The sequence below is a fragment of the Castor canadensis genome, chromosome 9 (genome assembly GCF_047511655.1).
Source record: "Castor canadensis chromosome 9, mCasCan1.hap1v2, whole genome shotgun sequence".
Lineage (NCBI taxonomy): Eukaryota > Metazoa > Chordata > Mammalia > Rodentia > Castoridae > Castor > Castor canadensis.
The window spans coordinates 22,843,322-22,987,500 of NC_133394.1; the positions used below are offsets into that span (position 1 = coordinate 22,843,322).

The following is a 144,179-nucleotide window of genomic DNA, read 5'->3' on the forward strand; positions in this document are numbered from 1 at the left end:
GACTATTTGAGGCTGGGATGACAAATGACACCAGGCTTGAGTGATTTGAGTTTTGGTGCTACCACTAACTCCCCATTGCACTTAAATTCTGTGCATTTTGTCTCCATCTGTAAAATGAGGATAATGATAATGATAATGCTTACCTCATTGTGAAAAGCAGTAAGATAATGTGCATGAGAAACTTGAAATAATGCCTAGTATATAGAAGGCACTCAATTTACCTCAGTCATCAGTAACTTAATAGCCTGGAAAAAATACCAAAGTGTAATCATTTATATATAAATTTGTGAGCAATGGACAAATGATATGAATTGTCCCATCTTGTGAAGGAGGACTATAAAGCATATAATTTCATGAACTGTCTACACCTTGTGACATCTTATGGCAATTTGGTACCTATTTCACACCAATATTCATCTAATTTATTGAAAATGAATTTGTTGTATAATAAGGAAAGTCATGTGAGCTGCATTGTTTACACAAAGAAATGCAAATTTTATGCAGCATTATTCCTAAGGGTAAGTGACAATAGTAGACTAACAGTATCTGAAAGAAAGGGGACATAAAAGCAAGAAACCAGTCCAAAGAGAAATGGATCTGAAATCTCATGTTTTACCATTAAAAATTTGTGAATTTGCCCTTGGATTCATGTATCAGGTTGTGTTCGCAATTTTCAATTTGGGCAATTGAGAAGAGAGTGCTATGAAGAGATTATTTATCAAAGTATATGTATATTTTAGGGTAATACCCTGGGTCTAGTGACAAGTTGGGCTCAGGCTTATTCATCATAGGCCTGGAGAGTCAAGCAGACAGAAAAGCTACCAGAACCAGGCTTAATGGAGAGGTCTGCCTGGTATAGAATTTGGCTTTGTTGAGCTTGATATGGACTATCTGAGGCACCCAGGTAGGTAGGGATCCAAAAAGCAAATGCCCCAACCTTATTATCCTCCCTGTCACCCACCTCTGGTCAGCCCCTCTGACTGTTGAAGGCAATGGGTAGCAGGATGGCAAGAGAGCCCCTTGAACCTGTCTATACAAGTCAGCCTCCAAGTTCACAGAACAGGATCAATGAAGTGAAGAGTTGGGAGAGAAAAGCAGATGAAAGGTATTCAAGTTACGAAGTATATATTTGCTTCAATATTAAAATAAGTTAGTACTTACCTATTAAAACTAACACTGAATATTTCAGTAAAGTTGATACTTCAGGATGGAAGGGTCCATGTATCCAGGTTTGGGTTAACATAAAAATAAGTAGGTCCTTAATTACAAAATTGATCTCTGGCAATTTTGAACCTCCAATTGAGTGGAATGGTACTGTGTTGGTTTTCTGTTGCCATGTAATGAATTACCACAAACTGAACAACTTAATATAACACAAGTTTCTGTGGCTTGCTTTTCTATTCAGTTTTGCCTAACTGAAATCCAAGGTGTTGGTTTAGGATGAAGGGCTCACCTGAACTTGTGGGTTCTCTTCCATGCTGACTGGTTGTTGGCAGAATTGATTTCCTTACATTGTAGGACAGGATTCCTATTTTCTCTCTAGCTATTAGATGGGAAGTGTTGTCGGCTTCTAGAGGGTTTCAGAAATTCCTGCAGATGTGGTCTTTGCAGGAAGGTCACAACATCATGATGGCGTTCTCCCAGGCCAATTAACTGGAGCATGTCTCTCTCACTTTTTCTTCTAGGACCAGTTGAAAAGAACTCTTGTGTTTTTTTTTTTTTATAAGGGCTCATATCATATAAGGGCCAATTAATCTGGGATCTGAATTACATCTAGCAACAATTGAACAACCAAGAGGTGTGCACACCAGGGACTCAGAGTCTTTGGGCCATCCTGGAACTCTATCCAGGGGTCTGAAAAATCACAGACTTTCCTTCTACAGTCTGTGGAGAGGCTACTGTTGTTGCTGACCTTTGAAACCTCTGGTAATTTGGGGGCCTTTAAGCTAACTAAGCTGTAAATGCAGATGACTTCAGGGCTAAGCAGGTCACATGGCTCACTCACAGCAAGTACACTCTTAGGGACCTCTATGTAAGGGGAACAACCACTCAATTCAGCCACTTTTCAGTAACAAGTTAAGAATAACACTCAAATACATATTTGTAGGTCATTCGATTCCAAGTTTAAACGCCCAGTCTCAAGTACTATTTGTTCAGGATTGAGGGCTCTCTCTTACTGGCTTCTGTGGTTTTAGTGTGGTTTGTGGACCCCAAGGGTCCATTGTGATTGAAAGCTTGGTGTGTAGGGTGGCAGTTTTGGGAGATGATGGAACCTTTGGGAAGTGGGCCTTAGTTGAAGGTCCTTAGTTCAATGGAGCTGTGAGGTAGCCTTCCTGTGACCTCTATAGTAGTTCTCATGTTGAGGTTGTTACAAATGGATCAGGCCTGCACCTGCCTATTCTCTCTTTCTTTCTGTTCCAAGTTCAAGATGCAATCACTTGCTGGTTCCTGCATGTGCTCCCACCATTGCTATAGACTGTGATAGGATGTAGTCAAGCACTGAGCCAATGCCAACACCATGACCTTGCACTTCCAAAAATGGGAGCTCAGTAAACCTTTTTTTCCTAAGTAGCCTGTGTTAGGCATTTCATTAGAGTAATGCAAAACTGACTAATAATAACAGCCCTATGTGGGGAAGAGGTAGTAATGTTGACTCTTTTCTCTCTCCAGTCCTAGAAGTTCTGATAAAGAATCTGGTTGAAGACCAGTCAGGGAGAGAACCAAAGGGAATTTGGAAAGTCCATACTTTTCTGAGTGTTGTACTCCTCTGGATGTGGCAGATGTTTCTATCTCACTTTCTGTCATGGGCTTTCTGTGGGGTCTTTGGAGAGCCCTCCCCCTAGCCTCTCCCCAGACTCATGCATCACTAGGGCTTTCCAATATGGAAATCTCTTAATACAGTCCTTCCACTAGGCTCACAGTTCGACCTCCATGAAGGGGGAAGGTCTTATCCAGCAGCATTAACCTGTGGGGGCTGGAGATTTGTTAGTGAACTTGAGCATACTTTCATGTTTATGACGCTTGGTCTATAGTTTGACTAATCTCCATAGATCATCTTTAAGAAGTGACTTGTAGGTATTCTTCCTATTCTCTAGGTTCTAATACTTTGTCAGATAGATGACTTGTATCCTAATTTGCATACGGAATCTTTTTTTATCTTATCTGAGCTTTAAATTTCAATGTAGTTAAATTTACCAATTTTATTTCCCCCTTTCCCTCCTTTTTGAATTGGTAATCTTTTTATTAGTATTTAACTTTATATGTTAAGAAATCATATTTGATGTGACAGTTAATCAAAATCTTTTCCTAATTCTTAAGGATCTGACAACTATAAATGCTTGAATGCATTGCCCCCATGCTTTAAACTGAAAAGGGAAATACTTTTAAAGTCAGCTTCGATGTGTTTCTCAGTCATGTTTAAAACCATTCTTAGAATTTATCTAGCTTTATAAGAAGTTTATTAGGTAGAGGAAAATGAGAAAATTCTAGGCTTTTAGCGAAGAAGAAAACAAAACTCAAGGGAGTAGGGAAGGAACTAACATTATTTTTCTATATAATTTAATTTCTATAATTTTGCAAAGTTAGGTTTGTTATGCTTAGTTTGCAGGTGAATGCTCTAAGTCTCAGCAAGATTAAATGGCAGCCAAGGAATTCAGCTTATTTGATTCAAAGCTGGGATCCAAACCCACAGTCTTTCGAGTTCAAGCCCAAGTATATCACTTTGATCATCTAATTTATGTCTCCAGGATCACCACTGGGGGAAAAGTTACTGAAAACCGGTGTGCATTTATAGGCGTTATCACCCAAGGTTGAGACATACATGTAAAGTGGCACATAGAAATTTTTTGTTTTTGTCTTTGGGCTAAACATCTAGATTTCTAGCAAATACTTTCCAGAAGTTTTATGCTACTCTTAAACCCCCATGATTTCTTTGGCAATGACATCTTGTCTAGTATTTTTTTTTAATGGTAGGCCAAGGTTGTGATAAAGTTTGATTGAGAGGTGTCAAGTAGGATTAAAAAAAGATATAAGGAAATATAATTCCTGAGATGTCACTACTCCCACCAGAAATCTGCACTTTCAGCTTCCATCCTGACATCTGAATTTCAACTACGTTAGTCCTTCATGATACATTTAGGAAAATCAGTCATGGAATATTGTTAATTTAGTTATTAGAGTGTAAACATTTAAAAACTCTATAAATTCGTTTACTGGTAGTTTAGAGTGTTGTTGAGAAAAAATTAAATAATGTTAGAATGCATGAATTTGTTAAGAATGTATGTTCTATGGTCTGAATGTTTGTATTCAGGCAAAATTCATGTTGAAATCCTTAACTCCCAGGTTAATGGTGTTAGAAGGTGGAGAATTTGGAAGGTGATTAGGTCATGGGTACAGAGTCACATAAATGAGATTAACGTCTTTATAAAGGAAGCCCAAGGAAGCTCCCTTGCCCCTCCACCATGGGAAGGCACAGCAAGGCAGCACTATCTATGAGCCAGATGGCAAGTCCCCACCACACACCAAATCTGCTTTGATGGTCTTCCCAACGTCCAGAACTGTGAGAAAAAAAATTTATGTATTTTACAAGCCATCCGGTTTATGATACTCAGCAGCTGAAATGGACTAAAACAGGGCGGTAGTCTGAAAGTGATTCTACAAGGTTTACGAAGAGCAGATCCTTCTTCACATGAAACGAGGTATTTTGATTTCACAATCTGCCCAGTGAAGACAGATCATGCTAAAAAGGCTGCTCTTCTGTGTGCTACTCAACACTGAAGATATGGATGAGTGAGAACAGTTGTTTGAAATGTCACCTGATGAGACAGACACCTGCTGGTGCACCACGAACAGTTATTGGCATTAGACAATCTACCTCTGCAGCGTGGAGGACCTTTGCCTGATTAACTTCTCTGTGAATTGCATTTCTATGTTTGGAAATGCATCCAATTTAATTTTACTGAGAACAAATGCCTACGAACATTAGAGCTAGCATCAAGGCACATTTAAGGTTGAAATAGCACGTGCTTATGGAAGTATGTTAGTTGAAGGGAGTATGGAAAGTTTACAGAAATTCATTAAATTACTGTTTGAGATTTTGGCTTCAAAAGTCTTATGTCTCTCCTTCTCTACAGTTCTGTGAAGAATTGTAGACAGATCCAAGGAGGCAAAAAATGGATCAAATTATAGTTTGTTATTAATTGTGAAACCAGAGTGGAGGACAGGGCTGGGCTTCCCAGGAATCTAGATGGCAGGCTCCTGATTTACTTACCCAAGAGTAGACAGAGGCTGAACTACACAACAAACAACTGGATGGCCCTGTGCAAAAGGCAGCTGAGATTGGACTTGGGGCACTCTAGGTGTCCTGTACCCTCAACCCACCAGAACTCCCACCAGAACTTCCACCAGTACTAAGCTTTTGTCATTCTCACCAGAGAAGAAAAAAGCACACACACACACACACACACACACACCCTGCTAAGCCAGCTTATACAGGAAAATCTTGCTTCTGATGACTTTGGAGATATCATTGATTCTATGGGAATTCTACTTTAATTAAGAGAAAAAAGCTCCTTGCTGTAAACACTTTTAGCCTCACTGCAGATTCCTAGCAGAAAGGTGACACATGGAAAAATAAACTGATTCTAAACACCCGGGGTTAAACGAACAATTTCAACAGCAAAAACAACATTGACAAAAACCAGAAAATTTTATTCTAGATTATATTTATTATGGAAAGTGAGATGCAAAAAAAAATCACATTCCAAATGTTTTGAGGGTGAAACAAAGTTGTCCATTAAATTTCAGTATTTTTAACATCCACCCAAAAATCCTAGCTGAAATGAAGATGGAGTGCATTAAATTTCAAACTCTTTTATCTATTCTTGTATAAGTCATGACATTCCATCTTTTGCAGGAAATGGAAGCTTTATTGGTCAATGTCTGGGTTAAGGGAACTTTCTTGAATAAACCATTTTATGATCTTTGTATGTAGGTGACGTGATAAGATATAACTTTAGATTCTAAACTTGATACATTCATAAACAGACTTTATTTTGAATATTACTGTTTCTTCAGTGATTTAGTTTTATACTAAACTCCTGGGTTCTTTCTCAGCTGAGTAATTATATACAAATGATTCTCATATTGACAGTTATAATTTTCTGGGTATCTTTTAAATTAATCCATACCTTTCAAAATTACATACATTTCTTTTATGCAAGAGCAAATATTGATAAACATTAACATTTCAGATATGCTCCTCTTATAAACAAGTATATTTTAGTAGTTAAAAAACATTGCCAGCTATAGTTATAAATGCAGTGTTCTTGTAGTTGGTTAAGATGTGAAGATGACACATTCATTCTCCAAAACACAAATATGTATTTAAATGTTATTCTTAACTTGTAACGGAGAAGTGGTTTTATTTGTACTTTTCCAATTGGAATTATCTCCTAAGGGATGACTTTGGTACTTCCACTCATATTATCAATCCACTAACTAGCCAAAACAACTTTTAGTGTTAAGGAATCATGGTCAAATTCTATTAGGTTTGAAGAATCAGGTCAGACTTTTTGATTCTTAATAGAGCATTTCCTTTGAGAAGAAATGAGAGAAATTTGAGCAACATCAATTCCTTCATTAGAATTGTGACAAATTGAAACTCTTGTCCAGTGTTGATACTAGTCAGCTAATGACTCTGACCTTGGTATCTAGTCCACACATAATCACCTCCTTTCAATAATAGTAATTTGGTATTTGTGTACTTCTTAAAGACCTGCCAACCGCTCATAACTATTATCATACCAACATCATCTGTAATTTCTTTTTTTCACTTTAGTCTTTGATTTCTCTTTGGTGTCGGTCAGAAACACTCGACTGATCTCAAGGGAAGAATGCCTGCAATTGCTTTTACTTGGAATGATTATAAATGCTTTTGAAATCTAGGTATACATCCCACCCTCCCAAAATGTAGGGCTTTTGTCAGCCTTTGTAAATAAACACACTGATAAATGTCCAAATGGATTCTCCAAGATGTAAATGATTTTCTCCAGTGTGGGACATTTCCAGATATAAAATTAGGTGATTAAGGAACAGCATTAATACTTTGATACTGGATATTAATATATTAATACTTAGGTATGAGCTTTAATAGGATTCTAACTAGATATTTATAAATATCTGGACTTTCAAAGCATGAAATCTGAGAGCAGGGAGTAACACTGTGTGAGGTGGGGAATATTTGGTCCATTATTAAGAGACATAAAATAGAAAAGTCATGGAAAGATGTAGCTTTCACTTAGTTGTTTTAATTTGCAATTTATTCAAATATTCCAGTATGAATAAGATGCATTTATGTGTGCATATTTATATGGATAAGCTATTTACAGTTAGGCTACATATACATTTTTATGTGTAGAACGTGAAAATACACATTGATTAGCCCCTTTGAGGCTTTTGAACCACTGTTTCCTCTTCCTGCTTTCCTGCAACTGCTTTGAGGATTTAGATAATTCATACAAGGTATGTACACAATCACACCCATAGTATGTACATCCTAGTCACACACTTAACACAGAGAGGATGTGTGAGGAACGTGAATCAACCCAGTGGTCAAAGAACTGACCTTACCTGTGACTAATGGTGTGGTTAATTAACTCTGGCATATTTAGCAAAAATGCCAATGTGCTGAATACTATACTCAGTCTTTATGATAATTATGTTATCTACTCTCATAGATGATAAAGAAACAAAACAAAAAACAGCCCTTTGTGACCTTCAAAAATGAAAGGATAAATTCCATTACTGAGTACACATGCACACTTGGGTTGGCTTTATTCACTTTCATACCTGATGATGGGAATTGGCCTTTAATGGAATACAGCATGTTATTTTTTTCTACACATAAAAATAGCAAACCAATCACTTATAGACTATACACACTTACAGAATGCACCGACATACCACAACCAGCTACAGCATTTTGCACAATACATGACTCACATGTTAGTACAGCAGAGATAAATACATTTAGATATGTAGTAATTGCTAGTATATATTTTTCTTGACTTTTTAGGCCATGTTGACCTTTCTCAACCTCAACATAAAGTATTTCTAGATGCTCTTAAAAACAAGAATTAGTCTCTCCTGTAGGAACTGAGGAGTAGGGCTATAATACTGCAATCTCCTGATGTACTTGCATCATTTAAAAACACGATAGAAAACAATTTGCTCACGTCTGTGGTCCAAAAGAAACGCTAAGGATTCTAAACTAAAATTATTAAGGATGTTGATTAATACGGGGAAGCCCCTTTTACCCATCCAGTGTAGTATGCTCTGAACACCACAACCTGTATGTGTCAGTGAAAGCAATGATAGGAATCAGAAACTCTTTAACTGCTTAAAAGTGTTTTGTAATGAAGAGACAATTTCATTTTAAAGTAACAAAAGGTACAACTAGCAGCAATGTAACAAAAAAAAAAGCAAGCTATAAGTTTCTCCCCAGGAAGAAGTTGATGACATCTCCACATTTAAGAAATCAAGAAAGAAGTTAGCATTTCTCTCCCATTTAATTCTCCCTAAACCATTGAAATCACTAGGCCATCTCATCATAATTATCACCCCACTGGTTGATCATCAGTATCTTTTCCTGAAGTGTAAAATGTGTGATTTTAATTCCTACTATTTTGCAGCCAATTAATTTCGAGCATGAACCCGGAAAGACACCTGATGAAGAATTAGTATTTAGAAATGACCATCTAGAACATCATTTTCTGTAGGGCATTTTTGAGGCCCATATTGAGACAAGTACTCATGTTTTAGTGATTCTATATTTGGGAGCCCATTTTTCATACCTAAGGCTGGCAATCCTCAGGGAAGAGTTAACTGAATTGCTTTCTGATGTGCTAGTATCCAGGCAGAGTAATTACTGTAATTTTAACCCCTTCATTTGACAAAGTTTTGGGCTGGAGCTCTCTTGAGTTTTAAGCCAGCAAGAGTTTTAGTGGCTCCTCTTCTATCTTGGCTAGCATGAAAATGGAAATGTTAACTGTATCTGTGCTCATGCTCACCAGTGATATACTTCTTTATGGAGCACTTAAATTTTCCCCCCAAGAAAGCAGAAATTATACCTCTTCTTCTTTTATCCTCTGGGATACAGTTAAGTCAGTCTTCACAGAGCAAACCATAATTATGTAATGGTGTGTCCATAGTAGGTGCACTTGCTGGTATAACTGCCTCTTTTTTTTGGCACATTTATTGCTTGGCTTTAATTTCATAGTCAACAGTCTTTATTCTCATGATTAGTATCTGAGATATCTGGGTCTTGAAAAAAAAAAAAGAACTTGTAAAGAACATCTTGTTGCACCATTCTGGCCTCTACAGTCTTTTCACAAGGTCCCATGGTTATTTGAATGTCCTTTGTAACTCTCACCTTGATTTTCCTAAATGCCAAAAGTAATGTTTCAGGATTTTTTTTGTTGTTGTTGTTTCTCTATACACACATATACAGACTTATAGGATTTACTTTAAGAGAGGTTATTTGGTTGTGGCAAGTGAGTAGTTCAGCTGGTGAGTGTTCACAGTTAAAAGTAGCTGTAATGACCTTGGCAGATAGATGTCACTGATTGCTTGTGAGACAGTATTTTTCCACTTCAATTCATCTTCATTTGTGTCCTTGGTCATTGCAAACCAAGATTATTTGATTTTTGTATCCATGGAGAATTTTGTTTTTGAGAGAAAGATAAAGTTCCTGGAGATCTGTTTCTGTATTTACAAGAGAATTTTGAAAAAGAAATGTTCAAAATCCTTTAGTCATTCCCAAGTCCATATGTCTGCACAGGTGACAGTTATCATAATCAGCCAGTTGCAGAATTTCATTAAGAAGGATATAGTTGCAAGGATGGGCAGGAGATTCAGCCTGTTATTTGCCAGGGGTAGCAGTTAACCTGCATTTGGAGAAAATCAACCAAAAAGTCCACATACTGCATCAAGGAACACGGCTAACAGGAACAAAAATCTCACATCTAATTGTGAAGCAGCAGACACTGAAATAGACGGGGATAAGACTTCTGATTCACTGTGTAGACAAAACAGGGATGGAGACAAGGTAGTCAGCTTACTTATTCAAGATACTGCTGAGTTCATTGTGTTACTACCACAGGGGGAAATTCACAGGCTTCACTTCTCAAACACCACTTAGGACAAAGCAGAGGGAAGTAAACGGCCTCATCTCCATTGCAGAACTGTAGATAATTAGTAAGTCAGGCAGGTAGAGGTGTACACAAGGCTATGGTTGTCCCATTTGCAATACAAACACATACACATATATGCAAACCTTATTCTAATGTATTGGTTTTTTTTTCATATGGATTCTGCAAAAGGGGACAAGGGATATAGTGAATTATGTAGTATTAGAAGTGGACATTTTTTTACACCTGCACAATATGTAGGAGGAAAAGAAGACAACAATTTCTCATACTTTGGCAGCAAAACAGTAACAGAGGGAATACAGCAAAGGCCAGACAATTGACATTAACAGCACACGCCTATATAATCCCTACAAACAAATTTTAAAGTCACATTGTATTCCCTTCTTGGCGTGGTTTATACAGCTACTCCCAGAATGATAGGGATCCCCCAAATGAGTGGAACAACATCAGAATAAGCTAGGGACAATAAAACCCCAATGTGCTGAGATAAAACCAAGTAACATTTTCCCCTTCTGCTTTCTGCCTTAAGACAGCAAGCTCCTATTAAGGATTTGGTTTCAAAATCCAACCTCCAGGGTATATGCATATTATATATGTCTACTCAGTTCTGATTTATTTCAGTTTTGATGTTTAACCTATAACACGGACAATACTGGTATCCAAAATAATGAGTATCAGATGATTATCAAGATAAATGGATATCAAAGATCAAATTACATTCAAGATAGCTGAACTTGTTAAGGTAGGAAAACATAGTAATATGCTTTATAAATATTTCATTTTGGTTGTGTGCACACACACGCATGAGATTTCTGGTTAACCTTGACTTAAAATGTTCCACTTACACCACTGATCTAAAACAGAAAGGTCAATCTGGATTTTACTGTATGTAAAGTAGGTGGTCTGTGCCATCAAAACCCAATAATCCAAAAAGATGTAATTCAAAAAGCACTCAAGATAAACATATGACAGCAGAAGCTAGGATGTTTCTTGTGGTCATAAAAATAGAACAATTTAAAAAAATTCTCATGTTCACTCAGTAAGTGACCAAGCATCTTCACATTTTAAATGTTGAGTGATCTCCCAAACACTGAGTTCTAACTCACTTCCTTTATTACTGACTTAAGAAATCTTTTCTATTTCTTGGTTTAATAAAGTATTTCCTATCTCTATTTCAAATCCTAACATTTATTTAAAAAGCCTAAATCCTATGTAAAAGAAATTAAGAACAAACACAAACTTTCAGCCCAGTGTATGTGATGCAGGTAAAGCAAATAATAACCCAGCAAATTCAGTCTGCTCAGAAAATACTTTTGCAACTTCCTCTACTGAATGGATACAAGGAGTCCCAAATGATGTAATAAATGTCTAAAGCTGTGTCATAAATTGATGTGGAGGAGAAACTTCAAATAAAACTTTATCAAGAGAGTAGTTTAGGGTAGGTATCATAATATAAAGACAGTGTCTTGAATAGGCTTCTATCTTATTTATATATTCGGTGATGGATTTTTGCTACTGTTTTTAAAACTGTTAGTTTTGTAAGATTCAAGAAGCAACAAAGCAAGAAAGATTTTGTACTATTTGGTGAGTTTCTAGAGTGTTGTAGAATTTAGTTCTAGCACCAAAGAAAAACAAACTTGCTGTATCAAACATTTTTTTCTTGAAGTCTTAATTTGAGAGGAGCAACTAAAATACTGGAATTGAATAGTTTTGATTTATTTAATGTGGGACTATTGCCTATAACGATCTTAGGCCTCAGCTTCATTTAACTACTTATATGTCACGTGGTTAATCTAAACTCATGAAAACAGATATAATTGCTGGATGCTGAATTCTTTCTTTTCACCTATTTTAATGCAGTAACAGGCTATTCTAGGTATTTTCCAGGAGACAATTACCTGGGCCCCACCCATCTGGAGTGGACCCTGTAGATAGCTGCTCAGGGTATACTTTGTTTATGCACAGCATGTGCGCTGATGTGTGACAGCCAGCCAGCGAGTGAGTCACAGGAGATACATCACAATCTTGGCAAAGGCATCAGAGACAACTGGGTATTTAAGACCAAAAGAGAGAGTTTTAGACTAAATCCCTAATCAATAATAGCAATTTGATGGTAATTTCTACTTTAGATAACATTCTTAATAGAGGCCAATTAGAAAGAAACCAAAAAATGTGCCTGTTAAAAATTCATTATAAATTCCAACTATAACAACTGTAATTACCATTCTCAGGCTCTGAGAAGGCTGTCTACCTTTGCAGGCTATATATATAATTAAATTGATTTGAAAGAAATTAAGGCGTTTTTACTAATTTAGGTTGTGCCCTATGGTATCAACATTTAGATATGATTTTTTTTCTTCATGTTCAGAATCTGTAAAATAGAAATAAGGAGAAAAAAACAAAATAGATACCATGAATTGACTGTAACACAGCATTTGAGTCTGAAAGAATACATGGTCATATACTGTTTTCTGGTTCACAAGGGGGGATGAGTACAGAGAAGTCAACTAACACTCCTAAATCTAACAGTCTGATTTTCTAAATGTAATGTTCTCCCTATATTGAGTCCCGAAAGGAAAGTCTCCCCAGCTTGTTCCCCCTTTCTACACTACCCCAACTATAGTGAGTTCAAGCAGGTGGCTGCGTTCTCAAGGGACATGCCTACTCAAATCTCAAGCCATGATTTCATAAAGGTTTCTTCTTTTTGCTGGGTTTAAAGCTTGAAATATGATGGTATTTTTCTTAAAGTTAAGTTTTCAGAAATTACATTTTTACTTCAGATGATAGACTTAAGCAGTCAGATGATATTAGTCTATATATAAGGACTCATGTATTCCATTTGCTGTTTACTACATTTGAACCAAATAAAAAGATTTGCATTTGTAGGAGTCTAGATTAAACATAATGTTTTTATTACTCATGAGCCCTTCCTTTTATCAACACAGGAGAAACACCAGTAATTTGCTATGTATAATTCCTTTTCAGGACCTAAGTGTTCTCATGAGAGTTTTATTTGGAGAACACATATCCAACCTATAATTTACTATCATCCCTAGTTTGATGACTCTTTTCAAGAATCCAGTCAGAATCACTCAGATGCACTTTGCCTTCAGTGCATGAAAATGTGTATATATAAATCCATGTTTGATATCAATATTAGCTGATTTTCCTAATGTAACTTTCCGGTATTTATTAACAGCTATATCAATGTTTCTAAAATGAGTTATCTGCAGATGTTTACAAATATGAATTCACATTTGGTATCTTACACATTGAAACTCTTTCATTGAATGTATTGTAGTCTAGTAATGAGTCAAATTTTTAATTTTTTGCACGATGGTTCTTATCACGTACATACATTTTTTGTGGTGACAACATTTTTTATTTCAATAGGACTAAAAATTTTAACAGTGTTTTTGCTAATAGTGTTTTTGCTATTGTTAATATAAAGCAGAGACTTTAATGGAAATCGTGGTAAACTGAGGCAGTGATACAAAATGATACATATAGAGTGGCAATATTATCTCTATAAGCAACATATTTAAAAAAAAAAACCCAGTGAATATTATTCCTGTTTAATGAAGATTACAAACCTTCTGTGAAGCTTGCTTCTCTTCTCTTGTTCTCTCTTTCAGACCAAAATGGCATTTCAAAGGACCCAACAATTTTTAACAGCAATTTCCTATAGTTAATACTTGCTTTTTCTTCCTGGTTTCCCAGAGGGAAAAAAACTAAGTGAGCATCACATAGACCAATCCGTAGGAATACCATAAATGCATACAGAGACTCCCATACACCTCCCCTTTTAATCTAACACGGAAGAAGGAGCTGGCCGGACACAGCAGTTGGGGCGTCGGAAGTTCTGTAGCACGGACTGGAAAACACTGGGCTGCCTGCCTTTGAGCTTCTTATTTGAAGAAGTGTCTGAGGAAATGGACCTTCGGGTTTTGGTTAATTTCTCATGTTCCCTAATTTGCCTTTGTAAATGGTTCTGGATGGCGATTCCCAGGGATTCTGGGTCCAAGGAAGCACCATACACTTCCCAGGTCATGCCCTGCTCATCCCATACGACATCCTTGACACGCTTGGACTGCTTCAGCTGGAGTTTGGAGTCTGCACCCAGCTGTTTCTTCTTCTCACTTGGGGTGAGCCCCACCTGAGCAGCAGCTGCTGTCACATTTAGCTCCTTGAGGAACTCGCTGACCCTGCTGGCCCGGCGTGGACTGGCTTTGACTGAACGAGAAGGGGTCCTCTTGCCAGACCCTGGGCTGGAGTCCCCCATGGCATCGGATGGGAGGCTCAGGCTTGTGGCTGTCTTGCTCTGTCGATTTTCTTCTAAGACACTCTCCTGGTTCTTCCTTACTGGGGAGGGTGTGGGACTAGCAGCTGATCCTGTGCCTCCATTTTCTTGAGATTTAGGAGTAAGCAGTAGGGGTTTGGCATCCAGGGTGTCAGTAGATTCTTGCTCTCTTCCTATCTGGGGAGATGCAGGCTTTCTTTCCTTTGCACCTCCTTTATTAGTGGAGTCCAAGTTCACAGACTGGCCATCTTTATAAGCAGAGCTATAGGTGATGGATAATTTGTCATCTGCCTCTGTTTTGTGGTCATTTGTGGTTTTTGCTCCAAAGGGCTTGGGTTCATGACTTGTTTCAGCTTGATTGCTTGCACTGATAGAAATCTGGTCAATGGGGCTAGCTTTCTGGGAGCTGGAATTAGCCCATGAAAGCTGTGTCGATGGTGGCTCTTCCCTGGCTGGAGTGACAGCTGCTGATGGTCTTGCTTCTTTACATGTATCCTGGACATGACTGGAGGCCATGTTGACTGATGAGGTTTTAAAGACTTCCTCTGGTTGGCTCTCTGGTTTACCTGCCCCTTGGAAAGCTGCAGGAACAGCCGCAGCTGTCTGGATGTGCACCTGTGGCATGATATTGGGGCACTGCCCTGACTCCTGGGGGGCTAGCGTGCTGTTAGACAACTCCAGCACGTGACTCCCACTGCCACGGCCATGGCAAATGACACGCAGCTGCTCCTGCTGTTCCAGACGCTCAGAGCCAGGGATCTCCTTTAAGAATGCAGTGAGGATGCTGGGGCTGGTGGAGACTGACCTGCTCTCCACACTGGCTACTGCCTGCACCTCGGCGTCTTGCTGAGCCCTGCTAGGGGCTTCCTTGATCTCACCTGCAGATTGGTTGGTCATAGTACTAGCTTCTTTGAACTTTGACACCTGATGCTGGACTGGCAAGGGCACCTTCTCTGGATCTGGAGGACATGTCAAACCTTCCCTAAGGAGGTGGGGCTGCTGAGGCATCTCAGATATTACACCTGAGGCAGAGGCAGAGGTCTGTTTATTCTCTGAACATTCATCTTGTCTTTCTGGAGGCTCACAGGACCTTGTTGTGGAGCTACATATCGCTTGCTGCCTTTCCTCTTCAGAGTCACCTACAGGAGACAATGAATGACCAAACACCCCAGCTGCTGTATTTGGAGTCTGTGTCATTTCCTGGACTTCTTCTTGAGAAGTAAAGTTATAGGACGTTTGATCTTTGCTGCTGCCACAGGTGCTCCCTGCAGGACCCCTTGACTTCTCTCCATATGAGTTTCTCCGTGATCTCCCCAAGGGATCTTCAGGTACTGATGAGGTGCTGTTGTTAGGCTGATCGCCTGGGATGGCCTGGGTGTACTGACCAGCTGGCATTGTAAATGGGGTGTGTGTAAGGTTCTTTCCTGCTATAGGACTTGGTGCTGCTCCTGTGGGCTCACTGCTTCCTGGTAACTGGGACTCACTGGGAGAGTTGTGTGTGAGAGATGCTTTCTCCACCTCCTTGAGCACACAGGGAGAAGACATGTCGAGCTGTGGGGTCTCATGCTCACAAGTGTGCGTCAGGGCCTTAGTTTTTGTGCTGGGGTTAAGGTTTGGTAGGTTGCCTGCAAGGCCGTTGGCATTCTTGCCCAGTTGAGTTAGTCGGTGCTGAGGGGCCTGCAGCCCTCCTCCAGCCTCTTCTTTTCCAGAAGCTGCAATTAGGGAGGTTTTAGTTGATCTCAGAGGATCAGGTACAGTCCCCATGGAGTTTCTCTCCAAGGACACACCACAGGTCTTCCTCCAGGGGTGTCCCCACTGGGCAGCAGTCTGAGCTCAGGGTGGAGACACAGTCAGGGACAAGTCCTCTGAAGAACCAGCCTGGGGATTAAGGAAACAGTACCATTAAAATGACATACCACTTAAGGGTGGAAAACTACACCGAGTTGCTCTTTTCTTCTCAAATCAGTTGACATAAAAATTGACCTTTGTATTACCCTCTCCTCTGCCAGACAGGACCTATTCACCCTCCTATTCTCTGATTTTGTAAAAGAAAAAAATTGACATTTTTGTTTGCTTAAGATAACTACACAGGGAGTTTCTTTGTGATATTTCCAAGTGTATATATATATATATTATATATATATATATTATAACCCAAATTTGTTCATCTATATCTTCTTTCTTCCTTAGTCCCCTTCTGGAGGATGATGGAGAGAGTGAAGGCAAGTATGATACATTTGATACATTGTAAGAACTTTTGTAAATGCCACAATGTACCCCCACCCAGGACAACAATAAAGAAAAATTGACCTTGGGAAGAAAGATTTTGAAAAATATATTTATTTATTATTTATTTGTTTATTTATTTTGCCAGCACTGGGTTTTAAACTCAGGGCCTCTTGCTTACTAGGCAGGCACTCTACCATTTGAGCCTTGCCTCTAGCCCCGAAGAAATATTTAAACTATATAAATATTATTTTGGTTTATTAGTTTCTGCTTGTATCCCACTGCTGTCTAGCAAATAGGTTTTTAATATAACTGGCTACATTTGCTAACAATCTCAAAATTCATTTGTGTAATCTGATTTACCACAAATCTGAAAATCCTGTAAAACTGTTGTAATTAAATCAATAAGTACTGAAATAGATCTGAACAGATGTAGAGTATCTGCAATAGATTATCAAGAAATAGATCCCAATATAAGTGGGGATTTAATATATGACAAAAGAGGCATTTCAATTTAGTGGTAAAATGATAGGTTATTTAATATAAGAGGCTGGTAAACGGCAAGAAAAGAAAACCAGATCTTTATCTTTTTCCAATTCCAAAAATAAATCCTGGATGGATTTAGATGGATCAGAGGTTAAAATGTAAAATAAACAATTTAAAATTCTGTAAGAAAATTTAGGGGCCCTGAACATAACCTAGGATTAGGGCAATCAGCTTTTGACAAGACAGAAATCATAACAGGAACACAAATGATGGCTAAGTGAAATTCAAAACTTTTGCCTAACAAAATACATAAAAATACAATTGATTTGAGGAAAAAGTTGCAAACTTGGAAGATAGGCAAAAATATCTACAATGGAGCAAGAGCTCTTAAGAATTACAAAGAAACCAAAAGATCTATGGGAAAAAATAGATAAAAGAATATGAAACACAACTTGTGAGAAAAGAAATCCAAATAATCAATGAGCCTATGAAAAGATGGTCAGATTCATTTGTGTCAAGTCAATGAAAATAAATTAACAAAGAGATTTTACTTTTTACCAATTGTGCTTGCAAACACTTTAAGAAAAATGCTTATTAATACAAATACAGCAATATTATGAAAAACAGGTCATGCTAAGGGGAGGTCACATACGAGAGTGGGAAGGTAACAGGAGGAAGTTAAGAAGGTGAATATGGTTGATGTACTTCCTATGCAAGAATGAATATAGAATTTTTAAACCAATTGAAACCACCATAAGAAGGAGATTAGGTAGAAACAAAAATAGAGGAGATTAATTCCAGTTATAATACATATATACATGGAAATTCATAAGGTAGCCTGTATGGCTACCTTAAACAAATAAAAATGTTATTTTCTTTTCTTTTATAAAATTGGAGAACAGGAGGGCATCACAGGTCCTGTCTGGGGAGGTTGGTACCAGTGGGAGAGGGAAGAGGTGGGGAATTGGGGTAGGAGAGTGAATATGGTGCAAATACTGTGTACACATAAATGGAAAAATGAGATCTGTTGAAACAGTTCCAGGAATGGGGTTGGGGGAATAAAGAAGAGTGATGGAGGGGGTGAATTCAGGCATGATATATTTGATATAAGAACTTTTATAAATGCCACAGTGTACCCCCACCCATCAGAATAAAAAAAAGAAAAAAAAAGGCTTATAACACTGTGGCCTGGGGTGATCTAGTGAAAGAAAGTATTTTATTAATTGTAGATGAAAATGTGTATTGCTACAGTCATCTTACGGAGGCAGTTTAGTTTTTAAAGCTAAAAATACATGTGTCCTTGACTCAGAAAAACAAACACTATCAATAGAAATGAAAACACTAGCTCGTATGGGTATAAGGATAAATATGTTTAGTCAAGTACTATTTGTAAAAGCAAAAACTGGAAGCAAACTGATCCCTCAGAACAGGAAAAGTAGTAGGGTGTATCACAGTGTGTCCTTTATATCATAAAGGAATGAGCACCTATTAAAATAAATCACTAATTAGGCTCTAACTTTTCACTTGGCAAGGGTTTCCCCAAGGCATGATTGAATGAGAAAAGCAAGGTACAGAAAAGAGTGAATGCATTTCCATTTTTGTAAAGCAATAATCTCAAAAACTTCATATGTATGCACAAACACACAAATGAGTGTGTATGAGTATATAAATTCCAAAAATATTTAGAATGACATATATAAAGTACTAAATGAAAGGAGAGGGATGAGTTGGAGAGAGGTGGGTGAGAGGGAGGTCACCAAAGGTGAGGGGATGCTGAATTAAAAAAAAATCTCACTAGGTACATACTTATGTAAAATATGTTCATGTCTATGTATAAACATTTTTAAGAATGGAAAACTATACATCAAGGCATATGGATAGATTGTGTGTTGATATCATCTCTCACGAATAGGCCATATAACCTCAGGCTAATCACTTGCTCTTTCTGGACCCAAATTAGCTCATTGGCAAAATGGATTACATGGTTTCTAAGGACCATTTTATCTCCAACACTCAAGAATCCTACTTCTTTGCATATGATACATAATATAACAAATAATGCAATCTTAACTCAGGCTACAAAGTGTAAAAATAAGGCAAAGTCAAATCTGGCTGGACCCAGAGACTGAAAATACATCATTTTATATTTTGGCTTGATGTTATTTGTGGATCCACTGTCATGTGAAATCTAATGATAAATCAAACTTAATTTCTCTTGAAAACCAGTTTATCCGTCTAACTTCATTATTCACATTACTGCGTGGACTAGTTCTCCATCCCCTATCTTGACTTTTTTCTGCTTATTCAAGTCACTTCTCCAAGTTTCTATTGTATTTTTCCTTACTAGAGTTTTCTGTTGCCATCACTTGCTGTGCCTCATTTGGGTTATCATATCTTTCCTCCCACTGTCTGCCCTCCTCATCCTCAAAAAGTCCACCAATCTTCAATGCCCTGCTTAAATTCTATTTCCTTTTGGAAGCCTTCAAATCATAGTGTATTTAAAAAAAAAAAACTCTCACAAGTTGGTTGCCTTAGTCTTTTGTACTGTGATTTTCACGCACTGTTTTGAACCATTGTTACTTGTATAAACGCCCTATTTCTCCACAAATACTGCCAGCCCCAGGAGAGCAGGAGGAAATTGATTGATTCTTTTCTGCTCACTCCATGAGATATAGTCAATGTTCTGGTTTTGTGCAAAAAAAGTTGTCGATCGATCCTGTTTCCTTCCAAAATGGCCATTATTAAAGCCCTCCAAACTAATAGGAAATTTCAACCCATGACATGAAATAGTACTGAGAACACAATTAAAAAGGAGCATTGTTTTGGGAAGTAACAAAATAGTGGTGCCTTATTTATTAAATTTCGTGTCTCTGTAATCTAGATTTAAGCAATTAAAACCAAGAACACTGGACACCTGTTAAGGAAAGCTGTTAGGTCTCATAAAGCCAGGAGAACAGCATGTCTCTGGGATTTTATGCCTGGAGCCAAGAAATCCGGTTTGCCAAGTAGAACTGTAAAATAAGAACAGCTCACAAAGTTCAGCAACTGAAAGTTGAAAGACTTCAACGAAGACACTTCCATCAAATTCTCAGAAGTCACTGTGTTTACTTCCATTTCGCACACACAACTGAGTGCATTATTTTCACTTGGAAAGCTTGTTTTCTTCTATTTGCTTTGCTAATAGAAGGGAAGTTATCCATCAATTCAAGAATCAAGAAGAAAACTCCAGATTGCTTGGCTAACACCTGTTAACTTGAAATCTCTTGGTTTATTAGTAGATAAGAAATCAACACTGCTCTCAAACACAGCTGCTCTAAGAATACAGGGAGACTCTCCCAAACACTGAAATGACTCCCCACTGTCTTCTGCTCTCTCCCACCAAATGGCAGACATCTATTGTCTTCAATGCGTCAGACAAATGGAACATTTTAAAAGAGCAAATCCTTGGTGGCTTAGAGTAAGAAGGACAAGTCGTTATCACCAATGAGATTCCAGTATGATACCATTTAATAACTTCCAAAAATGAGGTTGCAGACAGGTAGCCTCTAGATTGAATGAATCTCTTTGGCAGACGGTGTGCATGTATGTGTGTCTGTCTCTCCTGTGTGGTTTTTCCTTCCCTTGACCTTTCCTCCTCTCTACTTTCACCTTTCCCTTTCTCTTGTTTCTTTCTTTCTTTCTTGAATTGAATAGGTATTTCATAAAAATCCAGATCTCTCCCTTACTTCCATTTCAAAATCAGATGGTTTGAATTTCCAGACGGCAAAAACTAGATAGCATGAGAAGGAATGTCCCTCTTGATAGGCAGAATCTCATTTTCCAAGTGTCTCATGCCCCAGTGTCTCTTATGACTAGTTGACATTAGGAAAGTACTATGTGAGCTGAATTTGAGGGTCTTATACTGTTGACACAGTAGATTTCCCAGCCCAGTTTCCTGTTCCCCAAGAGCAACCTAACTTTGTATTTGAGAACTGAGACTCTCAGGCAGCCTCCCTGGATTAGAATCTCAATTCCACTTCCTAGCACTATCAGGCTGTGCTTGGGCAAATGACAATCTCTCAGATTCATCATTTAGAACAAATAACATTTTGGCACTTATTAAGTACCATGTTAAGTTTCATCAGGACTATTGTGATAAGTGTCAAGACTATCACAACAGGGGAGAGCGAGGAGACTTAAATCCAAATGCAGATGGGAATATGCAGAAATTTATAGTCAAGAAGTAGGTTGAGGGAGTCAGTAGATGGAAAGCTACTAATAGGGTAGGGTTAAATGTTATCCACCTTTGACAGGGAAGGAAACTGAGGCCCAGTTATTAAGTAACCCAGTCAATGCTGAATAATTATAATTCCTATTGAACTGATGTAATGAATACCCATGCTCGTGTCATTTCTATTAACTGTAACTCCAGAAAGAAGATGGAATGACAGAAAAAGTTAAATTTATCTACTTATCTATCATCTACTCTCTCTCTGTCTGTCTCTCTCTGTCTCTCTCTGTCTTTTTCCCCCCAGAGGAATGGATGCCTTATTTTTGCAAGTGGTTCTTAACTCATGGGCAGCCTAGACAGCAATGGCATTAACAGTGACTACAATGTCACTCATCACTGGTCACTTTCTGAAAAGCCCAGCTTGTTGAAAGCTGATACCACCAGTGTCTGAAAATTGTGGGTTCCATTGCTATCCCATGCTGCCTATTTTCATAACAGACACCCATGCTTAGTAAGACAAACAGCAGGGAAACTCAGCCCTTTGTAACTTTCTCCAAAGCTGTGCTGGAGGGAAGAGCATTAGGCAGAAAAAATGGAGGGCAGTTGGGCAGCCCCAGACCAGCAGGATGCTGATGTCCTGCAGGTCATGATGGTCACACTGTGGGCAGTGATAACCTTTGCCCACTTTGGAACTGTTGCATTGCTAGGCAGAGTTCCAGGATGGCATCATGACTCTTCGGTGATGTCAAAGCCATGTTACGGGGACCTCAGGGAGCACTCATTTCCAGCCCTCTGATAGCTGGCCTTAGCCTTCAGATGACTGAGGCCAACCCTTTAAGAGGAGTGAGGCAAGAGGTAAGAGGCTACTAGTACCAATCCTCAAGAGAAGGGTAAAGAAAGAAGTTACCGGATGCCCTGTTCTCTCCAGTGTTATTGCTGCATTTAACCAAAAGCCTTTGACTCAACCATCTGCACTTGGAGCCCAGGAGATCCTGCTAGGGCAGGACTGCAAGGAGATGTGATTCAATATTAAGAAACGCCCACAGGTGGGAAAAGCACTTCCTTCTTTCTCTCTAAAGATCACTCCCTGGGAACTAAGAGCTCTGTAAATGGAAAACGGTTTCTTTCCTTCCATCTGTGGCTAAGGCAAATCCAAGTCTGAAGAGCTGAAGAGAAAAGAGGGTGCTTTGCCTCTAACAGTGTCATGTGCACTTTCAAAATAAAATGGTTGCTTTAATAAAAGGTGCATGAGAAGTGATCTGTGTCTTTTCTTTTGATTCATTTCTTTTGTTCAACACTGTCTAGAAAAGTGAGAGCATGGCTTGATTGACATCTCTCTGAATACCAAATATAAGCAGGGTTGCACAAAAACCAGGAAGTTAAAAAGGGGGCTTTAAGGAGCATGAAGACCCCAAATATCCTCCCTCTTTTGTCAAATACAACTTGAACAGACAGATTCTAAATTTCCCAAGGGATTAGAATTACTCGGCACAGCAGGTACTTATTTGTCACTTCCTATATTCCAGACACTGTTCTCTGTGGAACTCATTGAACTCTCAGAACAACTACAGGAGCTGGTCCTACTCTGAGCTCCACTTTGCAGATCTGGGGTCTCAGATCAGACTTAAACCTAAACCCTCTGGCTCTGAAGTCTGCATCATTGTCCAGTTTTACGAAGTGGAAGGAGAGGAATTTTTGGTGAAGCCAACTCAGTAACTGGGGCAGGAAGCATGATAGGACAAGAGTGGAGATAGAGAACACTACTGAAAGTTGTGGAGAACACAGAGCCTTCAAGTGTGTCATCAGTTTGAGCTAACAGAGGTAAAGAAGACAATCCAGAAAGTTCTGTTCTTCATAATGGTTAATCCAATATGGACAGTTTGAAGGACACAGCCTCTTTTGAGAAGAAATGAAAAGTACAGCCTTTGTCTCTAGACACACACATTTGCATGCACACATATGTGGGTTGGTAGGTAATTTTAGGGGTTCACGCCAGCTATTGAAAAAGGAAAAAATCCTTTCCCACTACCTTTCTAGGTTCTCCAAATGGGGCCCTGTAAATTGGACTGATGAAGATAAATTATCAAGAGAAAAGCATACCCACTTCTCTGATACAAATTTTGTATGACACAGGAGACTTTATAAAGAAATGAAGCAGAAATGGGTAAGCCTGAGCGTTTTTATAGTAGGCTTGGTGAAAAGTGGACAGTCATGCTGGGAAAAGAACATGAGTAAGAGTGGGAAACTGAGAGAACTTGGAAAGGCTCATTCCTTAGATTCTACTTGGACCCCCTTGGTCTTGGAGAAAGGGATGCGCGTTCATCCTGGATTGGGAGCGAACCCCTCATATGAGGGTCTTAGGACCTACTTCATGAGAGAGAAGAGGAGGTCACAGAGTCCTTCCTACACTTTCCACATCTCAGATCTCTCCAGCCTAAAGCAGTCTCTGGGCCAGGGAATAATATTATGGGGTAGTGTGTTCTCATCCCTCTCACGAGAAACCTTTGCAAGACTGTACTTTTTTTCTTTCAAGCATCAGAAAAATGTCATTAAATGGAATTTAGTGCCTCAAAGAGTCGTGATAGTGCTTAAGTGACTAACAGAAGTTAAACACTTAGCGTGGCGCTTAGACTATGAGAGATAAGCAGTCATGAGTTATTGTTTAAATAATGATCATTTCGGCATGGTTTACCTATGAAGGTGGGAACTACACAATACACTTTTTTTAGTCCACCTTAAATGGTTCAACATTTAAATAAGTTTTTTATATGTTTTTTTCAACCTCCAGACTAAAGCCTCTCAGTTAAAGAAGTGACACAATAATGAGTTCTAGTCTTTTTAGATCTGGTGAGAACTGTAGACATTTGTGGCCTTTTTCAGCAAAATCAGGGGCTCTGATTTTAGTAACCTTAAGAAATTAATCTCTCAGGGGGTAGTGGAGTGGCTCAAGTGGTAAGAGCACCTGACTAGCAAGTGTGAGGCTTTGAGTTCAAGCCTCAGTGCTGCCAAAAAGGAAAAAATAACTTCTCCATATTCCTACCTGTGTAGATAATTCATGGTTAAATATTAAGTTGGTATCTATACACAATGGAACTTTATGCAGCCATGAAGAAGAACGAAATGTTATCATTCACTGGTAAATGGATGGAATTGGAGAACATCATTCTGAGTGAGGCTAGCCTGGCCCAAAAGACCAAAAATCGTATGTTCTCCCTCATATGTGGACATTAGATCAAGGGCAAACACAACAAGGGGATTGGACTTTGAGCACATGATAAAAGCCAGAGCACACAAGGGAGGGGTGAGGATAGGTAAGACACCTAAAAAACTAGCTAGCATTTGTTGCCCTCAATGCAGAGAAACTAAAGCAGGTACCTTAAAGCAACTGAGGCCAATAGGAAAAGGGGACCAGGAACTAGAGAAAAGGTTAGATCAAAAAGAATTAACCTAGAAGGTAACACACACGCACAGGAAATCAATGTGAGTCAATGCCCTGTATGGCTATCCTTATCTCAACCAGCAAAAACCCTTGGTCCTTCCTATTATTGCTTACACTCTCTCTTCAACAAAATTAGAGATAAGGGCAAAATAGTTTCTGCCAGGTATTGAGGGGATGAGGGGGTTAGGGAGGGGGTTGGGGGAGAGGGAGAGGTTGGGGGAAGAGGGAGGGGGTGGGGGCAGGGGGGAGAAATGACCCAAGCATTGTATGCATATATGAATAATAATAATAAAAAAATTAAGTTGGTTTTTCAAGAGCTGGGGTGTGATTCAAATGGTAGAATACCTGCCTAGTAAGTGCAGGCCCTGAGTTCAAATCCCTGGGCCACCCAAAAAAAAAAAAAAAAGAAAAATGAAGTTTGCTAGATGTGGTGGTGCATAGCTTTAATCCAAGAACTTGGAAGTCTGAGGCAGGAAGATTGTGAGTTCAAGGCCAACCTGGGCTACATAGCAAGATACTGTCTCAAAATTAAATAAAAATAAATAAAATAAAATCACTGCATTAAAAAAGTTATTTTTTCAAAATGCTTAGATTTATTTTTTTAAATTTCAGCTGTTTTCAGTGAGAGTTAAAATATTTAGGTTTTGTTATCTCTACCTTCTTTACTCCAGCTGACATCATTGACTTGGTTTGCCTGGCAGATACTTAAATTTCAATTTTTCTCTTCTTTTGCAACTCAGCTTTGGAGGACTTCAATTGCAAGCTTATTTTAATTGCAAAGAGCATGCAACAAGATCTCAGGGCTACCTGCTGGTTAAATACCAAGCTGATAGAAGTCAATTTAGCACTTCTGCATTTGCATTTTTTTTGCATTTGCATTTTAAACTCCAGTGTTCAATATGATCAAGGTTGCACTGCATCTCAATTTTCTGCAGGATATATTTAGCATAAGGAAAGCACCACCCAGACTTAGGAACAAGTATTCTTGTCCTAGCTTGGTCCTCCCCCAACCTTCCTGATGCTCCTGCCTTTTCCCTGGTTACCCATTCCCCTGACTGGCCCTGCCTCCACTCTGCCTGCTTTCCTTCCAAGAATCCCTGCATTTCCACCTCAGTGGGAGACCCCATGCTTCCCCACAGCAGGATGAAAGCTTATTAAATATTCCTGCTTTTAGGTCATGTCAAGTACCAGTGAAGAGACTCTCCTCTGGTTCCCACACTTGGGTCTTTAATAACATTGAATGATGGGCAAGTGTCTGTGTGTCATACCTGCAGGGTGTTGGGAATAGATGAGAGAAGAGAGACCTGAATGTGGCTCTTCTGTTCCTAGAGAACACAGAAGTCCGAGAAAAGGAAAGTTGGAAAGGCGATTCCTTCAGTCTTCCTGTCGTTGGGCTGTCCTTCTGCTGTTTGTGTCTAAGAGAATTTGGGGTGTTCTGCTTTTGAGAATGAACAGGTTTCTTTGCTGGAGTCAGGATCTTTGGGTTTGGTCTGTGAGTTGTGATTTACAGATTGAGAGAGAGAGAGAGAGAGAGAGAGAGAGAGAGATTGAATCAAAGAATCTGTCACTTTCCTGGTTTATAGTATATAAACACTAACTTAGGCATCATGAGTACGGTGAAGTTTTGTTTTTCCCCTCCAAGGAGATTTCAATCATTTGAGGAGACAAGACAAATTCAATCAAAAGCTTAAGTGAGCATGATAGTCTATAGTTAAGTGCCTCAGGGCTGTGGTGATAAACTCCACTTTACAGACATTCAAATCAGGGAGACAGCAAATACTCCTAACTCAGTTGACATCCCCTTGCAAAACTATTCTGTGGGTTAGAAAAACTGCCTGTGTGAGTATAAAGAAAAATGGACATTTAAAATTAAGAGAAAGGAGAAGCAATTAAGGGTAAAAAAGAAAGTCTTTGATTAAGCATACAATAATCCCTAAAGCCACACTGAGATAATCAGGAAGTACTGTTAACATCCATTCATTCATTTAATAAGCTGAGTGCCTTCTTTGTGTCCGAGATTCAAGATACAAATATAAATAAGACTGATATGTTCATGTTTTTGAGGGGCTCACACTTCCTACAAATCATGAAATAGAATTCAAGTGTTTTGAAAGAAAAAAAGTCAAATGAAAGCTACAGAAGAGGATTCTTCATTTAATTCAGCACATAGGTTAGAATGGAGAATCCTAAGCATTGTAAGAGATACTTAATGCAGAGGAAATAAGTGCTTATCTAGGTTAGTTTCTCCCCTTGGCACTATGGACATTTTGTGTCAGCTGCTTCTTTGTGAAAAGAGGAGGGGCTTTGTTCTATGCAAGTAGCATGCTTAGTGGCGTCCCAGCCGCTACTCACTACTGCCCTTGCCCCCTGTTGTACCAATTAAAAATGGCTGCAGACGTTGTCATGTGACTCTGGTGCTTAGGGTTGGGGTGGGGTGGCAAACTTGTCCTAGTTGGGAACTATGAATCTAATCCAGGAGGTGAAAAGAAACTTCCTTAGAATGAATACCTGTGAGTTGATGTAAGAGGACTTACTCCAGAGGAATAAGACTTAATGAATCATACAAGTGTTTGCTCTCAAGTCAAAGATGGTGCTCTGATATCCTGCTTATGACAATGCAAATTAGTACAGCCCCTGTAGGGAACAGTTTGGCAATATTTATCAAAAAATATGAGGCCACAGTCAGCTGCCAGTGGCTCACATCTGTAATCGTAGCTACTTGGGAGACTAAGATTGGGAGGATCATGGTTGGAGGCCAGCCAGGGTAAATAGTTTATGAGAACTCTCTCTAAAATAACCAGAGCAAAATGGACTAGAGGTGTGGTTCAAATGGTAGAGAGCCTGCTTTGCAAGCATGAAGCCCTAAATTCAAACTCTAATCCCACCAAAACACCCCAACAACAAAAAGAACAACCAAAAAGCAAGGCCATATACACTTTGGCTTAGCAATTCAACCCTTATGGAAAACCGCCAATGGATAGATGCACAAGGTTATTCAGTGCATCAAATAACAAAAAATTAGAAGCAACCTACATGTCCATTAATAGAAATCATCATTATTATGATTTGTGGTACTAAGTTTCAAACTGAGAGTGCTAAGCAAGCACTCTACCACTTGAGCCACTCCACCAGCCCAGTTATATAAATTATGGTACCGCCATACAATGAAATATTAAGCAGCAATATTTAATAATGAGGAATCTATAAATTGATGTGGAATGATCTCCAAAATACATATTAAAATAGCAACAAAAACAAAACAAAAAACGTAACGACAATAAAAAAGTTTTCAAGATGAAGAGAAGTATATTAAGCATGCTACCATTCACATTAAAAAGGGGAAAAGGAATAACTTTGATGATGTATACATAAAATATTCTTTGCAAGGATACATAAATTCTGATTAGAGAAGGGGAATTGGATACCTGGGGGATAGGATGGGTGAAAGATGTTCCACTCAATATTGTCTATTCAAAAATAATAAAAAATTTTCAAAGCCAGTGCTCCTCAGTGAGGCAAAATAAACTGAAATTCTTCCGTTAGCAATGGTGAGTTTGTGCTGTCCTAACCTTCAACCCTTGCCCTCTGCTCTCTCTGTGCAGAGAAGTCAGTCTGACCATGCACCTACTTAAAGGAAAAATTTTCTTATCTATCTTGGTTATTTCCAATCTTCAAGCTAGGCAATGTAAGTAGTTTTCAAAGTCAATCTTGTGTAAAGTTATTTCTATTAAGCCAGAAAACAGAGGTTTACTTAAGTTACTTTTCCCAGACTGTCTGACTCTGGTTTATCATAAGATCCTCCCCCACTTTCTATTTCTGGCAGCTCTTGTATTTGGTCTTCAAATCATATATTTCTCACACAGCAAATCCAGAGATTAACTAAAGTCAAACTCTGAAATTGGGCCAAAATTTTATTGGAAGTGATTATGAAAAAAAATCATTTATTATTTTTCTGTCTATATTTTGGAAATTGACTAAATGTTTAGATACAAAATTTGGAAAATATATTTTAATTGCCAGTTATTAAATCCACCTGACAAAGATTGATCACTAAAAAAAAAATGTTGCTATTGTATTCAGGGTGAGACAGCTGTTAAAGATGGGAAAATAATTGTAAACACTTGTCATTAAGTGTTAATTAGGATTGCTTTGTTCACTGTAACATAATTGAAGTAGAAAATTAGTGAGGGTTTACTATGAGTGTATGTAAAAAAGATGTTACAGGAAGACAGGCAGCGAGTCCATTCTCGAAGAAAACACCTGGCCCTATTTTAAAAGGTTAGTGAATAATGCAAAGTCAAAAGTTATAAGATAAAAGAAAAATATTAGGAATATATGTATCGCTTTTATAATTCCTTTTGATAAGTTATATCAGTTAAGTTGTGATGCTTTAGGCTGCAAGAAATACATATGTAACATGATATGTAGAGAATATGGAAATTATACATACTTACTAAAGATAGTAGGAGGGAATATGCTAAAATATTAATGGGTTAATATGTAGTGGGATCACAAGTGATATTTAAAATTTTACCATTTATAATTTAAAACTGAAAATAGTCATATTTCAGCTGTGTAAAGTGTAGCAAAAATGTAAGAAAAAAATGAGAATGGGGGCATAAGATTTCAACAAATAAAGCCCTATCACCCAGAACTTCTCATTTTGCAATTCATGTTCATTCTTTGAGTTTTCCCCTTGTTAATTCATGCAAACTGGAAAGGAGGTTCTTCTCTGGAGTTGTACTTGTGGATCCTGTTTTTTCTCAGTGCACTTTCTGGATTTTGTGATACTATACCAACTCTTTACTTAGCTAAATTTGCTCTGCACATGAATCCCAAGTATAAAATGAGACTCCACTAGACACCTGGGCAGAAGTCTGGGGTACAACCTGTCTATCTGAGGTGGTCTGACATGTTTCTGCTTCACAGTGTGTAACCAGTTTTAGCCAGTTTGCTGCCACCCTGACATGGAGGTATGTGGTGGGTCTGGTTCAACAGCATCAAAATGCCTTTGCTAGGAGTTGCTTATCACTGTTCTTTGCTGGCCCTTGGCATTCTTTCCTATCTGGGCCCCAGTCACTCTCAGGCTTCTAGTTCAGGTCATGTAGATGTCACAATTATTTCTTTTTTTATTTCTGATTTGGGGAAGTATTCTCTCTTCTTTCTGTTTTTTATTGTCTATAAATTCTACGTGCATTTAAGTTAGACCTTGAGTTATGGGGGAAGACCCCAATGGTACAGTGAGGTGGACTTCAAAGAAACCATCAAAGAGAGGTGCAGGTTGGGGGAAGTGGGAGATATACCGTTTATTCAGGGGAGGGTGGCTTGTCCTGAAGTTTTAAACATACTGTACTCACAGGCAAGGGTGTTATTAAAAATAATACATGCCTGAGTGCACCTGACTTTTTGATGTCAATGGTAAAATGTTCAATTTTGACGGGTATGTAGTTACACGAAAGTGGCTATTATTATTGGGATGTAAAGCCAGTGTGTTAGGCTGAGTAAGATGGAAAGCCTTCCTGGCTTTGTTCACAAACTGTTTTTTTTTGGTAGACAATAGGAAGCTACTAATGATTTTCCAACACACCAGTGAAATAATTAGGAAGCTTATGGAGAAAGCAGATTTAAAACTGACTACTACAGAGGAATCAACAGGGAAAGAGATAATTTATGAGGTTATTGCCACAATAGAGGTAAGGAGGAATCCCTTAATGGTGTTGGTAGGAAAATAAAGAGAAAAGGGGGTGTGCAAACTATTACCGTGGGGTGCCAGTGGCAATATGTCCTGACTGGTGGCACATAGGAAGCAGGGATAGGAAAAGAATCAAAGTGGGTCCCAAGATTTCAAGCAGTGTTAATTAGAAAGATTGCAAAGATGATTACATACCAGGAACAAGGACAGTCTAGAAGACATACATAAGTGGCAATGCTGAGGGTGAGTGGACAGTGTAGAAGGGGAAACTTTGGCCACTATTATCTCTGTGACCACTCCATGACTTTTAACTCACTCCAAATTAATATATATAGTCCAATAAAAATAGTGACTAGTATATTGTGTTGGCTTTCCTTCTGGCTAGGTTGGTCCCACAATTCCCTTTCATGTTGTAATTTTGGGCCTTTTGCTAAGGTCCCTAAGTGGTAGAGGCTACAACAACAGGCCTACAGACCTGAGTGTGGTGGAGCTGGCTCACAGAACTCAGGGTGTTTATCTCTTCTCAGCTCCACTGTCAGTGACATCATGAAGTTAACCTGAACTTGACCATCGTGGGAATATTTACACCATGGAAACTCACAAACTCTTTTTTTTCCCCCCATAGAACCAGTTGTTAAATATTTTTACCTTTGCTGAAGAATTGGCTATGAAAACAAGAAAAACATAGGTGTTTTATGTGAGCCCTTGAATGACTGTAAAGTTTAAGGATATCAATTGGAAGGAGAAAAAGGAGGAGCAAACAGTGTTTTGAGGTATTCTTGATGTTCGTTGCTATCCAGGTGAGTGAAAGGAAACAAGTAGTTTGCAGAAACTGGGATTTGGTGCATCCCAGCATAGACATGCATCTTAAAAGTGGCAAAGAAGGAGGAGACAAAAACATTTCAAAGGGTACCATGCTCAGGGATAGCTGGTCAGGCTGCGAAGCTGGAAGGCTCAGTAGTGTGATGGGCGCCATGTGCTGGTCTAGACAACGCTTGAGAGTGGACACCTGTCCTGCAGGCTAGCAGTGCGCACGACAGGAATCATCTCATCGGGCATGTACCAGGCTACAGAGGCTCTTACGTTTAGAGATTCTACAAGCATTGTCTTATCGAAAGCCCATAAAATCCTAGGAGGCAGTACTCATTTAACTCATATTTTATAGCTTATTGAACTGAAGCTCAGCATAGTTAATTTGCCAAAAGTCAAATAGCCAATAAACGATAGTGCTGACAACAGAGCCTTCATTCTCTATCTAAAATTATTGTATAATAATTGTACAAAGGGGTTTTATTGTGATATTTCCATACAAGCAAAAAATGTACTTTGATCAAATTCACACCTTCTACTGTTGCTTCTTTTTGCCCTTCCCACTTTCTTAACCAGTTTTAATGGGTTTCATTATTCTTTTCATACAAGCATTAAATACTCCCCCTACCCTTCTGTGTCACTGTCTCCTCTCACTCTTCGCCCTTCCACTGGCTCCCCTCTCCAAATAGTCCCTGTTTTACACTCATGCCATTCTTTTGCTTTTGGTCTGGAGTCCACAGATAAGAGAGAACATGTTGCATTTGTCTTTCTCAGTCTGAGAGCCTACTTTCCTTATCAGCTCATTGACATGCCTCCAGGATAGGAACAGCAGGTTCAAAGAGCACTTGACATGGACTGAGGGCAGTGAAGAAAGAGGTTTGGGCAAATGGTTAAAACAATGGTATGAACCAGCAGTGGAAAGAAAAAGATGTGGATGCAGTATGTCCATATTAGCCCATTTTCTGTCACTGTAACAAAATACCTGAGTATATCAACTTAAAGGAGGAAATATTTATTTTGGCTGTTTTAGAGGTTTCAGTTTATGGCCACTCGGCTCTGTTGCTTCTGGATAAATGCATGGTGAGGCAGAACATTATGGCAGAAAGCATGTGTTGAAGCAAAGTGGCTTGCCTCATAGTGGACAGGAGACAGAGAAAGAGAGGGAGATGAAGGATTCAGGGACAAGATATGCCCCTTAAAGGCCTGCCCCCAGTGACCTATCTCCTTCAAGTATGCCTCACCTCCTAATAGCTCATTTAGCTATGAACTCATCAATGGCTAACCCACTGGTGAAAAGATTAGCACTCTCATGATCAATAGTGCTACCAGCTGGGGACAAGGCCATCAGCACATGAGCCTTTTGGAGGACACTTCATATCCAAACTATAACCATCTTTTGAAGACAGAATTTGCAGGACATAGACTCTGCACTAGACTTAATATTTATGTCCCTCCAAAACTTCTATGTTGAAACCTAATTCTCAATGTGATAGTTTTTGGATGAGGGGCCTTTGGAAAGTGTTTAGATCATGAGGGCACAGCTCTTATGAATGGGATTATTGCCCTTATAAAAAAGACCCCAAGTGCTCTCAATCTCCTGCCATAAGAGGACACAGCAAGAAGACAGCCATCAATGAACCAGGAAGTGGACCCTCATCAGCCCATTCTAGTTCCTCATCAAAGTCATACTGGGCCCTTGATCTTGGCCTTCTCAGCTTCCAGAGCAGTGAGGAATAATAATTTCTGCTTTCTGTAAAGCACCAAGTCTACAGTATTCAGTTATAGCAGCCCAAATGGATTAAGAGAGAATCTAAGGGGTTAAAGAGAATATATAAAAAATAAAAATGGGAGACTGGGCCTAAACCTTGGTGGGAAGGCTGTAAAAATTAATTTTCTAATAAAACATGGCAGGAAATGTGTGCAAAGGGTATGGAGAGGGGTTACAGTACCACACCATACACATCTCTGCTGACCTCATAAAGAATTGCCTCTGTAATTGCATGGTTAATCACACCCACACTGAGATATAACAGCACTTACTAGTTTAGAATTTATAAAAAAGAATTTTTATTTTCAACTCAAACTTCCATTTCTTCTGAACTTGTCTTGTATTTTTCTGATGGCCTGCTTCTAAATGCTTTAAAATGATCGTGATTAATGGGACTTTTGACTCAATGGAATACTTCTTAGTTGGCTACATTAATGGATTTCAAACTTTTTGACCCAACTCAATGTAAAAAAATCATACAACCCAATACATACATCCAAACCCTTCCACTTACTATTTCACCAAAATCTAAACAATACTTATCTCCTAGTTTCTGCTTAATTCCATTCCATTTCAAATTGCTGCCTGACGCTCACCAAGTTGATATCCACAGCAACCTACAGTTAACTCAAAGCCCCACGTGAGCAGGTAATCCTATGTTCATCTTGGTTTCTAGTACCTAGCACAGAATCTAGCACATAGAGGTTTAAAGATACTGAAAACCAGCTAGGCACTGATGGCTCAGGCCTGTAACCCTAGCTTCTCCAGAGGCAGAAGAGTTTTTGAGACCCTATCTTGAAAATACTCAACACAAGTAAGGGCTGGGGAAGTGGCTTATGTGGTAGAGTGCCTGCCTAGCAAGCGTGAGGCTCTGAGTTCAAACTTGTGGTAGATCATGTAATTTCTTAATTTAAGAAATAGCTGATAAATTCATTGCATGACAATCTAACTCAGTTTATGCTGTATGCAAATTTAGTAAATTTGTTCCCAAGTCCAAAGTTCAAGTTAATTGATAATTGTAATCATAACATAAATCTAATCGTCACTAAAAATTGGGGTTTAAATATCCTGAAGGTCATGTTCATATCAAGTTAGAGTACTTGATCATTCAGAGAACTTTAACAAGCTGAAAGACAAGTTAATCTTTATTAAAATAGATTGATATTAACAGAGAAGTCACCACTCCCTCTGAAATTGTAGAACATGTACTAACTGAACAACTGCCCAATAATTACAGAAGCTTTTTCTCAGACACTGTTCTAGCAAACAAATCTATGTGATATTCCCTGAGATGACTTGTGTGAGCAATATCCATGACTTGATAGGTTATGGTTTGTGTCCTTAACAAATAACATTATCTTTCCCTTTGCTATATCCGATTTCAGCTTAATGTTTAACATAATTAAACAACAATAGTGTACTAAGTTCTGAAGTAAGCACTGAAGATGCAAAATGAATAAATGTGGACTCTGGTCTCAAGAAACAATTAAGTAAGAAAAATAGATGTTTAAATTAATGACAATTACAGACATGGAAAGGCAGATAATGAACTCATATCTGTGAAGGTGGAGAGGATGACCAAGACAGATAAAGACTCATCCTAATGGGTGGTGACATTCCCTGTCATCTCAAAGAATCTGAAACATGCAGGAGCATGTTTGATTGCTTTGATAGGCAATAAAAGAGAAAATAACACAAAAGTGATTTTTAACCATTTTTATGACAAAGTGAAGCATGCTGGCCTTTAACTGTGTTTGATGCAATGAAGTTTATTGATTTGTGCTATCCTTATTAAAATGTGGGTTAACAGCAAGAAAGCAGATTGTACTTTGAGTTGTCTGAGGATGGCTCCTTCTCAGAGATCCATCAGATCAGGATTTTTTTTATAATAACCCTGAGAAGTTACCTTCCATTCTCGTGCGTGCACTGATGGCATAAAAAGGTAATTTTGAAGACATAGTCATGTGTCACAAATTGACATTTTGGTCAATGATGGTGGTACCACAAGATTATGACAGAGTTAACATTCTTGTTCCATAGTGACTTTGTAGCCATCAAGATGTTGCAATGTATCAGCCATGTGTTTGTGGTGATGCTGGTAAAAACAAGCCTACTGCATTGTGGTTTGACTAGAAGTGTAGCACATACAAGAATGCACAGTACATAATACTTAATGCTAACAAGTGAGTATGTTACTGGTTTATTTACTAACTTTTAATCGTTTTTATAGCATATTCCTTCATATGGAGAAGAGTACTGTGAAGCAGTAAACCATGATACTCAGTCAGCACCTCAAACATCTTATGTTCACTGCATCTGTTGATTGTATCAAGAGACCATGATTAACCTACACTATTTAGGTTTAGGGAAGTGCACTCTGTGATGCTCATATAATGATGAAATTGTCCAATGGTGCATTTCCAGAATGTCTCCTTCATAGTTAAGCAACACATATCTGTAGTCATGTTGATTTTCAGTGTCCCTGAGGCCTCTGCCAAGAATTTGCAGGAAGGCAGCATGGCACAGCAGGAAGAATGCTGACATTTTGAAGACTTGAGATTTGATCTTTTGGAGTCTTAGTGTCTTTATCTGGGAAATGAGAGAGTTGACCTGGATAAATGGACCCTCACTTGGCTGTGCATCAGAATGAACTGATGCATTTTTATTATTAAAAATGCAGATTGGTGTGTTTTCCTCAACTCTGCAGAACAAATCTATGTGTTAATTAGGAGCAGCTTCGTAAAGAAGCCAGCCAAGATGGTGCTGGGGTTTACTTCTCAATATGGAATTTCTGTTGGTCAGGTGGGCCCTTTGCCTGGTTAGCAGGTCATTCCTCCTGCCAGATTTTGCACATGTCATAGTTTTTTTCAGAAAGTTATCCTGGTCTAGGTTATGATGCAAGACTGCAATAGTTTAATCTTGAAAAAAGGTTTAAATGAGTATAATCAAACACTCACTGTAGACACAAACTTAGTAAAACACACATCTGGTGTTTAAGTGCTGTTGCTACCTGTGAACAGTAGCAGGTAACGTGCCACACTGAGTCTCAGGACTCCCTTTGTCCCCACAGCAAGCAGAGGAAAAGAGAATGATAGGGAGTGAATAGTGCTGAAATACATTTCATCTGTGTAGGAAGATGGTGTTAACAAAACACACTGAAAGCTGCTGACTAATAAGGTGGGGAGGGAAGGGTAAGGGAGAGTAATAGAAAGTGTTAATCTGAGAAAGTACAATATATTCTTGGGTGAAATACCATGGTGAAATCCCTCTGAACAATGAATATACATTAAAAAAATACGAAGGACAGGAATGCAAAGCAGGTCCTGTTAGGGGGTGGGTATTAGTGGGAGGGTGAATTTGGAGAGGGTAAAGGAGGGTAAATATGGCCTATGTACTTTATATACTAAAATGAAAATAAATCAATGAAACCTGTTGAAATTGTTTTAAGTAGGGGGGAGGAGGATGAAGGAGAAGGATGGTGGGGTGGACCTAATCAAGGTACATTGTAAGCATATATGGAAATACAATAATGAACCTCCCCGTACAACTAATATATGCTAATAAAATGATAAAAAAGGAACTCCTTCAGTTCCCAACCACTCCAGTGAGGTCTGTTGTCTAGGTGGGAGTTGGAGAGTTTGCAGCAGGTGAGGTATCAGGGTGTAAGGTGCTCAGGTGGACAGAAGCTGGTTAGGAGCCAAAGTCAGGAACTTATGGGACCAGACAGAGATGGGGCCTCGAGGGATGATGCCATGGGGGGGAAGGTAGAAGGAAACAGTGATTGTCAGCAGTCATTTCTCTCCCAAGCCTTGTCTTTGCAGGGCTGCCTGATAAAGCTTTCACAGCTGATTAGGTCAGCATCAAGATGGATGAGTAAAGAGCAGGGGCCTGTTGCCCCACCCTGGGAATGGTCAGTTAGGATGGATGGCTGGTGTTTGTTACCAAATGTGACAGGAGCTGTTGATGTGCCAGAGGAACTTCATCCTCTTTGATAAGTACCATGACCTGGGAGCTTCCACACTTCCCAGTAAGGGACAGGCAAACTCTGTGTGTGTTTATGTGTGAGTGTGTGTGGGTGTGTATGTGTGTGAGTATGTGTGTGTTTATGTGTGTGAGTGTGTGTGTGTATGTGTGAGTGTATGTGGGTGTGAATGTGTGTGTGTGTTTATGTGTGTGAGTGTGTATGTGTGTGAGTGTGTGTGGGTGTGAATGTGGGTGTGTGTGTTTATGTGTGTGAGTGTGTGTGTGTGTGTATGTGTGTGAGTGTGTGTGGGTGTGAATGTGGGTGTGTGCATGGTTTGGACACCCACATGTGGGGCATGGGTGGTAATAGATTACCCTAAAAGTAATACATTGCCTTTGTTTTAGAAGAATGCTACCTTATAAAATAGTTTTGGCCCTGATAGTTGAATAACCAGACAAAAGCTGGACATCTAATTCTGAATTTTTACTACCAATGTCTATTTTGCTAGTCAAGATATTCTAAAAAGAGACACCTGCACACCCACAGTTATAGTAGCACTATTCACAATAGTCAAACCATAGAATCAGTCTAGGTGCCCATCAACCAATGAATGACTACAGATCTATCTATCTATCTATCTATCTATCTATCTATCTATCTATCATCTGGAGTATTATTCAGCCATTAAGAAGGATAAAATTATTTAGCTTGCAAGAAAATGGATGAAATTGGAAATCACCATATTAAGTGAAATAAGCCATGTGGGGAGTGGATTATGAGAAGCCTATGAGAAATGGACATAAGCAACGTGAGATGCAGTTCAACTGCTTTTTTTTGTTTGTTTCTTTATCTGTAGGCAGAGATTGGCACAGCCCCAGCCACAGAAGAGGAAAATGCAGAACAGCTGTTTCTCCTAAGTTGTTTATGTTCAGAGAAGCAGGAACACAGGTTTCTCTTGTTATAATGTCATGCCTCTCCCCAAGAACTGCTGTTCCACACTGTTTACCACTGGATATTAAAGACTCACTGAAGGAGGATGCAAGGCTTTTGCTTTGGGGTTTTTTGCTTTGGGCTTTCAATTGAGGCTTTTGCTTTGGGGTTTTTATTTTGAGGCTTTTTGCTATGGGCTTTTGCTTGAGGTTTTGGCTTTTGGGCTTTTGGAAGAGAAAAGATTGCTGAAGGGAAAAGAATTGCTGAAGGAGAATTGCTAAAGGGGAATTGCTAGCAAGCCTGAGGGCCAAGACTTTAAGAAAGCTACAGAGAGAACATGGGACAGTGCAAGTCTGCACCGAGAACTTTATATATAGGCTTTAGAAAAGCTAAGCTAAAGAAAAGCTGAAGAGAACATGGAACAGTGCAAGTCTGGGGGCAAAGACTTTAAGAGAGATTATGTTAAAGAACAGCTAGGAGAAAACATGGGACAGAGCAAGTCTAAGGAAAGAGGTTTTAAAGAACAGAAAAGACTTTAAAAGCAAGGTTTTAAGGAAAGACTTTAGAAGCAAGGTTTTAAAGAACTGAAAAGGAGTAAGCCCTTAAAGAATAAAGATAAAGATAAGAAGCAGAGTAAATGAAGAGAATGATAGAGAAAACAAGCAATGAGGGTTGTGTGTCTCCATCTGAGCAGGCAACACACCTGGCCCCAACTTTCTGTCTGTCTGTCTATCCTATGTCTTTTCTCCATCTCCAGTTGCCACCAGTTAGTCCCAGTTAGGTTTGGGGTGAGAAAAAGCTCGGTCCAAAGCCTAAGAAGGGGGTGAGAAAAAGCTTGCTCCAAAGCCAGACTGAAAAAGACAAATATTGACGTTTTCTCTCACATGCAGAATCTATACCTCAAACAATATTGAATGACATGAGTATGAAATGGGGACTGTTGGGAGATGGGAACCAGTGTGTGTGCGGGGGAGGGTGTGAAAGGAGAGAATGAAGGTGGGCAAATAAAACTGAAGTATTTTATATGCATGTATAAAAGTAGAATAAATATAAAAGAATTATTTTAAAAGAGGGGAAGAGGAATAAGAAAGTAATACAGGGGTGAATTTGATCAAAGTACATTATATGCATATATGGAAATATCACAATAAAATCCCTTTGTGCAATTAATTTATGCTTAAAAAAGAACCAATATTAAAATAATAGTATCCTGTCTAGAGCCAGCAGCCACTCAGGGCTAGGTGGAGTTATCACATTCTTTGACCTCGGGTTGTATGTGGGTATCTTGGAATGGATAGAAAAAAGGAATCAAAACAAACACAAAAGACAGAAGGACAGCTTTCCTCCTCCTTCTTGAGAACAATTCCCTGACAGTTGGTAGGATTTACTCTGGCAGTTCTGTGACCTGGATAACCAAATAATGATTGCATCTGACCTTGGAGGAGGCGCAGAACACAGTTCATCTTCCACAGCCCTTCTCCTACGTCTCCTACCAGCCCTGCCAGGAGCTGCAGGAAAAATGATCATGCAATCCTTTCTTTAGTTGTGATTTTTTTCCCCTTCCCTTAATGAAGCAGACCTTTGTTTGCATCCTTGCCCATGTCACCAGCAATGACAAACTGTCACATCATCACTGTAATGCAGTCTAGGATCCTGGTCAGATGGGTTAAAATCTGCCAATACATTTCATAAAGAAAAAAAGAAAACCCAAATCCCAATCTGCCTACCTGATCTTAACAGGGAGGAGGGGTCAGTTTTATGTGGATCTCTCAGCTCCATCTTGAATAATGTCTACAGTTAACCTAGGCCAGGACTTAATTTCAAGGAAAGATTCTGCAAGCATTACTGCCTCCAGAGAATCAAATTCCAGGAAATTCTTGCTTTAATTAGTAGAACAACAAGACCTTTCTCTGAGCTCAGAAATGTCTGGCCCTTCTGCCTCACAGCAAATAATATATTTGGTATATTTTGATACTATTAATAAATTTTGAATATATCAACCATTCTTTCAAAAATTATTGATTATCAGCTATAATCATGTATAATTTTATTTTATAAAATATGCACTTCTCGTTTACTTTAAAGATTGTCTATGTATTGTTCTTTAGGTCTCTTTTGGATTATTTAACAATATTATTAGAGCTTTTACTGATAATATTCTAATTCAATTTTTAAAATAATCTTTAGTTGTAGATGCCTTTTATTAATTACTAGTGCATTAGTTGCTTCTATTATTACCTAGAATGTGGATTTGCCTCTGTTTATTACTTATATTTGCAGAAAGACTAACAGCTGCTTTTGAAAAGCCTACATAGAAAAAGCACAGGTTGATCTGTCTCACATGAGGAGCATGTCTTCCCTGCCCTGATCTGAAAGTCTTGAGGGCCACAAGAGAAGCGCTATGACTTAAATGTGGTCCGCCCCCCAGGGGTTCACGTGTAGTGGCAACGTTAAGAGGTGGACCCTTGTGGGAGGTAGTTAGGTCTTTGGGTGTGCTGCCCTTAGAGGGAAGTAAGTAGTTCTCCTGGGTTCCTGGTTAGTGAGATGGGGAGGAAGGAGGAAATAAAAGGGCATCCCTGGCCCCTCCCAACTCTGACTTTTTATCTCGCTATGTCATCTCTCTCTGGCAAGCAATCCTGTCACAACCATGTGTTGAAAGGATCCCTTGCCAGAGCTTCAATCCTGTTGTTCAAACTTTCAGCCTGCAAAGTGTGAGCTAGATAGATCTCTCTTTTCTTTATAAGGGATCTACCCTTTGGTAGTTTGCTATTGCAATGGTAAAAAGGCTAATACAAGAAGGATCATAAATGTATTAAAAAATCGCTGGTCACCTCTGGCTTGTGTCTGTAATCTTAACTACTTGGGAGACTAAAATTGGAAGGATCACAGTTTGAGGCCAGCCCTGGCAAATACTTCATAAGGTCCTGTCTCAACCAATAGCTGGGTGCAGTGGTGGAAGCCTGTCATCTCAAGCCGAATGGGAGGCTGAGATTTGGAGGATTGTCCCAGGCTAGCCCAGGTTAAAAAAATAGTTTGCCAAATCCCATGTCAGTGAGCATGGTGGCACGCACCTGTCATCCCCACAATGGTAGGAAACCTAAAGTAAGAGAATTGTGGTCCAAGCTGCTTGTGCAAAAAAAAAAAAAGACCCTAACTCCAAAATAACCTGAGCAAAAAGGGCTAGACGAGTGGCTTAAGCAGTAGAGCACCTGCCTAGCAAATGTTCAAACCCCAGGACTAAAAACCAACAGAAAAATAATGGGAGTGCACTGTAAGTTGTGAAGAAATGGGTGGGATGGGGGTGAGCTTCCTTCTACTACCCCACAATGGGAATTCAAAGTTGATGGCACCATGACGCCTATTTTCTTGTTTGTGAGTGGACATGTGGTCTGGGTGGTGCCAGGCATGCTGCAGGGCATGGGTGCCTACAGTCTTCACTGGAACTCATAATTAATAACCCCATGTGCAGGGGCTATATTCTATGAAATGAAAGTTCATAAAGATATGCTGGATGGGGTAGACCTAAACAATTTTCTTTTGGAACAATTTTAATAGCCTTTTCTTTTTAACAATTCATTCTGATACATCTGATACATTCTTACCTATCTTCTTATACATTTTTTTCCTTCTATAACCATTAAAGTTGGAGGCTGTCATGGCCTCAGATATGTCCATTCTCCATTGCAGTGGCTTCTGGGGCCATGGCTAGGTTCTTGAAATGATTTAGGGATTTTAGAGTCATTCCTAAATAGTGAGCATCATGACTAGCATTACCTCTTCTGTGGGCTCAACTCATGGGAGAAGGGAATGAGTTGTTTCTAGGTGGAGGGAAGTGGAACCTAGGGAAAGGTATGAGCAGCCTGCAGAGCAGAACTTTCCTTCCCAAAGGGCATCTGCAATCCAAGACTGAGCATGGCCAAGGAGGCCCAGGAGGCCCAGGGAAAGCAAGTCTGAGTGCTTCTCTTGCTTTCACAACTTGTAGTCTATTCATTTTCTGCCATCTTTCTGTGTGTTCTATCTTAGTAGCTCCTCCTCCATAGCTCTAATGGCCAGACTTGGTCAGATTCATTCCTTGGTCTTTTCTTTAACCTCCTTTTATCCCTGGTGATCTTCCTGAATCCCATGGATTTCTACTCATTATCTTACTCTGTTTTTCATTGCTCTAACAAAATACCAGAGGTAGGGTACTTTATAAAGAAAAGATGTTTAGTTAGCTCACAGTGCTAGAAGCTGAAATTTCAAGACTGCATGGCTTCACCTGTTTGGCTCTGAAGAGGGTGTCATGGTGGATGGCATCACGGTGACAGGAGTGTGTTCAGGAGAGGTCACATGGCAAGACAGGAGCCAGAGAGATGCAAGGGCTTCGAATGCTCTTTCTCTAACAATCTCTAACAATCTGCTCTCAGGGGAACTCACCAGGTTCCAAGGGACCATCCCAATCCCTGCTGAGGGCAGTGTGTACAATGACTTATAGCTTCTACAGAGCCTCATCTCTTATAGGTTCCACTACCTCCCAACACTGTGAGGCCAGGGACCAAGTTTCCACCACATTCAAACAATATCTAAACCATAGCACCCACTCTACAAGTTAGCATTGTAACATTGCTTTGTAACAAACACCTTGAGACTCATCATCAGATACTAGTGAGCATTTTCCAAGAGAGGAAACTGAAGACCGGTGAGCAAAATGAACTTCAAATGGACACTTGTGACATGAGCCCTCAAACTGCTTCCTGGAACACTGCATTTTCCACTGCATTATAAATGTAATTAACAAGAAAAGATCTGTCATGCCTGCCTCATTTCTATCAACAGCCAACAGGGAGCTATTGCATTCTAAAATAACTTTTTAAAACCTCCCAATATTTTTGTTCTCCAAAGTTCTATACAAATATGCCATTAATGTTTCTTGTTAATCTCCTTTGTTTGATTTTTAAATGTGAGCTTTCATCTCTTTGCCACAATTGCCTATTCAAATTCTCCTTTTCTCCAAACTGTTATAAACAATCAATCTTTATGACATTATTAATTTTGTCCAGATTTTCAAGTGTAATAAAATGTGAGTAATCTGGAATAAAGGTGGAATCGATTAGGATTCTTTGGTGACTCATAGCAGCAAGGGATCCTGACTATGTTATGGAGAGGAGGAACTTATTGAAATAATGGTAACAAACACCTATAATACTCACTTTGATTAAGCACCATTCTAAGTATTGACTCTTAATTCCTATAACACTCTATGGGGACTGTTAATAGTCCCACTTCATAGATGAGAAATCAAGGCACAGAGAAGTTAAGAAACTTGCTCCAGCTCCCTCAGAATGTGGCCAAATATGAACTTGAACCCAAGCCTTCTGGCTCCAGAGTCTTTTTTTGGTGGTTCTGGGGTTTGAACTCAGGACCTCATACTTGGCTAGGCAGGCACTCTACCACTTGAGCCACTCCACCAGCCCTTTTTTGTGTTGAGTATTTTCAAGAAAGGGTCTCAGGAACTATTTGCCCTTGCTGGCTTCAAACAATGATCTCCCGATCTCTGCCTCATGAGTAGCTAAGATTACAGGCATGAGTCACTGGCACTGGACTGGCTCCAGAGTCTTAGACACAACAGCCTGTCCAAGCATCCGTGTGAGACATAGACTTGAGGGGAAACTTAAGAAAACAGGTTCATAAAAGGGTAAAAAACTAGGGCATAGTTGCAGACTGCCATTGGGATGAACTCTAACTTTATTTCCCAAATTCTAATTACCTACTCCCTAACCCCTAGTAGCAGTTAAAAGGCTTTAGGTTCAAAGTCCTTCGAGGGGAGTCCAATTAACCCTGTAATGGAGAGGGCAGAGCATCTTGACTGGCAGCTCCAGTAAGGTGTAACACAAAAGAGAAGAATGGATTCCCAAATAGGAAAAAGGAGTGCTATAAAAAGAAAAGGAATAGATTTGTGAAGGGTAGGCAGCAAAAAATGCTTGTTACATGGAACCCAAAGGAAAGACTTTTATTCCATGTTAACAGAAACTCTATAGTGGCAGGTGTGTGAGAAATTTCCTCAACTGCCTTAAAGAACATGTCACCAGCATTGGAAAGATATGTGCCAACTCCTTCCTGACCCTCTACCCTCACTACCTGCTAGGTCACTCTCTACAGCCTACATCTTCCCAGTTGGTTGGATCACAGTATGTTCAAATCTCTAACATCAGAGGAAGTCCTTCTTAATCCATGACACAATTGATTTCATGACCCCTGATAACCTCACAAGTTGAGTTCTTGAAAAGATGCCCTCCTTCCTGCACAGTTGATGTAAAATCAGTAGTTAGGGTTCTGGTGTAAGGCACTGGTACTCAGCAGTTATTTCCAGATTTCCAGATCTTTTCTCTTCCTTTGTCATTCTTCATCTTCTTAAAACTGGTCTTGCTAAAGTCACGAATGACTAGACTTTGCCAAAACAAATGAACTGTTTTCTTTCTTTATCTCTGTTGACTTCTCTGGAACATTTGGCATTTTAATCACTCTGTCCTTCTGGAAGCTCTCTTATCTGTGCTAAGCTCTTACTTGTTTTTCTTTTTCTCTATAGAAGCCTCCTTCTTAAGGCCATTATTTAATTTTTTCTTTCAGTTCATTCTTTGAATGTTGGCATTTCCCAGACCTTCTGCCCTTCTTACTTTATACATTCAATTGGGGACCCAATTACTTCTTCATAAATCTCCAATCTGCCTCCATCCAGAACTCCTATTGATCCTCAAAATAGCAAATATCCATTTAGAAGCCTTATTGATACCTTAAATTAAATATGCCCCAAATCCATCCAGTTTTGCCTCTGAACATGTTCTTCCTTCTTAATGATCTCCATGAATGACACTTCCTCACGCAAGCCAGAAACTTCAAAGTCATTCTTGCCTCTTTCCTTCTTCCTCACACCTAACTAATCACCAAGTCTTACAGATCCTTTCTTTATACTAACTGCTGTATCCATCTAACTCCTCTGAGGTCTTCCTTCACTGACGTAATACAGGCTCTTATCATTTCTTGCCAGAATTATTTCAAGGACTTCCTAAATAATCTCTCTGCTTCCAACCTTCTCTACCCTGCTGCCAGAGAGGATTTCTAATATGCAAATATGATCATGTAACTCCCAGAATTAAAATCCTTCAATGGCACCCACACATTTCATACAAAATTCAAGATTCTTGAGTTTGGCATACAAGTCTCTTTGCAATGAGACTCCCGTTACCTCTTAAGCCTCAAACCTCTTGTTAGGGATCCTTGCTTTTAGTTTAACCATTTGAGAAAGGTCTACGGTTGGTTTGCTTGAATACGGCAAGGATGCACTGCCTTCATGCTCCATCCAAGTAAGTGGAGCAAGCCCTGTTTCTCCTGTAAGAAAAGCATCAATGTTAGAAGGAGGAAGGTCAAGCGCAATGTTCCCCAGTGAGAACTGAATTAACTTTTTAAAGAAATATGGCCTACCTCTCCTTCTTTTCATGTGTGAGGAACATCAACTTTGTGCAACATCGCTCAATTCAAGTGAATGGAAAAAGCACTGTTTCTCTACTTAGAAAACCATTAATGTTAAAAGCAAGAGGGTCTAGCACCTTGTTTAGCAGTGAGAATTGAGTTAACTTTTAAAAATAGTACACCTATCTTTCAGGCTTCTAAAGTGTGAAGAACATTAACTTTGTGCAAAATAGCCATTCTGGGTTGAATATCTTTCCCTAAAACTTACGTTTTCTGAGACCTGTGACTATTGATATTATTTAAAAATAAAGTCTTTGTAGGCCTAATGAAATTAGGACAAGATCACACTGGGTTATGGTAGATCTTAAATCCAATATGACAGGTGTCCTCAAAGAAGGAAATTTGGATCTAGACACAGACACACAAAGAAGAAAATCTTGTGAAGGCTACAACAGAAATTGGAGTGATTTATTTATAAACTAAAGAATGCCAAGGGCATTGGCAAACACCAGAAAGTAGGAGAGTGTGGAACAGATTCTCCTTACAGGCGATTAGACTACCGAAGAGGGACCGAAAAATTCCCGTTGTTTTAAAACATCCAGGCTGTGGTACTTTGTTAGAACTGCTCTAAAAAATGACAATATTCTCTCACTCTTCACTTGATTGTTAACCTCAACTCAGCTCAGCATTTCCTCCCCTGAAAGCCTTTTCATCCTCAAGCCAATTCCAGCTGCTAATTGAAATGTCTTTTCTCTGTTCTCTCACTGCATCTATGCACACGCCTGTTATAATGCACAGTTGAGCTGTCATCTTTTCTTTGTCTTTCTAGTTAGAAGAGAGGTTCCAGGCAGGTAGAGAGGGTGTCTGCTTGGTAGCCCCCTATCTTGCATGGCATTGGTAAGATAAAATAGAAAGTCAGTTAACATTTGGTGAATGTCAACATGCCTCAAAAGAAGTATGATTTTATTTCCCTCAAATGGAGTATTAACAAATCATTAAGTAGAGTGGATGTAAGTTAATGGGAAAAATAAGAGCTCACATAAGGCCAAAATGTGTAATGCTTTACCACCAAAATTACTTTAATATGAAAGAAGAGCTGTTAAAATACTGATATTAATTTTATACACTAGTAATGATTAGAATTGGGCTGATCATATTTTGAGGAATGACTTCCTTTGAATTTGTTTTTCTGTTCTGAGTAGTAGTTTGAACCAAAAGTAAACACCATGCGAGTTAACAGAACTGTCTCTTGTAAAGGAGAATGTGAGTGGAAGTTAGAGACGTGTGCAATGTGTCTTGTCAGTTTGACCACTGAGGAGTTGCAATCTCTCACTTGCTTCAGTGAGAGATCCTTTATTGGAATAAGTCCTTGGGTTTATAAGAGCTCATTAAGAGAACAGAAATCCAAGGTGTATAGAACAGTAGCCTAAGAAATTGTATGTCAGAAGTACAGGCACTTTCATCTGATTCTCCACGAAGGTGCTAAAAACATACAGTGGAGAAAAGACAGCCTCTTCAACAAATGGTGCTGGGAAACTGGATATCCACATGTAGAAGGCTGAAACTAGATCCCTCATCTCCTATTCTGTACAAAAAAGCAACTTAAACACAGGGAAAACACTTCAAGACATAGGTATAAGCAATGACTTTCTGAATAGGACTCTAACAGCACAGGAAATAAGAGCAAGAATTGACAAAAGGAGTTGCAGCATATTAAAAGGCTTTGCACATCAAAGGAAGCAACTATCAGAGTAAAGAGAGTCTACAGAATGGGAGAAAATCTTTGCCAAATATTCATCTGACAGGGGATCAATATCCAGAATACATAAAGAGCTCAAAAAAGAACAAATAACCCAATTAATAAGTGAGCGAATGAATGGAACAAGTAGTTCTCAAAAGAGGTACAAATGGCCAGTAAGTACATGAATACGTGTTCAACATCGTTAGCTGTAAAGGAAGTCAAACATCATTGAGATTCAGTCTCACTCCAGTCAGAATGGCAATCATCAAGAAAAAGCGGTGTGGGGGAGGGATTAGATCCTCACATACTGACAGTGGGAAGGTAAGTTAGCGCAATCACTGTGGAAATCAGCATGGAGATTCCTCAAAACTCAGAACTAGTATATGATCCAGCTATACCACTGCTGGACGTTCCCAAAGGAATAAGTCAACAGACATTAGAGACACCTGCACACCCATGTTTACTGCAGCACTGTTCACAATAACCAAGCTATGGAATTAGCCTAGGTATCCATCAACAGATGAATGCATAAAGAAAATGTGGAATATATACAGTAAGGAGTATTATTTAGACACAAAGAAGGAAATTTTGATATTTGCAGGAAAATGGATAGAACTGGAGATCTGCATGTTAAGCTAAATAAGCCAGACTCAGAAGGACAAATGCCACAAGTTTTCTCTCATGTGTGGGATTTAGATCTAAAAAGAAATGGTGGAAAAAAAAAAAAAAAGAACAGGAACAGAAATGGGGGGGCTATGGAGGGAACTACAGGGGGAAAGAGAGGGTGGGATGAGGAAAATATGATTGAAGCACATTATATTCAAGTATAAAAACAGGTTTTAATAAATTTGCAAGAAAGTTAAAAGGGGGAGGGGTTAAGAAAGTGTAATAAAGGGGGTGCATATGATCAAAGTACATTATATGCACATATGGAAACATCACAATGAAACCCCTACTCTGTATAATTAATATATGCTAATAAAAAGAAGGAAAAAAGAAGTATAAGCTCTTTACTCACATTGCCTTTTCATTGCTTGAGTTGATCTGTCCCCACTTTGCTGTCACAGGATTTATGAATCAGTCTCAGAGTTTACATTACAGACCTCACAAATCAGTGGGCATTCTCTAAAAAAGATACGATAAGCTGGAACTGTCTATTCTTCAGAATTCATTAATTTGATTATTTGTCATACATGGTAATAGAGTACATTTAAAAAAGTGATAAGAATGCAATCCTCCTGAACTTGGGCCTAAGAAGATCACCTGTGAATAACAGAACTGGCAGGGCTTTAGTGTGATGCTTGTAAAATCGCTTGCTTAATTGAGGGCTGTGAGATGAGGAAGAGTGGGGCCTGTACCGTAATTATTTCTCTTTTTCACTCTTAGGCAGCTAAGAAAAGAGTCTAAGTACCAAACATGAAATGTACTGCTTTGGGGACTATCCCAAATTGCTTAACATACACTATATGCCCCACCTGTAAAAAGCCACAAAGACAGCTAAGACGCTGTGCCTGCCTCAGAGACTCCCATCTGCTGGAGAGAGGAGAAAGGCAATTTCAGGGCCTGAGATTTGGTAACACAGAGAAGAGAGACCCATCTTGATTTTGAGGGAGCCAGTGGGAAAGTGCTGCAAACCCTGGGGAAACAAAAACACCAGGAATGGTCTAAGTACCCAGCAGGTCACACAGTGCATACACACTGGTGGGGGGATCTACCAGGTCTCACCTTCAGGGGCTCCCAGCTGGGTGGGGGAGGCTGAAACAGAGGAAAAGTGGAGTGCAATGCCCCAGCCTTTGGCAGTTAGGCACAGGGTGCCAGCAAGTGACAGCAAAGCTGCCTTAGCAATGAGCAGGAGTTTGCCATGGGGTAGAGAGGGCAACTCAGGGGCACATGAACAACACATGAACAGATGTACAGACAGCCGGCTGGGAGGGGTGGTTGAGGGTGCGGTGGGGTGGGGCTGGAACAAAGGGTAGTTGGCTGTTGCTGGAACTCCAGCTGCAAGGTGGCCATCTGTTCAGGGAAGGGGCCATTGGGAGACACAAAGTGAGACTACAGTGGGCCCAGGTCACCAGCAGGACAGTTATCTGAGGCCTGGTGGGGAGGGAGTGTGGAGACTGGGAGGCAGAATCGCCTATCCAAAGGCAACTGCAGAAGGTACTGTGAGGCTGTTCACAGGAAGAGGAAGGAAGGAATGGATCTAGAAATACATAGGAAACAGGTCAAATCAGCTGTGCCCCAAGAATGTGAAGGAGGTGGAGTTGGAAGAATCCAAGATTACAAGAGGAGCACGAAGCTTCACCTGTGTGCTGAATGCTGTGACAGAGCACTCACAGGGTGCCCACCATAAGTCTGTGAGGTTAAGGGAGGAGGCCCACCCTGGGGAAGGCCCTGGGAAGGTGTGCTGAGAGGATTACAGCTGAGCTGAGCCCCAAAGGGTGAGGAGTTAGCCAGCTGAGGGTATGGAGGTGGGAGAAAGGAGGCCACTGAGGCAAATGCAGCAGCACAGCAGAGGCAGGAGGCTGACATGACACGTGCCTGATCCATTGAGAACTGCTAGCAGTTCAGAAGCACTGTGTTGCCCTCCAGAACCTTCTCTGTATAACAGGCCATGCTGCAGCCTCAGGCAAATTAGCTTCTTATTGTCTTGCTTCTAACACAGGGACCAAACGACTCCTCATAGGGTTGTGGAAGAGAGCTTGGTGTACACCAGTGGGAGCAGTAGAGACTGCATTAGTGATAGTGGCAATGAAATTACTTTTGCTTTCTTTCTTTCTTTTTTTTTTGAGCCATGTCCCCAGCCCTTTTTGCTTTAATTATTTTTCAATAGGATCTTGGATTTATTCCTGGGCTGGCCTGGACTGAGATCCTCCAATTTATGCTTCCTGCAGAGCTGGGATGACAGGTGCACCCACTTTTTATTGATTGAGATGGGGGTTTCAACTTTTTGCCTGGTCTGGCCTTGAACCCATGATCCAAATGATCTCCACCTCCCAAGTAGTACACAGGCTTTCTTGTTGACAGAAACTCACTGGTAGGTCAACCTTCGCACTGTACTGTCCAGTCCCCTTTCCCATCCTATCTACTCCATAATCACAGAATAGCCCAAGGATTCCAGTCTAGAACAAGGCACTTTAATTCTGAAAAAGTGTTGGAAACTTCAGGCTGCATTGCAAAAATCTTAATTCCCTGTTTCTTTATCCAAATGCCCTTCATTTTACTTCTCTCAATCGTACTATGCTGTCTCTTTTCTTCATAATTATTCCTAAAGGAAATTTCTCATTGTTCACCTAGATGCAAGCAGAAATGGGTCCTGGTGGGAAACTGACATACAGAAAATCTGTGTGTGCCAGAATTGGTGGAGGAGCCAGTGTGGGAGGGAGTTATTACGGACAAGTAGCTTGGTAGACTGTCCACTCTTGCCCAAGTCTATAACTGCACTGCTCCAACTGCTTAACGCATCCTCAAGGTTAAAAAAAGTGCTATACTAATTTCTCACTTAGAGGAATCGTTTTCTAGCTCAAGTTCATCGTCTCTTAGATTTCTGACTTTTTCCTTTTGCTGAAATTATCCTTTTCTTCAACTTTTGGACAGTTTTCCTATTTGTGGAACTCATATATACACGTGTATGTGTATGTATGGATACATGTGTACATATATTTGTACATATATGTGAATCAAGAAGCCACTTAAAGATTAAGAAAAGCAATGCTTGAGTAGTTGTTATATTCTCTGAGCAGGGAAATGAAGCAAAACCATGGTCTTTGCACAGATGATGGGATCAGATGGGTGGCATTCATCATAAGCACTGTATAATGATGGTCCCTTAAATCTTGTGCACAGGTTTTGATTCTTCCTTCTCTGCCTGGGGCCTGCTTCAGAACAGCTTTGGATTCATTTCCCTCCCAGGCAAGTTGGCCTCCCCTGGGAGCTTTTGCATCTGGTTTTATCACCACAGACATATGTTCTTTTTACCTGAGACACTTCTCTTCACACTCAAAGCTTACTTTAAAAATCCAACAGTTCTATTGTCCTTTTTTCTTCATGTTATTTAAGCTGTGACTCTAGCTTTAAAATTCCCATTCCCTATGTGTGTCTCTGCTTGCACATTAATTTCTTATTTTTCTTCTATTCCTTCTCACAAGTTCCAGAAACCTCTTGACTTTCAGAATGAATAGAAAGCAAAAATAGCAAAAATGAGTACTGACAGGGAAAATTTTTTTTTACTTAATACAATGACAATATCAAGACACTTAAAAACAACAACTGTTAATCTTATAAGGATTTAGAAGTATTACCATGAAAATACAAGGAAAATTATTTTTTTTAAGAATGGACTATTCCAGCCTCAGAATATTGAAGAATTCACTGCCGACTTCAATGAAAAATTGAGCTAAATTCAGTAAGCATATGTTAGGCATTGTGCTAAGTTCTTTGGGGAGTCTACATAGATACATAAAGATATATAAAGTCTGTTTGCTGCCTTCCAAAATTGAGCATTTTAAAGAAGCTGTCCCATAAATATATAACTCTAATTATTGGACATGTAGAGGAAAGGGCTCAGGAGCACAGGAGCTGCCATTCTAATTAACAGTAGGGTGCTCTTAATGGCTTTTTCAAGAAGGCACTCCTTAAGATTTTTAAACGTACTAATAGGGCCTGGGGATGTAGCTCAGTGATAGAGCACTGGTCTAGCATGCAGGAGGCCCTGGGTTTGATCCTCAGCACTGAAAAGAAAACACAAAAACCACCACCACCACCACCAACAAAAACCAACCAGGCTCTGGTGGCTTATGCCTGTAATCCTAGCTACTAGGAAGGATGAGATGGGGAGGATACGGTTCCAGGTCAACTTGGGAAAAAAGTCAGTGAGAATCCATCTCAGTGGAAAAAAAGTGGTCTCATATCTGTCATCCCAGCAACAGCAGGAAGCAAAAAGTAGGAGGATTATGGTACAGACTGGTCTGGGCAAAGCAGGAGCCTATCTCCAAAATAACCAGAGCAAAAAGGGCTGGCAGACTGGCTCAAGCAGTACAGCACCTCCCTAATAAACACAAAGTCCTGAGTTCAAACCTCAGGGCTACCAAGAAAAAATTAAAAATGAATTTAAAACTCTCTCTCTCTCTCTCTCTCTCTCTATATATATATATATATATATACTGATTTCTTTCTGCCATTGGAATTTTGAGGTTGTATGTTGTAGAGGTGAGCTTCCTGTGGTTGATCCATCTAAACTAAACTGAACTCTGTTATTTCCTAGCATGAGTTCAAGGTTTGAGCTGGGTTTTAAAAGCAGAGCCTTTAGGCAGAGAGACAGCCTAAGCAAAGAGTAAAGACAAAAAGGTCCCCACTTACTGTGGTGCATTGTGGTCCATCATTGCCTGTGTTGGGTCTGGATAACAAAGGCAGATGAGTAAGTAGCCCATCCCCCATGGACAGCCCCCATGAGCCCTGCACCCTGAGAGGGAGTTATAAACCTGCATTCCTCACCCTGAAGAGGAGAAACAGGGTCCCACAAATCTGCCACCGGACGGATAAACAAAATTCTCTTAATGTTCCCCCTCAATAAGGGGCAAACAGACAAGCTCATCTAAGGGGGCCCTCATGCAAATACATGCCAAATAGGAGAAACCCACCTAGCTGATATCCTAACCCAGAGTTAAAGCATCCTTAAAAAGCCCCAGCCTTTACCTAAGCAGCGAGTTACCAGTTTCCAGGTTCCACGGCACTTGTCTACCTGTAGCCTTTCCTTTCTCTCTAATAAATCCCACTTTATCACCGGCTTTGGCCCACCATTCAGCTGCCTCACGAGCCAGTTCCCCAGCCTGTGAAGGTAAGGACCCTCGACCCCGGCCTGCAACACCTCCCATGGGCAGGTAACACCTGGAACTAGTTGAGCCTGTGCAGGAAAGGAGCTGTGTGGGGTGTGGGTGGGTGAGAGTTCCGATTCTTGCAGGGAAACATGGTTTTAGGCCCAAGTTTATTATGGATAGACTTCAATGCCAGGTTAAGAACATGGATTTAATTCAGGAATTATTTCAAAGCTCTGTGCCTTGAAGTGAGTGAAAAAATGAGTGATTCCATTGAATAAAAGGTGGAATGAAAGCAAAAAGTGTGTTTAGAAGTATTTGTAACTATTAGAGCAGCCATAATAAATAAATCTTAAGATTAAGAAGACCCATAGGCTCATGCCATAATAATCTTGATTTCCATCCCTTCCTTCTGAAAATGTAAAAGAAAATTTGCTCCACTTTTAGTGTCAGGCCAACAAAAACATCAAATGTTGACAAAAGTGCTTTCACCGGTTTTCTTGGGTATGCCTATATTTTTTTTGGTTTTTGGTGGTACTGAGGTTTGAACTTGGGGCCTCACGCTTACTAGGCAAGCACTCTACCACTTGAGCCACTCTGCCAGCCCACCTTGGGTGTGCCTACAATTTTTGATGAATCACTTTACATGTAAAATAATGAAGCATCAAGAACAAATATCCCTAAAGATCACAAAACCCTGCTTTATGCATGGCATAGGTTGCCCAAGAATAACTGACAATGCCTTGAGTCTTTTCTGCTTCCTCACAGTGACTCCTTAACTACATAAGAGTTTTAAAGTGGCTGATTTGAGAGAGGTAGGGTATATGACCCTGGAAGGAGGTGTTTTATAGATTTTCTCTTTGCAAAACAAACTGGCAGAGGTGCTCAACTTAAATCAAAATTAAAGAATGATCAATATGGTGTGAAGAGATTGAATGAGTGTTCTATGCAGCCTGACGACTCATTCTTAAGAAATTGTGAAGGTGGATATAGCATCCATATTCTGTTTAATTTTTTCCTCCTTACTAATGATTTTGAATCAAAATTTATGTTTTCATAGATGCATTTTTTTTTGGCAGTGCTGGGGTTTGAACTCGGGGCCTTGAGCCTGTTAGGTAGATGCTCAACCACTTGAGCCATTCTCTGAGCCCTTTCTGCTTTAGTTATTCTTCAAATAGGGTATTGCTAACTTTGCCAGGGCTGGCCTTGAACTCATGATCTTCTTACTCCTCCCTCCCACATAACTAGAATTAGAGCCATGGCCACCATGCCCATTGTTTGTTGGGATTTCCAGATGTGGTCTTGCTCACAGTTTGCAGGGGCTGGCCTGGAATGGGGACCCTTCCAATCTCTGCCTCCTGAGTATCTGAGGTGTGAGCTACTGCACCCAACCTCATAAATGCACCTTAAAACCACCTTCAGACCTAAAACTCAGCTTTTGAAAGATGCCACTTGCTAATGAGCAGAAGGAAGCTGATGAGCAAGTTGTTTTCGTCCTGCTTACCTTGATGGGGTTCAACTTCAGCCTGGATGTGGGAAATTTGTTTTTCTGTGCAGGGAACCCTCATGAGAGCTACCACAAAACAATACGCTCTTGTCAGAACAGAGTGTACCTCTTCTAAACCAGGGAAGAAGCATTTTACCCTTTAAAGGTCAGGAGATGTGATTATGCAGTGAATTAGCCTATGATTTATTTTTTAAAAGGCAGTATCTCATATAACCCTCACTAGGTCTGGTTTGCATTTAGAAAATCCCTAACGGATGGTGCAAATGAGAATGTATGGTACCAAGAACAGTTCCTACTCTAGACCTACTGTGTGTGAGCCTTTGCACTCAGCACTGCCTCTTGCTTTCTCTCCACAGCAAGCCCATAAGCAGGTGTTGGTTTTTCAAAATTAAGATGGGGAAACAATGCTGGGTATTGGTGGCTTATGCCTGTAATTAAGAGGCAAAGATCAGGAAGGCTGCCTCTGATGAAGCCAGCCCATGCAAATAGTTCGTGAGACCCTAGCTCGAAAAATACCCAACCCAAAAAAGGGCTGATGGAGTGGCTGAAGTGGTAGAGCACCTGCCGAGCAAGTGTGAAGCCCTGAGTTCAAACCCTAGTGGAAGCCCTGAGTTCAAACCCTAGTGCTGCCAAAAAAAAAAAAAAAAGATGGGGAAACAGAGCATTGTTCCTTGTCTACATTGATCTCCTGCCATCATTTTCATCACTGGTCACCTCTCTGATATTTTCTTTTCTGGTGGAACTAGGTTTTGAACTCAGGGCCTTGAGCTTGTTAGGCAGACACTCACACTCAGCTCTTTTTGCTTTAGTCATTTTTTGAATATGGTCTCACACTTTTTGGACCAGGCTGGCTTCACACTGCATCCATGTCCTTCTGCCTCCCAAGTAGCTGGGATTGTAGATATGAACCACCACACTGGGCTTGGTGTCATTGAGATGGGGCCTCAATATCTTTTTGCATTGGCTGGACGGTGATCCTCCTGATGTTTACCTCCTAAGTAGCTGAGTTACCACACCTAGCCTTCTTCCTGATATTCCTCTTTGTCAACTTTCCTTCCTACTTTCAGTTGGCCTATTTGTGGGTTTAGCCTGAATGTCTTTCTTCTCTGGCTCCTAAATACAGGTTTTACTAAGAATTTTCTTTTTCAGAACTCCTTGCTGCTGTCCTTGTAATCTCTTTGATGATGTCTTAAAGGGCTGGGTCTTGGGTGCATTTCCTGGCCTCTCCCTCTGCTTCATGTTGACAGTCCTTCCCATTCTCTAAGTGTGGTCCACTGGCTGATCAGCATATCAGGTCAGTGTCCCAGACCCAGCTCTGATTTCATCATTATTCCACCAACGTGAACTTTCCCTCTTGACGTCTGTCTTTCTGGTAATGGCACCACCATTCTCCTGGTCAGTATTTTGGTCATTTTGACAGCTTTGGTCCTTTCCTCCCTCTCATTACACAGTCACCAATTTCTGTCAGAAATCTCTGCCAGAACTATTTGCAAATTTCTTTCCAATAGTTGAGACTCAAATAACAATACATTGATATAACTCTTGGGAATATACAATACTCCCCACAGATATTATTTCTTATGATTTCCATGTTAACCTCATAGACACCAAAAATTGGGCCTTCAGAAACTTACGTGTGCACAATTTAGAAGCAATTTAAGAGCTTAATCTCAGCTCTTCTGGTTTCTGTGCTCCCGTAACCATACTCCAACAACTGCCAACCCCAAGTGACACTTGAGGTGCTGTTGCCTCAGACACAGTCTTTCTACTTTGCCCAGTACAGCTTATATCATTGATAATAGTCACTGTCTCATAGTTACTGTGAAATGACATCATTTTAAAACACAGATCTGGACCAAATATGGCGGTACACACCTGTAATTCCAGCTAACACAAGAGCATAGGCAGGAGGATTGTGGTATGAGGTTGGCCCTGGGCAAAAATGTGAGTCTCTATCTGAAAAATAACTATAGCAAAACATGGCTGGAGGTGTGGCTCAAGTGGCAGAGTACTTGCCTAATTAAGCCCAAGGCCCTGAGTTCAAATCTTAGTACTTCAAAAAAAAAAAAAAAACCACAAACCACAGACCTGATCAATCACCAGGCTTAAAATCTTTCAGTGGCTCTTTATTCTAGAGAAGGCTCAAATTCCTGGTACTCCCCAGTTTGTCCCCAGCACAACTTTAAAATGTTACTTCCTTTAATCTCCCTATACTCCAACCAAACTGAACTACTTCCAGTTTTTCAAATGTATTCGAAGTTTGGTTTGAACACCCCCTCCCCACGCTCAGGCAAAGAACCTTGTGAGTGTGTTCTTAGCCTTTGAACAAGTTGTCTTGACTTTTCTTTAATTAATTCCAAAGTACTGGTGTCTCCATAGTATACTGGGGACTGGCTATGTGTGGAGGGAAGCAGTGTAAAAGGCAGAAAGAATCCATTTTTCAAAGAGCTTAAAATCTACTGGAATCTGGTTTCTGGACAAATGCCACACTCTCCACAAAATAAGCCTTTCCTGATATCCCTGGCAGGAAGCGATGACTTCCTCCTCTCCCTTCTTAATGCAGTGAAGAAACCTCTATTACAGGCTTTGCCACAATCTGATTGAATTACAGTTATTGAGGCAGATGTCTTACCTCTCATGCTAGGTTACAAGCCCCATTGGTTTTTGATAGGGACCCGACTAGCTCAATATTTAGCTATCACAGCATGTAACATAGTATTTCTTATATAATAACACCTAAATAAGCAATATTTGAATAAATAATTTTGTTCAGAGTCTGTGCATATAAATCTGTTGAGGAGCAGCAGTTCCCAGTCACACACAGCAGTAGAGGACACACTCCCATGCTCAATCAACTGGCTAGCATGGCACTATTTTAGGCAATGAATTGTTAGGTCCTGTGACATTTGCGTCAATCCACTTAAACAAGGATCCGATGAGAAGCTTCTTCATATGGCTTTTGGAACTAGGAGGGTGCCATACTCTGGATCATACTTCTAACATGGAATCCTTTTCAAGAATTAAAACGATTTACCTATAGTCATGTTTACTCGTGTGTGTGTGTGAAAATACAGAACACACATTGTCTTTGATTTAAAATTGCTTGACTTTGCTGCTGGTCTAGAAGCAATACACATTCAGTAGAAACTGTATTTCAAGTACTGAAGTTTAATCTTTTCCCACTTAGCCATAGCTTCTAGCCAGCTACGATCCCAAGGGTAAACAACAAGGATCACGACAATGTGCTGTACTGTGAAACTTTGGGGTGTGGGTCAGTAGGTTAGGTGTGTTAAACACATTTCAACTTAATGATCTTTTCAGGTTATAATGGGCTTCTCAGGACATAATTCCATCATAAATCCAGGTGCATCTGAAGTCCTATTACCTCCGCATCTCCACCAGCAGCATCGGAGAGTTCCTGTTGCTTCACATCCTTGTGAATACAAGTGTGGACCTGGTATTGTCAGGTTTGTTTTTCTCTTTGCTATTCTAAACGTGTAGTGTAGGATGGAATTTTAAAACTTCGTTTTTCTAGAACCATAATCTTTCTACACTCAGTACTTCCCAATCTTCTGTTCCTTGTATTATTTCTTTCATTAGACTACAGATTGTTTTGTGAGTAAGGAACAAGTCTTAGTCGTCTTCGTATAGTTGATGTTTTGCCACCTACCCCAAGTGCAGGGATTTGCAGCAATTAGGCTAATGACACATGCTACTTAAATGTCTTTATGTGATCAAATTAGACCAACACATTCGGTAACATCTAAACCCTAATCTAGTATTGCCTAATTTTACTTATTTTGGAATACCAAAGGAATTTTAATAAAACTATGCACTTCCTACCTTTTTATGGAATTTTCCATTTCCATTTGCTTTTGTGTGTATTTGGCTATACAATAGATTTTTGTTTTCTTATTTTAGCAAGGGATGAATTGGATAATTTTGTTGGGATGGTGAAATATCTGACTGATAGATTCAAGTGGTTTTTTCTTATCAGTACTTAGGTAAGAGATTATGGATTATTTACTTAATTATTTTACTAACTAGAGCTCTTGTATTTCAATGTGCTGTTTATGTAGGAGAGAAGAAGTTGGAATTACAGGGGTACTTGTCCTATAGAACATCACCCATCAAATAGTTTGTGGCAAAAAAAGAAGAGATTGAAAGCTACCCATGAAGACTCAAAGAATCTTGAAAATGCAAAGACTTCCAGAAGATACACAGGAAGGCCTTATGTTCATTGTAGGAATCCTGGCATTAGCATCTGACAGAATGAAAACCTCCATCCTTGCTAAGTTTGTCTCTTCATACAACACTAATGCATCCATACTTATAAGCAACAATCTCAAAACAAAGCAACAACAAAATAGAAGAAATGCTGGGAAGGCAGCTTCTCTGAGCTTTCACTCTGTAACATTTTATTACATGAATCTTCTGCAGCACTTAAGGAAATCTAAAGACATGGAATTTGGAATCCATTGTGGGAGGAAGTGTGGGGATCACCACCTCACTGAAAAGGTGCTTAGTTGATCTCACTAACTTTATACTGCAGGATGAAACATACTTTGAAGAGATGATCTCAGTGGCTTACATGACATCAGTCTTGGAACTTCTTTGTTGCTACTCCTTCAGAAACTTCAGTTTTTGAATGGAAGTAAACCAGCCCTTTACTGTTGTGTATGGAAGAAAATTGCATGAGTCAGTAGAAGGCAATAGAAGGATTCTCTATTCGATTCTCGACTGGCTGTACTAACCTATGTTGTCATCAGGTCCAACACTGGATGCAAAAGCAACTGAAGAGCTCCCACAATTGTGTAAGGCTTAAAATTTATAACACACATCACCACAAATAATAGGTAGATGTTTCCTTAAGTGACAGTGATTTTTACTAGATCTTTCTTTTCAGAATAGGTACTTGGTTACAAGTATTCTTTTGTGAATGCCTTTTCAAAACTTATGGTAGCTGGGTGTGGTATGCGCCCCTACAGTCCTAGCTATTCAGGAGGTAGAGTAGAAGGATGGAGAGACTGGGGAAAGTTCGGGAGACCTATCTCAAAAACAAGAGGGCTGAGAGCACACCTCAAGTGGTAGAGCGGACCTGGGTTCAGTTCCCAGTACTACAAAAAAAAAGTAATGTGAAATAGTACTAATTTATTAAGCTTAAGAATATCATTTTATTTCACCTTGTTTTTGAGATAAGGTCTTGAAATGTGCTCTTTTGCCCAGTTTCCTTCCAAAGTAATGGGTTGGGGAATCAAGAGTTAGGGTCATGATCAGAGAGCAGAGAAAAGATCTCAAACTAATTTGAACTTTGGTCCAGTGACTGGAGTTAAAAACTACTTGAGTTCACATGCTCTTCTTATGTTATTTCACTTGGGAAATCATGTCTATTCATGATAAAATATAAACATTAAAAATTAAAAACAGTTTCAATGAATCCATTTTTATCACAATGACTGTGCATTGAGAGGAAATAAATACTGCCACAAGAGCTTCCACTTCTATGCTTATAAATTCTTAATATTTTACTTAATTTCTTAAGATTTTGTGGTTCTTGAAGGCAAGGATGCCTCTTTGTTCTGTATACATTCTCCCATCCTGGCACACAGCTAAGTCCTTACTGACTATCAATTGGACTAAGTAAAGAATTTTACTTAGTTTGGCTTCCTGTTTTTTACAAGACAGAAAAGAGCCACGCATGAGCAAACAACCACAACCAACTGCTCCCTCTCACACTTTTCTCACTGTTACATAGACACTCCAGCAGGAAACCACAACTACATCCTTTGCACTCATTCAAAACTCACGAATTGCTGGCAAGCAGAAAACAGCTATGTTGACATTACATAGATGCTTGTGACAACTTACAGTCAACTACATTCAGGTGCTTGAAAATATTTAGTGTGCTTCTGAAGGACAAGTTCCCAAGAACAACAGTCATAATAATAGTCGTACCTTAGCCATTTGTTTGGGGAGGGGGAAATTCTACGAAACAACAATTAAGTCGTTTTGAAACTGGAGTCCTCTCTCCATGTAGCTGATTTGTAAAAACCCAAGAAAACTGATGAGTGTTCAAATTCCTTACTGACTGAGACTTGTAAATATTTCTGACTGAAAATGTATCACCTTGTCCCCTAAATCACAAAAGTCCTAATTTGCCAAAGGATTAGACGTTTCTAGCTACTAAATGAAGAAACTCCTTTTGTCTGTTCTCACACATATTCTCATTCAGAATGTGCAGTGACACAGTTTAAAATTTGTGATGTGAGCCTCTATCATACGTTTTATCAACGAAAGGACTTTCTACTGAAGATGTCTTAGCAGCCAGGAAGGACAAAGAAAAGATTATGGCAGAAGCCCAGGGTTTTCAAGGACTTTCAGCCTCAATATGAAACACAGATGTGTGTACTCATTTAATATAGAAGAACTCTGTAACTGTCTTCCAGGCCCAATTTTTCCTAGGACATGAGCTCCCCAGAGGGCATTTGTTTAATAAATTCACTCAGAAATGAATGAAAGCATGTATACTTGGTGGTGATACAGGGGGCAAATCAGAAGAGTGTGTCTAAGATCCAAGAATGGCTAAAGAGACTTCAGATTTAGAAAATTGGCCCCAAACTGAAACAAATACCCACCCCCTCCCTGAGCTCGTGAAAAAAAAAAAAAAAGGAAGGGGCCATTAGAGTTAAAATCATCATAGAGATTTTTGGATCAATGGTCTCAGTTCTGGACAGAACCTGACTGGTCCTGGGCAATGACACAACTTTGTGCTCTACTTTCCTGGGTCCTGACGTCTTTCTACCACTTCTGTGAGTCTTGCCTTATGTACTTCTTATTTAAACTACTTTTTACTAATCATTTATTATTAAATTGACCTTAGCCAGTGTCCTAGTTAAAAATATTAACCACGTCATAAGAAACAATATCTGTGAAAACCACTGGTTTGATATATAGTTATATATTTTTTGCAGAACATATTTTTTTAAAATGTACTTTAAAAATTTATTCTGAGCACATTTTCAATATTACAGTAAATTCAAAAAAATTAAAATAACAAGTAAATCTGTATCTAACCTAGGATGGTCTCAGAGATTCCTGCTGGAAATTTCCTGACTTTGCAAAGCAGTACCCTCTGCTTTACCACTTCCTGGGACAAAATGTCAGAATTTTGAAAGGACACAAGGTGAAAGACATTCTAGAATGATGACAAGGTGCAGTAATAAGAATAATGCCTATAGATGACTTCTGTCCATTGTTTTTACTAGAAAAAAAAATCAATTTCTTACTAAAAAACGAAAAAAACAAAAGACAGATTTCATGATTCAAAATAATTACTAAATTTTCATGTTCAAAGCAGTTATAGCTGTACTCCTGTTAGGTACACTAATGCATCAGAACTGTAGCTTTAAGACAGAATTTGTTGCAAATGAGCCACCTGTGCATAAATTACCTTTTCTTTCACTCTTCAATTTTCACCTAGAACATTTCACTGTAAGCTAGCATAAGGACTTGCTCAACCTTCCTGAGTAAATGAATGTCTGTGATTAAAGCATCAATCACGGAAACACTAGTTCTATAAATAGTTTCTAAGTCCAAAGTCCAGAGAGTTAAACACAGACACGTGCACGTGTTCGTGCACGTGTGTGTGTGTCTGTGCATGTGACTATATGAAATACACTTCGTTTTGCTTTTGAGAAACAAAGAAATGTTGTTTGCTGAACATATGTGTCACCTGGCTGTTTGGATAAAACCTGATGTTTGCCAATTTTTTGCCTATGCAATGATTTAGAAAGGTTTAAATTAATGCTTGTCCTTGAACCCACCCTGTTTGTTAAAAAAAAAAGTCTTATGACTTATTTAGAAGCTTTTTACATTTAAAGTAACATGAAATGAAATCCAAGACAGAAAAAGTAGTCTTTAAAATCCTACCTACTCCTTGTATTTTGACTCTGTGTTAATAATTTCTTTGAACTCATGGATTCTCGACAAAGTTCTGTGGGTTAGGTTAGTGGAGCACCATGGCATTTGAAGCTGGATGACTCTGGATTCCTTCACAGCTTGGTCAATGACCATCTCTGAGACTTTGGGCAAGCTCTTTAATCTGTCTCCTCGTCTCTAAGATGAGGAAATAATAGTACAAATCTCATAGATTTGTTTAAATGAGAAATGGGCTTAGCGGAATCCACTGGCAGGGAAGCCTGAGAATGAAGTTTTGAAAGAGTTACAGACTTGCAGTCTTTCCTTCACCATTTTTTTTTTTGAAAGTATATGGATAAAGCTCAGAGTTTTAGAGCTATCCTATGCCCTAGAACCAAGATGACCATGTGTCTGTGTGGCTCTTTTTAGCTTACTGGTCCCTTTGCCCCATTTTATCCCTTCTTTCCCATGGGTTCAACTGATCTTTCATTACACTTGTGGCACCCCACCTCTTCTCTTATTTTCTCTAAGCAACTGCCTTCTGGGCTACAAAGCAAGAAGGCTCCCCTCCCAAGTGGGGGTAAATAAGCAAGAAGGAATCACTTGCGGCATTCCAGAGGCAAGAGCTACCACTTGAACTTCCAGTGTCATGACACTGGAGAGGAGGACCGCAGAAGAGTGAGGAGCACCTCTTTAGGAAAAAGAAGATACAAAAGGATGTGGGCATTCAAAGAGCAGCTACAGAATCAGCTGAGTATTTTTAGCAACCTGGAATAATTCAAAATCATCCCCCAAGGGTGGAGGTGATCTACGAGGGTCTAATCAATTGTCTAAGTCAGTGGCCCTTAAACGTTACTAAAACACACTAGTGCTGCAATTAGGAATCATGATAAAACACTGTAACAGCTAATGATTTAGTAACAGAAGGAGTTTTCTCTAACATCAGTTATGTTAATCTTGATAATCAGATTTTGAAGTTTTCTTGAATTGGGAAAAAGGGGGTGAAGTTTCCTTGGCGTTCTGGCATATTCATGAGAAGGAAACTTTGTTGTCTGTGGACTACACCACGAGTACCAGATTTCTTCATCTTCTTTCTGCCTGTCTTTTTCATACCCTCTGCCTCTTAGTTGTTTTTAGCAGAATAAAGCTGTGAATACATGTGTCAAGTTTTTGTTTTCTATAGCATTAAGAATAGTATGAGAAAGACTTCTAGCTCTTAGGTTAAGCCTTGCTAGGAAGAAAGGAAGCAAGGCAGGTGTGGCATACAGTGGTGAGGCTGTACTAAAGAACGGAAATTAAGCTGAATTAATGGGGCCTGCAGGAAGGAAGAAAGAGGTACAGAGGGGACCTGGGTTGGGTCCCCTGGGACAGAGGAGGGACACTGTTGTTACCTACTAGGGGAATTCCTGGGATCCTGACCAGAAAAATAGCCTACTAGAACTTGCTGAACCATAGTTATTAATAACTTTATTCCAGTAGTCTGGGGATTATTTAAGAGTTTAGATTGTTTTGTTCAACTTTTAATCTCTAGTAAATAGCACAAAGTTTAACATTTATGGCAAGTGCTCAGTACAGATTTATTAATGATCCAAGGAATCTAGCTTCCTTAAATCAGGGCCTTCCACAGCCCCATTTCACACTTTCCACCTCATCTCCTGAATAAATCCTTATTTCCACTTGAGGAATATTTTTCTTTCATTTGTAAAGTTGACACACCTTCAGTCCAGTCTAACCCTAAGACTCAGATCCTCCACTCAAAAGCCACAAACCCCAAGGATTGATCTTTTAAAAAGCCCATCATTGCAATTTTGAGCATCAAATAGCCACCAAGGGAACTGGAGATTAGTTTCTCCATAAAAGTATAGAAGTTTTGCTATAACTAAATTTGCATATTTAAAAACCACAAAGAAAAAACCGATTTTATCCCTAAACAATTTTAATACACATCATCTTTATATTATCAATATATCTCAGGGGGGACATGATGCCTAATACTTAAAACATTTGTCATTCTATGAAGAAATGGCACTTTCTAGAGAAAGCACAGAGTTGATACAGTACTGTGTCCTCTGGTAGCTTCAAGTGATACTATTCTCAGCACTGTCTCCTTGGCGTGAAGCTGCTGAAGTCTCAACACTTTAAGGTTAATAATTAGATGGGAGGATGTTTTTAGAAGTAAAGTAGGAGGCAGGAGGTGGGGGTGGCATGCAGTGAAGTGTGCCTGAGGAAGGAAAGTGGCTGCAGAAGTTGAGAAAGAGATTTCTGAGAGCTGGTAGGACAGCTCTCTCTATGGAAGAGCTCAGTCTGAGTTTTACCTTTTGCTTTCTCCCAGGTAGCCATTTGTCTTTATTTGCAACACAAACAAATCAAGCTTGGCACAGTCGCCTCAATCTTAGCCCAATTAACAAGACAGCTCTGCACAGTCAAGTGGCTAGACAGTGTAGTAGTGATCTGACTTGTCTTCAGGAAAGGGTGGCACACATAGCCAATGGCCATTGATAGATGAGTATTTCTCAGTTGTCCAGACATCGCCACAAAATGGAATATGAGTGGATACTACTCCAGACGAGTCTCTCTTTTTAAAATTTTTTTAAGGTAAAGAAAAAAGAAATTATTATTAAAACTTAATATCTTTAATTTGCCACAAGTAGTGTACTAAAAAGCAAGTAAGCAAATAAACAAATGAAAAAAATCCACTACTCTGTTACTAACAGATCAGGTTATCTTAATTTGTATTCATTAAACTTTTGCAGAATCTATGTAGTTTGATAATAGAAACTTTTTAGGCTAATAAGGTTTATGTGAGTTAAGTCTATTTAGAACAATTACCTTTCTGCTTTGTAGGGACTCATCAATTTCATGAGTACAGTCATGGAATTTTCCAGCTTGATGGTACCTAGGGAACACTCTGTCTACACTTCACAAGCTAAATCCCTGTGGGTTTTATGGAGGTAACACAATTAAATGAACATTGAGTATATGACCTACACAAAGCCTCAAGGTCAGGATACATGTAAGGAAATGTGGGACTACTCTAGGTAAAAATACTACTGCTCAGTTCCAGTTCAGAGAATGTGGGCCTCTGTTTCATTTCTTATACTAGATCTTCTGATTTTAACATTGGTTCAATTAAAAGCAAATACCTGCAGGCTGGGCTCTCAGACTGCTGTTTTCAGTTTCTGAGCTAGTACAGACATCTCTAAACCTGAGGCCCAGACAGGGAACTGAAGAGCACGAGGTTTCTCAGATACTTGTGGCATAGCTTTCTTCTCTTCTGAGAATCTTGATGTATAGACAAGAAATCATGCCCCACGTGAAATGGAAGTGCAAAGGCATTTTCACCCCATTAAACAGAGCTCAGCCCTTGACGTGATCTTGACAGTTTCTGCTCTCTGACTGCTTTCAAAACATGTTCAATGTGGAAACAAGAACAACCCTCCACACCCACTTGTCATAAACCATTTGTATTCATCCAAGGATGCAAGTGAAAATGTGCTTTCATTTACCAACCTTAGTGCTGATTAAAATTCTTATTAGCAATTAAAATGGTAGTTGCTCCATTTTTGAAGAAGAAATAATTTACAGAAAAATTTAAAGAAAGGCATGCTTAAAGAACAATACAACCAAGTGAATATAAATAAAAAGTTCATACAATATGTAAAAGTTTTATTCCTAAGTCTTAAGACTCACAGAGGATTGGCTGAAGTAATGGAGTTCTCAGTCATCTTTGGAGTGGCTCGAGAAACTCAAGGGAAAATGAGGAAAGGAGTATTTCAAAATGATGTTATGCAATGGCAAAAGCAAAGACCAAATTCAAAGTGAACCCTACAATGAACCAAGTATCTTTTGCATGTTTGAGCAATTAAAAATGTACATTATGGGAAAACACATCCATATCACAGACCAAAACTAAAGAAAAACAAACAAAAACACCTTTCTATATTATATTTACTATCTCTCTCCTACAAAGCTATAATTAAAAAAAAAAATAAAACAACCCTGGAGACAATACAAAATTCTGAATCTTGGTAACATTTGGCATATTGTACTTACTAAGGCAGATGAACATATAGCCTAGTGTATTTTAGAAAAAAAAGTTAAAAAGAATTGAAACACAAAGATGCTCTTACTAGTCAGAAAATACAGTTAACACAAACACTTCAACCCTCCCCCACCCCGAAGCATTTCATTTTGTACATTCTAAAGAAAGAAGAACATTTCCCATGGACACCATTTGCTTTTTAATTTTAGGCTATTTAGAAATCAATATCCCTGAAAAACACCCAAGAATCCATTACTGTAAAGTGTCTGATTATTCCCCATAAACCAGGTGGCCAACTTTGGGTGGGCTACTTGCAATTCATTGTTAAAAAAAGGGTACTCCGTACTCTGCAACTCTTCTTTTTCCATCAGAAAGTGACTAGATGCAACTGTGATTTTTTAGGGAGGCTTGGAGAGCTCTGTCCAGCTGTCCATTACTGAATTAGCAACAGCACTGAGGTCCCAGGAGACGCCTGTGACTTTGTAGGTTTTTATTCTCCAGCCTCTAGGTTTTGTTCTTTCCTTTTTTTTTGTTTCTTCAGAGTTTTCTTGGTTTTGCAGAGAATCAAGACTAAACTAATCAAGACTAAAACCTGAGAATCCTAAACTAATCTTCCCAGTTATGACTAGGATATTCACTCTGTTCAGCATCCAAAAATAAAATTTGAAATGGAACCTGGCATGTGCCTCCAAGAATCTGTCTCGCTTCAGATCACCCAGCTGATCCTCACAGTATTTCTGTCACCTTGGACCCTCCAGATGGAAATGGAACTCATGCATTGTCATTTTGAAATGACATTGCCCTGTGACTCTCAGTGTTGGAGGAGAGCATGCATACGTGATCTGATTCTCTCCCACCCCTACCAAGGGGACTCTGACATTGTCCTTCTCCATCAGAGTATCAGTGGAGACTCAGCAAGAGCAGTTTGGGATGCCAGTCCCTGCTCGAACAATGATTTAGGATAAGTTATTAGCTTCCTAGGGACTCATCTGAAACCATTTTATTTCCTTCTAAATAAAGGACTATATATGATGGTGTCTAAATCTGGCTATCAGAATCCTTTGGGAACCTTTAAAAAAAACCACAGAATGCTAAACCCCACCTCCTGATTCAGATTTGGGTTTGTATTCAAGAGGTCATTGAATTTAACCTTCTGGCCATGGGTCAGTTACTACTGCCTGGTAATAATTTGGCTTCAAATTATGCTTCTAGCTTCAAAATAAAGCCAACAATCTAATTACTGGCATGAAAAATTAGAAGCTGTCACTGTGTTGCTACCTCCAACATGCCCAGTCAAAAAACCGAACAATTTCACACTGGTATTCAAGGCTGTAAGTAATTTAAATTGTAAGGGTATATTTCTATAGCTTTACGTAGATGTGTGTGTGTGTGTGTGTGTGTGTGTGTGTGTGTGAAATTCAATAAATTTCTTTTCAATTCAATTGCAAGCTCTAAATATTTTTATTATTCAAAACCTGACTCTTATGCAAAAAAGTTAGTTTATCACTAATCTAAACACTCTGATATAGAAAAGGAAGATGAGAGATAAAAGTCCAGGACATCTTTATAGGAAAAGAAAGTAAATTTCCATATTTGACTTGATTCCAAGTTAACACATTCAAGCTGATGAGTCTATTTTAACTGGTACTGTTCTTCTGATGAAAGGTATAGCTTTATTCAAAAGGGTATCAACATTACAGCATTGTTTTATTCCAGAGGAAAGACAACAAGAGCTGGAAGACAGTGAAAGGACTTTTCAGCATCATACAGACTTTCTTCTCTGACTTTGTCTTCGTAAAATAATCATGAGGCTACCTACAGCAAAACACAGCATCTTAATTTCAGAAATGTACAGAAAAGTATTTAAAAATTTAACTTAGACGATGGACAAGTCATTGGTCAACTGACAGAAGTAAAATATGGCAGGGTCTGCCCTTCTTTCTGGGGCTCATGGCTGCCAAGAAATTTGGTTCATTTTCAGAGGGTGGTTGGTGCCTCATGTGGGACTTTCCTTCTGAGAGGAGCTTGTAGAAAAGGATAGGTTTGCTAAACTTAAGACAAGCACCTGATTGCCTGGCCCCTCTGTGTCAGGAACTGAAGTCGTGTTCTGAGAAACAAAATAGTCTTGCTGCTCTGTGGTGTATCCTGTCACATTCAACAGAATCCTGGCCCAAACAGCAAATGATTGCAAAAGCAAGAAAAGGATGGCAGGAAATGTTAAATTTAGGATGTTATGACCATTCTTCTGACTAGATTTTCTTAAAATTGCAGTACCAAGAAAATAAATCTTAGATATCAAGTAATTAATAACTTAGAAATAAGGCTGCACATATAGAAACAGAGAACCAAACAAGTTTGGGAGGATGAGGAAATTGGGAGATACAGGTCAAAGGATATTGTAATGTAGCAGGAATGCAGGATGAACAAGCCTGAAGATCCAATGGATAACATGCGGATTACATGAACAATAATGTATTGTAATAAGGAGTTTTATTAAATGACTAGATGCTGCTCTTTTTATGGAGAGTGGGGTGGAGTTGGGGAAGGGGTGGGGTGAGGAATTATCTCATATGTAACGTTAAGGGACACAAAAACTTACACTACTTTAAATACACACAATAAGATTGATTAAAAATAATGAACAATTTGAATAACACTTCAGTCTAAACAGAAATTTCATTGCAATTATTTCCTCCCAACTTGGTATTAATTTATTTTTCTTTTCTAAATATGCTTCCCATTACCTACCTCAGTCTTTGCTTTCTCCTTTTATATCGCCAGCTCTTCCTCACTGCCCACCCAAATCTTGCTGTCATTCATAAACTAGCTCGAGGTCCATTGTCTTCTTGAAGCCTTTCAGATCGATTCAGTCCCCAAGGACATTGCTCTCTGACTTCACTGTCACACATTTGGTAAGTCGTAAGTCTTGACTTTCTTGGCATGGCAATTCTGCTACTCAAAATATCACTAAAATGCTGTGTATCAGGTCTCTTCAATCAACCGTTGACGCCCAGCACACTGGAGCCTCACTGTATTGCTTAAAGCACTAGCTTTCAGAATTTTTGGAGTCTGATGGCTCTAGCAGGGCATACATTTTACATTACAGTCCATTATGTATCTACATAAAAATATACAATCAAAAATTTCCAGGGTTAGGCAAGGTGTAATCACAGCTACTCAGCAGGCAGAGGTAGGAGGATTGCAGTCTGAGGTCCACCTGGACAAAAGTGAGAGGCCCTACCTGAAAAACAAACTAAAAGCGAAAGGAGTAGGGGGTGGGCCTCAAGTGGTAGAAAGCTATAGGATTGATGTAACTTTGATTTCTCTCACTTAAAAATCATTCAGAAACTATAGGGGTCCTTTGGACTCTTTACTGTTCCAGAGATAATTATTTATTTATTCAGTTTCTCATACCATCAAGTGTTTGTGTTCTAGAGTCGTCTGGGGCATTTAAAAGCTTGGTATAGTCACTATTTTCCATCCTTTTCCCCTGAGCACTGCTATCCTAAGAACAAGATATCCTAGCAGAGCATAATAGCACATGTCTATAATCCCAGCACTAGGGACACTGAGGCTGTGGAATGATCTCAAGTTTGAGACCAGCCTGGGCTACAAAGAAAGAACCTGTCTCCAAAAAACATGAAAAATTTCTAGAACTAATTTCTATCAAAGTCAAATTTCAACTCCCTCATTCTCTCTTTGCTTTCTCCATATGTAAAGTAGGTGGTAGACATTTCATGGCTGAAGTAATTGAGGCACAGAGAGGATGACTTACTTAAGGACCTTTCTCTCATCTAAGCAGATAATTTTCAACTAAGCTAAGTGGTTTGTAGATATTTGGAAATAAATTTGAATATGAACCTATTTGCCTTGCTTATAAAGATCCAATGGTTCCCTAGTAAGATAAGGTACCCCTTCCAGACTTCAGCTTGTGAGTAGATCCAGCTTCCTCTCTTTCTCCATCTTTCCACCTTTCTGTGTTCACACTAGTGATTCCCTGGGCCTCTGCATATTTTGGTTCCTATACCAGGACGGTCCTTCTCTCTCTTCTTTGCTGGGTGAGTTCCTCTCATTCTTCAAATCCTTGTTCTCTTTCCCTTGACACCTAGCCCCTCACTATAGCACTTCCTTAGCTGCCATCTCAGTCTCCCCCTTAAGTTTTGTAGGCTGAGACTGTGTTCTCTTGTTTATTCTTCTATTTCACGGTCAAGGACCACATCTAGTTCAAGAAAAATACATGCTGGATGCATGAATGAACAAGTAACTGACTGCCTGAATGAATGAGTGCATAAACTCAGAAGCAGCTGTTGCTGAAAGAGCCCTGGTACAAGCTGAGAGCTCCCCTGTCTGAGGCCAGCATTTTACAATTTTGTGATTCTACCACTGATATTTTAGTGCCTCCCTGTAGGCTGCAGATTTTGTGACTGGAAGTGCAAACAGTGAGGGATAGCTGTATCTAAATACATTCTTTCAAGTATATCTGAAGCATAATCAAGAAAATATTGCAGGAACAAATAAGTGTTTTAGGGAAGTCTTTTGAGGCAATTTCAAAACAGCTTGCTGGAGTCTCCCTTCTCTCCAGCTGAGACTGGTCTGATTCATACCAGCTCCAGTTGTCTATGTGAGGCTCATGGTTTTTGTCCTAATGGTTTTCTAACAGTCTAGGTAGTGATTAGATAAAGACTTACTACACCACAACACACTTTGCATGTGTCCCCATGAGTTCCTCTGCTCTGTTTCCAAAATAAATTTCAATGATATAAATCTAGACCTGTGATAGCAATTACTACTTTATCGCCCTGTTTATGAATCAACAATGCAGCCTCCCACTGAACACGCACACACACACACACAGACACACACACACACACACACACACACACACACACACACACACACTTGAATGAAAATGTTCTTTTGTGATGCTATGTCCATAAAAGATTCTCTAATGCAAACTCTGGCCATTTGAGGCTAGCAGTAACAGATTTTCTTCTTTGTGCTGTGACTCATGTATCTTTATTTCCACAATTGTTACTCAGGGCAGGCCAATGGTGAACACAATAGAAAAGAAAGAATAGTTTTAACTGGAAAATAAGCACATTTTGGAGAAGTATACTCTAAGCATTATCAAAGTAAAATATGCAGCAGCACCAAAGGGAGCAAACAAAAGCCCACGCAAGAGGTGTGTAAATATTTCATGAGGCTGAGCCTTAATCAACTCCCTCTCCAAATCTTTCTGGTGTTGTAAACACTTCAGTTTCTTCCAGTCCCACCATGACCCAGATTCCTTGCAAAAATAAAATGAAAACATGGACCAATGGATCTTTAACAAAAGTGTTGGGAAAAATATTTAGATGGAGCATATACAAACACAGCTTTAACAGGAAGAAGATACCTTAGTAAAAGGTGGCTGCTACTTGAGTGGCTACCCAAAGCTTGGCTTCTCCCTTCCCCCTCCAAGCCCTTGCCTTTCCCCCACCTCCTCTGCTGCTTTCTGAACCTTCATATCATCTTAACCTTGAACTGCCTACATCCCAAGCTCCCAAGCAGAGATTTCTCCCAACACTCCCCCTCCATCCCAAGGCTTTTGAAACTTAACCTGCATTTCTTGTCTTCCTACCACCCCAAATTCACTTCCCAGTACCTCTCCTGCTTCCTTCTTTGGCTGTCCATTGTGGTGTGGCGTCTGAAATTTTGCCTACATCTTTCCCTCTGCCGGGGTAGCATTGAAGATCTGCTGTGTGCACTGGATGGCAGTTTTCTTCAGATATTTTCTAAAATCTGCTTCTCTGGGAGTGTTTATTACCTCTAGTCTCTACTTGATGTGGTTCCAAAGTTCACCTCTAGATACTGAACAGGTCTCTATAATGATTTCCCTTTACCAACCTCTGCCCCCCTTCCTCTTCTATATATACACACATATATGCAAATGTATATGGATACACATACACATATGGAAATGCATATTTAGTATGGATGACAAGTGTTTTCACTTGAAAAGCATAGGAAATGAGAAAAACGCCACACACACACACACACACACACGCCCCTCTTCGGATATTCTCAGTGTACAGAACCCACGGATTACAAATCTCCGAGCTCAAGAACTGCAGGCGTCTGTTCCCTTGTACCTTCAAAGACAGACGTAAGGGAGCAATGACCTTGCAGAGAAATGCATCACCTGCCAGGCAGACAGCCCCTCCAGGGGCTCAGGATGGGATGGGGACTAGAGCAACAGGCAAAAGATCCCCTAGCAAAATGTGGGACCGAACCCCTCCCCCCTTAGTTCGGGGTACCCGGCCCGGCTCCTGTCCCAGGGGTTGGTCACCGGGCAGAGGTGGCGCGGGGTGGGCAGAGGTCGCTTACCTGCTCTGGCCCGGCTCTGCCCAGTACCGCGGGGCCACTGATTGCGCTGTGGCTGGGGCTTCCCGTCGCATATCCCAAGTCCAGGCTCTCGGTGCCACACGGCTGGCTCCCGCTGGCCGGCGATCTGTGGTCCTTTCCAGCCGGGTCCCTGAGCCAGTCCAGTGCGATCAGGAACTGAAATTACTATGCAAAGAGCTGAGGCGGCGCGCTGGAGCGGGGCGGAGACCACGGGGAGGGGACAGCCCCCTCCGCCGGGCTGAAACCTCGGTCGCTGTCGCTGTTGCCGTCCCCGCCGCCGCCGCCGTGGGCGCTGAGCCAAAGTGAAGGTGGGAGCTCGCGTGCCCGCCTGGACTGTCGATCGGTTAGGCCCAGGGTCGGTCCGTCTGTCAGTCTGGTGCTGCAGAGCAAGGCGCTGCAGCCTCACTCGCAGGCAGCAGCTGCTGCAGCTGCGGAGCGCAAACTGAGCTCCGCCCCGCACCACCCCCCAGCCCCCTCTCCTACCGAAACCTGGCGCGGGGGGGGGGAGTGGGTAGAGGGGGGAGGTGTTGCTGCGGTGGCCGCTGCGCGCTTCGCCAGGGAGCCCGGCAGGAGATGGCAGGTTGTGCTGGTGCTGCAAGGAGAGACAGATGGAAAGTTAAGAAGGGCATTAAGGAAGAGGGTTGGGGACCCAGAGCGACTCAGCAGGAATTCTGACCCTGGATTCCCCCTGTGGGCTCACCAGACCCCTTGGCTGAGTCTACACTCTAGTAGCCGGTTTCTAATAAGACCACGTGCAGTGAAGTTCTGGGAGCCAGGAGACCTTTAGTGTGTGTTGCAAAATTTTGGAGTTGGCATTTGGTGATGGTTTTCCCTGTCTCTCCCCAGCACGCCTCCCCCCTTCATGGGCGTGGAGGGCTTTGGAAATTGTCTCTGCGGAGTGAGCAACCCTGAATGAATGTGTGGTATGGTTAGAAGGTGTGAAATAGTACAAGAAAGAAACTGAGTATCTGTTGGTGGGTGTTGTGTGAAAGTTTTTATATGTAGCTCTTTAATTCTCACAGGGACCCATTAGGCTGAGTATTATTCCCCTGAGTGAATGAGGAAACTGAGGCTGAGATGTTTTTTAGACACTTTGCTTGAGGTTAAGGTAGTAACCAGTACAGCTGGAATTTAAACCCCTCCAACAAATACCATTCAACTGCCACACAGGACTTTCATAGGGTTCTTGTTGAATGCTGATTGATTCACTGGTCTGGAGTGTGGCCTGAGGAGCTGTTTCTGGCAAGCTCCTATGCCGCTGGCAGACACTAAACTTTCTAAATCAGTAGGTAAGGGATTTTAAATACGCCCCTTCTAGTTACTTGACGGCTACTTCTTGTAGGTGGGTTAAGAAAGATGTAGAAACTGTGTCCTGGCTCTTGAGCCAAGAGCTTTGCAAACCAGATCTCTATCATGGAGGGAAGGTGTGACAGGGCTGGGTGGCCCCTGCCTTCTGTCATTTCTAAGACAACATCTTTATTACAAGATTGGTTTTGGTATGATATTTACAGTATTAGAGTGTTAAGGACAGATGCCTTAAGAAAACTTAAGCAAAAGTGCTACACCTAATATTTGTGTGTTTGTATAGCGTAAAACACTTTATAAAGTGCTCTCAAGAAGAAGTTCATCTGTCTTCATATTAACACTGTAAAGGCAGGTATAATTTCACTTTAAGTCAAAGGAAACTGAAGTGGTGGTTTTCCTGAGAATTCTTTCAACATACATGGAGTAGGGGCTAGACTGTGCCACATTCTAGTTCATCATTATTGTTACTATGTCACTATGTTAGTTTCCTTTTGTTATTATAAGAAATCACCACAAACTTAATGCAACCCAAATTTGTCATCTTACAATTTGAGAAGGTGGAAGTCTAAAAATGGATCTTCTAGAAAATTTTTTGTGGGACCGGGTTTGAGCTCAGGGTTTTACTCTTGCAAAGCAGGTGATCTGCTTGAGATTCCATTTTGCTCTGGATATTTTGGAGATGGAGGTCACTCTAACTATTTGCCCATGCTGGCCTCGAACAATGATCCTCCTGATCTCAGCCTTCCAAGTAGCTAGGATTACAGGCATAAGCCATGGGTGCCTAGCCTAAAAATGGATCTTTTAAGGCTAATATTAAAGTGACATTCAGTACTCCTTCTAGAGGCTCTCAGGGAACCAGCCATTCCTTCCTTGTCTTTTCTAGCCTCTGGAGGCTGCCCAGTTTCTTTGTCTGTGACCATCTCACTCTGGTCTCCACTTCTATCATTTCATCTGCTCTCACTTTGACCCTTCTGCATCCTCTTAGAAGGACTCTTGGGGTGACATTCAGTCCACTTCACTTGGATTATCTAAAATCTCAATATCCACAACTCAATCACATCTGCAAAGTCCCTTCTGCCTTTACAAGTCTCAGGGATTAGGATATGCATATGATTACAAGGTCATTATTCTGCCTACCCCAACTTCACTTAGTACTTGTCCTATAGCTACTACCCTATTTTATTCATCCTTCTCTTCTTTTTTCAAGCAATTGGGAAGTTCTTTCTACTAAAACTCTGGCCTGAAAGTCTTTTGAGAAACAATGATAACAAATGAGTACTGGCAAGAGATACTCCCCAAACCATGACACATAGGATTGTGGTCAAACAAAGGACACCGAAGAGTTGGAGCACTTTCATTCTGTTTGGCACAGAAGTGTTCCTTACAGGAAGTCCTAAATGCACTGAAAAGTGCTCTTCAGCCATGCAGAAGGTTTCTCAACAATGCACAGCTGCATGTTAAATGAAGCAATTAAAATTCATGCAAAATTGAATATTGCACCAAATTCCAGAGTGATAGTTTTTAGAGTGATGATAGACATTAAACCAGTACATCAAAGAAAGTCAATAAACATGATTGAGCACCTTTTATGCTCAAAGGCATTTATACATACTGACATACAGAAGTTTATGATTTCATTGAGGACACAGAGTTTATAAAAAATGAAATCTTAAAGTTTTAGAGCGAAGAAACAATAGAAGTAGCATGAGCTGGTGTCTGATTAGCTGCCAAGTGAGTTTAATGACGTGGAAATTGTATTTGACAGTTCGGTCTATACAGGTGAGTGGAACTAAAACTGGAAAGGTAGGTTGGAAGGTTTTGTTGCAAGAATCTGAAATGTTAATCATAAGAGTTTAGATTTAATAATTCAACTAATGATGATAATATTCCATTCATATAGTGCTGAGTAATTTATCAAGTGCTTTTTGTATACTTTCAGTCATTTGACTTCTTCCTTTTTTCTCCCGGACAAACAGTCCAGGGCATGTACACACATGTGCTCACAAATACCACGCCACACACCACATGGGGAAGGAGGCGCAAGCAAGAGACTGACTTTCTTGACCACTATATATAAATTAGTCACTCCTTCCACCTACTTGCCATATTTTTCTGTCCTCTTTACCTTGCTTTTTTGTTTTCCTGCCAATCTTATTATTACTTATTATTAAGTAGTATATATCTATATCTATATATCTGTTTATTGTATGTCTGCTTTCTGTGAGGTCAGGAATTTTGTTTCTTTCATTTACTGCTATCACTTAAAACAATGTCTAACACTTATAAAGTTCTCAATAAACATTTCTTGAATGAATCATTATCCCCAACTTACAAATTAGGAAATTGAAGTCCCAGGTGTTTAAAGGAGCTTTGCAATGTTCCACAGCCATCAACCTGCTTTACCAAGACTAAAACTCAATGTCCAACCTAATACTTTTTGATACTGTGGGTTGTTTTTCCATGTGAAAGTTGTTTCTGGTATTTGAACAGGGTCAGCAATATGTTTAAATATACAAGAATTTGAGATTACAATCTTCTCTAAATGTCACGTCGTTCCTAAAAACTTCAGTGTAGTTGGATTGGCAAGAAGCATTGGCAGGCCAGAATTGCCCATGGTGGATTCTGGAGGACTGCCATTCAGTCCATGTTATTTGGCACTGAGTAATACTCTAAGTTGCTTCGTAATTGTTTTCAAGTTAATTCCTGAGTTTATCTTGACACTCTATATTGCAGGCTATTGGGGATCAGAGACATAACTTCTATTTCTATTATATCCCTGTATTCTGACCAGTACTGGTCTCTAAATAGAATTCTCACCACATAGTTACAAGATGGTTGCCATTTCTCTAAAAACCTGTCTTTACAAACCACACTCAAGACAGGAAGAAAAGAATCCCAGAGGAAAATGGAGATTTTGCTTTTTAAAAAAATTTTCCACAAAGGAAAAAATATTCCCCAGAATCAACTGCTCTACCGCCCCCCCCCCCATCATTGGCCAGAATTTGGTCACTAGATCACTCAGAAAGGCTATGAAAGTGAACACCTAGCATGGAGTTTGATTTTTGAAGCTATTTTCTTTCCTCCCTCCCTTCCTCCCTCCCTCCCTCCCTCCCTTCCTTCCTTCCTCTTTCTTCTTCCTCTGTATTAGTCAATTTCACATCATTACAAGGAAATACCTAAAACAATTAACCTTAAAGAGAAAAGATTTATTTAACTGACAGTTTGGAGGTTCAAATCTAAGATCAAGTGAGTGCATTGGTTGAGTGTCTGATGTAGGCAGCAGATGGCAGTGGCCAGAGCACATTAGAACAAGTCATCACATCTCCAACCAGGAAGCCAAGAGAGACTGAGGATGGACACACCCCTCAAGGACATGTTCCCAATAACCTGAGGACCTCCCACAAGGCCCCACCTCCCAAAGTTTCCATCACCTTGCAATAGAGCCAACCAGGGGACCAAACCTTTAATACATAGACCTTTGGGAAACATTCATCCAAATTTTAGAGCACTCCTCTCCATCTCTCTCTTTGATATGAAATAGTCTTCTCCAGCATTGTTTTTTTTTTTTGTTATATTTAGTACTCCATCGTGTACTTAATCAATTCCCTAGTGTTACATATTTAGACTTTCCATCTTGAATGCTCTTCAGGTAGACTTGTTTAACAGATTGCATAAAGAGCACTGAAATCACTGCTTGACCTACCAGCTCATCTCCTGCTGCTCCTAAACTCACATTTTTCATTCCTGCAATAGTAGTTTATATAACCCATAAGTATCTTACTCTACAACACCATAAATTTACTTTTATTTGTACCCTGTGCCCCCCTCCCCAAGAAATGCCCTTTCCTCAGAGTCACTGGTGTTAGTCAGGATTCTCCAGAGAAACAGAACCAAAGTATATAGTGAGATATATACAGAAAGAGATTTATCATGAGGGACTGACTTTTGGGACTGTGGAGACTGAGATCTCTCACAATCTGCCATCTGTAAGATGGAGACCCAGGAGAGTTAGTGGTATAATTGCAATGCAAACCCAAAGGTCTGAGAACCAGAAGTGCTGATGTCCAAGGGCAAGAGAGGAGATCCCAGATTAAGCCAAGAGCAAATTTGTCCTTCCACTACTTTTTTGTTCCATTCAGAGCATCAACTGATGAATGATATACAAAATGTGCTATAGTTCACACAATATAATGTTAATTAGCAACAAGAAGAATGAAATACTGGTACATGCTCCAATTAGAAAATGGAAAAAGGATATAAATAGATATTTCTCTATAGAAAATGAGAATGGCTCACCAACATGTGAAAAGATGCCCAACACCATAATCCATCAGAAAAATGCAAATCCCAAAAATAGTGAAGTACTGTCTCACTCAATGGTGTATTTAGTATGAAAAATAGAAAATTACAATTGCCAATGAGGATTTGGAAAAATTGGAACAGTTATACAGTGCTGATAGACATGAAAATGGTAGAACTACTTTGGAAAACAGTCCTGAAGGCCTCCAAAAAGTCCAAGATATGACCCAGCAATTCATCGTACATAGATACCTGAGAGATTAAAACATACTTTCATGCAAAAACTTGTTGACAAATGTTCACAACAGTGTTACTCATAATAGCCAAACAGCACAAACAACCCAATGAAAATGTTCTAAAATAAGTTTAGAGTGATGGCTGCACAACACAACAGATAAGTTAAATTGTTAAGTTAGATACTTTAAAAGGTTGAATTGTATATTTTATGAATTATATTTCATGAAATCTGTTTGCAAATTTTATTGGGACAACTAGCTTATCCTAATGGAATGCCTTTAAGAACTCTTAACTTCTATTATCCTAATGCTGATCTCATGAGTCAACCTTTAATCTGTAATTCAGTTTACTGGGTACATTATCTGATCAATGAAATTTATCCTGCTAAGTATGTAAGCCTTTGGAAATTGATATTCTGGTTTTCATGTCTGTCTCTTATAAGTTTTTCTAATCCAAATCATTTCCCCAGAGTTTAATTATACTTGGGGTGAACTAATAAAATTGCTTTTTAGAAAAACACAAAGCTAAACATGACTTATGTTAACCTCACACAGGTATTACACCCTTAAGGGGCCCTCCCTAAAATACTCTGGTAGCCTTGAGCTGGCCTCTTGCTCTTCTCTTTTGACAGGTTTAACTTACAATATATCGGATGGAATACAATTCTCAATGCATAACTGTAAAGATTTCTGGTAGAGGCATGTAGTATCACCTCACAAAAGAAAAATAAACCAGAAATAAATTAAGAGTAAGGTATAGTTCTAAGATTTTGTTTTCTGTAATGAATGTGAAAACATTGCATGAAGTGATTTGCTACTCAGCATGTGTATCAGGTATTACTAAGGACTGAATTAAAGATTAAACTCATCAAAAAAGCATGTTTATGGGTTGATAAGTATCCTCAGTTTGCTCCAGCTTGGTGAAGCTTAGTTACCATAGAATTACACAACTGAAGGACTACAACTTAAATTATACCCTACATAGATAATGCTTTCTAGGCTGTATAAAATGGAAAGTCCAATTTATCCAGTAGATCTTCTGGAATGGTAGGGAATCCTAGAACTGAAAGAATAAGGTTCTTCATATGCTATCCTTTCTGTTGCCTCTTACATAGAAAATATAGACATGTATACAGGGTTCTGCATAGTTGAAATACAAAAATATGTCTTATTTTTTTAGACTGAAGGTATCTCGGATAAGATTAGGTTTGTTAAAATGTTTTCAGATTTTATGGAAATCTAATACACATGAATGGTAATTGCAAAAAAATAAGTCTGTCTAGTTAACAAAAAGCATTTGATTTTACTAATCACCTAGTTGTGATTGTTTCCACTAGTTATTTATAGGAGTAACTTATCTCTCTAATTATTCTTTTACTGTAGGGAATTTCCATGGTTCACTGTAAGATATTAGTAAAAGTTGTTTTATAAAGCATATCAGCATGAAGTGGATCTTTTGTTCCCTACAGTAATAATGTTATAATTAGGCCTGGGTTCTCTGATCAAGAATTTAACAACAAAATGATTCAGAGTTTAAAAATTAACACTGTATCATAGAAACAAATACTAATATTTCATTTTAAATTAAATCGTGTTCTAAACTTTATAAAATGATGCAAATGATACATCAATTATTCAAGGATTCCCAGTGTACCAGAATGCACAAATATAACATTTAATGATTTTGACTATGCTACATCAAGTGATATACTTAAATCAAATAATACAGTTCTAAGAGCTATTGTGTTAATTATACATGATTCAAGGAATAATTTCATTGCATTCTTACGATTCAGAAGAAGTTGGGAGAAACGATATTTTGCCAAATTCTTGCTGAAACTACTTAGAAAGTTTGAATGGATGAACTTTTTTCTTTTGACTTTTCTGAAACAAGAAGTTTATGAAATGGTTGAAAGTTCTGAGCAGTAGACATTTGGGTGACAGACAATATTGTAGGTAACGAGACAAAAAGTTGCATACTCTAGTAGACAGTCCTGCAGCAGTCCTGTGGAAAGCTAGCCACGTAAAGCGGTTGGTTTCCAACCTCATCTATGCATAAGGCACTATGAGGTCTGGAGCAGCTGGAGTTTGGGAAGAGAGAAGATCCTTGAGGCGAGACTTTAAGGGGGATAGGAGTTAGTGGAGTGAGGAAGTGGAAAAAACAAGATGTATTTTAGAGAGAAATATAGACTGTGCTCAAGATTGGAACACCAGAAAATAGAGACATTGTGTGTCTTTGTATATTTGAAGTGCAGATTAAAAATAAAATGTTTTCTGGGTGTTTTATTATGTAGTGGGCAATGTTGTAGGTATGAAATCCTCTCTGAAAAGGCATTTTGAGAAGAAACCTGAATGAAGTTAGGGGGAAAGCCCTGGGATTATCTAGTGAGGATTAACTTTTCAAATGCTAGGAGTAGCCTGTACAAAGGCTCTCTGACAAGACCATGACTTCTGTATTAGTCTAATTTGTATTGCTATGACAAAATACCTGAGACTGGGTATTTTATAAGCAAAGAGATTTAGCTCATAGTCCTGAAGGTTGGGATCAAGATTGAGTTGCTGTATCTAGTTGGTCTCTGGTAAAGGCCTGTATCATTACATAGTGGGAGTATATGAGACTGATAGGAATCAAGAGACTAAGGAAGGGGTCAGGCTTGATCCTTTATAACAACCCACTCTTGAAGGAACTAAACAGGTCTTGTGAGAACCTCATTAATCCCTTCTGAGTGTGGTATCTCTCATGATGTAATCACTTTGGCTATTCCCTATCTTTCACAGATGCACCTGACCTCTCAATTCAGTTACATGGAAGACTAAGTCTCCAACACATTAACTCTAATAGTTAATCTTGACTGTCAACTTGGTAGGATTGAGAAGCCAGTAGGAGATCAGTAAAGCACACTTTTATGTCTTTGAGGCCATTTCCAGAGAAGATCATCTAAGGAAGAAAGACTCACTCTGAATGTGGGTGGAGCTATCCCAAATGCTGTGTGCCTGAATGGAATAAAAAAGGAAAAAAAGAAAGCCAGAGAGCACAGATGTTCTCTTGTCTGTCCTTTTGCTGTTATGGTGTAAGTGCTCTGTTCTCCCCACCACTGGGAACTAAAACCCTTGAAGCCATTAGCCAAAGTAAATTTTTCCTCCCTTAATCATTTTTGGTCAGGCATTTTGTCATAGTGATGAGAAAGCTAACTAACACTGAAAATTGCTATCAGAGAAGTGGGATCATTGCTGTGACCCCCTGACAATGTAATTCAGAGGCCTTTGGAACTGGTTTGAGGGAGGAATTTGGAAAAAAATTGGAGATGCCTTAGAATGCTGTAATTAGAGTTTAATGAGTGGGAGCTCAGAGGACCAGAATGCCAATAGGTCTGTGGAGAGTGAAGACCATGCTCATTAGGTTTCAGATGGAAACAAGAACTCTATTGGAAATCAGTCTAGAAGCAATGAATATTATATTCTGGTAAATAACTTGCTTACATTCGGCCTGTGCCCTAAGACTTTGTGGGAGGCTAAGTTTAAAGGTGAGGAACTAATTACTTTGTCAGAAGAAAGTTCAAGGCTGAACTTTTAGACTGTGGCATGGTTATTGCTAGCTGATTTTGCCAAGTTTGTAGTGAGAATTGTGAAAAAAAAAAGTGGAGAGGAAAGTTTGAAAAACCTTACAGTTTGCCAATAAAGAAATGCATGTAAAGTTGGAGCCAAGGAAACTGACTGCTAAAGAGATCAGGGCTATTAGAAAGAAGCCAAGTGGTTTGAATCAGGACAGTAAGAAAGTTGTCTTGGAGACATTTCAGGAATTTGCCAGACCCCACCCATTACAGGTCCAAGGTTTGAGGAGAGAATGCTGGGGCCCCCTGCTTGCACAGGGCTGCCTAGGGAAGTGGTTCTCCATGTTTAGACCTCCAGACACAGAGAGGCTGCTGAGGTCAGGCAATATGTGATATGGTTGGAGTCTTCAAAGGTTGCCCTTAAGAGGTTGATGTGTGAAGTTGTGAGGGTGATGCCAAAGGTACAATGGAGACCCCAGGAAGTTACAGACGCCAAGGAAAGCCACAGGTAATGAGTGGAGCCGGCGCAAGAGAGAGGCCACGTGAACCTCAAATGGTGAGGTTGTAGGAGCAGGGCTACCCAGGCCCATTGGAGCTCACATCATGATACCACGTGCTCCAGATGTGGGACACGGAATTCAAACAAGGTTTCGTGTTTGCTCTACTGGTTTTGGTTTTGTATCATTGGAGTCCAGTAAGGAAAGTGCTATGTTTTCAAGAGATATGTTTAGGTGTCACATCGACAAGGGGTGTATTTGTGATAGTTAATCTAGATTTCAACTTAATTGGATTGAGAGATGTCTAAGAGATTAATAAAGCACACCTCTGGGTGTATCTGTAAGGGCATTTCCAGACATGACGGACTTGTAGGATAATAACTGAGGTGAAGGACCTGCCCTGACCTAGCCTTCTAAAAAACACCCCATAGGCTGGAGGCCTGGATAGAATAAAGGGAAAAACTAGAAAGACAGAGAGTGCAAGAATTTTTTTTTCCTCTCTCTCTCTCTCTCTCTCTTCCTGGCCACCATGATGTGAGTTCTTCTATTCTAGCACAGTAGATTGAAACCTGAAACCATGTGCCAAAATAAATCTTTGTTACTTCATCAGGTACTTATTTCACAGCAACAGAACTCTTGGGTAACAAACCATATATATGCTTAAAGACCAGCAAGGAGGCCAAAATGGCTGGAGTACATTAAAAAGGGGAAACAACAGCAGGAAATGTGTTAGTAGAAGAGGATAGTGAGTAATAGTCATATGAAAGCTTTCTGGCCAACAGAACACATCTGAAGTGTTGTACATCACACCCAAACTAACTCATAATTTTCCTGCATGATTCTCTCTTCTCTCCACTAACCAGATGCATTTGTTCCCCCTGAGGATTCAAAGACCCTGGGGGGAGTCTTGGGTCTCTAATTAACCATGGAATATGGATTACTAACAGAAATATTTACATTAGGCTTTACATCAGGACAAAATAATAGTTAATCATGCTAAGTTACCATGTTTGGGGGAATTTTCTACACCAACTTGGGACTCTGACTAAAAAAGATTTGTAGTAATTTAGGCTTGAAAAGATGTCTAATGAATGGATATTTGAGTTCATTTTTTCACTTAATTGTTTGCCCTATTTTCTCCAAATTGAGTAAACCCTTAAGAAACAAAATGGCTATAGAAGATCAATCTAAGCTTTTGTTTTAATGAGAAGAGGTTTAGCCTCCTTTGTTTTTGTGATGCTGAGGGGTGAAAATATGAACTTTAAGGCTCAGAGGAGCCATTATCCCCAAAAGTCACCTCTAACTGATGCCCCAAGTCTTTTCCTGCCCAGTTCCAGGAATGACCCTAAGGGTGGAAGAAGAAAAGGATAGCTATTAAAAGTATCTGAGGTTGGATCACCTTCATAAATAACAAAAGGTCATATGAGAAAAGGATTTGTGTATGAAGCATGTGATTCATCAATTAAAATTTGCAAAATACTTTCCCAGAACCTTTATCTTTTTGGTGCAATTGGTGGTTCAGATACAGTTATTTAGTTATATAAAAATAACTAACAGTACTTTTGAACATTCTTTTTTTCCTTCCTGAAGAAATGTTCCCCTAGCTTCATTTTTAATTCTCCTATTTTTCTGAAGTGTCACGGTCCTAACTGTGAACATTGGCTGCTCTAATGTTGTCGCTGTCTTTTTAATGAGCATATGCTCTATTCCTGGCAGTGGGAATTCAAAACTCGCTGTTCTCACTAAACTCAGGGGCGGGGGGAAACCATGAAATTTGATTATAATGTGACTTAGTTTCTGGTTGCTGTGATAAGAAATTACTACAAATTAAGTGGCTTAAAACAACATAAATTTATTCTCTTACAGTTATGAAAGTCAGATGTCTGAAATGAGACTCATGGTGTAAGATCCAGGTGCTGGCAGGGCTGGTTTCTTCTGAAGACCTTAGGGAAGATTCTGCTCCTTTTTCAGGTGTTGGGGGCTAACATTTCTTCTGTTGTGGTCATATCACTCCAATCTCTGCTTCTATCTCTTTTCCTTCCTGTCCTTACTATCTATCTCCTCTTAGAAGGACCTTTGTGATTTTATCAGATGCATCAGGATATCCAAGATAATTTACTCACTACAAGATCATTAACTTAATCACATCTGCAAAGGTTTTTTTTTTTGCATAAAACCACAAAATTTGCATGTAGGTAAACTCTTCTGAGTGATGATGTATGACAACAGTGGAGCATCCTTTTCTCTTTATACAATGATAATTTCTGGAACACATAACAGTCTGTTTAAAGTAGACAATCTACGCATAAGTAGATCATGATATACTTGCACTTAAAATTTCATGTCCTATTCCAACTTTCACTATTCCCCTAAAAAGAACAAGCATGACTTCAACTGCTGCTAACAATTTAGCCTTGGCCTGTCTAGATTTCTAATCACATGCTTTAAAATTCATCAAGCCCTTCAATCCTCACTTTGCCAACACCCATTGGTAACTTTCTCAGCAGATCCTTCTCAGCTCAACTCATTGAATTATGAGTGTGTAGACTAAAGTGATTTGAATGGAAGCAGTTTACTGAGGCCCTGTTCATGGCTTTCTTATGACAGGTCACATACTTCCTTGAGGCAGTGGCTCTTGATCTTATCACATCGTGTGATTGTGAATTCTCTGAGAGAAGAGCTCATATTTTGACCATTCCCGTATCTCTATCACTGAACATCACAATTAGAAATGTTCAGGAAATATTTGTAATATTAAATCAAACATTTATTTATACCAAACTCAGGTGGTTCCCTCATGAAACTTAACTTCTATTCTCTTCTGTATTAATTCCACAGCCCTCTAAACACACATCCATGTTTTGTGAGAAGCCAGCAAATCAGGGCCCTCAGGCCAATTCCAGCTCCCATCTGTTTTTGTAAATGAATATTAATTGGAACACAACAGAATTAAGAAGTAGTGATAGAAACTACAAAGGCTAAAATATTTGCTGGCTTGCCCTCCATAGAAAATGCTTTGCCAAACTGCTTACTGATGTGATAATGCCCAGCTTTATCTCCTGGGATGAAAAGGATTTCGGTCTCCATGTTGCTTTCTTAAAGATGGACTCTGCTTCCTGATTCTTCCCCAGTTCCCCTTTAATCTCCACTTATACCAAGGGTCACCTCACTGTTGACCTCTCCCTAAGTCAGGAGTAATACTTGTGAACCCTAGGGGGCAGGAATTGAATCCTATTTACCTTTGTATCTTCAACTGCACTCAACAGTTGTTGCTTGTGTGAAGTGTGTTGTCCAAATGTCTGATCAAACATAGTACCCTTTTTTTCATTAGTTTTTAAAAATTAGGGTATATTCATTGTACAGGAGGGATTCATTGTAACAATTCCAAATAAGTTTATATTGTACATTGGTACAATGTATTATGGTTTCTCTCCCTTGATTCCCTCCCCACTCCACTTAAAATTATTACAAGAGGATTCTTTTTTTAATTTCATATAAGTACATAAAATCCATCAACCATATTCCCTCACCTCAATCTCCTTCGTTCATCTTCCCCCTCCCATAAGTACCCCCACACTGTATCTATTTTACAGTCCTGACTTTCCTTATTAATATCTGAGTTGATGTTCAAAGGGGTTCTCAATTATCCCCACTGTGAATATACTTTACTTTGGTCTGTTCCACCTCTTCCATTATCCCTTTACCTCCCACCCCCATTTTTCAGCAGTTTTTAATGCATGTCTTTATATCCTCTACCTTCACAGATGTTATGTTTTATGATACTGTTGATGCTCTATCATTCTCTTTTCCTTTCTCTCCCTCCCTGAGTTTCATAGAGTATTTCTACCATTACAAATAAAACATACTACTCTTTGTGATCAGCTCTGGACTTTCCTGTAGGTAGTTCATACAGTGATAAAAGTCTTTTTTAAATCATTGTATATTAATTGTGCAAAGGAGTTTCATTGTAATATTTCTTTACATGCACATAATGTACTTTGATCAAATTCCCTCCCCCATTACTCTTTCTTATCCTCCTTCAATTCCCCCTTCTAAACAATTTTAATGGGTTTCATTGCTTTATTTTCATACATGCATGTAAAGTACTTTGATCCTCTCCACCCCTTTCTTTTCCTCCTTTTGCCTCCCCCTCTGTCACTGGTTCCTACTTCTCAGACAGTTCCCTTTTTACACTCCTGTCATTCATTTTTTTTAAGGTCTACATTCTGTATGTGTGAGAGAACAACAGCACATAAAATTCTTTATGAGATATTTACCTGGATATTATTGTAGCTCTGAACAAGTGGAGGCTTCAGGGTTAATGAAAGGAGAGTCTATATGAGCAATAAGCTCAGCAATGGCACTTCATGTGGAAAAAAGAAAGTTGTGCCAAGGGATAAGAATAAAATATTCACTGATTTTCTTCAGTACTGTTAATGATTTTAGACTGTACTCTCTAGCAATGCAACAATCAATAGTAAGGGAGAAAAATCTATGCAGTGTTGATTTATTTAAAAAATTATATATATATATACATATACTGCAAATATAAAAATGAGTACAGAACAATCTTATTCAATAATGTTAAGAAAGACTTATTTTATTCTGGACTGATTTAATGACCCTATTAACCCATAGAGTTAAGATAGATTGGGTTTAAGTTTTTCTTTTAGCTGTTGCTCCCGAGTTTAACCATGGGAAGGACTGATCTTCTCATCCTCTGCGTTGTCAGTGGACAAAGACTTAAAGTGGTAAGCTTCTTTCCTTATAAATTTTATTAATTTCATGACAGAGAAATTGAAACTTTCTTAGGGCTTTCTGAAATGTAAGAGAATCTCTTTAATGTTAAATTTCAGAACTTTAAATACATGCATACCTATTGGAACTTATAGGACATATTTCTGCCACCTACGGTTACAAAATGCATGGAGATAAATGCACACATCTCAAACTGAGTTGCTTTGCAAAGATCCAGTGAAGATGACCTCAGGGAGTGGGTGATTGCTGGGAAGGGAGGGATACAATGGCAAGGACAGTTTTTTTCCCCCCTTATCTTTGTATTTTTTTCCTGACTCTGGCAACATGAGCTAAGTTTGTGATTTATAAGAGAATTTAACACAAAAATTCCCAAGAACCACAGAAGGGTAGCTATGAATCTAGGAGTTATTTAAAAATACTGACATGTAAAAATATTTCATTTAATCAAACTTTGATCAAAATAATAAAGTCCACACACATTGCACAGAGAAACTTACATAAATATATGCACATATTTGCCTCCTTATCTGCTTGTCCATCTCCTGTCTATCACATGGTAATTTTCAGAGCAGCTGTCAAGGATGCATAGTTTTAAAACTATAATTACAATGGTAATAAGGCCTATAAAGGTTAGGTGAATAGTGACAGTATTTCTTCTATATGTTTCTTCAGATAGTTAAAGCACTAAGATAACATCATTTTCACTGATAATTGCAAATCCATGTACTGCTCACCTTTTAGTCCATTCTGGTCCATTATTGCCTTTGAGAATAAATAAACCCAATCCTATTACAGTGAAGATGTTTATTTCATCACTAGACCCAAAGGAAGGCACTGGATTCAGAAATACTATTTTTACACAAATTTAATATATGAACCAACTCAATTATTAATCTCACCTAAAATATAAAGCCTAATTCTTCTTGTGCCATTTCTCAATATTACAAGATTGTTTAGTAACCCTGGATGGGATTAATTTCCATGTTATTGTGAAGAGCAGGTCAATTTTTATTGCTGGGGGAGTCAGCATAATTATGTGATAGTTTACAAGGAGTTAAGAGACAGTAATAAATCTCTGCATATACCTTATTCTAACCTAGAAACACCTCTTCTGACAGCTCACGTTTAAATCTTATTAAATATACACTTAAAATATACCAAAACTCCACCCTGCCAACCACACTATCACCCTCATCACCTCCTACATTCTTTCTATCTTACTTAGTATTTCTAAAACCTTTTTAATCTTATTGTTTCCTTCTCCCACTCTATCCCAAAGTTAGTACTTATTTTTGCTCCACTTTTCTGGATTTGAATATTATTCTGATTAAAAAGTGTCAAGCTTCAATCTCTAAGTTTTCCTTTGCTCAAACATCTTCTTCAACCCACTCAAATGCTTATCTTACCAGGGTCCCCACATGACCTGCCAAGTTTGAGAATCTAGTAACATGGATTTTGTTTTTTGGTTTTTTTTCTATTGAAAATGTAGACTATAGGTTAAGTAAAAAAGCACAACTACAAACACAGTCTCATTTTGGCTTTCCCCAGTTCTTCTTTGTTATTGAGATCCAAACAATGGAAACTGAGAAACCCATCTCTGTTGCCAGAACAGGGCTTTCTCTCTGAGGGTGGGCAACAGTTCTATACCTTCAGTTTAGATGTCACAGAGTGAGAGGATGGATAGTGTAAGCCAGAAGATGCTTAGAGGAGAAGAGGAATCTGTGAAAGACTCCTGAATCAGTTGAGACACAATGGAAGTAATTCCTGTCCTTAACTTACCTTTGTGACTCTGGGACATTACTGAGTCCCACACTCATCATCTATAAAGTGAACATCATAAGACCTACCTTGTGAGTTGTGAGATTTGATTTGATATGATGCCTTTATGGCACAATCCTTAGCATATAGGTGGGCCTCATTTAATGGCAGTTACGTTATCATTCTTCACTTTAAAAGAACCAGGGCATGCAAATAAATTGGGAAGTTAAAATTTCCAAAGTTTTTCTGGCAAACAAATACTTATCTTAGAGTATCAAGTGAATCTGGGAGGCAAATCTAAAGACCTTGAGTGGAAAAGATCTTTAGTTCCCGATCAGAAAGCCATTTCCAGTAAATCTACTCCATGCTTCTTTCACCAAGAATCCCAAAGGCCCTGCCAAGTTTGAGTGTAAGAATGTGTAAAAATCACAACTTACAGCAACATTCTTCCTCTCTTGATCTTTTTAAGCATTGACCCTCAACTAGGATCTATTTTCTTGTTCAGCTAAAAACTGACATATTGGAACCATGATCCAATAGTACCTCATAAATTCTATTTTTTGTTGGGGTATCTAGCATGTAATTATAATGCTCATCTCCAAGTTAGAGCAAAGCTCCATTTCTCAAAGAACAACAGTCAGGGAGACGTAGGAGGCAGGTGGCTGGGTTTCATTCCAAAAGCAATATCATTAATTCAGGAAAATTAGGAATATCTTAAAAATCTTCATTATTTACACCTTTGAGATAGTTTTATTGAACCTATTTGAAGAAAGTCACCTATGCAGACTCATCTGTGAGGGAAGAAGAGATTAAAGAGCCAGTGTAGTTCTAGAAGCTTCATGGTGGTCTTTCAGTTCCCACCATGAAGAGCATGTTAAATGTGGTGGTGAGTGTGGAGGATATCTCTCTCTGGGTTCTGCTTTTCCTTTGACATATGTCTGACCTCAGGAAAATTATGATCTATCTGAGTTTTATAATTTTCATCTGGAAAATATGGGCAGTTGGGCCAGATGACCACATTCCTTTTAGCCCTAATATCATATCAACATCATTATTTGGATTATTGTTCTGACCCTTCATATTCCCCAGGGACTGTGGATACAGGAAATAAAAATTGGACAGGAAGTTAGGAGCTCTGATCTCTTAATGGCTAGTAAAATGGTAATGGTCACCTCATAGTCTTTGAGCCTCAACTTCCTCTTCTGAAAACAGAGCTCAATGAAGAGCTTACCAGGCGTGTTCTCGGCCCAGATAGCTGGCCTGTGCCATGTGCAAGAGAACAGGAGTAGATGACATTAAAGTTTTTTCCACCTCTTAAATTCTGTGAATCATCTTAAGACATTTTGTCCACCATTACTCAACTAAAGCTGAAACGAGAAGCTTTCATGGAATCTTAATTCCTGTTTTTTGTTCTGTTAGTTTTATTTATTTATTGATGGGATTTTGGTGGTTTTGTTTGTTTTGGTAGCAGCTCTTGACATGTAGAGAAAAAGGCTCGTTAATAAGGAGAAGACAACTAAAAATATTTAAAAAGTCAAGTCTCCTGATATTTTATCCAAGGACTTCTCATAAACCCTAAAGTCAAAACAATTCATAGAAAAACAGAACTTAGCCACAAAATATTTTGTTCATATGTTTAACAAGGAACACTTGCTTAATGTTAATTTAAACTCTTGCCCTAATTTGTTAAGAGAAAAAAAATAGCAGAAAAACCCACATTGTGTTACTATATATTAGTAACCTTACTGATTGCTATTTCTCAGAATTACAAAGAACAATAAATCTTAATGATCAAAGAAAGGCACTGCATTGCTATTTACCATTGGGTAATTTATATGAGTGCAATTAACTATTCTTCCTACTCACAGAGCCCCTGGGGTTAGAAGGACCGGCTGCTGTTTTCTGTTTCATAGATGTAGATTGGTAAACAAAAAATCAGATTATCTTATGTTCACATTTCAATTAAGTAACAAGGAAGATAAACAAATAAAACTAAATATAGCTTCACAGAAAAAAAACTGTTTCCAGTTGTCTTTAAAATTTCCCAAGCTCAGATTGTCATAAGAAATATGAACTAGAATCCTTTCTTTCAAATTTGTGCGTATTGAGAAACCATTAGCTTTTATTTTAAAGACTATCTATGATCAGCTCAGTTGAGTAATTAGTAGATTAAAGTATTGTAGTTATGTATTAATAAGAAAATGTATGTGAATAAAACTGGTAAACTCTAACTTTCTAAAATATGTCATTTATTCCTTAAGAATTCCTTATGTCTCCTCAGCACACAGTAAGTTTAAACCCTAATGAGTTCTTTTTGTTGCTAATAGTATTAATAATTTTTCTGTGTTGACCTATAAAATGTCAAAGTCCAAATAGCTAGAAGTATCTTTAAATAGAGGTCTGGTATTTTTTAAAAGTTAAATGAATAATTCAAATGTTCTTAGGATTTTTAAAATATAGAATAATCTTTCACACGATGGAACCTTTCATTTTAAGAGTATAAAGCTTGGCCGGTATAAAAAAGAAAGAAAATGAAAAAGTGATTTACTTAGAGAGAAAGCTGGCTTGGATAATTTTGTAATAAATGCTACTATCCTTGAATGAAGAAAAGGGTACCTCTCTTAACAGTTCTAATTCACAAGCTTCATTTCTTTTTCTTGAGTATTTTCTTCAGACATATATGACTTCAATGCCTTTCTGATTAATTCTCTTCAGGAGAGAGCCAGTTAAATTAAGGGGAAGAAACACCCTGCCAGAAGTGCCTAGGACTTTTCTTTGTCGTATCAAATCCCCAAAAGTGAGTTATACATTTGAAACCTTGATGTCTGGTCATCACAGGATAAAGTCATTAGTATTAGACCCATGAGCCTTGAAGGGTAGACTTTGAGAGAGTCTCCAAGGCACTATCTCCAGGGCCATGGTAGCCTTGAAAAAAATGGACATGAGCTCATTTTGAACATTTGGAGAATGTTCTGAAAATATAAACTAGTGTTCATATGCTTTTATAAGGCAGCACTGTGGGACCATGGGAGCATTTAGGACTTGTGAATTATAATGATGTTTCTTTGACTTTCCTGTGCCTTCCCCAGAATTCTCCCTGGATCTCAGCAGTCTCCTTTCTTACCTCTCTCACTGTGGGGGTCCTGGGAACTTCACTTTCTTTCTTATGAATTTTTACAACTTTGTTGTTGCCCAAACCCAGATCACTGCTAGTGATACTTTCATTCAGTGTTCTTCCTTCTTTCTCTCCCTCTTACTACTTTTCCTTTCTGTCAGACTTCTGCCTTTGGTAGCCATGGGTTGGAAGGAAGTATTTCTTTCAAGGATTAATGCTTTCTGTACCTCCAAGGTTCAAGCTGTCTGCTTTTTCCATGCTAATGCTACATTAGGTAGTTTGGACGTGATTGTCAATACTCAAGACTGGCACACAAAATCATTCCTCAGCAATGACTTCTCAGTGACACAAAACAAGGCACATGCTTTTTCCTGTTTTGGCAGCCTAAGAATTCTGCCTTCTCTTAGATTAAACTTTTGTAGCCTCTTCTCTGTACTTCCTTTTTGTATGGTGTGCTAACATAACCAACCTGAATTACAGGCCTAAAGTTTCCTTCTCTAGAGCCCAAGGAATTTTTCCAAAAGTACTTTGGGTGGTGTGGTCTGATTCTCAAGATTCTCTAATGCAAATAGAGTGATTACAGTCTGTACTAGTTTTCTGTTGCTGCTGTAACAAATCGCCACATAAATATACTGACTTAACATGGATTTATTTCCTTACAGTTCATTGGCCAGAAGTCTGGTGTGTGCCTCACCAGACTAAAGTCAAGATCCAACAGGCTGTTGTACCCTTTTAGGCTGTTGCCAGAACTCAGTTCTTTGTGATTGGAAGACTGGGCTTCCCCTTTTCTTGTTCAAGGACATTCCTAGTTTCTGGAGGACACACATTCTTTGACTCATGGGCTGCTTCCTCTATTTTCCTCTTATGCACGGACTCTCTTCGCTTTCTTCCATCTCATTTCTTTTTCTTTTGTATAGCTTTCTTTTTTTATTAGTGTAAATTAATTATGCAAAGGGGTTTGATTGTGATATTTCTATACATGCATATGATGTACTTTGACAGAATTCACATCTTCTATTACTTTCTTAACACCACTCCCTTTTTAGCAGTGTTTAGTGGGTGTCTTTATACTCTTTTCATGTATTTCTATAAAGTACTTTGATCATATTCATGCCCATCACCCTCTCCCACCCCTCTGCTGGTTTTTCCCCAGTGTCCCTTTTACAGTTATGTCATATTATTATCATTTTAGGTCTAGAAAGACAGGGTCTCCCTATGTAGCCCAGGCTGTCCTTAAATTCATGGTTCTCCTGCTTCAGACTCCTGAGTGCTTGGATTACAGTGTGTGCTACCATGTCCAGCCCATCTCTCTCTTGACCCTGTCTTTTGTCTCTCCTGTTTTTAAGGACACAAGTAAGTTGATTGAGTCATTGAATCTCAAGGCTCTTACCATTTATCACATTTACAAAGAAGTTCTTTCTATGTAAGACAATATATTCACAGATTATGAGAATTAGTGTCTTGACATCTTTGGGGTGGATTACTCTGCTCACCATAGAATCCTTTGACTTAGTGCTTCCAAAAACATATGACTGGTGTCTATTAGAAAGTTACAGAGGGAAAGCCATGCACAGTGGTTTGTGCTTGTACTCACAGCACGTTGGGGTCTGAGGTTGAGAGATTGTGAGCTCAAGGCCAGCATAGATCATATAATGAGACCCTGTCTCAACAAACCAAACCAAAACAAAAAGTTTTAAAGACAGCACTTGTAGTTTGTAGTATATGTCTTTTGATCAAGAAATTGAAATAAGAAGAAAAATATTCACTGGGCCATTAAATGGAGATGTTCTGGTGGCTTCAAGTATAGATGAGTCCAGGGATTCAGACATCTTCAGGAATTTCCCTCTCTTTATCACTCAGTGTATCATTTCTCTCTGCTAGTTACAAATTCAGGCAGGTTATGTGTTTTTCTCTGTGCTTTGCTTTATCATTTTAGTAACCCTGGTGAAAAGAAAGGTTATCTCTCTCAAGAGCTCCAACAAGTTTAGGAGATCATTCTCTTTTACCCTGCTTTTACATGACCATCTTGGAACCGGTCACTCTGTGCCAGGGTAATGCAGTGCTTGACTGGCCTGGCCCAGACAAAGTTCAGTCTCAAAATCTCAGTCAAAATGCCCAGCTTTGGAGCTAGGAGGCGGGGTCAGACTTCTTTAATCATGTGGACAGAGAGTGAATGCAGGTGCTATTCCCTGAGGGGGATGTGAATTGCTGGGCCTGCAAAAATAGCAGATGTCTACTACTGCTTCTCAGAAATCCGAGGAAACGACACACTGAGATATAGTACCTAAAGATAAAAATATGTGTTGAAAAAGAGAAAACAAAGTAATTAGTTGGTCTATAATACATATCATTAAATATTTATGTAAATAGAGCAAAGTGACTTTTATCTGTCAAGTAAATATTGCACGACTCCTTGTGCCCTTCCATACATTATCTGTGTTAGTTTAAGCAAATTGCTTAAAGTTTCTCTTATGTAAAATAAAGTAATAATACTGCATTTCAGAGTTGTTATGAGGACTAGAGATAATGCATGTGAAGAATCCACCGTCATGTCCAGTACATTATTGATGCTCAATGCATGGAAGTTTGTTATCGTGATTATTATTTTAAGAAATCACAACCTTTCTCACTGTTGGAAGAACAGTTTGAACTTACAGCACTTCTCATCTAAGTTTTCTCTAAGGGCAAGTAAGCTACTTAGAATGCTCTGCTTTAAAATGAAATCTTGATCAATTTGTTCTGAAGCCACTGGGCCTTTCTTTATTGATTCGGCTCTGAGGAAAACCCCAATAGTTTTAAATACATTGATGATGGTTAAGGTTAGTTTTATTTTAGTATTAACCAGAGGCAAAGTGAGGTTGGACTAGCCATGGTGTCAACATGAAGTTCATGTCCTTCCAAGATATTCCTTTCATTGTTGTCCTCCATGATAATCACATTTCATTTCATTACCCAAGATGGATGTGATTCTGAAGCTATTTATCTTTTCAATCCCACTTCTTCTGTAGTTGGGGTTCTCCTACCGAAATGTAGACATTCTATCAATGTGTAGAGTAGGCCCATATGGATAGGGGGAAGAAGAAGTGAGCAGGAAGTGCAGTGGATCAAGGGCTGCAAAATTGCCTAGGGTTCTCGCTGGTGATCTATTTAATAGGCTGGACTTAATTCATGTTCCAAGAGAGTGGAATTCAGGGTCTTTATACACTTCCCGTTCTTAGCATGATGTTTTTCAGGACCAGAAAAAGGCTTGTGCTTGTGGGGGGATCTGGAAGGACACAGAGTATTTGTTTTCTTCTGTTACTGTAGCATAGCAGACAAATTAGTAATCACAACAAATGTAGTGTCTGAAAAGAATACAGAGTTATCTTACAGTTCAGGAGGTCAGAAGTCTAAAATAAATCTGTAGGGTTATGTTCCTTCTGGAAGTTCTCAGAGAAAATCTATTTCTTTGCTTTTCTACCTATTTTCTTTGGCACCTTCTTGCATCTTCAAGGTCAGTAATGTAGACTCTTCAAACCTCCCTTGTCCTCACAGATTCTTCCAAGAGAAGAAGAAGCTTGTAAGGTTGGTTTCTTTGAAGTTATTTTCTTGAGTCTTCACATGGTCTTCCCTCTGCGCATGTCTGTACTCTCATCTCCTCTTCCTCAAAGGACACTAGTCATTTGGATTACTGCCTACTTGTATGACCTTATTTTACCTGAACTATCTCCTTATAGGCCCCATCTCCAAATCCAGTCAAGTCTGAAGTACTGGGGTTAGTAATTCAACATCGAATTTGGAGGGAAGCAATTTAGCCCATAGCAGTTATCAAACAAATTCGTTCCTACACCCTCTCTTGAGGGTGTCGATTGTTCTAGCTGCAGCTGTATCTCTTTCTGGTGATCCAGAAGGAAGGATTACAAGAGTGTAAGTTTCCCTGCTGATACCAGGCATTATTTCTAAACCTGTTGCAATCATCAAACAGTGCCATACTTCAACCAAGGTGGGATAAAATCATTGTGGGTCCATTCTCTGTCAAGTCATGCAGAACCTCAGGGATCTGGAGATTACCACAAAAAAAGTTTTTTAAATCTATTCAAGTTTCTATCAGTTCTTTTTTTTCTTTTCACTATTTCATATTAACTCACAATCATTTTAGGACTGAAGGTCGAATCCCTTGGTTTTTTTTGTTTGCTTGTTTGTTTCATTTTATTTTCATAGGTAGTGGATTTGATATTTAAAGTCCTTAATTAGAAATGCAGAAATGTAATTTTGTTTCCTGCAACTGAACTCAACTTACCCACAAGCCCCTGATTCTGGTAAAGACTGGGAGAACTTTAAGTTGTCCTATAATTTTTAGCTTTTGGCTGCTCCTTTTCCAAGGGAAGTCAGCGTTTCCACGCCTTTCTCCCATCCCAGGATTAGATCTAGGTCCATGACATGGAGGAGGGAGGGCTCTGGGTCTTCCCATCCTCTTTCATTTCTTGAGCTCTCATGCTGAGAGCTGAATTTCTTTCACATCTAATGAAACTGAAACCTCAGGGCTTCTCATTTGTGGGGCTTCCCAGCTCTCGGGAGGTGTCACAGTGATGGATTCATATGGCAATATTTTTTGTTACATTTATGAACATAAAATATTTTGATAGCAATCAGTCGAGATGACTGTTGCTTGTTGCTTGATTTCCCTCCATTAAGCTCTCCACCATGTAACTGCTGGGGAGTGCTGGAGGAATTCCGGTGATCTGAGGGGAAGTTGACTGGGGGCTTCTTGCAGCTTGCATCTCATGTGTTGTATTTCTGAGGTTCAAGTCACTTCTGTGAACACTTAAGTTAAAAAGCTGGTCCACCTTGTACAGGAATTGTTTCTAAATGTCCCTCCAGATTCTGTGTCGAATTCCTATCATTTTTTGCACCAACCACCAATGTACATACAGGGTGTCGCACTGAGTGGAATCAGAACCCAGTGCTAACTATGTCTGGTATTAGAAGTATGTCAAGAATGGAGGCAAAAAAAGGACTTGGGAAAAAAATCTGTTGAAGAGTCATCCAGTCATCAGAGTAGTAAACCAGTAAGCAGAGGATGCAATTTTATTAACAACTTGACATACAGAAGTTTTCTTAGGTCAGAAGACATTGGATAAGGCAGAATAGAGTAGTTTAACTGTTAAACATTCACATAGTTTTTGATGGAAATTGTACAAAGTAGAACTTAGAATTTCTGTGTTGTAGGGCATAGACATAAGCAGCAGGAATATCTGTATGTGAAATAACTTTTGTTTTGGAGGTACTGGGATTTGAACTCAGAGCCTCAAGCTTACTAGGCAGGCACTCTACAACTTGAGCTACACGTGTAGCCCTTTTTTGACTTGGTTCTTTTTGGCATAGGGTCTTGCATTTATGCCTAGTTAGCCTGGACCACAATCCTCAATTTATGTTTCCCACAAGCTAGAATGACAGGCATGTACCATTATGCCCAGCTTTTCAATTTGTTGAGATGAAGTCTTGCAAACTTTGCCTGGGATGGCCTCAAACTGGGATACTCCTGACCTTTGCATCCTGAGTAGCTAAGTTTCAGTCACTGTGCACTGCCATGTTTTTGTTTTCTCTCAGTAATTTTTAAAAAGTCCATCATCCTTGAGGAAGACCTGAATGATCTAAATTTTATTCTATCTATAGAAAATACTATCACATAATTATATTATGAAGAGATTATTGAAGAGTTTGCAGTCAAAAATGTAGGAAAAAATGTCTTACTAAGGTTTAACAATTAATAAAGATGTTGTTACTGTCTAGATTTTGTGATACTTGTATTATTTGTGAGCTTTTATAAACTTTTCTTTCCTCAATTAAAAAGATCACTTACATTTTTAGAATTGTGTTGTCATTTTGTATTCTTTCTCCTTAAAGTGGGATCCTGAAACTCTCTAAGCTTCATGCCGTGAACTGTAACCAGCAATTCTTCTGCCCCTTGAGCTGTGAACTTTGTGTGCTGACATAATGGGGCCTGGGCTCCAGCCCTGGGGCAGTGCAGTCTGCATCCTCCTTGTCTACACCCCAGGAATCTTCCTGACAATGGACTCTGAGCAGAAGCCCTTCCTATTTCTGAATTCCAGAAGAATCTAGTGCCTCAGTGAGACCTAGGATGCCCCACTGATATGCAGGGCATGTAGGGCATGGGAAGCAGAGGATGAGCTTGCTGGGTCTTCTTTCTGAACACGTACTCCATGCTGACCTGCCTGCTGCTCCGGTGTTGTGACATGCGCACACACACACTTGGTAGGGATGGTGGTGCTGCGGCCCTTCTGTGAAGACATTTTTTAAAGTAATGAAACCATAGTGCGTTTTATTCAGTGATAAAAGGAAGACAAAAATGAGATGGGACTCCCAGGACTTGAGAGAATGGTTAACTTGGCATAAGACTGATTTTTATTAGCCAAGAATGACAAGACATATTCAATAGAGGTGTCAGAGCTATGAAAAGCATATCAGCAAAAGTCCAGAGCAGAGTGAGCAGCCAACTAATCAATGCACTGACAGGTTTTCTGGAAGAACACTGGGCACTTAGTTCTATCCCTGGAATCAGACTGGTTGAGAATCAGAAACACTTTCCTAACAAGACCCTGTGAAGGCCTAGACAGACTGGCCCATTAGGCAACCATTTCACAAGTGCAAGGCCATCTTTACATAATCTCCTCTACTTTGGAATTTCTAATCGTGCCTGCCAGTTTTTTAAATCTACCTCTCCAAGTGTTTGGATCTCAGATGGCGGACAAATCCTATTCCTGCCAACACTCTCCAAGCACTTCCTTTTAGGTGCAGGGTCTGTACTTCTAGCACTGTGGTGTGACATGGTTAAGAGCACAAAACAGGGAAAATCATCTAGGCTCACATGCCAGAGTCATCAGTTTCAAGCTCTTCAATGTTGGATTAGTTCCTTCAACTCTTTGGGCTTTGATTTACTTACCTGTACAAAAGGTGGTTATGAGGAAGGATGAGTTAACATATGTGACGTACTTGGACTACAAAGGGCCTATGTCTAGCTGTTGTAATTCCTTCCCTGAAGAATATCCTGAACATTCCTTGGCTTGTGGTTTATAGGCCAGTGAAAAACCCTGTGTTGTGGCCTGTAAGCTTTGTTTCTTGATATTTAAAGAGAAGCTTTTGGGATTTTGAACACTCATTTCTATCTCAAAATCCCAGTAGTTACACCATCAATGGCCAAGGTTTCTAGACCACTGTTCCTGAGATGAATTTCAAATGCCTGTTTTGGAAGTCCAGAAATGAATATTAATTTTTTGCTATGTTTGCATTCTAGTCATAAAGATACTAAACTTTCTTTGAAGCAATGATCATTTCTGACTAAAAGGGAGAAGAGTGTAAGCAAAAGTCTAAAAAGTGCAAAAATAAAGTAATAATACATCTCAAAATGTTGCATAAGTAACAATGAAGGAAAACCAATATTTTACATTTCCTTTAAAGTTTGAACATTCTGTTTAATCTTTACAATATCATATAGTTTTATTTTACTGATGAGTAAACAAAGTTATTGTCCCAACTACTAATGTTGTATGAGTAGGCTATGATGCAGCCTGACATTTTGCTCTTCTCCCTGCTCTATAAAATTTAACTCTCTGAAAGAAAAGCATATAACTGGAAAATAACATTGTTTTCCTACAAAGAAGACCTTCCCATCATCACCTGGACGCTTGTCAATTGCAGGGAGTGTTTCCCCAAATCTTTGGAGCCATCTTTCCTGCATCAGAGGTGCACCCTCATCCTAATCAGAATCTTGGTGCTGGGTCTGTCTGCATGTCTGTCCTCCTGTATGATTGTGTAACAGTTCTAATGAGCTCTCCTCTTCCAGTAAATTCTTCCAATGCACTGATTTTACTTAAAGAATCCAAGCTGTCTTTGTGGAAAACCTATATCCATTTCTCTCTTACTATTTGTTGCTTTTACTCTAAGGAGTCATATTAATTCTTATCACGAATTCCTCAGCAAAAAATACACTCCCATTCCCATCATGAATTAAATTGATTGTGTCTGAGATGGTAATAATGAAATTTTGTTCCCATTTCAAAATAGAAAAACAGACATCAAATATATGAATTCGTTACTCTGGCTAACATTGAAAATTAATACCATAAATTATGTCATATGTTTTTGAAATTCATCTCAAGTGAAATTGTGAGGAAGTCAAAATTTATTTTCTATAATCCACTCTTTCCTTTCTTAACACATGCCACCTTGCCTCTATAGCCAACCCATGACAGTATTTGTAACATTTTTACTCACCTTTACACCTTCCTTCCAAGATCTAGCTTCAGGGAAGGATCTACAATACTCAATCACGCTAGTGTTGCTGGGTCCTAGCATTTCCCCATGTATCTTCCTTCTCAATTCCCCATATGTAGATGCATAAATACACCCCTCTCCCTCCCACTTCCAATCTTCCTTTGGGATTATTTCTCCTCTAGTTTTTAATTTCATTATGAAGACGTTAGAAAGCATCTAACTTATTTTAATTTTGCCACATGGGAGGGTTTAATTTGATTACAATAAGATTATCATTTATATATTATCTGTAACTTCTGGTTAATGTATACAATTTAAATAGAAGTGGGTTGTATGTGAGTTTTGGAAAAATGATGCCAACATTATTATTGTTACAGGGGTGAAGATATACCTGAAAAATATACATGACTAAATTAAAAAAAATGGTAATAAAAAGTTCAATGAAATGTCATGTATGAAAAACATTGAATGACAAATTTGTATTGTTCCAGCAACCCTTGGCTAGAAAATACAATGGAATTAGAATCTCATTCACAATATTAGCAAAAATACATGATCTAAGTTAGAAATAATTTTTTCAAGAACTTCAGAGCTTAATGAACTTAACTATTTTTAAAAATATACAGACATTATACCTTAAAGAGAACTGGAGGCACACACCTTACGTTAAGTATGAGGACTTTAATTATGGCAGTGATACTTTCTTCTAAATAAATACATATGTAAAAATAACTGTACATAAAAATTCAAATGGCATTGGAATCAAAAGCTTTACAAATGTTTCTAGTTTTCATCTGGAAAAGTAGATGGCCAAAACTAATTAAATTTACTACTAATAAAACTTAGCAAGATTTTTTAAAAGTTTAAACAAAAATTGTGTATACAGAACTTGAGATTGATTAGGATTTCAATAATTCACTGCTTTCATACATGATAATTTATTACTTATGTTAGAATTTCCTTAGGTCTCACTGGCCTATTAAAATGAAGTCACATTACCATTAGTTTCTAAATCATGGTGACTTAGCCTCTGTCTTTGATACTAAAGGACTTCAGTGCCCTGACAAAGTCACTTTTGTTACTTCTGCGATATCTGTATTGGCTTGTGTTCTTCTTTGAGTCATATCACCATGACCTCTACTGTCAGCATTCTTTGTAAGAATCTACCAGTATGGCTCCTCTGAGCCTTTGGATTGTCAAAGCCCCTCCAGTGGCAATGACAAGGTTAGGGAGCAATGTTCACCTGGACCCAAAGCGGTACTGTCTGTGCTTACAACCATTTCAAATGTCTTTCCTGAACACACCTTCTAACCTCTACAACCATAACTCTGTCATCACCAGGAGACTAAGTCCTCAAGTAAGAGAAAGAGAGCCTCAGGTCATCCCTGTCTTAACCAGCCCTAGCCCCTTCATCTTTCATCTCCAACATTTCCATTCTGTTTCAGCCCCAAACAAAGGCTGTGCTCATCAACTCACACAGATGGGCTAGACTATCAGGTCATCAAATAGTCAGACCTTGAGTTCAAATCTATGCTCAAGTTGTGGAGAGTTTGTCCTCCATCTTGAATTATTTTCCTCTTTATTTGTACATAAAGGGTTGTTTGCTTAGAAACCTCAACTATTCTTAAATATGCAAATAAGTTGTTATGGAATGCATGTTTCTAATTCACTCTAAAAATATAATACATATAAATACCATTCTTATGGCTGACAGTCTTTTATTTATTTATTTATTCATATGTGCATACAAGGTTTGGGTCATTTCTCCGCCTTCCTCCCACCCCCTCCCTTTCCCCCTGCCCCTCCCTCTTCCCCCCAACCCCCTTGACCTTGGCAGAAACTATTTTGCCCTTACCTCTAATTTTGTTGAAGAGAGAGTATAAACAATAATAGGAAGGAACAAGGGTTTTTGCTAGTTGAGATAAGGATAGCTCCTGGTCCCCTTCTCCTATTGGCCTCAGTTGCTCTAAGGTATCTGCTTTAGTTTCAATGCGTTGAGGGCAACAAATGCTAGCTAGTTTTTTAGGTGTCTTACCTATCCTCAAACCTTCCTTGTGTGCTCTTGCTTTTATCTTGTCATCAAAGTCCAATCCCCTTGTTATGCTTGCCCTTGATCTAATGTCCACATCTGAGGGAGAACATATGATTTTTGGTCTTTTGGGCCAGGCTAACCTCACTCAGAATGATGTTCTCCAATTCCATCTATTTACCAACGAATGATAACATTTCGTTCTTCTTCATGGCTGCATAAAATTTCATTGTGTATAAATACCACATTTTCTTGATCCATTCGTCAGTAGTGGGGCATCTTGGCTATTTCCATAACTTGGCTATTGTGAATAGTGCTGCAATAAACAACGGTGTGCAGGTACCTCTGGAGTAAGCTGTGTCACAGTCTTTTGGGTATATCCCCAAAAGTGGTATTGCTGGATCATATGGTAGATCAATGTTTAGCTTTTTAAGTAGCCTCCAAATTTTTTCCAGGGTGGATTATTAGTTTACATTCCCACCAGCAATGCAAGAGGGTTCCTTTTTCCCCACATCCTCACCAACACCTGTTGTTGGTAGTGTTTCCAATGATGGCTATTCTAACAGGGGTGAGGTGGAAACTTAGTGTGGTTTTAATTTGCATTTCCTTTATTGCTAGAGATGGTGAGCATTGTTTCATGTATTGTTTGGCCATTTGAATTTCTTCTTTTGAGAAAGTTCTGTTTAGTTCACTTGCCCATTTCTTTATTGGTTCATTAATTTTGGGAGAATTTAGTTTTTTAAGTTCCCTGTATATTCTGGTTATCAGTCCTTTGTCTGATGTGTAGCTGGCAAACATTTTCTCCCATTCTGTGGGTGTTCTCCTTAGTTTAGAGACCACTTCTTTTGTTGAGCAGAGGCTTTTTAGTTTTATGAAGTCCCATTTATCTATGCTATCTCTTAGTGGCTGTGCTGCTGGGGTTCCATTGAGAAAGTTCTTACCTATAGCTACTAACTCCAGAGTATTTCTTACTCTTTCCTGTATCAACTTTAGAGATTGGGGTCTGATATTAAGATCCTTGATCCATTTTGAGTTAATACTGGTATACAGTGATATACATGGATCTAGTTTCAGTTTTTTGCAGACTGCTAACCAGTTTTCTGAGCAGTTGTTGTTAAAGAGGTTGCTATTTCTCCATCGTATATTTTTAGTGCCCTGTCAAAGGCAAGTTGGATATAGTTGTGTGGCTTCATATCTGGGTCCTCTATTCTGTTCCACTGGTCTTCATGTCTGTTTTTGTGCCAGTACCATGCTGTTTTTATTGTTACTGCTTTGTAATATAGTTTGAAGTCAGGTATTGTGATACCTCCAGCATTGTTCTTTTGACTGAGTATTGCCTTGGCTGTTTGTGGTCTCTTGTGTTTCCATATAAATTTCATGGTAGATTTTTCAATGTCTTTGATGAATATCATTGGAATTTTGATGGGAATTACATTAAACATGTAGATTACTTTTGGGAGTATAGACATTTTTACTATGTTGATTCTACCAATCCATGAGCATGGGAGATCTCTCCACTTTCTATAGTCTTCCTCAATCTCTTTCTTCAGAAGTTTATAGTTTTTCTTGTAGAGGTTTTTCACATCTTTTGTTAGGTTTACACCTAGGTATTTGATTTTTTTTGAGGCTACTGTAAATGGAATTGTTTTCATATATTCTTTTTCAGTTTGTTCATTATTAGTGTATAAAAATGCTAATGATTTTTCTATATTGATTTTATATCCTGCTACCTTGCTATATCTATTGATGATGTCTAGAAGCTTCTGAGTAGAGTTTTTTGGGTCTTTAAGGTATAGGATCATATCGTCTGCAAATAGGGATATTTTGACAGTTTCTTTACCTATTTGTATTTGTATTCCTTTTATTCTTTCTTCTTGCCTAATTGCTCTGGCTAGGAATTCCAGTACTATATTGACTAAGAGTGGAGATAGTGGGCATCCTTGTCTGGTTCCTGATTTTAGAGGGAATGGTTTCAGCTTTTCTCCTTTAAGTATAAATATAGGTTTGTCATATATAGCTTTTATAATGTTGAGGTACTTTCCTTCTATTCCTAGTTTTCTTAGAGCTTTTATCATGAAATGGTGTTAGATCTTATCAAAGGCTTTTTCTGCATCTATTGAGATGATCAAGTGGTTTTTGTCTTTGCTTCTGTTAATGTGGTTTATTACGTTTATTGATTTTCATATGTTGAACCACCCCTGCATTCCTGGGATGAAGCCTACTTGGTCGTGGTGAATAATCTTTTTGATGTGTTGTTGAATTTGGTTTGCCATTATTTTGTTGAGGATTTTTGTATCAATGTTCATTAAGGAGATTGACCTATACTTCTCCTTTTTGGAGGTGTCTTTGCCTGGTTTTGGGATAAGTGTAATACTGGCTTCATAAAATGTGTTTGGCAGTTTTCCTTCCCTTTCTATTTCATGGAACAGTTTAAGGAGGGTTGGTATCAGTTCTTCTTTAAAGGTCTGATAGAATTCAGCAGGGAATCCATCAGGTCCTGGACTTTTCTTTTTGGGGAGACTCTTTTTTTTTTTTTTAGGGGTTCTGTATTTTCTTTTTTTTTTTTCATTTTTCTTTTATTATTCATATGTGCATACAAGGCTTGGTTCATTTCTCCCCCCTGCCCCCACCCCCTCCCTTACCACCCACTCCACCCCCTCCCGCTCACCCCCCTCAATACTCAGCAGAAACTATTTTGCCCTTATCTCTAATTTTGTTGTAGAGAGAGTATAAGCAATAATAGGAAGGAACAAGGGGTTTTGCTGGTTGAGATAAGGATAGCTATACAGGGCATTGACTCACATTGATTTCCTGTGCGTGGGTGTTACCTTCTAGGTTAATTCTTTTTGATCTAACCTTTTCTCTGGTACCTATTCCCCTTTTCCTATTGGCCTCAGTTGCTTTAAGGTATCTGCTTTAGTTTCTCTGCATTAAGGGCAACAAATGCTAGCTAATTTTTTAGGTGTCTTACCTATCCTCACCCCTCCCTTGTGTGCTCTCTCTTTTATCATGTGCTCATAGTCCAATCTGGGGAGACTCTTGATTGCTTGGTCTTTTTGGTTTCTATTTCATTGATTTCAGCTCTTATTTTTATTATTTCTCTCCTTCTATTTGTTTTGGGATTTGCTTGTTCTTGTTTTTCTAGGAGTTTGAGATGTATCATTAGGTCATTGATTTGAGATCTTTCAGTCTTTTTAATATATGCACTCATGGCTATAAACTTTCCTCTCAGGACTGCCTTTGCTGTGTCCCATAGGTTCTGGTAGGTTGTGTTTTCATTTTCATTGACTTCCAGGAACTTTTTAATTTCCTCTTTTATTTCACCAATGATCCATTTTTCATTAAGTAATGAGTTATTCAGTTTCCAGCTGTCTGCATGTTTTTTGTCTTTACTTTTGTTGTTGAGTTCTAGTTTTATTGCATTGTGATCATATAGTATGCATGGTATAATTTCTATTTTCTTATATTTGCTGAGGCTTGCTTTGTGCCCTAGGATATGATCTATTTTGGAGAAGGTTCCATGGGCTGCTGAGAAGAATGTATATGTGCAGAAGTTGGATGAAATGTTCTGTAGACATCAAGTAGCTCCATTTGATCTATTGAAATATTTTAGAGCTTGGATTTCTTTATTGATTTTTTGTTTGGATTACCTATCTATTGATGATAATGGGGTGTTAAAGTCTCCCACAACCACTGTGTTGGTGTTAATATATGCTTTTAGGTCTTTCAGGGTATGTTTGATGAAATTGGGTGTGTTGACATTGGGTGCATATAGGTTGATGATTATTATTTCCTTTTGGTCTGTTTCCCCTTTTATTAGTATGGAATGTCCTTCTTTATCTCGTTTGTTCAATGTAGGTTTGAAGTCTACTTTGTCAGAGCTAAGTATTGCTACTCCTGCCTGTTTTCAGGGGCCATTGGCTTGGTAAATCTTCTTCCAGCCTTTCATCCTAAGCCTATGCTTATTTCTGTCAGTGAGATGGGTCTCCTGTAAGCAACAAATTGTTGGATCTTCCTTTTTAATCCATTTTGTCAAGCAGTACCTTTTGATGGGTGAATTAAGTCCGTTAACATTAAGTGTTAGTACTGATAGGTATGCGGTGATTCCTGTCATTTAGCTGTCTTAGTTGTTTGAAGGTTTGATTGTGTGTGCCTAAGTTGAGTATCTGTTTTCTTCATTCCCCTCTGGTTCCTGTACTAGTTTTTGCTGTGGGGAAATTGGTTTCCCTGTTTTTTCTGTCTTCCTATCATTGCCCTTGGTGTTGTTATTGTCCCTGTACTGTGTGCAATTCAATATTTTCTAGCTTGTAATAATAACAATGGTGATATTTAGAATGGAAGGGTGAGAGGAGATGGAAAGCAAAGAAGGTAAAGAAAAAGGGAAAAACAAATAAATAAACAAGTAGAAAAAAGCAAAGCAAACAAACAACAAAAAATGTTTCAAAGATATAAACAGGGAGAGATAGTGTACCAATGAACAATCAGCTGAACAGGCATTAGAGAGACAGAGAGAGGATTGAAAATAAAAAATAAAAAATGTAAAAATAAAAATAAAAAATAAATAAATGAAAAAAATTAAAAAAATAAGTATATAAAAAAACTCCAAGTTCAAATGGAGTGAAGTTTGTCTTAATAGTTTTGATGTTCAAAGATGGCAGCTAGAGGGAGGAAGCAGAAAGCGTGTCTCCTATAGTGAAATCTTGGAGAGATGCTGGAGAAACACCTTGCAGGCAAAAACACTGAGAAGAGGCAAAACTTTGACCCCTCCACACCTCCAGCCAGCGCAGAGCATCTTCTCCACTTCACGTTAAACAGGGAAACCAGGAGGGCCCCCTGGCCACCAGTAGCCCAGGCCCAGACGGCTTGGGAAGATGTGGACAAGGTGAGCTTTGCAGTACTGTGGTACTCCCACAGACAACCCTACGCCAGAGCAACATAGCCCCCTGAACACATCAACCCCCACCTGGAGTAAAAAGAGAAACTGAGTAATAAGCAATAAGAACAATAAAGACACATGGGAAAGAGGGTGGGGAGCACTGAGCACCGAAGACTGGGGGAAGGGAAGCCTTCCCAGAACTGTAAATAAACAAGCTGGGCCAGTGGGACCAGGAGCAGGAAAGCTTGTAAGAGTGGCAGAGGGAGGAAAACTCCACAGACTAGGGAGGAAGACCCACCTCCCATGTGAGATGTAAACAAACATGGTGGCTGGCAGGAGCAGCAGCACCACCCAGTAATCAGGAGTGGAAAAACTTGTAAAAGTGGCAGTGGTAGGAAAACTCCACAGGATGGGGGGAAGACCCACTTCCCACATGAGCTGTAAACAAACACACAGGCCTGAGAAAGCAGGTGGAGTGTCACCTCCCCCAGTGTGCTTGGAAAGGGGAAAGCTTGTAGCAGAGGCTCGTGCTCAGGAGAACTCTGAGTAAAGAAAGCCTACAGGGCCAGGTGAGTGTTAAGCTCACTGCTGAGATCTGCATAAATAACACCTCCAGCAACAGCAAGCTGACAGCAGCAGGCAGGCAAGCCACAGCCACAGATAACCATTCACAGAACTGTCTCCAAACTCTTTTTTTTCTCTCTCCCTACCTTTGATGAGAAAACAGCTGACTATACCTGCATGCTGAAAAACTTACTGAAATTGTATTGCATTTGACCTTGGGATGCTTTGTGGTTTTTTTTTTTTTTTCTGCAGTTTTGTTCTACTTTATGTGTTCCCTTTGATGAGACAACTACAGAACAACATCTGAGGTACCATCTCCAGGATTGGAGACTGAGACAGACACCAAAATTATTAAGACTGAAAATTCATTGCATTTGAACTTTTAATTTTTTTTAAATTTTCTGTTTTTCATACTGTTTTATATAATTTATATATATATTTCTTTCATTTACTTATTTTTTATTTTTATTATTATCTTTATTCTTTTTATTTTTTATTTTCAATCCTCTCTCTGTCTCTCTAATGCCTGTTCAGCTTACTGTCGATTAGTACACTAACACTCCCTATTTATACCTTTTAAACTTTCTTGTTTGATTCCTTGTTTTGTTTTCTCCTACTTGTCTGTTTATTTGTTTTTCCCTTTTCTTTAACTTCTTGCTTTCCATCTCCTCTCACCCTTCCATTTTAAATATTACCATTGTTATTATTACAAGCTAGAAAATACTTAATTGAACACAGTACAGGGACAGTAACAACACCAAGGACAATGATGGGAAGACAGAAAAAACAGGGAAACCAGTTTCCCCACAGCAAAAAATTCGTAGAGGAACCAGAGGGGAATAAAGAAAAGAGATACTCAGATCCAGACTCCAACAAAATGAAGATAAACTATGCCAAAGAACCCAATGAAGCCCACAGAATAATTTAAAAGAAGACATACTACAGGTACTCAATGAGAATTTTATAGAGATGATACTGGATATGGTCAACCAAAATGTACAGGTGACACTCAAGAAATTCCAAGGCAACAAAAATACAGAACTTGAAAAAGCAAAAGAAGAAATAAAGGAAACCATAGAAGCACTGCATAAACACCAAAGTGAAACAGAGAACATGATTAATAAAGAGATAAATGAACTCAGGACAAAAATAACAACATTATAGAGGAAACCACCCAGGATATGGAAATCCTCAAAAAAAAAGAACGAAACAGAACTGCAAAACAAAACGGAAAGCCAATCCAGCAGAACAGAACAAACAGAAGATAGAATCTCAGAACTTGAAGGTGAAATGGTAATTAAAGGAAAAACTGAAGAACTGTTAATTCAACAACTCAAGACCTGTGAAAAGAAAATGCAAGAACTCACCAACTCCATCAAAAGACCAAACTTGAGAATCATAGGCATCAAAGAAGGAGAAGAGGTGCAAGTGAAGGGACTTTGTAATATACTCAACAAAATAATAACGGAAAATTTCCCAAATCTAGAGAAAGATATTCCCATACAGATGCAAGAGGCCTCCAGGACACCAAACAGATCAGATCAAAATAGAACTACCCCATGACATATCATCATTAAAACAAGTTCAGAAACTAGGGAAAGAATATTGAAGGCCATAAGAGAGGAAAAACAAGTAACATACAAAGGTAAACCCATCAAAATCACAGCAGACTTCTCAACAGAAACATTAAAAGCAAGAAGAGCATGGGGTGAGATATTCCAGGCACTGAATGAAAATAACTTCAATCCCAGGATACTCTACCCAGCAAAGCTATCATTTAAAATAGATGGAGCAATAAAAGTCTTCCATGATGAGCAGAAACTAAAACAATATGTGACCACAAAGCCACCACTACAAAAGATTCTGCAAGGGATTCTGTACACAGAAAGTGAAACCCAACATAACCATGAAAAGACAGGCAGCACCAAACCACAGGAAAAGAAAAAGCAAGAAAGTAGAGTGTAAACTCAACTTAGGTACACACAATCAAACCTTCAAACAACTAAGACAACTAAATGACAGGAATCACCACATACCTATCAGTACTAACACTTAACGTTAACAGACTTAATTCACCCATCAAAAGGTACTGCTTGACAAAATGGATTAAAAAGGAAGATCCAACAATTTGTTGCTTACAGGAGACCCATCTCACCGACAGAAATAAGCTTAGGCTTAGGATGAAAGGCTGGAAGGAGATTTACCAAGCCATTGGCCCCCGAAAACAGGCAGGAGTAGCAATACTTATCTCTGACAAAGTAGACTTCAAATGTACATTGATCAAACAAGATAAAGAAGGACATTCCATACTAATAAAAGGGGAAATAGACCAAAAGGAAATAATGATTATCAACCTGTATGCACCCAATGTCAATGCATCCAATTTCATCAAACATACCCTGAAAGACCTAAAAGCATATATAAACACCAACACAGTGGTTGTGGGAGACTTTAACACCCCATTATCATCAATAGATAGGTCATCCAAACAAAAAAATCAATAAAGAAATCCAAGATCTAAAATATGCAATAGATCAAATGGACCTAGTTGATGTCTACAGAACATTTCATCCAACCTCTACACAATATACATTCTTCTCAGCAGCCCATGGAACCTTCTCCAAAATAGATCATATCCTAGGGCACAAAGCAAGCCTCAGCAAATATAAGAAAATAGAAATTATACAGTGCATACTATCTGATCACAATGCAATAAAACTAGAGCTCAACAACAAAAGTAAAGACAAAAAACATGCAGACAGCTGGAAACTAAATAACTCATTACTTAATGAAGAATGGATCATCGATGAAATAAAAGAGGAAATTAAAAAGTTCCTGGAAGTCAATGAAAATGAAAACACAGCCTACCGGAACCTATGGGAAACAGCTAAGGCAGTCCTGAGAGGAAAGTTTATGGCCATGAGTGCATATATTAGAAAGACTGAAAGATCCCAAATCAATGACCTAATGATATATCTCAAACTCCTAGAAAAACAAGAACAAGCAAATCCCAAAACAAATAGAAGGAGAGAAATAATAAAAATAAGAGCTGAAATCAATGAAATAGAAACCAAAAAAACCAAGCAATCAAGAGTCTCCCCAAAAAGCAAAGTCCAGGATCTGATGGATTCTCTGCTGAATTCTATTAGACCTTTAAAGAAGAACTGATACCAACCCTCCTTAAACTGTTCCATGAAATAGAAAGGGAAGGAAAACTGCCAAACACATTTTATGAAGCCAGTATTACACTTATCCCAAAACCAGGCAAAGACACCTCCAAAAAGGAGAAGTATAGGTCAATCTCCTTAATGAACATTGATACAAAAATCCTCAACAAAATAATGGCAAACCAAATTCAACAACACATCAAAAAGATTATTCACCACGACCAAGTAGGCTTCATCCCAGGAATGCAGGGGTGGTTCAACATATGAAAATCAATAAACGTAATAAACCACATTAACAGAAGCAAAGACAAAAACCACTTGATCATCTCAATAGATGCAGAAAAAGCCTTTGATAATATCCAACACCATTTCATGATAAAAGCTCTAAGAAAACTAGGAATAGAAGGAAAGTACCTCAACATTATAAAAGCTATATATGACAAACCTACAGCCAGCATTATACTTAAAGGAGAAAAGCTGAAACCATTCCCTCTAAAATCAGGAACCAGACAAGGATGCCCACTATCTCCACTCCTGTTCAACATAGTACTGGAATTCCTAGCCAGAGCAATCAGGCAAGAAGAAGGAATAAAAGGAATACAAATAGGTAAAGAAACTGTCAAAATATCCCTATTTGCCGACAACATGATCCTATACTTTTAAGACCCAAAAAACTCTACTCAGAAGCTTCTAGACATCATCAATAGCTACAGCAAGGTAGCAGGATATAAAATCAATACAGAAAAATCATTAGCATTTCTATACACTAACAATGAGCAAACTGAAAAAGAATGTATGAAAACAATTCCATTTACAATAGCCTCAAAAAAAATCAAATACCTAGGTATAAACCTAACAAAAGATGTGAAAGACCTCTACAAGGAAAACTATAAACTTCTGAAGAAAGAGATTGAGGAAGACTATAGAAAGTGGAGAGATCTCCCATGCTCATGGATTGGTAGAATCAACATAGTAAAAATGTCTACACTCCCATGTTTAATGCAATTCCATCAAAATTCCAATGATATTCATCAATGACATTGAAAAATCTACTGTGAAATTTATATGGAAACACAAGAGGCCACGAATAGCCAAGGCAATACTCAGTCAAAAGAACAATGCTGGAGGTATCACAATACCTGACTTCAAACTATATTACAAAGCAATAACAATAAAAACAGAATGGTACTGGCACAAAAACAGACATGAAGACCAGTGGAACAGAATAGAGGACCCAGATATGAAGCCAGACAACTGTAACCAACTTGTCTTTGACAAAGTAGCTAAAAATATATGATGGAGAAATAGCAGCCTCTTCAACAAAAACTGCTGGGAAAACTGGTTAGTAGTCTGCAAAAAACTGATACTAGATCCATGTATATCACCGTATACCAGTATTAACTCACAATGGATCAAGGATCTTAATATCAGACCACAATCTCTAAAGTTGATACAGGAAAGAGTAGGATCTACTCTGGAGTTAGTAGGTCTAGGTAAGAACTTTCTCAATGGAACCCCAGCAGCACAGCAACTAAGAGATAGCATAGATAAATGGGACTTCATAAAACTAAAAACCTCTGTTTATCAAAAGAAATGTTCTCTAAACTGAAGAGACCACTCACAGAGTGGGAGAAAATATTTGTCAGCTACACATCAGACAAAGGACTGATAACCAGAATATATAGGGAACTTAAAAACTAAATTCTCCCAAAACTAATGAACCAATTAATAAATGGATAAGTGAACTAAACAGAACTTTCTCAGGAGAAGAAATTCAAATGACCAAAAAACCCATGAAAAAATACTCACCATCTCTAGCAAAAAAGGAAATGCAAATTAAAACCACACTAAGATTCCACCTCACCCCTGTTAGAATAGCCATCATCAGCAACACCACCAACAGGTGTTGGCGAGGATGCAGGGAAAAAGGAACCCTCTTACACTGTTGGTGGGAATGTAAAGTAGTACAACCACTCTGAAAAAAAATTTGGAGGCTATTTAAAAAGCTAAACATTGATTTACCATATGATCCAGCAATACCACTCTTGGGGATATACCCAAAAGACTGTGACACAGGTTACTCCAGAGGCACCTGCACACCCATGTTTATTGCGGCACTATTCACAACAGCCAAGTTATGGAAACAGCCAAGATGCCTCACTATTGATGAATGGATCAAGAAAATGTGGTATCTATACACAATGGAATTTTATGCAGCCATGAAGAAGAACGAAATGTTATCATTCATTGGTAAATGGATGGAATTGGAGAACATCATTCTGAGTGAAGGTTAGCCTGGCCCAAAAGACCAAAAATTGTATGTTCTCCCTCATATGTGGACATTAGATCAAGGGCAAAGACAACAAGGGGAGTGGACTTTGAGCACATTATAAAAGTGAGAGCACACAAAGGAGGGGTGAGTATAGGTAAGACACCTAAAATATTAGCTAGCATTTGTTGCCCTTAATGCAGAGAAACTAAAGCAGATACCTTAAAAGCAACTGAGGCCAATAGGAAAAGGGGACCAGGAACTAGAGAAAAGGTTAGATCAAAAAGAATTAACCTAGAAGGTAACACACACACACAGGAAATTAATGTGAGTCAATGCCCTGTATAGCTATCCTTATCTCAACCAGCAAAAACCCTTGTTCCTTCCTATTATTGCTTGTACTCTCTCTTCAACAAAATTAGAGACAAGGGCAAAATAGTTTCTGCCGGGTATTGAGGGTGTGGGGGGGAGAAGGAGGGAGTGGAGTAGGTGGTAAGGGAGGGAGTGGGGGCGGGGGGGGGATTGACCCAAGCCTTGTATTTTCATTGAATAATAAAATAATTTTAAAAAAAACAAAAAAAAATAAAAATAAAAAAAATAATTTTGATGTTCATCCCTCAGCCTCCTATTCTGGAGATGGTGTTTCAGAAGTAGTTCTTTCGTTGTCTCATCAAAGGGGAAAAAAACTAAACAAAGCAAAATAAAACAAAGCAGCACAAAACAAAAAAAACCCACAAAGCATCCCAAGTTCAAATGCAATACAATTTCAGTAAGTTTTTCAGTATGCAGGTATAGTTTGGTTGTTTTCTCATCAAAGGTAGGGAGAGAGAAAAAAAAAAGTCTGGAGACAGGTCTGTGAATGGCTATCTGCAGCTGTGGCTTACCTGCCCCCTGCTGTCAGCCTGCTGTTGCTGGAGGCTTTATTTATGCAGATCTCTGGGGTGAGCTTAGCACTCTCCTGGTGGTGCAGGCTTTGTTTACTCAGAGTTCTCCTGTGCACCTCTGCTACAAGCTTTCCCCTTTCCAAGCACACTGGGGGATGTGACGCTACACTTGCTTTTTCCAGTTGGTGTGTGTATTTACAGTTCACGTGGGAAGTGGTTCTTTCCCCCTCTCCTGTGGAGTTTTCCTCCTACTGCCGCTTTTACAAGCTTTCCTGCTCCTGGTTGCTTGGCGTGTGCTGCCACTCCTGCCTTCTCCAGCCTGGCTTGTTTATTTACAGTTCTGTGAGGGATCCCCCCCCCCCCCATCTTGGGCACTCAGGGCACCCCACCCTCTTTCCCACGTGTCTTTATTGTTCTTATTGCTTATTACTCAATTTCTCTTTTTTCTCCAGGTGGGGGTCAGTCTGTCCAGGGGGCTATGCTGATCTGGCCCAGGGTTGTCTGTGGGAGTAACGCATGCCGCTTAGCTCACCTTGTGGTCCTGTCTTCCCAAGCCGTCTGAGCGCTGGCGTCTGGTGGCAGACAGTGGGCCCTCCTAGTTTCTCTGTTTAACGTAAAGTGGAGATTCTCTGCGCAGACTGGAGGTGTGGAGAAGTCAAAATTTTGCCTCTTCTTGGTGGTTTTTCCTGTAAGGTGTGTCTCCAGCGTCTCTCCAAGATTTTACTTTAGGAGGCATGCTCTCTGCTTCCTCCCTCTAGCTGCCAGCATGGAATCCCTTTGGCTCACAGTTTTGAGGTTATGGCTCATGGTCAACTGGCTTCCTTGTTTATGGGCCTGTGGCGAGGTATCATGGTAAAAGGGCATGGTGGAAAAGAGTTGCTCATCTCTTTGTGGCCAGACAGCAGAGAGAGTGAGAGAGGACCAGGACATGATATATCCCCAAGTACCTGCTCTCAGTGATTTACTCCCTGTAACTAGGCCCCAGGTTCAAAAGTTTCCATCATGTCCCAATAATGCCATCAAATTGTGAAACCATCAGTGAGCTAATTAATTGATCAGGTCAGAATGCTCCTGTCCACTTACCTTTCAAAGATTGGATCCACCAACTGGGTACCAGGACTTTAATACATGAACCTTTTGTGGAGGGAGGTCAGTCATATACAAATTATAACAATTCTCAGTGGGAGATTCTCTGAATAGTTATAATTGTGGAAGTGAAGAAAGTAGATGAACTCACAAGGAAGAGTAAATTACAATGATTATTCAGTTAGGAGGGAGGGATGCTATTCATGTACTAGGACTTTCTATGTTCCTTGAAAATATCTACCAGTTCCACATTAATGTTAGAAAAAAATGACTTAAACAAAACACACAATTTGATTTGAATTTCAGAGAAGTATTTATGCATATAAAATGATACTTTAAAAATTTGACTTAATTCTGTATCATTTGTAGATCTGAAGAATTACAAAATTTGAGATCATTCAAGATTAAAATTCATTAAAGATTTTTATTAATATATCCAAGAATAGACTAAAAAAGGCAATCGATTGAAACACATGAAAGTATGCATCCTTCATATGCCAGGAGGATACAGTCAAGCCATCTTTGTTTCTTTGTGCAGTAGAAAGCCACCCTGGATATTTCACAGAAGGGTAGAATTCATTTGTGACAGAATATAGCCGCCAAATGTGAACAGGCATAAGGAAAAGTAGAAAATGTCAGTGCTTCTTTTTCTAGGCATCAATGGCTGGATGATTTTTAGTTGTGCCCTATTTAGAAACAACTCAAAAGCTGCAAAGATGGGAAAGATGGGATTGACATTTTCCTTTCAAATAGCGTGAAGACTGTCTTCTCTTGGATGTGTGGCCTGTGCAGCTGATGCTGCATTTAGGGTACCTGTCTCAGCCTGTTTGCTGAGATATAGATCTAGATGTTGAAACAATGGATGCTTATCTTTGGGAGAGATGCATTTATTTGATTCAACATATGCTCCTTCCAGAAGATCTGGAAAAATCTTAATTCTGCGTCCAACATCACAGTGTACCAAAGCCCTTGGGACCATTAGAAATTCCTCTTCCCAGATCAGATGTTAATATGGATTAAATGCTCAAGGTGTTGGAAAATGTGTGTTGGATACATTTGATTTAAATGAATTTTCTGCTCAAAGGGGCGAATTTAATGCAAATCCAAGTTGGAGTAGAGATGAGTTTTCTCACTGTAGTTTAGAGACTTGAATGTGTTTTTTTTCCAATACAGATACCTGAGTTCAGGGAAGCAAGGCAAAGAACTCAAACGATCAAATGTTAAAGGCTGATTTTTTTGATGCCTATCTTACAGAATACTGAAAAAATTCAATTCATAAGTATAGTTAATATTTTCCTCTTCAATATTCAAATTTAATATATTTATCTTATTTTAATTCCAGTATGTTAAGTTTTACTGATATAGACAGTGAAGGACATGTCGGGGCAGTAGCAGTGGCTCATGACTGTAGTTCCAGCTACTTGGGAAATGGAAATTGGAAGGATTGCAGTCTAAGGCCAACCTGAGCAAAAGCATGAGATCCTATCTGAAAAAATAACTTTAAGCAAGAAGGACTAGAGATGTAGCTCAAGTGGTAGAGCCCTTGTTAACAAGCATGGGGCTCTGAATTCAAATCCCAGTAATTGGGATTTGAAAAAAGGATATGCTGATAACTGAAAGCAAGTCCCCCACTACTGATATCCATAAGATGATTTTTGTTAGAGCTCAGGAGTTCAAGGTAGGCTTATCTGTGACCAACCTGTGGCCTCAAAGAGCTAAAACAGGTGGATAGAGGTAGATAGAGGTATGTGATGTGGATGAACAGGAATAGTTATTTAGACAAACCCCCCTCTTCCCCAACTTAAACTAGAAGAAGGTAACAATGGAAGAGAGATACTGACATTTGAATCCCAGCTCAATAGAAGGAAATTAATAACTCAAAATAATACCTATTAATTTCAATGCATTTTGTTCTTTTCCAGAATTTGGTAAATGTTATCATGATTTATCATACTTTCAGTCAAGACTGGAAGTAAATACTCCATCACATTAGTGTTGCTCTAGGGAATAGATCAATATCGATGCTCTGTAACAAAAGAGAAACGTCAGGTACTACTTACTGTCACTCTGATGAAGTGTGGCTGACAGAGTAGTCAATAAAGTAAAAGAACACCAAAATAACAATCGACAGAGTGTAGCATGTAGCCTATTCAGAGAACAATTATTAGTGGTATAGCAAGTAAGTGAGTAATATCTTGCATGGCCAGTTGATTCTGAATTGTGTTAGAGTCTATTAAAGGGCCTTAAGTGATTTAATCTTGAGTAAATCCAGCTGCTAAAAGGCAGCACATACAAAACAGAAGAGACGAAAAAAAAAAAAAAGTTTTGAGTCTGGGGAGCTACAGAGAGTAGCATTGCAAACCAGATCCTCAAGCCACAAAGCTCGGGCTTGAACTTATGGCATGGAGTTATTGGGGTTGTTGTTTAGAAATTCTGAGAGATTAGCTCTGTTGTAAAAATTGACCTCTGTCATGAGTTGAATTCCTTCAACCTTCACATATGTCCTGATGTAGACATACCAAGTGCAAACACCTTTTATCTCACTTAGTGCCGTTGTGTAAAAAAAATTAGCGACTCTTGTAAGAGATCATTGCGAGGAATGAGAGGCGATTTGTGTTAGTGTACATAGAGAGAACATCGGTGTTCAATAGTGTTCAGAGACAATCAATACTACCTTGGAGAGAATATATTCACCCAGACGACTCCAAGAAAATGAAGTCAGAAGTGAATTTTGTAAGAGTCTACAAGGTCAAACCAAACTAAACTTAATTGCTTCATTAAAATTCTCCCACGTGTTTCTACTAAGGTTGCATCTGCATGGGCAAAGACAAATCAAACACCAAGCGTTTTTGTCTATTACAAATAATCAAAGCATGAAATTTGTTTTGGAACATTTCATATATTTAATTAAAAAGTAATTTGAAGTCATAAATTATAAAATATTCACGCAGTTTAGAAGCACACGTCAGAGTCCTTTTTACTGTTTGCTCTCTCAACCCCTTAATCAGGGCATGGTGTGTGTGCGATATAATTTATGTCATGGTTGTATTATATACTATGATTATGTTAACATATGTAGATTTATCTTCTTTATGTTCACAGAATTGTCATCAATTAATTGCTCTTTGATAATAGTTTTCACTTAACTTTCTTTTTCTTGACCATTCCATCCCTGTACACATGTTCATAATTCGTTATTTTTATATTAAATGTGTATTTTCTATAATGCATGATATTCCTCAATGTGGATACTCTGTGATTTAACCATTTGCCATTGATAAGTACTTTGGATACTTACAGTTTTTCAAATAATACTGTACATGAAGCTTTGTGTTTCTGTGAGAAAACTTCTGCTTTGGAACTATACAAGATATGTACATTTTTAGTTTAAAAGTGTCTATGAACTTACTGCATTTTTAGTACCAATAATGATGATATACTTGAAAGTATTTCCCCACACTCTGGCTAACAGTGCGTGCGATGGTGCGGTGTTCAGAGTTTTATTTGGAAATGTTTCTCTCTCTGTCTCTCTCCTCTGCCCTCCCTCCTTCCCTTCCCCCTCAGTGCCTCTTTGTATTTTTTAAAAATAAATTACCTCATCATATGCTTTTCTTCATAATGTCTTTGATCAGCTCTCTTCATTCTAAATATTAATCCTTCAAAAAAGACATGTTGCAGATCTTTTCTCATAATATTTATTTGTATTTTACCTGTGTGTGTATGTTCTGATTATTCTTATGCTTTTGGGGTATTATATCTTATTTAGAAAGACTGTTGAACTAATGTTCTTATTTATCATCCCATATTTTATTCTAGTATTTTAAACAGAGCAGTGAGGTCCTTAGCAAATGGCTCAGTTTCAGTTTTGACTCTGCTCTCTCTAACTATGTGACATTGAAAAAAACACATAAACTCTTCATATTATATTTTTTATTCTATCTTGCAATGACTCTGATTTAGAGTTAGCTACAAGTTTAATTGATTTATTTGTTCACTGATTTAAATATATGCTTAATATTTGTTGAACTAATTATAAAATGACAATTACAAAGTTATAAATTTAATTTGTTAATTTAATTGTAAAATATTTGACTATTATGAAATATTTGAAACAGAGAAAAACAGGCAGAAAAGATAAAATCAAATTTGGATAACTTCATGTCAGTTTTATCAAATCTTAATATTTTGCCATAAATTCTATACACATGAAAAAAAATTACAGACTCAATTGAAGTCTTCTTTGTTTCCCTCCCTGATCTTACTGTTTCTGCCTCTCATGATTACTACCATGAGGTGGTGTGCTTATTCTTCCGCAATTTTCTATACTCTGAGCACACACATATACATACATGTGTGTGTCTCATGGCTTTATACTTTAAGCAGTACATATTCAATTTTTCAGATTGCTTTTCTTTGTATTTTTATACTGATACAAATGGTTCTGACTTGGTTTTGTGCTTCCTTATATGTAGCATTTTAGTGATTAAGCCAGCATTTATGAATGTATTTATTCATTCTTTTTTGATTGATATTTAAGTTTCAAAACTTTATTTTGTTTTGTTTATACTTATTTAAAATTTTCTTTTTGCTATTTAAATAACCCCATATGTCTTCTTGAGAATATGAATTAGTTTTTCTAAGGTAAAGATGTAGACATAGAATTGCTGAGTCTTAGGCTATGCACACCTTCCACTTAAACTGTTGACAAAAGATAATAAAAATACATGGCTAGATAAATCTCCCATGAGGTAGAGACAATTTTCTCTCAAAACTAGGGCATATATACTTTCTAGTTTTTTATATGCTTATTAACAATTGTTTTCTAAACTCACGTTTAAAAGTGTGAAGTTTTGAGTTTTACATTCAGTTCTTTAATCTATGTGATAGTGATTTTATCTTTGTAAGAAATGAGATAGGGGTCCTAATCAATCAATCATCTCAGTACCATTTATTGGCTATTGCATTCCTTCCCACTGATTCATACCTCTTTAGTTACATATTGAGTTTTCTCTAATGCAAAACTCTGCTTCTGGTCTCTCTACTAGTTTCCTGTCGCTATTTGTCCTTCCTTGTCCTCAACCACACTATCTTAGTGATTCCCTCTTACTATAACTTCTCATCCAAGAAGGTTATAACTCTATATTACTGCTGTTCACCATTTCTTATTTTTCTTGGTCTTTTAAATTTTGGGATGTGCTTGACTTACTTTATTGGCCAGAGTATTTGGGGCCATTTGAACTATAGTCTATTTTCTGAATAATAGGATATTTTAGTTAATTTTTCTTTATCTCCCTCTTCTCCTTTCCCTTTCTCTCTTTCTCTGTTTCTGTAAAATCCCCTAGATGATCAGTGTTCAAACTAATAGATCCCTGAATCCATACTTCATCTTCTCCTATACATATTTTTGATCATTTAGCTTTGAGGTAAAATTTTTAACTTATTTTTTGGCATCCTGGGAAAAATATCTGGAATCAATTTCACAACTGTGTTTCATTTTCTATTCTTAACTGAAAGGCAATTATTGAATATCAGCTTCTGGAAACAAGAAAGTGGTATAGCCAAAAAGGAGAACCTTGGTTCATTTTTCCTAGGCCCCATTGTCTTCAAGCTTAGTATTGCTCTGTGGTTCAGTCCTACTGCAGTTCTCCATTAGCTCATACTTATCAGAAAGGCCTTTCTGTTCTGGTATGCTGAGGATGCATTTTCTGGGCTGATGGGATTGCTGAGAATTTGTCTCTATGTTATTTCAATATGATTATTTTAAGGCAGAGAGATATAGCCAGGCATCTTGAAGTGTTTAGTCAACAGTTTAGAATTGAATGATACATCATTCCTATTGTGTTCTGTGCAATGTTAAAATTCAGTGAGATAATACATTCTCTGCACTGAAGAACCATGTCATATATTTGGCTGTGTTTTTCATGGGACTTGGAACAATAAGTATTTTTACTATTGAGTGATTAAAATCACCTTTTCCCCAAAGCAGATAAACTAAAGTATCTAGGTAAAAGTTCTCAAAAATTTTTACTTGTTCCTTCAAAATTTACTTACCTAAGTGTTATTTTTTTTTGCCTGAAATTCTCCAGATGTCATCTTTCTGTTCCCCAAACTAAGCTGTACAATATCCTAAGACATATTCTTAGCTTTTTAATTTTAATGCAATCTTTTTTTTTCTAACTTCTGATGCCCAGGGATTAAACAAATGATCATAGAATGTTCATAGCATAGGACATACAGAGAGGCATTTCAAGTGGAGACCTGGGGAACTTCTGTATCCTCCACATTTTCACTTCCAGTTTTGAGTTTCTTTTGGACAACACATATCCATCTATTATGAATTACTTATACCTGTATATTTTCATCCTTAATAACATAAGAACAATTATTGCAAAATAGCAGTCACTCAATAATATTCCCTAAATGAGTGAGTCATATTTTTAAAAACACATTTCTCTGTGCACCAAGTATAAAGGGCTCAAGCAAAGGAGAAGCTTGCTTTTAAAAAATAATTTTGAATATCCAAATGAAAGTTTAAACAGCTCTAATAGCTTAGTATTCTCATAAGAAGAAGTCTGTTATTGACAACTATAGGTCTCACTTCCGGGCTAGTGGTTAGCAAATTAACTTGACCTAATCACATTATTGAATTGTGTATTTAGATAAAAAATCTGTCTTAGAGAATATCTTAACATATTATTTTAGATTTTGATATGTACATGTGAGAAAATATGTAAGTTCTTTCATCGCATCTCGAATCAAAATAATAACAAACAATTAAAATTTATGGTTGTGAGGACATGGGGAACTGGAAGAGTCTCTCTTTATTATATTTTCTTCCTAAGCAATAAATCATTACAATTGCTCTTGAAATAAACACATATATGACTCAGCAGTCTTATAAGGTATCATTTTGACTCCAAAGATTTACCGTGTGGCCCTATGAGAATCATAAGTAGCTACTGAAGTCACTTAGGAATGATGATGACAGAATAACCTGTGTCACAGTGCCATGGGCCTTACTGTTGTCATTACTAGAAAGTGACAGTAGCCTGGGTAGGCCCCACTGCTGTTGGACAGTAAGAGCACTTCACTTAGGCACAGCTTTGTTTCTATGGGATAAATCACTTTGATGTAGTTACTAAGGTTTAATTTCATTTGAAATTTATAATTAAATAATTGATGTGTAGGAGTGACATCATAATTGTCATATGGTGGCCATTAAAAGTAACATTGAAGGGGTGTCTCTATTAGGGAAGTGATCCTCTGTTGACAACACTTAAAAAAATCAGAATCAGTAAACAGCCAAGGGCACTTTTGTTTGAAGAAAAAAAAATCCAGGATATGATTCATGAGTCAAATTTTTTATAAGTTTAAACTTTGTGGATTATGTTTTACATATTTTATTTATGTGACCTTCCTTTGCTGACCACTTGTTTCCCTCTCCCCATTAACAGGGCATTGTACATCTAGTGCTCTGTTCAGTTACTTTTATTTTCACTTTCATGGCTAGTCTGGTGAAAAGGATTTGAGTCTCTTCCCAATTAACTGAGACATGAAGAGAAAGCTCAACAATGATTTGTGGTTTTAGCCAGCTTTAAATGTCAATATTTCCACATAACATTACACTCATTTCTATAATTTTCTCTCTAGCCAGCCATGTGTGATTATGTAAGCTGCACTTCATCCAAGTAATAAAGTGGGGATGGAGATAAGAATGTGTCCTAACTCTACTATATTTTTACAACTCACTGTTTTTCTCATTTTAAGATAATTAAGACATCCATCACTTTTATTCTGTTATTCTGGTTTGTCTCAGATGAAAAGTCTTCATTTCTGAGAACACCTCAATTTTATTTTATTTTTTTGCCAAGTGACAGGTTTACTTTCAGAACCCTCCAGATGTGTTCTCTTAAGACTGAGAAATTAAAATTTCTTGCCGTTCTTTCCTGAGATTTTTATTAATTTGGTAAGCCCTTAAAATTGACAGTAAGTCAGTAAACCAACTTCCCTCTCAGGTAAAGAATGGTTATGCTGTATAGCAGATCTGCACATGGAGATGCTAATCTCAGACTCACTTCTTACTAGCTACACCATTTTCGTAAGTCATTAAAATAAGTGTAGGTTCATTTATTTAACGGATTACTTCCTGACCTCAATACGTCCTCTCTAAAATAAACCTGAAGTACTTTGTGCTTTGTAAGTACCTCGTAATATGTTTGACAATAAAACAGCACAGTGCAAAAGAATCCATTAAAATTGTGTTAGTGGGGGCAAATAATCACATTTTAGACATGTAGGATTAGAAATGTACTAAAAAACAGTATTGATGCTAATGTTTTAAAACCAAGTGTGATAAAAGTTTTTTTTTAAAGTGTTTAAGCTCCATTTGTACTTTTAAATAAAACAACCCAATTCACTTCAGAAATGTTACCTCTACAGTTGTTTCTCAGTGTCCTCAAGGAATTGGTTCCAGGACCCTTTGCAGATACTAAAGTCCAAGGATGCTCAAGACCCTACATAAAATGGTATACTGTTTGCATATAACTTATGCACATCTTTCTGTATATTTTAAATACCTCTAGACCATTTTTAATACCTAATACGAGGTAAACGCTGTATAAACACCTGTGATACTGTATGGTATAGGGAACAATGTCAAGGGAAAAAGCACACACAGTCAGCACAGATGCAGTTTTTAAAGGGTATTTTAAAGGATATTATGAATCATTAGATACAAAACTAACAAATATGGAGGGACAACTGTTTATTGTTCCATAGAAGTGTAAGTTTCTAATATTGGAAGGTACTTCTGAGATGATTTAATCAAGTTACCATAACTATCATTAGATCCCCTTTTTTATTAGGATATATTCTTTGTACAGGGAGGGATTCATTGTGATAATTCCAAACAGGCTTATATTGTACATTTGTTAGCTCTCCCTCACCATCTCTCCCCTCACCCCCTTCTGCCCCACTTGTAAAGCAGTTGCAAGAGGTTTCATTGTTCTATTTCATATAAGAATGTGAATTCTTCAACCATATTCCTTCACCCTCATCTTCTTCACCTTCCTCCCTTTCACATGCCCCCCTCACTGTACCTATTTTATAGTCCTTCTTTTGTTGTTAATTCTTTAGTCAATGTTCAAAGGGGTTTCTGGAAGTATCCCTGCTGTGAGCATACTTCACTTCAGTCAGTTCACCTCCTTCCATTACTGTCCCTTATTTCTTCCCTCCCACCCCCATTTTTCAACAGCTTTCAGTACATAGTGTCAAGTCCTCTACCGCCCTGATGAAATGTATTTCAAGATTGTCAATCCTCTATCATTCTCTTCACCTTTCCCTCCTCCCTTGTGTTCAGTAGAGTAGTTCCACTATTACAAACATGTTCTACTTATAAGCTTGCGTATTATTATGTTTGTTTTTGTGTATATTCTTATCTTTTGAATCTGTCTTCCACATATAAGAGAAAACATGCAGTCTTTGTCTTTCTGAGCCTGACTTACTTCATTTAACATGATAGTCTCCAGTTGTATCCATTTACTTTCAAACCTCATGGTGTCATTCTTCCTTATGGTTGAGTAAAACTCCATCCTGTATGTATATATATATAACATTTTCTTGATCCATTCATCAGTTGTATGGCATCTGGGTTGTTTCCGTACCTTGGTTATTGTGAGCAGTGCTGCAATAAATATCTTTGTGCAAGTGTCTCTTGTATCCTGACTTATGTTCCTTTGGATATTTGCCCAGGAACAGTATCACTAGATCATATGGCAGTTCTATTTTTAGCTTTCTGAGAAGTTTCCATAATGGTTGTACTAATTTGCACTCCCACCAAGAGTGTATAAGGGTTCCTGTTTCACCACATCCTCACCAGCATTTGTTGTTTTTGCTTTTAAAGGTAGCCATTCCAACTGGGGTGAGATGAAATCTTTTATAACCAGGGAACCTAAAGACTTCTTCATGTGTTTACTGGCCATTTGTATCTCTTCCTCTGAAAGTTCCCTATTCAGTTCACATGCCCAATTATTCATTGAGATGTTGATTCGTTTTGGGTTGAGTTTTTTGGTTCCCTGTAGATTCTGTATGTCAGTCCTTTATTGGATGAATACCTAGCAAAGATTTTCTTCCATTCTGTGGGCTGTCTCGTAAGTCTAGTGACTGTTTCTTTTGCTGTACAGAAGGTTTTTAGTTTGATGCAGTCCCATTTGTTCATTCTTTCTCTTATTTGCTCAACCATTAAAATTCTATTTAGGAAGTTGTTGCTTATGTCTATATGTTCCAGTGTATTTCCTACTACTTCTTGTAGTTGTTTCAAAGTTTCAGGCCTTATACTAAGGCCTTTGATCCACTTTGAGTTGACATTGGTACAGGGTGAGAGACAGGGATCTAGTTTCAGTCTTCTGCATGTGGATATCCAGTTTCCAAAACAACATTTGTTGAAGAGGCTGTCATCTCTCCATCGTGTACTTTGGGCTCTTTTGTTGAAGATCAGGTGGCTGTAGTTGAGTGGGTGTATGTCTGGGTGTTCTGTTCTAATCTATTGGTCTTCATGTCTGTTTTTGTGCCAATGTTATGCTGTTTTTATTGTTATGGTTCTGTAGTATAGTTTGAATTGTGATAGCTCCCAGCATTGGACTTTTGGCTCAAAATTGCTTTGGCTATTCTGGTCTTCTGTGTTTTCATATAAATTTTAGGATTGATTTTTCTATCTCTGTGAAGAATATCAGTGGAATTTTGATAGGCATTGTGTTGAACATGTAGATTGCTTTTGGTAGTATAGCTATTTTTTGCTATGTTGTTCTGCCAATCTGCAAGCATGAGAGATCTTTCCATCTTTTGATGTCTTCTTTGATTTCTTTCTTCAGTGGTTTATAGTTTTCATTGAAGAGGTCTTTAGTTTCCTTTATTAAATTTATTCTTAAGTATTTTATTTTTTGAGGCTATTGTAAATGGGATTGTTTGCCTGATTTCTTTCTCAGTTTGTTCATTGTTGGTATATAGGAAGGCTACTTATTTCTGTATGTTAATTTTGTATTCTGTTACTTTGCCCAAAGAATTTACGGTTTCTAAGTGTTTTTGGTGGTGATTTTAGCATCTTTCAGGTATAGCATCATATCATCTATAAATAGGGATAGTGGCCCTAGGACCTGATGGATTTATGTTTCAATCTACCAGACCTTTAAAGGAGAACTAAAACCAATACTTCTCAAACTTTTCCAGGGAATAGAAAGGGAAAGAACACTACCAAACTCATTCTTTGAAGCCAGTATTACACTCATTCCCAAACCCAATATATATGCAACAAAAAAGAAAATTACAGGCCAATATCTTCAATGAACATAGATGCAAGAACTCTAAACAAAATATTGGCAAGCCAAATTTGACAACATATCAAAAAGATCATGCACCACCTGCACACCCATATTTATTGCAGCATTATTTGCAGCAGTTAAGTTATGGAAACAGCCAAAATGTCCCACTACTGATGAATGGATCAAGAAAATGTGGTAATTGTACACAATGGAATTCTATTCAGCCACAAAAAAGAATGAAATTTTGTCATTTGCAGGTAAATGAATGGAATTGGAGAATACCATTTTAAGTGAAGTTATTGAAATTCAGAAGGCCAAAAGTCACATGTTTTCTCTCATATGCAGAATATAGATCTAATACAAATGTAGTAATATTATGAAAAACACAACAAACTATGGGGAAGTCACACATGAGAGGGGGAGGGTAAAAGAAGGACGTTAAGGGGAATACGGTTGATGTATTCTCTATGTAAGAATGAATATAGAATTTTTAAGCTGGTTTAAACAACCATAAGGTAGGAAATAAAGAAGAAAGGAGAAAAACAGAGGGAAATGAACCAAATCGGCTATAAGACATATATACATGGAAGAGCCACAAGGAAATTCCCTGTGTAGCTCTCTTAAACAGACAATTTTTCTTTTGAAAAATTGGAGAACAGGAAGGGGGAACAGCTGCTGCCTGGGGTGGGGGGGCTGATACTAGTAGGAGTGGGGAAGAGTAGGGAAAGGGTGTAAGAGGGTGAATATGGTGCAAAGGCTGGGTATAAATGATTGTGAAGGGAAAAAAGATATCTGTTGAAACTATTTCTTGAATGGAGGGAGGGGAGAAGAAAGAAGAATGGTGGAGGAGGTGAATTCAAGTGTGATATATTTGATACATTGTAAGAACCTTTATAAATGCCACAATGTACCCCCACCCAGCACAACAATTAAAAAATAAGATCATACACCATTGCCAAGTCAATTTCATTCCAAGGATGCAAGAATGGTTCAACACACACAAACCTATAAATGTAATACAGCATATAAATAGATGCAAGGACAATCCTCTCAATAGATGAAGAAAAAGCCTTTGACAAAATTCATGATAAAAACACTGTATAAACTAGGAATAGAAGGAATATTCCTCAACATAATAAAAGCTATATATGGCAAACCTATAGCCAAATGATATACAACTAAAACCATTCCCACTAAAGTCAGGAACAAGACAGGGATGCCTACTTTTCCTACTTCTATTCAATATAGTTCTGGAATTCCTAACCAGAGCAATCAGACAAGAGTAAAAAATAAAAGGGATTCAAATAGGGAAAGAAGAAGTCATTAGATTCCTGAATCTTACTAGTTCATCCTTGATACAAGATTACTTAGCCTCAACTGAAATGTTACTAATGAAATAAACCTCACTAACTCTTTATTTAACTGCTTGAAAATCATTCCAAATTCCACTCATTGATACTCATTTTGCTCTCTGAGGAAATAGGAAAAAAAACCCACCACATTAAGACAAAATTAAATAACTGTACCTTCTACATTGGTGGCCTTCTAACATTTGAAGATAATTATAGTATCAAATACCTTATTTCTCAAGAGATCTTCCTCTTTTTTATGGCATCCCATGGCACTGTGCTGTCTCCCCTTAGCACTCACTCTAAACACGATCCATTACGTGTGTGTCCTGTTAATAGTCTGGTATCAGATTAATGTGGACTACAAGGACTTCAGGAATGGTGTAGTGGTCTGGATTGGAGTATAATTAGCCAATATTCTCAAAGTTCCACTATGAATTAATAGCACTTTACTTGCCAAGACACAGGTCTTTTGAGCAATCAAAGACTGGGGACATTCTTTGATTTATTCTTTGATTTTTACCACTCCTCTGTAATCATGAGACATTTCTCGGTTCTATGTGCAGATTTCCCTTCTGGACACCAGACATTGGATTAGCACCCACCATATTCCAGTATGACCTCATTTTAACTTGATTACATTTGCAAAGGCTCTATTTACAAATAAGGTTACAATTACAGATGCTGGAGGTTAGGAATTTGACATATCTTTAGGGGAATTGCAGTTTAAACTACCACTCACACTGTGTTGGTCAGCTTTCTGTCACTGTGATAAAACACTGGAGATAATAAACTTAAAAAGAAGAAAGGTTTATTTTGGCTTATGGTTTCAGTCTATGGTCAAAGCAAAAGTCCTTTTGCTTTGGATCTGGGGCAGTAATGATACATTCTAGAAGGAGTATGAGGCAGAGGAAGCTGCTCACCTCATTGCAGTCAGGAAGTGAGAGAGAAAGAGAGACAGACAGAGACTCCAATATCTTCTTTAAATACACCCAAACCCACCTCTTGAAAGTTCCACTACCTTCCACCAGCCTCATAGACTGGAGGCTAAGCCTTCATCACACAGTCCTTTGGGGGACATTCAAGATCCAAACTATAGCACAGATCAATGTTCCCAGATGCACTTAAGAGCTTTTGAATTACTTCTTGCTGATGATAGATGGGCCTCTGGTTTGTTTGTTTGTTTGATTTTTTTTTTTAGGTAATTTCTCTTTTACTAGCAGGAAAAATGTTTCCTTTATTATGTCTACAGTTTTCTAAGGAAGTCCCTTCAAAACAGACAAACAGACAGACAAAAACCTTGCTTGGGTCACTAGAAATAGAATTATTTCGTGAAAACAAATTTAAACCAGACTTCTCTTTGGAAAAAAAAGTGCCTCAATGGGCTGGGAAGGTCTATAAAAGCCAGTCTATTTATGTAAAAATTGAAAAACATTTCAGAAGAGATTGGAGCATGTGAAACAAAAAAGAGAACATGTTAAGAAACAGAAGAAGCAGAGTGACAGAATCCGGTCATGATAGTGGTGACTTAGGCACAGATTGGAAGTAACAGTGTTGATCATGTGTAACAAACACTGATTTGGAGGAGAGAGACAGACGGGAGAGCAGCTTGGAAGCCTTGAGATGGAGAGGGAGCACCTGTTACACCACCAAGCCCTCAAGGGCTTTAATGTATTCCACTTCAGGCTGCCAAACAGCTGAACTGCGGAGCCTGGTGATGGGAGGTGGCATTTACTATATAGAGTATGGAGGTATTTATAAACCTTTACTCTAAAGTATTTCTAGAAAAGTCAAATATCTGTGGATCGAAGCAGGTAGTGTGAATGAGAGAAGCAGGCTAAGTCAGCAGACTTCATGACCCATAGAAAAGGACCAGCTGCTACTCAGCTCCCTTTATGACTTCCCTGTGGGAATTTGGACCTACCATGATGAAATATCATTTTCCTAAAAAAAGGCCAGATAATTATATTTTTAAAAGAAATTTTCCTACTGGCAAATTTCCTACTGGCAACAAAATCATCCTACAAAACACACCATGTATCAATCAAGAACAGATCTGTAGTCCCTAGTTTATAAACTCAAGTTTGCAATTTTCAGAGTTCTTCCCAACATTATAATTTCTGAGTTATCTAAGGACCATATGACATAAATAATTAGAAATTTAAAATTTTTGATTGTGAACACATTCTTATTTTAAAAGAATTTGAGAGTATAGAAAAAGCCTAAGACATTGGAAGCAAGAAGTCTATTTGAGTTCCTACATGAGATAATACTCTGATTTTTTCCTACAGCTAAGATTAATGATGACTTGTTTTCTCTCATATGTGAAAGAAAGATCCAAATGGTAAATGTACACACAATATATACACACGTATACAATGTTTCCAATAGTGGGACTGTTTGAGGAGACTAGGGGGAGGAGGGAGAAAAAATGAGAATGAGACCACCCACAGAGTGGGAGAAAATATTTGCTAGCTATACATCAAAGGACTGATAACCAGAATATACAGGGAACTTAAAAAACTAAACTCTCGCCAAATCAATGAACCAATAAAGAAATGGGCAACTGAACTAAACAGAACTTTTTCAAAAGAAGAAATTCAAATGGCCAAAAAACACATGAAAAAATGCTCACCATCTCTAGCTATAAAGGAAATGCAAATCAAAACCATACTAAGATTCCACCTCACCCCTGTTGGAATAGCCATCATCCAAAACACCACTAACAGCAGGTGTTGGAGAGGATGTGGGGAAAAAGGAATCCTCGTGCACTGCTGGTCTGAATGCGAGCTAGTGTAACCACTCTGGAAAAAAATTTGGAGGCTTCTTAAAAATCTAAACACATATCTGCCATATGTTCCAGCATTTTCACTCCTGGGGACATACCCAAAAGACTGTGACTCAGGTTACTCCAGAGGCACCTGCACACCCATGTTCATTGCAGCACTATTCACAATAGCCAAGTTATGGAAAAAGCCAAGATGCCCCACTACTGATGACTGGATCAAGAAAATGTGGTATTTATACACAATGGAGTTTTACTCAGCCATGAAGAAGAATGAAATCTTATTATTTGCAGGTAAATGGATGGAACTGGAGAACATCATTCTGAGTGAGGTTAGCCAGGCTCAGAAGGCCAAAAATTGTATGTTCTCCCTCATGTGCAGACTTTAGATCTAGGGCAAATGCAGCAATGTTGTTGGAATTGGGTCACATGATAAGGGTAGAGCACATACGGGAGGTATGGGGATAGGTAAGAAACCCAAAACATGAAAGTATTTGATGTCCTCACTGTGGAGGAATGAATACAGAAACCTTAAAGCGACAGAGGTCAATATGAGAAGGGGATCAGGAACTAGTGAAAAGGTCAGTTAGAAATGAATCAACTTGGGTTGTAACGCATTTGAACATGGAAGCAATGCTGGGAATCTCTCTGTATAGCTATCCTTATCTCAACTAGCAAAAATGCTTTGTCTTTCTTATTATGCTTATGTCTTCTCTTCAACAAAATTAGAGATAAGGGCAAACAGGTTCTGCCTGGAAGGGGGGAGGAGGGGGAGGGAGGCCCCCCGGGGAGAGGAATGGCCCGAACAATGTATGCACATGTTAGTAAATGAATCAAAGAAACCTGAGAATGATGGAGGGGGAATAATATTGAAATACATTGTATCTGTGCAGGAAGAAGGCATAACTAAACACACTGAAAGTTGTTGAATAATAAGGAGTGGAGAGGAAAGGGAAGGAAAAGTGACAGAGGGGGCTAGACTGATTAATGTACAGGATATTTACAGATGAAATATCATGGCAAAACCACTTTGAACAATGAACATACACTCAAGCAATGAAGGACAGGAATGTAAAACAGGTCCTTTGTGGGGGAGGGTACTGGGGGAGAGGCAGGCTGACTAGAGAGGGTAAAGGAAGGGGAATATGTTGATGTATTTTATACATGCATATGAAGACAGAGCATTGAAGCCAGTGGAATTCACTTTATGTAGGGGAGAGGGACATGGTGGATAGTGATGGTAGGGATGAATTTAACCATGGTACATTGTAAGGATATCTGGAAATGTCACAATGAATCCCCTGTACAACTAATATACACTAATGAAAATGTTAAAAAAGAAAGTAAATCCAGTCAATCTAAACGCACGTTCAAAATTGAAAGCCCTTTCCACAAATCATCACACCAATGATTTAGCCAGGGCAGACCTGGAATCAGTGAACCTGGACTGTGATATGCTTTAGATCATCTCACTGAATAAAAATGATTAAATTAAAAAAAATTATGACTGATTAAAATGCATATGTCCAAATGTATACAAATAAAATATACCTGGGTGTATTATTTATATGTGTTTATGTATATATATATATATATATATATATATGTTAGATAGCTTTCTGTCTTGTATATCTTAACATTAGATAGTAATATTAATGTATTTTCTTATTATTTATATTTCTCATGAGTATTATTTTAAACGTTCCACTGTAATTGTGGATGATCGTTTATTTTGTTTGAATGGTGATATTACTTCTTTTTTTTTTTTTACAATGACAAGTTAATAATCTTCATGTCTAAATAGTGGATTTTTTAAACATTTTTTTCATTTGCTATGATTTTTGGAAGTAACATTATTGAGTGAAATCTTGTTGATGAATGAAGCCATATTAATTCAAAATATTTTGCTACAAAACCTACTTTCAAGGGCTATTTTGAGAATACTTAACATATTTCTTTCCATTGTTAAAAGCATCAGAACAAGACAGAAGATGTCGTTTGATAGTTGTTTTTTGACTACTAGTATGAGTGATTATAATTTATATGTCAATTAGACACTTTTTTGACTTATCTCATTTCCTTCTTGTCATTCTTTCAAATTTGGAGGTTTTACTTAGTGTTCTACTATGGTTTTATGCATTTCATGTATACTAGAAATATTAATCTTACCTTCCTTACACGTGTTTTAATTCTGGTATGTTTGGGTGTCAGGGTCATTCAACCATTTGCAGTGACCTTTGGTGGGAATAGTGGTGCTCAGTAGCTGCAGGGACATGCAGTGGCTTGGGGAGGCTGATTGGTCCTGGTGAGGCAACTGTTAATAAAAAATTCCCAGGAGGCACTGGGGATTAGGAAGGATCCATGTCCCTTCCTGGTCAGTGGTCTGAACATGGCAGATTAGGGCATGATATTGAACTGAGTATGACCAGACAGCTATCAACTGAGTAAAGCAACTGAGAATGGCAATAAGGAGTGACAGACAAGCCTGGGAATTTCCTCATTATTTCAGTGTTCCATGTTACAGATAAGTGGACTGAAACCAGTTTGAAATTTTTTTTTTTTGGCAGCCCTGGGGTATGAACTCAGGGCCTCATACTTGCTAGGCAGGTGCTTTTACCACTTGAGCCACTCTACCAGCTCCCAGTTCAATTTTTGTGCTTTTGTAAATAAACATTTTCCTCCTCAGCTGGATGCTTATTAACTTTCTTCTTTATCCTTAAAGTTAAAACTGCCATGATACATCTATTTCAAAGTTAAATTTTCATAAAGCTCAGTGAAACCTTTCATTGAACCTACTCAGGCTTCTGTTGAATTCAGTAAAACTTTTCGGTATTTATTATAAAGATGCTGGGGATTGAACCAGGGCCTTTGCACGCTGGATCAGCACTCTCCTACTGAGCTTCTCCTCGGCCCTGCTTATCGATGTATGTTAAATGTTAAATTTCCAACTGTACCTATTTGTTCTTTAGTAAAACCCATGTTTCTCTTTTCCTGTTCTCGCTCTTCAGTTGGTTGTTAGTTTCAGTCTTGCAGTTTCTTCAGTGTTCTGTTTTTATTGATGTTGTTTTTAAATTTGCTGTTTGATTTGGGGATTTTTGTATTATTTTCTCTTGTTTTGCTATTGGGTTCCTCTTAAGCCTTTCTCTCTGTGTGGCTTCTTTCCACAAGTCTTGCCTTGTCATATTCTTCTGAACATATCAAACATGCTTTCTAGAAGCTACAGTAACTCAATACATTTGACTTTGTCAGTGTGGATAATTGTGTCACAGAGAACCAAATACAAAAGAAAGGGTATGTGTTCTTTTCACAACAGGTCATATTTCTGCTTGTGAGAAATGTTCTATTTTCAACTGTTAGTGGAAATTTGTCTACTTCTGTGTCAGGTCAGGTCCTCTGGGAAACATATGGCAAGGAATAGGAGAGATTTATGGGAAGCGATGCCTGTGAAAGATGAAGAGTGGGAACAGAAGTAGGAAGAGCCTTCCGAGGGCAGTTCAAGTCTGAATCCTGTGAAAGGTGAAGGTAGAGGCAGGATTGGGCAGAGAGGAGTTCAGTCTGTGGTGCTCCCCTGAGAAGGTCTCTGGCAGCTCACTGGGAAACTCTAGAGCAGAGACTGCTCATTCGAGAGAGGAGTACCACAGTGGAAAGAAATCAGTGTCCCCCTGGTATGTGCCAGTGGTTTGGGGTCAGTGGGGAGAGGGTGTCTGCTGTGATTCCTGAGGGCATGGCAGCAAGAGATGGAATTGCAACAGACTGTTCTGAAAGATGACCCAAGGAAACCCCAGTACAGCTGCTGTACAGGATCATAAGAGTCAACACCTTTCATGCTAAAGATAGTTACTATAGATGTTTTTTTCATCTCTTATGAAGGGGTCATTTCTTCCTATATAAAGCAGCATGGTGACCATAATCTCTTTGACAGAAAGGACTTCGGGAAATATTAGAGAAAATCTTATGAACAGTGAATACCCAGAACCAGGTGAGGGATATCATCAACACTGTCTCCTATTAGGAAATACAGACCATACCACCAATTTAACTAGTCATTCTGCAGCTAAGACTGGTGCAGATTTAAGAGGTGGACACTCCTGGAATTGCCTACTTTCATTTCTTTTCTAGACTTCCCTGTAGTTCAGACCATGCCAGTCCTTCCTTCATTTCCACCTTCACTATCTAACCTCTAGAGGAACCATCTTTTTCCCCTCTTGGGTCTCTATAGTATTAGCAGAATCCTAATTAGTACAGTCAATGGATATAGTTCTCATTATAGCATCTATTTTGCTAACCCCCACACTTTTACAATTTAAATTAACTTACTTGGGATTTATTTTTTCGGTATATATTGAGGACTTTTCAAAACTAACAGGATCCAAATAGTAGCTATGCTGCACTAATTTTTTCTCTGCACTCCACCTCCGAGCGCATACCTCTCGTACTTATGCTGAGACGCCACTCCCTCCAGTCGTTTATTTTTAGGAATTTCCCTCAAGCATTATGTCCCTCTTGGAGAAGATGGGGGCATTTTCTGTTATCATGCTAGACTATTTTGAATCTAAATATAACTATGTACTTCAGCCCTACTCCCTTTCTGATGATATCTGAAGCACTTGTATGGTTTATTTCTTGGGAATTCCACACTGAGAGACTATTTAAAGAATAAAACATCCAGAGACAATAGACAAGTTGGAAACAACATTCTGGTTTTCCATTTGAAAGCTCTATCGCTGCAGGAAAATATGATTGAAGAAGCACCTTTAAAGGTCTGTAGCACTGCCCATGCTGCAGGATGCTTCCTTTAGATGCAAAAATCTGGCTTCTAGTACCCTCTCCTTCTGTTGTGGTGTCCAGATTGCCTTCTCTGTGAGTGTGTGAGAAACAGTTGCAAACCAAGGTGATCTGATGCTGTAACATTTGCTGTAATCAGAGGCTGGCTTCAGGGAAATTGAAAATATGACTTGCAATTTTTAGTCTCATTCTGAGGGCTCCTTAATTTTAACAGAGTTGAAATGAGCTTCATTATTCTATGACTGCTCTGACTGATCAACCTTCTCTTGTCTCCATTGTTTTGTTCTGTAACAATTATCTCTGATTAATCTTGCAGATTTTTATGTGAATAGGGTTTGAACAGAAAAAATAAGTTATGGTTCATCATTTGTGGGGCATTCTTATTAATTGATTAAGCCATCCTAAGTCCTTTTTGGAATGATAAGAAGGTAAATGTTATGAATTGATTATTGCACTGTCATTCACTCGGTGTCATGCAGTATTTTTTGCTACATAAGCTTATGCCAAAAAGCAGTAATGTTTGCTATATAGATAAACAAAAATAGTGAAAAGTCTTCCACACAGCAGGAGAATGAAGAGAACCAGGTGGTGTCAAAGGATAACAATGCTCTTTTCCACATCACGCCACAGTAACAGTGCAAGATTATGGATGCTTCACTTTCCCAAAGGCTAGGCCTTCAGAAATTATGGAAGTGCTGATGGACAGGCTCTCAGGTGACAGTGTGCTTAATCATTCTGGCATATAGTAAGTGTGCCATTAGCATCACTTGGGTCTTAAAATGGTTAGCCATACAATTTGATCAAACTGGAGGTGCTTTCAGAACCATTGATGTCTCCTTCCTGTAGTAAAAATTCTTTTGATTAATATCTTAGTGGATATTTTATGTATAAATATAGTAGTATCTTTTAATGAAGACATATTTGGTGAAATTACATTTGGTCAGATATTTTAGCATTCAAGTTCTGTTTCTAAAATTCTATGTGGCTGTGGATAATTGAGTGCATGTCTGACACTGGATATATAAAGCGAATATAACAATAGCTAACAGAAAGAATGGAAAATTCTTGGGCTGTTGTCTAGAATAAAGAGATTTGTGATATACTTGGAAATGTCACAAGGAAACTCCCTGTGTAGCTATCTTAAACAAATTTTAAAAAATGACTTTTTTTCTTTTACAAAATCGGAGAATAGGAGGACGGAGCAAGTACTGCTTGAAGGGGTTGGTACCGGTGGGAGGGGGAAGGAGGTGGGGAAAGGGTGTGGGAAGGTGAATATGGTGCAAATACTGTGTACACATGTATGTAAATGGAAAAATGAGACCTGTTGAAACTGTTCCAAGAATGGGGGGATGGGAGGATAAAGGAGAATGATGGAGGGGGTAAATTTAACTATGTTATATTTGATATATTGTAAGAACTTTTGTAAGTGACACAGTATACCCCCACCCTGCACAACAATAAAAAATAAATTAAAAAATATAAGTTGCAATGAATTCCTTATATTTGATGATTTGATTCTACATAAGTGGATTAAATTTTAATAAGCTGAGGGGAGTGCAACAGATATGCATAAAAGTTATTTGTACTCAGACAAAATATTTAAATTTACTTATTCATTGTGCAGTTCTGTTTTTTCTATATTTCTTATTAGACGTTTGTTACTAAATGTTAAAAAAAGTGATTAGTGAATTCATAACGTCACTCCACAATATTGATTGTGCTCTTATTGTGCACTTGGCAGTGTTCTAGAGCTGTGACATCCAATGTGGTAGCCACTAGCCACATGTGACTAGTGAGCACTTGAAATGTGGCTAGTCAGAATTGAAGCGTGCTACAAGTATAAAATGCATGATGGAGTTCAAAAACTTTGAACAAATAAAAAACAAAACAAAACAAAATATTGTATTAATATTTTTATATCATTTAGATGTTGACATAATATTTTGGAAATAATAGGGCAAGGCCATACATTAAAAAAATAAAATTTACACATTTTTAAAATGTAGTTACTGAGACATTTAAAATGACACATAAATCACATTTATGGCTCACATTGAATTTCTAGTGGAAAAATGCTGGTCTAGATGCTGAAGAAAAAGCATTGGATAAGAGCTAATGAAAGTCTTTGCTATAATAGAGCTTAGCTATCAAGAACAGGAGAAAGATAATACAAGGTGACCAGTAAATATGTCCATCCTTATTACTCATAGACTGTGGGGAGTGGATTATGAGAAGCCTATGAGAATTTGACATAAGCACAGTTGTGCTCAGTGATCTACAGGCTGAGTTTGGCATGGCCCCAGCCGCAGAAGAGAGTGAGAGGCAAAATGCAACACAGCTGCTTTTCCTAAGTTGTTTAAGTTCAGAGAGGTTCAGAGAAGTAGGAATGCAGGTTTCTCTTGTTACAATGTCACACCCCTCCCTGATAACTGTTGCTCCATCTCCTTGTTTACCACTGGATATAAAAGACTTGCTGGAGAAGGATGGGGGTTTTGGAGGGGATTTTTGATTGGCTGGCTGTGGGCTGCTTGTGAGGTTACTGCGTGTATGATGCTGCTGCTGCTGTGGCTGAGTTATGCTAGAGGTAAAGGGAGCATGGGACAGTGCAAGTGAGAGACTTTAAGAAAGCTAAAGAGAGAACATAGACAGTGCAAGTCGGAGGGCCTAGACTTTAAGAGAGATTAAGGAAAACGTGGGACAGAATGAGTCTAAGGAAAGACTTTAAAGAATAGAGAAGAAGAAAGACTTTAGGTTTTAAAGAAAGAGAAAAGAGGCAAAGTAAAAGAAGAGAATAATAGAGAAAAGAAACAACGAAGCTGCTGTGCATTTCCATCTAAGCGCCCAGCACACCTGATCCCAACTTTCTGCATGTCTGTCTTCTATTGTTCGTCCTTTCTGCATCTCCAGTCTCCCCAGTTAGGTTCAGGAGAACAGGAGCGAGAGAAAGCTCTCTACAATAGACCCTGTAGTTACTAATTTATCTATTTGCTAAAACTTATTTGTAACCCCCAAATCAATACTTATAGCATGTTTTTGATCATTTGCAGATATGTACAGAATAGGAAAATATTGGAGTCACTCCTACACGTTTGTTCTGAACTGATGTCGAGCAAGTTGACACACTATCTTCTTGGTTCAATCTTTATACTGGAAAAAAATTGTTCTCTTTGTGGTCTTTGGCATCATACTCTCCAGATTTTTATGCTGTTTGTTGGTGATTTTGCTGTTTACACTGGTCCCAAAGTGCTCTCTAGCATTACTGTGGTGTGTCTTACTGAGAAAATATTTAAGTTAGATAAGCTGCTTTCAGGTTATAGTGTTGTTGGTCATTGAGTTCAGTATTAATGAATCAATAATTTATTAAGTCAGGTGTATATCAAATACATACTGCATATGTATAACAATGAGTACCTAATATATGTTAAATTAAGTATCTTTCAACAGCAACACACATAAAGTTTATGTAGCAAGAAGAAACAGCTTCAACAAAAGCAAAGAGTAGCCTGGGAGTTCAGAAGATAGCAAATAGACCAATTGGACTGAACTGTAACCTTCTGAATATTTTATCCAGACATTTCTCATGTCTGTCCTCATGAAATCTTTATTGGAAAAGAGATGATACATTGCTTAAAGTCTTAAAAATAGGCAAAAGATATACTTTGTATTTCAGTGACGACATAAAAAATGCACACTGTCCTCAAATTTAAAGAGCATTTTCTATTTTATACATTTGTTTTCCCTTTGTATTTTGCCTGTTGGAGAGAATTTTTCAGGTATTTTGTCTTTATGATATTTTAAAATAATATTTTTCGTGAATATAAGGTAGGGATTCTAACATTAAAGCACAGTTGTACAAGTGGCTACTAAACTAAGAAACAACAGGAAATTCATTGTTTAATCATCTACTTGTTCTTCAGATAGAAACTTGGCTCATTAATTTGAGACACCTTATCATAGTAACACTGTGTCGTGAAAGTCAGATTGACCTGGATCAAACTCCACCTCCATGCACTAGAGGTGTAAACTTGGACACATTTCTCAAGCTCTGAGACCCTCTGTTTCTTTATTGCAGCAGAGTGTAAATTGGGTATCATATTGTCAGGGTATAGCAAGAGTTAAGAAATACACACCCGACTATTCTACTTTATTGTTTCTCCCCAGCAATAAAGGAAATGCAAGCTTAAAACCATCACATGGCCCCTTTCTTGATTATTTGTCTAAAATGCCTTATTGTTGCACAATAAGGAGATGCTTTGTGTTTTGGAGAGACCAGCACAGATGTTTCTAGATATTAAAATAATACAAGGGAGTCTGGTTTCATGCAGAGTTCTGAGGGTCTCCACGTGACACTTCTTGATTTCTTTGACCCCTTACCTGTCACATTGCCTTGAACTCCTGCTTACTTAGTGCTGCCTAATATCCATCTGAAAATGGGAGTTGCACCCTTACCTTATGTTTTAGTCTTCTCTGACGTTTTTGAAAATACAGCTTTCCCATCTCAAAATTCTCATTATTGGAGCAGCCAATACCAGCCCCTTCCCTTTCTATGGTGTCTATTCTACCTTGCGGTAACTTCTCTGCTTACAGTAAAGCAGGAAGCAGATGTGGTAGGCAATAGATACAGCTCATTATCTGGATTGAAAATGTGACTTGGCAGTAGTTCACCTGGGGGTTGCCAAGTCAAATGCAACAGAGGGTATGTGATTTGACTAAACAAAACAAAATATCACGTTTCCTTTGGCTGACCCCCCATTTGGGAGTGGCTAGGGCTCAAGGCACCTCTATAGGGAAGCAGAGACAGGCATGGCACAGCAGGGGTTCTTTGGAGTTTCTTCCTCTGGCCTCCAACAACCTACATTTCATACCAGTTTCATGTGGCTTAAGCAGCTCAAGTGGCCCAACTCAAACTGAACTCATGAGTCCCCCAGGACTGAAGTCTATGATTTGCCTAGGATTTTCTATCTTAGCAAACACCCACCTATATTCAAATCTGGACCTTTGGAGCCATTCTTGATCCTTCATCTTCTTCTTTTAAACATAACTCATTACCAAAGTCCAATCAATCTATTTTCAAAGTCATCTGTCTACTCCACAACCATGACCCTTGCACAGCCTTCTTCATCTCTCATGTGGATCTTGAAATACCCCTGAGGTCTCCCTGTGCCCATCTTGGTCATTTTCTCTAACTCCATCTCACTCACTTCACCATGTTGACCATTCTCTTTGGAAAATTTAAATCTTATTGTGTTCTGTTCTTGCTGAATGCCCTTTTATGTCTTCCATTGCATTGAGAATAAAATCCAAATTTGTTACTGTGGCCTGTAGGCCTTGTATGACCACATCTTACCTTCATCTTCCTCTTCCCCCATCCTCCATATTGCTCTCCCTGTCATTTCTCTCCCTTCCTTCTTCTTTTCCTTTAGCCAGTTGACCTCTTCCTTGCCCCAGAGCTCCATCTGGAAGGCTTCCTTTCTCATAGAGATGACTTCTTATCCTTCAGGTCTCAGCTTAAATACAATGTATCATGACTTAATTCACAGTAACACCCAACCCCTATTGTTAGTTTTTAAAGCATGATGTCCTCCCCCCCATAGTATTATTAATCATTATATTTTTTGTGATTTACTTGTTTAATAGCTATGTCTCCTTCAAGAGAATAAGTAAGGTCTGTGAGGGCAAATTCAGAACCCCTACTTGAACACATGCATAAGTGCTTTGAAAATTTATTTTGAATTGATGAACAGAGTGGACAGTATTAAGAGGCAATGAATTCTGGATATTTACAGAACTAGGCAAATTCTGAGGGATGATTTTACCACACAGAAAGGTCACAATGATCTCATTTGATTTTCTCATACATATGTTTAATGGGTCTCACTGACATTTTCATATACATATATAATGTGGGAATAAAAGTATGACCCACCACACTATTCTTGGGATGGAGGTCTCTCTATAGACTCGTTTTTTGATCAGTCCTTAGTATCTGAACAATTACTGGCACTAGGCCTTGGTCTTCATTTATGTCTTTTTGTTCATATCTTTAGGGCATCTCAGTACAGAGCTGGTCCCATCTTTTACCTTACTTCTGTTGGGTGCTCAGAGAAACCTTTGATTTGCTTTTATCATGGGCATCCTAAATTTAATAAAATTTAGTAAGAGCTTATTGAGTTTTGCCACACGGTGATGCATTTATTACCTGAGCAATAGGAGTCTTTCAATTGTATAGGGAACTGTAAATGCTGAGAGCTTGGCACAGCTGACAGCAGGTACACAAGGGGCTGGTTGTGCCCAAGTGCAGGGATAGAGCCAATCCACTCTGTCACCAATCCAGGTCTAATGTTGCTCATCTATTGAGAATTACGCAACAGATCACCCGGGCTTCCTGATCAGGATGTCCTGTGCAACTGGAAAGACCATTTTCTTTTCCTTTCTTTCTTTTTTTAAATGCTTACTGTGGCTTTTTATTTACTTCTTTTTTTTCTTTTTAATTATATTTTTTGCTATGCTGGGGGTACATTGTGATATTTACAAAAGTTCTTACAATATATCATAGTTGAATTCACCCCCTCCATCATTCTCTCCTATCCTCCCCATCCTTATTCCTAGAATACTTTCAACATTTTTCCATTTTCATACATGAGTACATAATATTTCCACTACATTCAGCCTCCTTCTCCCTTTCCCTATATCCTCCCTCCCTTCTCCCACTGGTACCAGCCCCCAGATAGGACCTGTTTTAGCTTCCTGTTCTCCATTTTTGAAAAAAGGTATTCTTGTTTATTTAAGATAGTTTTACAGGGAGTTTCCTTGTGACATTTCCATGTATATATGCATGTATGTATTATAACTCTATTTTTCTCCTTTCTACTTTAGTCCCCTTCTTATGATAATTTCAACAAGTTTAAAATTCTATATTCATTCTTGTATAGAAAGTACATCATCCATATTCACTTAACTTCCTTCTTTTACCCTCCCCTAAGCATAACCTGTTTTTCATATATTGCTTATATTTGTATTGTATCTATCTCCCAAACGTGAGAGAAAACCTGCGGCCTTTGTCTCCCTCTGAGCCTGACTTACTTCATTTGACATGATGTCCTTCAGTTGCATCCATTTACCTTCAAAGGATATGGTTTCATTCTTCCTAATGACTGAATAAAACTCTGTTGTATATGTATGTGCCACTTTTTTTTTAATCCATTCATCAATTGTAAGGCATCTGGGTTATTTCCATAGTTTGGCTATTGTGAGCAGTGCTGCAATAAACATCTGTGTGCAAAGAGTCTTTATTGTATCTTGGCTTACATTCCTTCAGGTATATCCCTAGGAGTGATATTGCTAGATAACACAGCCATTCTGTCTTTAGTTTTTGAGGAGCCTCCATACTGTTTTCCACAGTGTTTGTACTAATTTACATTCCTACCAGCAGTGTATGAGAGTTTCTTTTTCTCTACATCCTCACCAACATTTGCTGTTGTTTGTGTTCTTGATGGTAGCCATTCTAACAGGAGTGAAGTAGAATCTTAATATGGTTTTGATTTACATTTCCTTGATGGCCAGGGATGTTGAGCATTTCTTCATGTGCCTTTTAGCCATTTGGACTTCTTCCTTTGAAATGCTCTGTTCAGTTAATTTGTCCATTTCTTCATTGGGTCATTGATTCTTTGGGAGTTTGGTTTTTTGAGCTCCCTGTATATTCTGGTTATTAATCCCTTGTCTGATGTATAGCTGGCAAAGATTTTCTCCCATTTTGTGGATGGTTTCTTCAATCTTGTGACCATTTCTTTTGTTGTGTAGAAGAGGTTTTTTTTGTTTGTTTGTTTCCCATTTGTCCATCCTTTCTCTTAGTTGCTGAGCCACTTATGTTCTACTTAGGAAGTCTTTGCCTATTCCTATTTGTTCCAGGGTATTCCCTGCTCTTCCCTGCACTAGCTTCATAGTTTCAGGGAGAGATCATTTTCAAAGTGTCTGTGCTCTCATGATCTTCTTGCCCCAAAGACACAATGAAGTCATCAATTGCTGCTAGATGAGCAGGATTCAGAGAAAGCTAACTACAAGCTCAATATATTGCAATTCAAGAAGACCAAGTTTAGGGGTCACACAAATGTTAAAAGAAGTTACTCTATGATTATGTGCTATGATGGACACTTCCAATATTTTTGACTGTAGTCCTAAGTATGAAATATATAATGTACAAGTTCCTTTTCTCTCCTCTTTCCTTTCTTCCCCATCCCTTCCTTTCTCTTCTCTTGTCCTTCCCTGTTCTCTCTTCTCTCACCCTTTTCTTCCCATCTTCCCCTTCTGCTTTCTAGAATAGCTGGTCTTAATGTGATGGGTTAATTTCTTGACCTACTGATGGATACTGACTTGCAGTTACAAAACAAACAAAACCAC

The 144,179-nt window shown here is 38.6% G+C and overlaps 1 protein-coding gene across 6 annotated transcripts; it reads right to left on the reverse strand.

Annotated features, from left to right (window-relative positions):
- Positions 1-7,287: 7,287 nt before the first annotated feature.
- On the reverse strand, positions 7,288-73,002 carry Gprin3 (GPRIN family member 3). Of its 6 annotated transcripts, XM_074041358.1 has the most exons (4): positions 72,863-73,001; positions 48,239-48,345; positions 26,138-26,359; positions 7,288-16,386 (listed from the first exon to the last, which is right to left on the reverse strand). In XM_074041358.1, the coding sequence occupies exon 4, from the start codon at positions 16,270-16,272 to the stop codon at positions 14,014-14,016; it is 2,259 nt and encodes a 752-aa protein (XP_073897459.1). In that variant the 5' UTR covers positions 16,273-16,386; positions 26,138-26,359; positions 48,239-48,345; positions 72,863-73,001; the 3' UTR covers positions 7,288-14,013. The 6 variants fall into 6 exon arrangements, 4 of the variants coding, with proteins under 4 accessions (XP_073897459.1, XP_073897458.1, XP_073897457.1 ...); XM_074041357.1 differs by lacking the exon at positions 48,239-48,345 and having other exon boundaries at positions 72,863-72,992; XR_012435618.1 differs by lacking the exons at positions 7,288-16,386; positions 26,138-26,359 and adding an exon at positions 37,714-45,398.
- Between the last annotated feature and the right edge of the window lie 71,177 nt (positions 73,003-144,179).

Bases quoted from the DNA above. Each gene is read 5' to 3' on its own strand.
- Gprin3 (XM_074041356.1), bottom strand. From the start codon at position 16,272: ATGGGGACTGTACCTGATCCTCTGAGATCAACTAAAACCTCCCTAATT.